The sequence below is a fragment of the Drosophila eugracilis genome, unplaced genomic scaffold (genome assembly GCF_018153835.1).
Source record: "Drosophila eugracilis isolate 14026-0451.02 unplaced genomic scaffold, ASM1815383v1 contig_1765, whole genome shotgun sequence".
In the NCBI taxonomy this organism is placed as follows: domain Eukaryota; kingdom Metazoa; phylum Arthropoda; class Insecta; order Diptera; family Drosophilidae; genus Drosophila; species Drosophila eugracilis.
In genome coordinates this window covers 5,030,697-5,164,134 of record NW_024572605.1, presented here as the reverse complement: position 1 = coordinate 5,164,134, position 133,438 = coordinate 5,030,697, and the positions used below count along the sequence as shown (strand labels likewise).

The 133,438-nt window shown below is 45.2% G+C and overlaps 21 protein-coding genes across 45 annotated transcripts in view; 9 read left to right on the top strand and 12 right to left on the bottom strand.

Annotated features, from left to right (window-relative positions):
- Nucleotides 1-2,227, bottom strand: part of LOC108104561 (PAN2-PAN3 deadenylation complex catalytic subunit PAN2) — a 4,986-nt gene extending 2,759 nt beyond the window's left edge. The window contains exons 1-6 of the mRNA XM_017210704.1: nucleotides 2,066-2,227; nucleotides 1,771-1,961; nucleotides 1,549-1,718; nucleotides 347-1,493; nucleotides 173-287; nucleotides 1-111 (exon numbers count right to left, since the gene is read on the bottom strand). The exon at nucleotides 1-111 is cut by the window's left edge and continues 11 nt beyond it. Coding sequence (XP_017066193.1) covers nucleotides 1-111; nucleotides 173-287; nucleotides 347-1,493; nucleotides 1,549-1,718; nucleotides 1,771-1,961; nucleotides 2,066-2,120 — 1,789 coding nt within the window. The 5' untranslated portion in view covers nucleotides 2,121-2,227. The remainder of the gene's footprint in view (nucleotides 112-172; nucleotides 288-346; nucleotides 1,494-1,548; nucleotides 1,719-1,770; nucleotides 1,962-2,065) is intronic.
- A 76-nt stretch (nucleotides 2,228-2,303) lies between these two features.
- Nucleotides 2,304-3,395, top strand: LOC108104563 (aminoacyl tRNA synthase complex-interacting multifunctional protein 1). The gene is made up of 2 exons (XM_017210706.1): nucleotides 2,304-2,481; nucleotides 2,540-3,395. Exons 1-2 carry the CDS (start codon nucleotides 2,323-2,325, stop codon nucleotides 3,341-3,343), a joined length of 963 nt encoding a protein of 320 aa, XP_017066195.1. The 5' UTR covers nucleotides 2,304-2,322; the 3' UTR covers nucleotides 3,344-3,395.
- An 81-nt stretch (nucleotides 3,396-3,476) lies between these two features.
- Nucleotides 3,477-4,713, bottom strand: LOC108104562 (protein FAM8A1). Its single transcript, XM_017210705.1, has one exon. It carries the CDS (start codon nucleotides 4,612-4,614, stop codon nucleotides 3,619-3,621), a length of 996 nt encoding a protein of 331 aa, XP_017066194.1. The 5' UTR covers nucleotides 4,615-4,713; the 3' UTR covers nucleotides 3,477-3,618.
- A 220-nt stretch (nucleotides 4,714-4,933) lies between these two features.
- LOC108104537 (stromal membrane-associated protein 2) lies at nucleotides 4,934-7,466 on the bottom strand. Its single transcript, XM_017210671.1, has 2 exons — nucleotides 7,146-7,466; nucleotides 4,934-6,997 (listed from the first exon to the last, which is right to left on the bottom strand). The coding sequence occupies exons 1-2, from the start codon at nucleotides 7,261-7,263 to the stop codon at nucleotides 5,565-5,567; spliced, it is 1,551 nt and encodes a 516-aa protein (XP_017066160.1). The 5' UTR covers nucleotides 7,264-7,466; the 3' UTR covers nucleotides 4,934-5,564.
- Nucleotides 7,467-7,521: 55 nt separating this feature from the next.
- LOC108104536 (serendipity locus protein alpha) lies at nucleotides 7,522-9,957 on the top strand. Its single transcript, XM_017210670.2, has 7 exons — nucleotides 7,522-7,659; nucleotides 7,722-7,889; nucleotides 7,953-8,279; nucleotides 8,331-8,652; nucleotides 8,716-9,447; nucleotides 9,509-9,613; nucleotides 9,675-9,957. Exons 1-7 carry the CDS (start codon nucleotides 7,579-7,581, stop codon nucleotides 9,722-9,724), a joined length of 1,785 nt encoding a protein of 594 aa, XP_017066159.1. The 5' UTR covers nucleotides 7,522-7,578; the 3' UTR covers nucleotides 9,725-9,957.
- Nucleotides 9,958-10,063: 106 nt separating this feature from the next.
- LOC108104538 lies at nucleotides 10,064-11,932 on the top strand. Of its 2 annotated transcripts, none has more exons than XM_017210673.1 (4): nucleotides 10,064-10,716; nucleotides 10,782-10,863; nucleotides 11,442-11,654; nucleotides 11,710-11,932. In XM_017210673.1, the coding sequence occupies exons 1-4, from the start codon at nucleotides 10,141-10,143 to the stop codon at nucleotides 11,907-11,909; spliced, it is 1,071 nt and encodes a 356-aa protein (XP_017066162.1). In that variant the 5' UTR covers nucleotides 10,064-10,140; the 3' UTR covers nucleotides 11,910-11,932. The 2 variants fall into 2 exon arrangements, with proteins under 2 accessions (XP_017066162.1, XP_017066161.1); XM_017210672.1 differs by having other exon boundaries at nucleotides 10,779-10,863.
- A 66-nt stretch (nucleotides 11,933-11,998) lies between these two features.
- Nucleotides 11,999-15,662, bottom strand: LOC108104535 (protein lines). The gene is made up of 2 exons (XM_017210669.1): nucleotides 15,221-15,662; nucleotides 11,999-15,162 (listed from the first exon to the last, which is right to left on the bottom strand). The coding sequence occupies exon 2, from the start codon at nucleotides 15,103-15,105 to the stop codon at nucleotides 12,529-12,531; it is 2,577 nt and encodes an 858-aa protein (XP_017066158.1). The 5' UTR covers nucleotides 15,106-15,162; nucleotides 15,221-15,662; the 3' UTR covers nucleotides 11,999-12,528.
- Nucleotides 15,663-16,338: 676 nt separating this feature from the next.
- On the top strand, nucleotides 16,339-19,205 carry LOC108104496 (glucose-6-phosphate isomerase). Its single transcript, XM_017210610.2, has 5 exons — nucleotides 16,339-16,796; nucleotides 17,039-17,621; nucleotides 17,842-18,081; nucleotides 18,145-18,673; nucleotides 18,729-19,205. The coding sequence occupies exons 1-5, from the start codon at nucleotides 16,663-16,665 to the stop codon at nucleotides 18,917-18,919; spliced, it is 1,677 nt and encodes a 558-aa protein (XP_017066099.1). The 5' UTR covers nucleotides 16,339-16,662; the 3' UTR covers nucleotides 18,920-19,205.
- A 6-nt stretch (nucleotides 19,206-19,211) lies between these two features.
- On the bottom strand, nucleotides 19,212-22,579 carry LOC108104495 (WD repeat-containing protein 43). Its single transcript, XM_017210609.1, has 7 exons — nucleotides 22,247-22,579; nucleotides 21,658-22,187; nucleotides 21,117-21,602; nucleotides 20,931-21,059; nucleotides 20,720-20,869; nucleotides 19,526-19,623; nucleotides 19,212-19,464 (listed from the first exon to the last, which is right to left on the bottom strand). Exons 1-7 carry the CDS (start codon nucleotides 22,550-22,552, stop codon nucleotides 19,292-19,294), a joined length of 1,872 nt encoding a protein of 623 aa, XP_017066098.1. The 5' UTR covers nucleotides 22,553-22,579; the 3' UTR covers nucleotides 19,212-19,291.
- LOC108104497 lies at nucleotides 19,666-20,713 on the top strand. Its single transcript, XM_017210611.2, has one exon. It carries the CDS (start codon nucleotides 19,748-19,750, stop codon nucleotides 20,654-20,656), a length of 909 nt encoding a protein of 302 aa, XP_017066100.2. The 5' UTR covers nucleotides 19,666-19,747; the 3' UTR covers nucleotides 20,657-20,713.
- A 476-nt stretch (nucleotides 22,580-23,055) lies between the features above and the next one.
- LOC108104548 (T-complex protein 1 subunit theta) lies at nucleotides 23,056-25,210 on the top strand. Its single transcript, XM_017210689.1, has 3 exons — nucleotides 23,056-23,193; nucleotides 23,372-24,402; nucleotides 24,467-25,210. Exons 1-3 carry the CDS (start codon nucleotides 23,134-23,136, stop codon nucleotides 25,014-25,016), a joined length of 1,641 nt encoding a protein of 546 aa, XP_017066178.1. The 5' UTR covers nucleotides 23,056-23,133; the 3' UTR covers nucleotides 25,017-25,210.
- Nucleotides 25,211-26,934: 1,724 nt separating this feature from the next.
- Nucleotides 26,935-28,593, bottom strand: LOC108104551 (guanine nucleotide-binding protein subunit gamma-1). 2 transcript variants are annotated; one of them, XM_017210693.2, is made up of 2 exons: nucleotides 28,475-28,593; nucleotides 26,935-27,739 (listed from the first exon to the last, which is right to left on the bottom strand). In XM_017210693.2, the coding sequence occupies exon 2, from the start codon at nucleotides 27,717-27,719 to the stop codon at nucleotides 27,507-27,509; it is 213 nt and encodes a 70-aa protein (XP_017066182.1). In that variant the 5' UTR covers nucleotides 27,720-27,739; nucleotides 28,475-28,593; the 3' UTR covers nucleotides 26,935-27,506. The 2 variants fall into 2 exon arrangements, with proteins under 2 accessions (XP_017066182.1, XP_017066181.1); XM_017210692.2 differs by having other exon boundaries at nucleotides 26,935-27,892; nucleotides 28,475-28,589.
- A 5-nt stretch (nucleotides 28,594-28,598) lies between these two features.
- On the top strand, nucleotides 28,599-29,436 carry LOC108104549 (MRG/MORF4L-binding protein). Its single transcript, XM_017210690.2, has 2 exons — nucleotides 28,599-29,109; nucleotides 29,162-29,436. The coding sequence occupies exons 1-2, from the start codon at nucleotides 28,689-28,691 to the stop codon at nucleotides 29,347-29,349; spliced, it is 609 nt and encodes a 202-aa protein (XP_017066179.1). The 5' UTR covers nucleotides 28,599-28,688; the 3' UTR covers nucleotides 29,350-29,436.
- LOC108104550 lies at nucleotides 29,401-29,735 on the bottom strand. Its single transcript, XM_017210691.1, has one exon. It carries the CDS (start codon nucleotides 29,665-29,667, stop codon nucleotides 29,425-29,427), a length of 243 nt encoding a protein of 80 aa, XP_017066180.1. The 5' UTR covers nucleotides 29,668-29,735; the 3' UTR covers nucleotides 29,401-29,424.
- An 85-nt stretch (nucleotides 29,736-29,820) lies between these two features.
- On the top strand, nucleotides 29,821-31,288 carry LOC108104573. The gene is made up of 2 exons (XM_017210726.1): nucleotides 29,821-30,648; nucleotides 30,702-31,288. The coding sequence occupies exons 1-2, from the start codon at nucleotides 29,898-29,900 to the stop codon at nucleotides 31,205-31,207; spliced, it is 1,257 nt and encodes a 418-aa protein (XP_017066215.1). The 5' UTR covers nucleotides 29,821-29,897; the 3' UTR covers nucleotides 31,208-31,288.
- A 49-nt stretch (nucleotides 31,289-31,337) lies between these two features.
- Nucleotides 31,338-36,413, bottom strand: LOC108104572 (protein transport protein Sec31A). 2 transcript variants are annotated; one of them, XM_017210724.1, is made up of 12 exons: nucleotides 36,302-36,413; nucleotides 35,888-36,103; nucleotides 34,862-35,825; nucleotides 34,557-34,800; nucleotides 34,387-34,499; nucleotides 34,195-34,251; nucleotides 33,987-34,089; nucleotides 32,372-33,795; nucleotides 32,210-32,317; nucleotides 31,822-32,154; nucleotides 31,685-31,756; nucleotides 31,338-31,622 (listed from the first exon to the last, which is right to left on the bottom strand). In XM_017210724.1, the coding sequence occupies exons 2-12, from the start codon at nucleotides 36,082-36,084 to the stop codon at nucleotides 31,434-31,436; spliced, it is 3,804 nt and encodes a 1,267-aa protein (XP_017066213.1). In that variant the 5' UTR covers nucleotides 36,085-36,103; nucleotides 36,302-36,413; the 3' UTR covers nucleotides 31,338-31,433. The 2 variants fall into 2 exon arrangements, with proteins under 2 accessions (XP_017066213.1, XP_017066214.1); XM_017210725.1 differs by lacking the exon at nucleotides 34,195-34,251.
- Nucleotides 36,414-36,663: 250 nt separating this feature from the next.
- Nucleotides 36,664-38,141, bottom strand: LOC108104445 (dynactin subunit 2). The gene is made up of 3 exons (XM_017210506.2): nucleotides 37,979-38,141; nucleotides 36,978-37,899; nucleotides 36,664-36,919 (listed from the first exon to the last, which is right to left on the bottom strand). Exons 1-3 carry the CDS (start codon nucleotides 38,012-38,014, stop codon nucleotides 36,735-36,737), a joined length of 1,143 nt encoding a protein of 380 aa, XP_017065995.1. The 5' UTR covers nucleotides 38,015-38,141; the 3' UTR covers nucleotides 36,664-36,734.
- A 291-nt stretch (nucleotides 38,142-38,432) lies between these two features.
- Nucleotides 38,433-41,598, top strand: LOC108104474 (F-box/LRR-repeat protein 2). Its single transcript, XM_017210554.2, has 3 exons — nucleotides 38,433-38,572; nucleotides 38,701-39,960; nucleotides 40,024-41,598. The coding sequence occupies exons 1-3, from the start codon at nucleotides 38,522-38,524 to the stop codon at nucleotides 40,780-40,782; spliced, it is 2,070 nt and encodes a 689-aa protein (XP_017066043.1). The 5' UTR covers nucleotides 38,433-38,521; the 3' UTR covers nucleotides 40,783-41,598.
- A 57-nt stretch (nucleotides 41,599-41,655) lies between these two features.
- Nucleotides 41,656-65,278, bottom strand: LOC108104472 (ryanodine receptor). 20 transcript variants are annotated; one of them, XM_017210537.2, is made up of 27 exons: nucleotides 65,110-65,278; nucleotides 62,919-63,122; nucleotides 62,618-62,629; nucleotides 61,962-62,039; nucleotides 61,512-61,900; nucleotides 60,929-61,453; nucleotides 60,748-60,872; nucleotides 59,266-60,688; nucleotides 58,609-59,212; nucleotides 58,377-58,476; nucleotides 56,759-56,963; nucleotides 55,937-56,693; nucleotides 54,716-55,875; nucleotides 54,304-54,498; nucleotides 54,114-54,229; nucleotides 51,777-54,049; nucleotides 50,827-51,306; nucleotides 50,340-50,477; nucleotides 49,904-50,190; nucleotides 47,749-49,846; nucleotides 47,307-47,419; nucleotides 46,355-46,700; nucleotides 45,814-46,114; nucleotides 45,414-45,548; nucleotides 44,937-45,356; nucleotides 44,674-44,875; nucleotides 41,656-44,616 (listed from the first exon to the last, which is right to left on the bottom strand). In XM_017210537.2, exons 1-27 carry the CDS (start codon nucleotides 65,161-65,163, stop codon nucleotides 41,937-41,939), a joined length of 15,420 nt encoding a protein of 5,139 aa, XP_017066026.1. In that variant the 5' UTR covers nucleotides 65,164-65,278; the 3' UTR covers nucleotides 41,656-41,936. The 20 variants fall into 20 exon arrangements, with proteins under 20 accessions (XP_017066026.1, XP_041675788.1, XP_017066034.1 ...); XM_041819854.1 differs by lacking the exon at nucleotides 47,307-47,419 and adding an exon at nucleotides 46,912-47,021 and having other exon boundaries at nucleotides 45,414-45,524; XM_017210545.2 differs by having other exon boundaries at nucleotides 49,904-50,178; nucleotides 54,304-54,456.
- Nucleotides 65,279-74,932: 9,654 nt separating this feature from the next.
- LOC108104488 (nephrin) lies at nucleotides 74,933-130,251 on the bottom strand. 3 transcript variants are annotated; one of them, XM_017210601.2, is made up of 22 exons: nucleotides 129,528-130,251; nucleotides 115,429-115,776; nucleotides 108,937-109,089; nucleotides 106,748-106,921; nucleotides 104,788-104,941; nucleotides 104,508-104,644; nucleotides 102,277-102,444; nucleotides 102,070-102,201; nucleotides 99,247-99,383; nucleotides 98,387-98,540; nucleotides 97,971-98,108; nucleotides 97,481-97,645; nucleotides 96,932-97,210; nucleotides 96,591-96,872; nucleotides 96,069-96,492; nucleotides 95,630-95,796; nucleotides 94,475-94,663; nucleotides 93,395-93,544; nucleotides 86,581-86,735; nucleotides 85,048-85,159; nucleotides 80,804-80,985; nucleotides 74,933-75,998 (listed from the first exon to the last, which is right to left on the bottom strand). In XM_017210601.2, exons 1-22 carry the CDS (start codon nucleotides 129,664-129,666, stop codon nucleotides 75,372-75,374), a joined length of 4,566 nt encoding a protein of 1,521 aa, XP_017066090.1. In that variant the 5' UTR covers nucleotides 129,667-130,251; the 3' UTR covers nucleotides 74,933-75,371. The 3 variants fall into 3 exon arrangements, with proteins under 3 accessions (XP_017066090.1, XP_017066091.1, XP_017066089.1); XM_017210602.2 differs by lacking the exon at nucleotides 93,395-93,544; XM_017210600.2 differs by lacking the exon at nucleotides 94,475-94,663.
- Nucleotides 100,551-102,043, bottom strand: LOC108104490. Its single transcript, XM_017210603.2, has one exon. The coding sequence runs from the start codon at nucleotides 101,801-101,803 to the stop codon at nucleotides 100,694-100,696; it is 1,110 nt and encodes a 369-aa protein (XP_017066092.1). The 5' UTR covers nucleotides 101,804-102,043; the 3' UTR covers nucleotides 100,551-100,693.
- Nucleotides 130,252-133,438: the final 3,187 nt, after the last annotated feature.

Sequence of the window (133,438 nt, the reverse complement as noted above, 5' to 3'; positions counted from 1 at the left end):
TTATTAGATTAACATTTGATGAGCGGTCCGTAAGTATCAAGCCCAATGCTGAGGCCTCTGGAACAGTACGAAAAGAGCGCAGAAAATTGCTCGCTTGGCATGGTGATGAAGCTGACAAGTACAATAAAAACTTTTTTACTTAAGAACAGTTAGATTGTAAATCTCAACTAACCTGTACTCTTGTCAAGCATGTTGAAAAGGAAACCCAGTTCGCAGGATAAGCAAAACTCCTTAGTGCAAGAATGCTCAATCAGCTTAATACGCAGCGCGTCTGTGAAATACAGTATCTAGAAGGAAAATGCTGAGTAATGAATTAATATTACACTGATTAGCAAAGCGCTCTAACCTGAAGCATAGCGTTGCAGTAGGAATTGGGTAATGTTGCCTCCAACCCAGCGAAACACGTCTGATTATGCTGTTCAAAGTCAAAGTCCTGCGTGCCCAGCTTTGTGTACTTTAGCTCGACTTTGCGATATCGTCTTGGAATGATTTTAACACCGTTCTCCGCCTTGATGACCGCAACAGTTCCATTTCCATTAGTACTGCATACTCCTCCCTGATCAATCACGTAAGGAATTTGATTCCGGCGAGCGGTACGAGGGTTTGGCGAGTATCCAATGGGCCCTTGCATTTTCATGTTGTTAAGCACCTCGGGATCGATTGTTTTTGGCCTGTGGTAGCGATACCGCAGAAGTTCCTCTGGCCAGTCGGAGAACCATTGCGAACCCGTTGTTAAGTGGGGGAGCATAACTGACGATAGCGGGAAGTTAGTGTCCGTAATTGGAACCATCGGCAGTTGTGGCACCACGTCTGCGAATTCTGTGTTTCGTGAGAATGGATTGAATTGCGGCTGCGGCGTCTGCATAGCGGCAATCATGTTGATGTGGCCCGACTGGTCGCCAAATGCCATGGCCTGTGAGGAGGAGCTGATGTCGAAGCTGAGGCATTGACTACCGTTGGTATTGATTTGGTACATAGAAACTCGCGGTTCGCTGAGTTCAACGGTGTCAACCAGCTGAACCTGTCCGTAACTGGACACGACGGTCAGTCGCGATGTAAGCGATGGCAGGAATTTCAGCATTTGTGGATCAATCATCACTTGAATCGGCGAAATTAAACGCAGCATACGCAGATCGTAGACCATAAGGAAGCGGTCGATGGCCAGGCTATTCTGACGTCCGCCGTATCCGCAGGAGATGAGAAGATTACCCTGAACACTGAAGTCTGACAGGACATTGGTGTGAGTCTTGATTGTGTGCTGGACACTCAGACTGTTCAGGTCGCGCAACGTCACTGATCCCAACTGGTCGCCGGCAAACAGAAACCGCGAGTTTTTACGCAGAACCATACAGCCGGCAGCACCAACATGCTCCAGACGGGTTTCCTTAAGCGTGTGCATGTCAAAGTCGATGAGCTCCTCCTGAAGTCCGGCCATGACCAAGCGGTGAGGGGACAGTTGCAACATGCTGACCATTTCCGTCATATTGTTGGATCTACAATGGATGCAAATATAAATTGCAGGTCATTTAAAGTCAGAATATTGCATACTTGTAAGTAAACTTGGGTAGACCCCTGCGTATCTGATGACGCAGAGAAGTCTGTGTGAGCACCAGCACTCCAGAGTCAAGAGTGGTGATCTGGCGCACAATGTCGCTGGGGTGCACCTGGAAGGAGGTGTACTTCTGCATAGAGCTGGTGTAGTAAGAGGTGACATGGCCCTGCGGAAAAGTGATTGATAAGCAAGCCTGGAAAATAAAGGCAAATACTCACTCCCTGGTTGCCCATCCAGAGCAGCTCTTCGTAGTCATCAAACGCCACGGTGGAGACTCCAAAGTGCTCCCCTCCGTCGGCAAGGACAGGCACAAACTCCACATACTCCGGATCCGTAGTGCCGATATTGAAGCCATTGAAGCTGGGCGAGAAATGCCCATTTCCTTGCCCAGATCCCGCGTCATAAACACCTTTGCAAAAAGTAAACAGAAAACAAAGGAGAAAGCTTAGCTGACTTGCATGACTGTGTGAGTGTGCGAGTGAGCGTTGACCCGAAAGCGACCCCCTGACCCACTTAATATGTCCTCGGAGGCACCGATCGGGTCGGTGCCGCAATAAACGTAATCCATCTGCGGCACGGTGATTGCCTCCCGAGTGTTTATTGTTTATTATTAGACAATTTTTGCTTAAAACTGACAGCAGTTTTTGCGTTGCACCGATTAGTGTGGCCCTGGCATGGCTGCGGTGAAATACCATCGCTCTCATGGCAAATAAAGAACATGTTCAATCCGTGGCGACGCGACTGTTCGAAGTAGAAGAAGAAGAAGCGCAATGCTACGTAGAACTGCCACGACTGTGAGATCCGCATGTAAGAAGTACGGCCTCAATTGCACAAAATTCGCGGAAAACCGGAGAAACATGGCCGACTTGCAGCAGATTGCTAATAATAACGAGCGCGCCGAGGCGCTGATTAAATCCATTGAAGCCGAGGCAAGTACTTTACCCTAACGACACTGTGATATTTTCTATAATCTTCTCTGCTCGCCAGATTTCCGGCATCCAGCAACAACTTGTGGAGCGCCAGAAGAAAGAGCTGATCAATGAGAATGCCGCATTGGCCAAGGAAGTGGAGGCCGCCCTTGCCCAATTGGTGCAGCTGGAACTGCGAAATGGCAAGAAACAGATCCCGGTGCCAGGATCACGAGGATTCTGCACTAGTGCGGGGCCAGTAGCTCCATCGGCAGAGGTTGCACCTGCCCCCGTTGCTGAGGCTCCGAAGCAGACCAAAGAGCCCAAAGAAAAAAAGGTCAAGGAAAAGAAACCAGTCGCAGAGAAACCCGCCGCCGCTCCAGAGGCACCCGTAGACGTGGGCCGACTGGATATGCGCGTTGGCAAGATTGTGGAGGTAGGTCGCCATCCCGATGCCGATAGTTTGTATCTAGAGAAGATCGACTGTGGCGAAGCCATCCCACGCACTGTGGTTTCCGGCCTGGTGAAATTCGTGCCGCTGGAAGAGATGCAGAACCGTTTGGTTGTAGTCATGTGCAACTTAAAGCCAGCCAAGATGCGTGGCGTCACCTCGGAGGCTATGGTCATGTGCGCATCTACCCCAGACAAGGTGGAGGTGCTCAGTCCGCCAGCCGGAGCCGTTCCTGGCGATCTTGTCCACTGCGAGGGCTATACGCGAACTCCGGATGCGCAGCTTAACCCTAAAAAGAAGATCTTCGAGGTGTGTGCTCCGGATCTGATGACCAACGGTGACCTGGTGGCCTGCTATAAGGGCGCTGCCCTTCATGTTCCCGGCAAAGGCAACGTTGTGGCCCAAACTCTGAAGAACGTCAATGTGAAGTAAGCCAATAAATAAAACCTCTAAAGTGAGCCAATAAACTAAACATCAGACCCTACACCCTGCTGATCCTATCTTTTCGATCCTATAAATTGTTTTCCAAGAGGTCAGACAAAAGTTCATTTTGTTTTTTACCTAGTGATTTTTCAAACTTTATAACGTTTTATTTCACAGGACATCGTACACGACATTAAATTTAGTTTTAACAATAAGATCTATTTATATATGCATAGGGAAGAGAGCGCAATTCCTAAACACTTTGGCTGGTTAAAGACACGTGCTCAGCGGTTGCGCTGTGGTGGCACTTGGGTGCGGAATACTGCGTTGGAATTGGTCTCTACCACTATAGTCTTTGTCATGATGTCATAGGCGGTGCGATTGTTCTTGAAGAAGATCATCACGACACAAATGGGAAAAAGCAGTGTCATTAAAATATTCTTAGCCAAAGCGCGGCTGAATGAACGAATCAGTGAGGGAGTCTGGGCCGGATAGAGAAGGGCCCTCATCGGTTCCCTCTGCGGCTGGAGAACGAACTGCGGAAGGGCAGGTGCCTGAAGCGGCATTACCGCTTCCACATAGTGTATTCGTATCTTCATCAGGGATTTGCCCGGTGTAGCCCCATTATAAAAATACGTCCACAACGCCTCATAGAAGCAGACTGTGAGCTTTGTTAGCATTTCGATGACCAGCAATTCAGTGGACATAGAAATGAAGTCCAGCGAGATATCGAAGAAGTTCACAAACAGGTCGTCTTCGTCGAGGGTGCGTCGTATAACATCTTTATCAAAGTCCATGTCAAATAGATTGACTACACCAAATGTTACGATGATCTTTAGGACAAAAAGGATGAGCATGTCGATGGTCTCTGCTACAGCTCTCTTCCAGAAGGGTGCCACTACATACTCGTAACCGCCTAATCGCTGTATGGTTTCCAACTGTGCTGCCTCGTCCAAGACTCGCAGGTTACTGAAGTCTCGCACTGCCGCTGGAGCAGGTGCGGCAGTGCCTACTGGGGCAGCCGCTCCTGCTCCCTGAACCGATGGGGGAGACGAAGTTGCAGGATGGGGCTGTCTAAAGGTGGCTGATTGGAAGCCTGCGGAAGCTACTTGTCCTTGGAACATAGTCGGATAGTTGGCCATAAGGTAGTACGGAAACATCATCATCGCATTCTGAGCAATCGCTGCCTGTTTAGCCCACTCTGCAAGGCTGGCGAAATATTCCTCCTTGGTGGACTTCTCCTGGAGCCTACGTCCCATCTCCTCGACTTTGTCACTCATTTTTTCCAATTGAATATTTTTATTAGTTTTTCTTTTATTTATTTTCCAAGTTGACGTGTATTGCTGAAGCCGGTTGCGTTTCGTGGTGAGTAGCCAAACTATACCCCTGCATGTGAACGGCAAATATGGCGGGAACAATTAGACAATTTAAATTGGATTTAAAACTTCCAAACAATTGATAAGCATAAATATTTCAATTATCCAATGTCTGAGAAATCCATTCTATAAAATTAACATTTACTTAAGCTTTTCTCATAAATAATTTACTTTGAAAATATATATTTTCCATTTCAACCCTTTTAATGAAATATCCAAAAAATTACAATGGTCTGAATATTTTATTATTACACAGTTCGAAGTGGTTTGATTTATTCCTTAGACATAGCAACTTAAAAATCGAATACAATAAATCCGTCTACAACCCAGCCATGATATTTAAGATTCACATTGACAAACAGGCGTGAATATGTTCTTAGGGATATCAAGCATTTAAAAAGTACATTGCCAGATCTTTATTCTTTACATACACACCCTGGCGTGGACGATTTCTTTATGTATGCGTATCAAATACCTAGCTAATGTTTCAAAATAACATGTACATTTGATTGGGAAGTGCATTAAGTTTCATAGTTCAATTTTAATTAGTTGGGTGTTACACGTGTATGTATGCATTACGGTATAATTGGAATAGATTTGAACGAACAGACGCGATTCTTGGTGGACATGAACATCGTTTAATACAGTGGCTTGCTTGACAGTGAATTCTTCTATATTTACGTATAGTTTTTATCCGAATCCTCTCAGAACAACTAACTAAATTGGCAAGTTGTACAAATCGAATGCATATAAACAAGCGTTATCGTCTCACACACACATGTTTCAACACTGAGACGAACACTCGTGTCTTAAAATTAATTAAAGGAATACAACTACATAAATACACTTCGTATTTATTGCCAGACATTACCGATATTAAGGTTTCCGAATTGCTGATTCAGATTTGATGGTACTGAGGAGGTGGTAGGGCCAGCCGCGGCAAATCCGCCTGGTCCCTGCGGCTGCCCCATGCTCAGACCACTGGGCAGAGGCTGCATCAAGTTCATGGATAGGCCGCTTAGTTGTGGGTGATGCTGTTGCTGATGCTGCTGTTGCTGCTGCTGCTGCTGTTGTTGCACCGCTCCAAAAAGGGGCATCCCACTGAGAATGCTCTGATTCGTCTGCATAAGATTAGTCGTAGCTCCCTGCCCACCAGCAGCATATGGACTACCGCCAGTGTTAGGAAACTGGGCGCCAGCGAAGCCATGGGAGCCACCCATGCTCATGGCAGTGGCACTGCTAATAGGTGCGTTGCTGAACGCATTCGGCGCAGCCATTACTGGTGAATTGTACATGCTCACAGAGTTCGGAGGCGTCATGAACTGGTGGGGGATCTGCTGTTGTTGCTGTTGATGCATGTACCCGCCGGGGGCCATACCCGTGAAGCCGCCAAAGTTCATTTGGGGGTTGTGGGCAGCCGGCGCGTTTCCGTACAGAGCCAAAATGCTGTCCTTTGACATCTTTCCGGATTGGTCCTTGTCGTTGCCAGCGGCACCCAGGGAACCCTGATTGAAGAAGTCCTGCTCCTCCTGGGCCAAAGAGCTGGGTTTCGAGCCCAACAAATTGGAGGCATCACCGTTGCTACCGTTCGGCTTATCTGGCTGTCCAGCAATCGATTCGGCGCTGAGAAAGCTGGTGAAACTTTCGTTTTGCAGGTCTTGGCTGGCACTTGTCGCGGCAATGGGCTTGGTGGGCGAGGACAGGCCCAAGAGGTCGCTTTCGCCGGCACTGCTGGCGCCGCTGCTGTTCAGCTGAACACGCTGCGTCGTCTTGGGACTGCAGCCGCCGACCTGATTGGGCTTTGGCTTCGGCAACGGTGCTGGCAGGGGGGCGTTTTTCAAGGCCGACGCAGAAGAACCAGATAGACGCTTGTCATTGCTGCTACTGGACACTCCACCGAGACCCAAGGTGGCCTGAGCCTGGGTAGTTTTCTTCTTGCGCTTCTGCCGCTCCAACTCCTCGTCGATCTCCTTGGCCCAATCCACTTTGGGTGGCGAGGGCGGCACCCACTCGCGGGCCAGGTACTTCTTATGCTCATACTTAGCCCGAATGAAGTTCTCCAGCGCCGTGTCCGTCTGGGGGCGGCGGAATCCGTCCGGAAGCTGCGCCTCGTACACGGCACGTGCCCTCGAATTACCCATCTGCTGCAGTGAAATCACTTGCTCCGGTGTCCAGGTGTCCAAGTTGACAGACTTCACGCGCGATATGTGCACGCCCAAGTTACGATGGATGCCAGCGCAACGGATGCAGAGGAACATGCCTAGGTTCCAGGAGGCCCAGCGGGGACCTAGGAAGATAAATATATAATAGCCATAAGACAAGTGATTTTTTAGCAGTGCATCTGCATGTGTGGTGTGTATATGCAGATTTATGCGTCACCAAGAGGCGTATCTCTCGCAAAGAGAAGTGCAGATCTGCTGACTTGATCTACATACCCTTGGCATCGCAGTCCACACAGTATTTGTTATCCTCATCGCGAAGCATCTGCGTCAAGAGAGTCTGACATTTCTCCTGTATTAGCTTGGTGCGCTGTCCCGCATTGGAGGAGCTCATTTTCCCTAATTCTCTCGGTCTCTTTGGCCTGTTATTGATATATCTGGCGGTACGCGACTGTGCGACGTGGCGTGGGCGACGGGTAGAGTTTGGAGCTTATCTCTGCTTCACATGGATATACAACTACCAGCGAATTGACAATTTTCTATAAGTTTTTGCTACCGAAAAAGTAATGCTCCCAATGGGACCGTACTGCAACTATGCAAAATTACCAAGGACTAACTGATGCTCGCCCAAGCCGCCTTTTTTGCCATTCACACAAAACTCAAGCCACCTATTTAAAAAAGTTGTTTACTTTTTACCTCGTTTTAAATAATGAAAGTTTTAAGGAAGAAAATAGAGTCTTGCCTGCTTATATTGAACAGGAATAATGGAAGAGATCCAAATTGGTTGAATGTGCGTGCAAAAAGAATAAGTGTTCATTGAAAAGGATACTCACTTGTTGTTTTGTTTTGCAGGATCTTTGTGCCGTGCTATTGGAATACTCCACTTTGGTCCACAGTTCCTTGTGCTCTCAAAAGCAGAATGAGTCCTCTGAGCTGGTTTGCCTCTGCCTCAGTCAGATTATGATCTGCATCCGCCAGGTGGAAAACACCATGAAACTAGCATGCGGCTCTTCAGTTTTAGTGAGTAATTTCCTAATAATTTATATAAGTTGATCAAAATAATATTTCACCTACTTAAATCAGGCCAGTTATCAGTACTTCCTGGATCGCATTCGGTGGTGCCTTAAACGCCTGTTGCACTTGTACACCGAAGGCTCCAATGGGGATTTAGGTGCTCAAGAACGTTCTTTTCTAAAGTTAATGGATGCAACTCTAGACACTTTGGCTCTGTTTACTTCCCATAATGAGGAAAACACTGATCCTACTAACTTTTCTCAATCGCCAAATGAAGTCCTTCTCCTCAGCCAGAAATTGCGCGCCAATATAGATATGATCTTGGGTCAAGCCCTGGGATTTGCCAATGTTGCATTGTCGCAAGACAAAAGGGCACTAAGTGCCTTGTGTCAAAAGGTGTGTATATCAAACAATCAATAGCCCTTTATTATCTAGCTGATTTCTAAGGTAATTGGCGAATGCAATACTTTCCAAGAGGAGTCTAAGGTGCCCAGTGCCTCCTACAAGTCAATTCTTAAGCTGAGGGCCATGACTTTGGAACAGGCGTTGTACCAATTAGAGGACTTCATTAACGACGCCCTACTGCGTTTGGTATTCACTTGCTTCCTGGACTTTGACAAGTTTTCGGTGGATAAAATAAGAACCCTCTTGAGAAACAGCTCGGAAGAAGATGCAATGGCTGATGAATTTATAGCTGACTTTGATGTGAACATCGATCGGGCCACCCAGATAGGCCTATTCGCCACATCCTTTGCACCAACCTTGAAAAGTATAAATACCCTAATAACTTAAAAAGTCGCTTGTTAGTCAAGTAGTAATGTTCATTTTATAGTGAAAACCATGATGCGCAGCTGCCTTGCCTCCTTTGAGTCGCTCGACACTAGTTTGATACCTTCTCTGCAGGCAAATGGTTCCGACTTGCACTCGGACATCCTGGAGCAGCACTTCAACGAGGAGGTGGCCAAGTTTAAGGCGGCGCTTCAGGAGATCATCGATAGTCGCGCCCTTCTTGGGTGTTGCTTGGAGATACTGACCTCAGGAATTAGTGCCACCGAGAAGGTGTATGAAAAGCAGAGATTGGAGGACTTAATCCAAATTTCATTGCTGCTAATTGAACACTTTCAATTAGAGGTCAACCGAAAGGTTCTGGCCGAAACGAATAACCAAGTGGGAGAGGAGTACTACCAGCAATTCATCCGGATATTGCGCGAGTGCAAAGCCATTCTGATGTGCGCATCTCAGGTGGAACAGCAGCGAATCCTCAAGCGGTTTAAGATCCTACGCACGATCTTGCGCAAGCTGCACGGTTGCCTAGGATTAGGCGAGCAAGAAGATAACGCTCCTAATCCACTGGTAAACCTTTTAGTTGATGACATATCCAATCAAAGAGGAGATAGTGAAGACTTAGCCCAGTTCACTGGTATTACAACTGCTCGAGGTAGCAGTATTCTCTACGACACAGAGCGTAGAGGCAGAGTAACTAGATTAAAGGACAATAATTTAGCCACAAATACCTTAGACATTAAATCGGAAAAAGCCAAACAAAATGGAAATGGGCTGAGAAGTAAGTTGATTTTAATACTCATTTTTTATTTTACTCATATTTTATTTTCAATTATCATCAGAAGAAGAAAGTTTACGAACTACCATGTTTAAGCGCCAAAATATAGCTGAAAGTAGAAAGCTATATACCACGATCAGCAATCAGTCTACAGATCTACAAATCACAGGTACTTTAATAAGTTAACTACATCTTTAGATCTCCCATGAAATATATTTTATTTTTTATAGATATACTTAACCAACTCACTGGAATGTCAAATGGATACTTTGAATGCTGATGCATTCTAATTATTTGTACATAATTTTATAATTTGTTAAATTTTAAGTCATAATTATAATGACACGCAATTTAAGAATTCAAACTTAACGTAAATCGACGTAAATGTCATAGGTCAGGATAGGCATACACACTAACATGAATGGTTTCGTGGTGGCGGAGAATGTTGTATCCGAAACAGTTTCGACTGTTGTAAAAGTAGAGCAATAAGTTCAATAAAATACATAGAAGCAAGCATTGTTCTCAGCACGTCTCCTGTGGTCCTTTGACCTTTAAAGGATACGGAAAAACTAAAGCATACTCAATATGTGAAGCTGTGAGAGTAATCCCTATCGATTTTTCGCTACAAACGCAAACAGGACTCGTAAATCAACAGATACACATAGTCATCGCTTGGTAAATAATAAACATTGGGCAATGAAATCGCTAATCGAGGATAAATTTACCCCGCATGATGAGATCAAGGCACCACCAACTTCAAAAAATCGAAATCCTAGTTGTGTCAGCAGACCCAAGGATACAAACAATCACCATGTGGTGCCCCTAGGCATCCTCGTGGTTCTGTGCACTGCGTATCTCATGGTGGCCGGTCTACAGCGCAACTATAGATACTATTTTAAGCCAAGCGTGGCTGCCCTTGACCTGAATCATCCCGAAACCAATGAAACTCAGCCCGAAGCCATGGATGAGAAGTCGGACGTACAGATTCCAGATACATCCTGTCAAAAAATTGATATTTTCGCCAAGGAATCTGATAGGAATCCATCTGTACACCCAATTTCAAAAAGGTCCCAGGGCAAACCTACCAAGCGAACCAAAAATGGAAATGGGGTCAGTAAGCAACCTCGAGTGATCAAATCCCCGGAAGGCAACAAAAAGAGGGACTCGACCAAGAAGAGCAATACTGCTGAACCCATCATCTATCTATTTGCGCTGGTTTTTATCTATCTGCTGCTTAAGGCGGCCTCCGACATCAATCAGCACTACAAATCAGTAAGATTATTATATGTATATAGCAGTCTATATGACTCCCGTAAATAATCCTTCTTTGGCAGCAGAACAAAGGGGACAAACGACTGCGCCGCTGCTCTCTGCAATCCTATGCCCAAATCCACAAGCAAGATCGGCGGTCATCAAAAGGTATTTCACCAAAATCTTTGCCAAAATTTTAACTCGCTGGGCCAGGTGCTTTTTACACCGTGTTAATACGAGGGATCAAATGAATTGTTATCCTATAAATCTAAATGTATCTACTACTATGTACTGAGTTAGCCAATTTTCTGTATTGTAAAGCACTGTCCACTCATGAATGGGAGCTAATTTTCTGAATTTTTCGGAAAATGTATTGTATATTGTGGTGTACCTATAGTCTGTCTTTTTATCTCTATACATCTATATCCTACTACCGCACTTTTTTCGGGTTCGATACGTTTTATATCTTTGTTTTGAAAGACCTCCACTGTTTACCTCCTCTTCACTTCTCCGTGAAACTGTACTGAATGTAAGGTTGTACATACTCACATATATATATATATATTACTGTCCTATATGTGTGTAAACGTAAAATAAATCAATTACTATGTGCTTTCCTGTGATCAATTTACGTAGCCATGTTAGATTGCGTTTCATTTCCTATGTGTTAATGGGCTTTTCTGCAACCCTCTGCGATCTCTCACCTGAAACTGACCGCTCTCCATTTCCCCATATGCATGCCTAAGTTGAGGAGTCCCCAATCTTCCGGCGCAGGCATATACTCGGCGAGGAACGTTCCGTGTCGGTGGATCGCTACAAGTACACACAGAACGAGGAGGGTGGCTTTACAAAGTCTGCTCCAAAGGCTCAGGATTACCATCACAGGGCCATGTCATCTTTGGTCAACCGGTCAAGTCAACAGCACCCATTTAGGCCTAGTTCCGGAGACATTCGTTTTGGTAAAATTCAACTAAATGTGCCACGGCTCATAAGACCAACTATTTTCTTCTTTAGAGCCCCGCCTAAATCGTCGCTGCTCAGTTCCGATCAGTATTAACTATCAAACGGTTCAAGTATCAAGCCCATATCCACCCGAATTGGCAAGGCGCGGCTCGGTGATAAGCCTCACTGGCCAGAGTCCAGATGTCCAGAGCACCATGCCAAGTGGAACGATTGATCCAAAACGTCGCGTACGCATGATCAATCGCCATTAAACGCCAATATTATCAGGTCCAAAACCCATCGAAACTGCAAAGAGACTACAGTATTTTAACACAATAACATTAACTAGCACACTTTGTAGTTCTTCTTAATGCGTTTCTTTTAATCAGTTAATTAAGTTATATTATTCAAATGTTTTAAAAAACGTACAAAGAATATTCTTCTCGAAGACACCGAATTTATGGTCACTTTCCGCGGAGAATGAGCCAACGTTTGCCATCCTATTGTACATTATTCTACTTACGGCAAGATTAAAAAAATCTTAGGCTAGCGTAGTGTTTAGTTTGGAATTCAGTACCTATAATATTACCATTATCTACGAACTAACTACGAACTTGTGATGCTCATTACAATGACAATTACATACAGTTATGTATCTAGGTTGAAAGACCTGCGAAGCGAATGAAAGGGTGCAAGAACTTAACTACGATTAACGCGCTACTGGATCGGGGTGCGGAGATATGGTCGGAGCGGTACCTACGGCTAATACACGTATTCTACAAGGCCATCTTCTTCATCGAATTTTGCGCTAGTTTCTCCTATTCCATTAAATATTAAAATAAATTACGTATTTTAATTGCATGTGGTTGGAAGTTCGGGCTTGCCCCGCATTCAGCTCAGTTCATTTCCCTCGTAGAGGCTTTCGCAGCTCTCCAGCAGGCGAAGCACCGGTGAAATGTCGTAGGGATAGAGCTGGCGTGACACCAGGCGGGAAATTTGAAGGCGCAGGCGTATGAGCACGCCCATTGCCTCGTCCAGCATGGCGCTTCCCATGCCGAAAGTGTGACAGCTATGTACGAACATCGTCCAGTTCATGCGGATGTACTTGAGCAGGCGCAGCAGATAGAGCAGGAAGCAGGTCTCGTTGCTCACCAACAGGTCCAACAGGAGGTCCGAGCTATTCGAAGTCATCTTGAGGAATTCCAGGAATGTGTAGACAGGATTCAGCATAGCCACCAGTTCGGGGAAGGCATTGTTGCGGAACGAAATGCCTGACGTAACGTCCAGCGTGCAAACCATGGCCTCGATCAGATGGTCGTCCTGGTCGTCGAAAAGGTGTATCAGGATTTTGCTGAAGTGACACTCCGGATGGAACTCCAGAGTCTGCTTAATAAACGTCTCCAATTTGCTTAGCACATCGCGGATCGAACGCTCTATAAGCATCATGTCTTGGAAGGCATCATAGTCGCTGGAATCGATGGAGGAGTCGGAGGAATCGCTGCGAATTTCCTTCACAGTTACCGCAATCGACTTGAGCACCAACAAAACCATCTTCTGCAGTAGCGTTTTATCCATTTCAATTAAGTCAAGTGGAGTCCCGCCTACTCCACCATCCTGGCCGGCATCCCCTGCCTGCGTCCCATGTGCCAGGGTTATTGTTCCGTTGGCATACACCAGCGGCCTACCATTATAACCGATCAGACTGACCATGTTGTCCGGCTGACGCCGCGGCAGAGACTCCAGGATTCGGAAGCCCCGCACGTGGCAGACTATTTGGTGCGCCAGTTTGCACGTCTCCTCGGGCAGCATGTCCTGCAGCGCCAGCGTGGATCCATAGCACAGCGCCTCGTTAAAGAGGCACAACATTTGCTTGTACACGGTGCAGGAGAGTCGGTGGCTAAGTAGCAGTTCGAACTTGTCCAGTTGGGCGTAGTAGGGACGTGTTTCATCAATGGACAGATTTGCTTTGACCGAGATGATGTTCTCCCACAGTTGAAGAAAATTTAGTACACAGTGCTCGGCGGCATCCTGGTGGGTTGGTGCCATAAGTTCCGACATGTTCTTTACCAGCGTCGGCCATTTATGCTCCAACTTTTGTATAGTAATGCACTTTAGGTGAGTAGTGTCAAAACTCTCCGAGTCGGTGAGAGTGACCACATGGCAACCACTGGGCATGGTTGTGGATTGCGGAGCAGAATGTGGTTCATAGGATACGTTCATTTCCTCACTGAAGTGCCGCCGATGCGGCACGGTTGTCGGCGATTCTCGCTCCGTATCTCGATCGCCCTCCGCATCCTCTCGAAATTGCAGCGCGAAGTAATTGGTAGCCAGCGGCTGTTCTTGCACGGGGAAGTGCATGTAACTCACGGACGCCTCCGTCGATAGAGGCACAACTGATGCGGAGGCGCTTGCACTATTTGTCGCTGCCATCCAGTCGTCGTCGAGCGGATGAATCTCCATATCTTTCCACTCAACGATACGCTTTATAATGTCCAGGCTAAAGTGGATCTTTTGCACGGCCGTCTGGTCGAGCTGCTCGAAATTGAACAACTGATCAACGATCTTCTGCAGCCACTCGTCATTCAGCTCCTGCTTGGCAATCACCAGGAATGCAGCTAGCACGCGTCCCGCCAAGAATTGCACGTAAGAGTTGTCGTAGCCAGCCAGCACAATTATCTCGTCAATAAGCTTGTGGTCATTACGTATTAGAGCGTCGCAGACGTCCATTATTCGCGTGCAGATAAAGCCCTTGGCGTTCTGCTTCAGGTAGATGTCGAAAAGCAACTGCAGATTGGATAGAAACTGCAGCAGCTTGTTGGTGGGCCACTCCCGCAGGTAGGCTATTCGCTTCTGGCCATTGGTGTCCTGTGAGTAATGGGACTGGAAGGGCTTGCGCAGCGTTCGTTCCGAGACCCCACATAGGCACTGTCGTGTTAGAGACTGCTCGAACTCCAGCATGTCGTCGATGGTTGCCGTTGCTGTCGTTGGGATGCAGTTACTTCTGCTGCTGAGGTGGCTGCTATTACTGTTGGCCGTGCTTAGAGTCAACAGGTCGGGCAATTTAGCCGCCCGGTCTACCTCGTCCTGGGCGGATCCTGGTTGGCGGTGTGGGTCAGTGTCCCCATTTTGTGGCAAGATATTGTGCAGCAACTGGGCGTAGGACGCCGCCCGCGAGCTACAGGGCGTGGTGGTGGGCGAATTGTTGGCGCTGCTTGGCGTGGATAACGAGTGTGAGGAGGACGAGGACAGCGAGGAGCACAGGTGACTGTTGCTGTTGGCATCAAGGTCTAGTATGTCCGGTGGCTGAGGCGGCAGTGCTTTAGACCCCACCTTGATTTGCTGCTCAATTTTCTGGCGCTTGGTCTGAGGCTGTTCGTTGGATGCGGAGGCGGTGGAAGCGGCTACCGTTGAGCACGGACAAACGTCGCCCGTTTCGGCTCCAGATCCTGCTGCGGTTGAGGTATCCATCCTCTTCGTTGACGTACCCGACGTCCTGGAAATGGCACACGACCGGTACCAACTCAACTGCAAGCGAAATGTCCGGGTAAGCAGCGAGTCTAAGCGGCGGCTCGCAGCCACATACCTACAAACCCGATTCCGACAAACAGCTTCCGTGCTACGCGCACACAAGGTTACGTGTGCAGACGCTACTGCTTGGCTTCTTGGGGCGATTTCCTAAGGCTCCTTTATAATATCTGAGTTTTTGGAACCGATTATGGGGCTCTATCTGCCGCCAGAAGCTATGTCTGCTCCTCCAAACATTTTAAACAGCCACAATTCGATTTTCACACACTTGTTGCTCTCTTCGGGCCAGCGACATGTCAATGTTTGTATTAGTTTCACTCCACTCGCGATAAGTTCAGGGCCCTGGCAAAGCGTTTCAGTTGACGCTTAACTCTTAACTTTTTAAACGGTCTACGATTGTTTCTCTGGAGTTTCTTTTATTTTGATTTTTCTGCACTTTATTATGTGGGAAAAAACAAAAAATTAAGTGCGCGTCGCCATCTTTTAGCGAATTTCAGCGACCTGGTAACCCTGTGCGGCGTTGCCAAAAAGTTGTAAGCCTTGGCGCTAGAGATATATGTATATCAAAGTTTCCCACCAAATTGGAGTCCATGGTAAGCCAATAATTAAAGTTATTTATTGTAATTTGAGAATAGTATATTATATATATATATTAATTTCTTATTATTATCGATGAATAGTGATTATATTGAGCACCTCTATAGCCCTATTGCGTTTCCAGAAATAAGTATAGTAAGTATTAGGTTAAGTAAAATAAGTATTTTGAACATAAGGAAGTATTTTATGTTGTATGCTATATTTTAACGTAAACACAATTGGAATTTACAATGCAAATTTGCTATCGTGTTGTACTTGGAATAAAAGCATTGATATCTATAAAATTATTTATTATAAACTTAATATTATCGGTAAAAATAAAACGAAAATGTATACGATAATGTTATCATTTGACAGCCCTTTTTAAAAATAGTGGCCACATCAGCGAAAAAATATGGTATTGGCGGCGGTTAATTTGTTTTGAAAATTCCAAGATCAAGTCCTTTTTTCGATCATTAGAGCTCATCTAGGAGCAGGGAGCCCTTAGTTCAAGTCAACCAAGTCCACAAAATAAATTAGTACCCACTCCGGTCCAATTGGCCCAACAAAACAATAACGCGGCCGACGTGGCAACACTCGCTTGTTTTTCATTTGACATTGAAAGGTGCTCGCGAATTCCAGAAAGGACGTTGGAAAATCGGCAGCCGCTCATTACCTATCAATAGCAAACACGGCGAAGTTGTGGCGCGGTGCTCTGGAGATTTGCCGGAGCCAGATAAAACCAACGACCAGACGATTAAGTAGCCGGATCCGCGTTTATAAGTGAAGTTTCGCGATTACTTAAAACAGTTCACCAGTGCTCTCTTTTCCGTACGCTACAAATTCCTCTCGAGCTCTAACGAGACCACCTTCCCGCCTCCTTCTACTCCACATCTACCTCCTGCTTGGGAAAACTAAAGTACGATGGCCGGCCCACTTCCTCCACTCAACCAAGAGGCAGCTTTCCAGAAGCTGCAGGAGTACTACGATTCCCAGGGCAAGGACCTCAACATCAAGGATCTGTTCGTAAAGGACCCGAAAAGATTCTCCAAATACAGGTGGGTTTATCCAGAGATTTCGTCTACAAGGGTTAGAGTTACGTATGTAGCAACCACATACATACAAACATCCCCACTCGTTTGTGTATCTCCCATCGTTTATTCATCGAGTTTTGCCACTCTCACTTTCACCATCGGCTCTCGAGTGTCGTCGCCACTCGATTTGTCCTTGCATAAGGTCACAGTAACGACCTCCGTTTCGTACTCGCTTTGAGGTCAAATGTATTTTGTTTGCTTATCAGCCTTCGCCTGCACACCCAGAACGATGGGGAGATACTGTTGGACTACTCGAAGAACCGCATCAATGACGACGTCTGGGAGCTCCTCCTCTCTTTGGCCAAGGTTCGGCGCGTGGAAGCCGCCCGGGACGCCATGTTTTCCGGCCAGCACATCAACATCACCGAAAATCGCGCCGTCTTGCACACGGCTCTGCGCAATCGCGGCACGGACCCCGTCCTGGTTGACGACAAGGATGTTATGCCCGACGTACGTGCCGAACTTGCCCATATGAAGGAGTTCACCAACAAGGTCATCTCCGGTGTGTGGCGCGGCTGCACCGGTAAACAGATCACGGATGTGGTTAACATTGGCATCGGTGGCTCCGATCTGGGTCCGCTGATGGTCACCGAAGCTCTGAAGCCGTACGGTAAGGGGCTCGTATCCCACTTTGTCTCCAATATTGACGGCACCCATCTGGCTGAGGTTCTCAAGAAGGTGAACTACGAGACGACCCTGTTCATCGTCGCTTCAAAGACCTTCACCACCCAGGAGACTATCACAAACGCCACCTCCGCCAAGACCTGGCTTCTCGAGCATTCCAAGGAGGTAAGTCGATTAAAAGACCGCCCACTACTCGAACGCTTACATATTATTCCATCGATTTTAGTGACCTTCACTGATAACGCTTTACAGTGAAGATAATTCTACTAAAAAGAATGATTTTTCTAATCATTTTAATTCAACATTAAAAATTGGAATTCAATCTTATTTGCTAAATTTTTATTTCCAAAATCAAACATATTTATGCTTATATTTTTCTTTACAGCCGGAATCCGTTGCCAAGCATTTCGTTGCCCTTTCGACGAACAAGGAAAAGGTCACCGAATTCGGCATTGACAGCGCCAACATGTTCGGATTCTGGGATTGGGTGGGCGGACGCTACTCCTTGTGGTCAGCCATTGGACTGTCTATTTGCCTGTCGATTGGCTTTGAGAACTTCGAGCAGCTGCTGGATGGTGCCCATTACATGGATAACCATTTCAGGACGACACCTTTCGAGAAAAATGTAATACCCAGCTTAGTGTGTTATTAATAGCTAATATTATTGACATTCCAATTTCATTATTAGGCTCCTGTAGTCCTGGCTTTGCTGGGTGTTTGGTACTCCAACTTCTTCAAGGCGGAAACACACGCTCTTTTGCCCTATGACCAGTACTTGCACCGCTTCGCCGCTTATTTCCAGCAGGGCGATATGGAGAGCAACGGCAAGTTCGTCAGCAAAGCGGGTAAGGCCGTCAAGTACAGCACAGGTCCGATTGTTTGGGGCGAGCCAGGCACCAACGGCCAACACGCTTTCTACCAGCTCATCCACCAAGGCACCCGCCTGATCCCCTGCGATTTTATCGCCCCCGCCCAGACGCACAATCCTATTGCCGGTGGCAAGCACCACAAGATCCTTCTGTCGAATTTCCTGGCCCAAACGGAGGCTCTCATGGCCGGAAAGACCGTCGACGAGGCTCGGGCTGAGCTCACCAAGGCTGGACTCTGCGGCAACGAGCTGGATAACTTGCTGCCCCACAAGGTGTTCGTTGGCAACCGTCCGACCAATTCGATTGTGGTGAAGAAGGTCTCACCTTTTACCTTAGGCGCATTGATTGGTACGTCTGACTGGTCAAAGTCTCAAATACAAATTAATTTCAATTGATTTTTCAGCGCTCTATGAGCACAAGATCTTCGTACAGGGCATTATTTGGGACATCAACTCGTTCGACCAGTGGGGTGTTGAGCTGGGCAAGCAGCTGGCCAAGGCCATCGAGCCGGAGCTGGATCACTGCAACGAGGTCTCCACGCACGACAGTTCCACGAACGGTTTAATTAACTTCATCAAAGCCAATTGGAAGTAATCATGTCCGGCTATTTGTTGAAAATTAAAATGAAATGTTGACACAAATGCTCTAATTGTTAGTAGTTTCTGAGCCGTTATTGAGTAGCCTCTGCCTATGTATACCCGAGCTACAAACCCCCTGTTATTTGGCACATTATTCAACTGTATTTATTAATTGGAAATGTTTGTTTGCTTGCGTATCGATAAAATCTCATGTCGAAACTATACCAACAATTGGCTCACCCTATTCGTTGTTGCACGTAGTTTAAAACCACAAATAAAATTTATGAATTCGGTGTAGAAAACGTGTGTTTGGAAAACAATTGTAGTTTAATTTCTTGCGGTACGACAACCGAGGAATTTCCTTTAAAACTAATATGGGAGGGACTGGCTAGTTCATGGATTCATCAGAGTCTGTGTCTGCGTTATTATCGTCGGTCGCTAGATCGTCATCCGCCGCCAGCTCATCGTCCGAAATACTCTTCGAGCTGCCTTCCTGATCCTCCAGGTCGCTCCAGTTAGTTTCTGTCGGCAGCGTATCATCGGGAGCATCGTTTGGCTCGTCTACAAGCAATAGGATTGATTTTTCGAATCTTGCTTTTGAATGTGTTCGTGAATAACTCACCTGGGTCCTCGTCCAGAATCAAGGCGTTGGTATCGTTGAGATGATTGTCCGCATTACGCTTCATCTGGTTGATTATTAAGTTCACACGCCCCGTTATTCTGAAAAGAATAGAAAGAAGGCATTGAAAATTTTACTTAAAAGTGCAAAGGAAATACTTATAAGAAACATATACAAAATCTGACTAATAACCGGACTAGATAAATTTGTTTGTACTGTTTAAAAATGGACCTTTTAGCCACCGATGGCGCCAGCTGCAATGATCAAACCACCAGTTCCCATTACATAAAGACATCGAATCAAAACCTTATCCCGGGCATCGGACCAGGAAATGCGCTGCCTATAGCCACTATACCCAGCATCGCAAGCTTTATCAAACTATGCGACAAGCCGGTCTGCGATGACGCAGACATACAATGTATTGTGGACCTGGTCAATGGAACAATCTGTGAAGCACTGGCCATAATCAAGTCCGATCCACGCGGTCTCTTTTGTTACAAGTTCCCAAAAAAGGTGAAAATGTCCTCCGTCAGTTTGGTCTCTTCGGCATACACCGACACCATGGTGGCCAATGTAGAGTCGGATACCTCAATAACTAATCATTTTACGGGTAACCTCGGCACTGCGGTGGATTCCGTGTCCAGTGGCTTGGCGCGCAAGATCTTGACCATCGGGGATTTTGATTACTCCAATGCCATCGCCGACATAAGAGACTTTGTCAGCCGCTGGGAGCTGTCACCGGACACTAAGTGCGTGGTGATCAGCAATCCAATTCGCCACGAGGTACCTATTAAGGGAACGATTCTATTTGTGGATGCCCATTTTTCCAGGCCAACACCCCGGTGTCCAAACCCTTTAGCCGTAGCTAAGGTGCGATTCATCATTACCGTGTCCAAGCTTTTACTGAAACACTATCCGGTGATGATCACCTATCGTTTTGAGGGCTACAACACGCTCTATTACGGCTTGGGCGACCGCTGCCTCAACTCATTCACCTTTCAGCGCTTCTACATCGATACAATCCTCCATGTCAAGCTAACATTCTTCGCTGCGATCTCAGAGTGCCGTCACGGCACCATCGAAAACCCTAAGCATAATATCAAGACAAAAAAACCGAAAAAGGCGACCAATTGATTTACCATTGTCATTATAAATCCATTACTTTGTTGTCTTTAAATTTCCCCCAAATATACTCACTGTAATGCTTCCGACAGACAGTGCATTCTCTGCTCCGCCACGCCGAGGCAGACGCCCAGTTTCTCGCGAAGTGCATCCTTGTCCTCGGACATAAGGACACTCGTGTGAGTGGAGGCAAGCACGTGCAACCAGCGCAGGGCAGAACTGACACTGGAATGGAACATGGAATATGTCATAATCTAGAAAAGGTTATTCTTCCTTAAAGACTCACTTTGCATGCTTTCCTTGTAGCAGGATAGACAGTTCGTTGACCAATGGGCTGACATATTCGATCGGCAGTCGATCCAACGTCAACTGTATCGTCTCTGTATCCTGCGTGCTTAGAACGGCTTGTATCATCCTAAAAACAAAATCCATTTAGGAAACATATAATGTTAATTACTACAACTTTTCTTACGCCTGATCCTTGCTGTGTAATGCCTGCATTAGAAGCTGCGTCTTGCTTTGCGTCAGCAACTTGCCTCCGCTCAATTTGGTTCCATGGATTTTTAGATGCTGCAGTCGAGCCTCCATTGGTACATCATTCTGCACCTTCTTTTGTGATATGGGCAATGCACTGTTGTACTCTACGTCCTTCTTGCTCACTATCGGCTTTTGGACCTTGGTGGCCGCCTGGTAACCCAGCTGTTCCTTGCCCTTCTTTTTCACATACAGCTTCTTTGGATCGGCGCGTACGATAACGTTCAATTTTTCGCCATAGTTCGGGGTAAAGCGTTCAAATTGTAACTGCTGGCGACTGCCGTAGCCAAAGAGGATTTCATGTGACCTATTTGAATCGCTCACAAAATGAGCCGCCACTGCTAAAATGGGCTCCACAGTCTCAGCGCCATCGGACACAATTTGCAGGGATACCTTCGGCTTTACGAACTTTTCAGCGGATAAGCTGTAAACGGTGTGATTTGTTAATAATTCTTAATTTCTATCGTCATTAGTCTTACTTGTTAACGTTGAGCAGGTAAATGTGAATATTGCCATTTCGCGTTACACTAGCCACACGCAGCTGACCATCTTCGCGCACTTCGCTTGCCAGACAGTATGCCAAATCTTCCATGAGCAGTGTGCACGCGGATGCCTTGTTCTTTCCCTTCTTTTCAACCTTCCAGAAGCAGATAACGCGTTCCATCTTAGCGGTGGTCAGTACGAATTCAGTGCCATCTGTACTGCTAACGCTACTAATATTTCTAATTTCACCCGAGTGACCCGTAAAGGTTTCCACCAGCTCCTTCGTCTTGACATCGTACACTTTCAGTTGGCGGGAACCAACTGCCAGTGTGCGACTCTTTTGCAAATATGCTATGTTGTGTGGCTTATCAGGCCCAACCTGCCATTCGTCGATGGATCGTTCCTCCGCCAAGGACCAAACGAGCACCCTGCAATCCGCGCCCACGGTGTACAGGTGTCCAGCGTTGTCATAAGCAATCGAAGTAACCAGTCCATCATGACTGTCGCCACTAAGGGTCCGAACAATCTGCAACGATAGATGTTAAATGATATTTTATTTTTACTAAGGCAGTAGTTTTCACGTACCTTTCCCTCTGCTAGAGAGTATATAGCCACTGAACCTTTAAGCGTTCCGAGAGCAATATGAAGCTGCTCAATTGGGGTATCCTGTGACTGCAGGCTCTTTCGCGACTTCTTAGGCCGAGGGGATCCCAATGAAACCCACGTGAGGGCTGTGCAAGGCCCGGATACCTGAAGATTCGGCGTAAACTCCTGCTTAAGTGTGTTCGTCTCCGTGTCCCATATCCGTAGGATGCCCGTCTCGTCCACCGAGGCAAATAGTTGGCCACCATTGGGCGAAAACCCCAACACGTGCTTCTTGCCCAGCGACATGGTTTTTTGTTTTTAATTAGGGATGCGCGCGGGCCTGTTAATGTTTTACACTGATCACGCACTCTGCACACTAAATTGACGTGTCTCACGCACGACTATCGTGTATGAATATTTATCTACAGACGCTAACCATACCCTCTTATTAAATGTTATAAGATATTATGAATATAATAAATAACTATGTTATTATAAAAAAGATTATCCTAATGTATATATATATATTTCTTTTATTATTAAACTTTATTATTTTGGTGTAGTATTAAAACTTCCTTAATATTTTTTTTTCCGAAAACTTGATCATTTTCAATTTTATTTAATAACTGAATTTCTTTTATCCTTGTGCGTAAGGCAACATTATAAATTTTAATCTTAATCTTTAAATATCCTTGATATCGAAAATTATTTCTGTTAAACCTAAAAATATAATTTTTTAATAAAATATTTTCCCAAAAAGTAGCAGTCACAGTTTTGAATTATCGATAGCCAAGTCCCATCCAGAATGTTCGCGGCCACTTTGAGGTTATAACTCTAGCTGGAATTTACCGACTGACTCCGTGAGAAATTGAAATCTGTGTACAAAAATGGCTTTATCCGTTCCCAAGGCTCCCGGAGTGTCGCAGATGCTTAAGGATGGCGCCCGCGTAAGTGCAACAAGGGGGTGGAGCACATAAAAAATTTCGCCGGGCATCGGTTTCATTGAGATATAACTGAAAATGAAAACATGCCGTTTGGGGTGGCGCGTGATTAGTCATCCTAATGGATGGGAGGCCTACATATGAACGAAAAATGACTAATTTATATATTTCCTTGTATCCTTAGATGTACAGCGGGCTGGAGGAGGCGGTGTTCCGCAACATCAGCGCATGCAAGGAGTTCGCACAGACCATGCGCTCCGCCTACGGGCCAAATGGCATGAATAAGATGATTATCAACCACATTGAAAAACAGTTTGTGACCAGTGATGCCGGCACCATCATGCGGGAGCTGGACGTGGAACATCCGGCCGCCAAGCTGATAGTCATGGCCAGCCAGATGCAGGACGCAGAGGTAGGTGATGGCACTAACTTCGTGGTGGTCCTAGCCGGTGCTTTGCTAGAGTCCGCGGAGGAGCTGCTGCGTCTTGGCATCACCACAGCCGAGATCTCCGATGGCTATGAGAAGGCCTTGGAGAAGGCTCTGGAGATCCTGCCCACTTTGGTGAGTCACAAGATTGAAGACTACCGCAACGTGGAGAAGGTTAAGGAGGTACTGCGCACCTCGATCATGTCGAAGCAGTACGGTCAAGAGGACTTTCTTAACGATCTGGTGAGCAAGGCTTGTGTCTCCATTCTGCCCGATGAGGGCACCTTCAATGTGGACAATATTCGCATCTGCAAGATCTTGGGCAGCGGGCTGACCAAGTCAGAGGTAGTTCGTGGCATGGTCTTCAAGCGTTTCGTTGAGGGCGATGTGACCTATGCAGAGAAGGCCAAGATCGTGATTTTCTCCTGCCCCGTTGACATAATACAGACTGAGACCAAGGGCACCGTGCTGATCAAATCGGCCGACGAGCTGTTGAGCTTCTCTTCCGGTGAAGAGAGCCTCCTGGAGAGCCAGATCAAGGCTATTGCCGAGACCGGTGTCAAGGTGGTTGTGGCCGGCGGCAAGGTCGGTGACATGGCCCTGCACTTCCTGAATAAATACGGTCTTATGGCCGTGCGTCTGAACTCTAAGTTTGACCTTCGACGTCTGAGCCGCTCGGTGAATGCCACCGTTCTGCCGCGCATCACCACGCCCAGTCAAGAGGAGTTGGGTTACTGCGACAAGGTCTGCATCGAGGAGCTCGGAGACACCACAATTGTGGCCTTCAGGTGGGTTGATCAATGGAATAACTAAGTGAAAGATCGTTACAATTTATTCCTAAATACTTTTCAGGAATGAAGGTAAGGACTCTCGCATTGCCACCGTGGTTATTCGTGGAGCCACCGACAACTTTATGGACGATATTGAGCGCGCCCTGGACGACGCTGTCAACAACTTCAAGTGCCTGACCCGCGATGGCCGCTATCTTCCTGGAGCTGGAGCCACCGAAATCCAGTTGGCCACTCAGCTGTCCGCCTATGCTGATACTTTGCCGGGACTGGACCAGTATGCCGTGCGCAAGTTCGCTAACGCTCTAGAAGTCTTCCCCAAGGCTCTGGCCGAGAACTCCGGTATCAATGGAACGGACATCGTCAACCAGCTTTATTTGGCACACAACTCAGAGTCTGGAAAGACAATCGGCTTCGACATTGAGGCGGAGAAGGCCAGCACCATCGACACAACGAAGGCAAAGATCTTCGATCTGTACCAGGCCAAGTTCTGGGGACTCAAGTACGCTGTGGGCGCTGCCGCAACTATCTTAAAGGTAGACCAAATCATCATGGCTAAGCGCGCCGGAGGTCCCAAGCCGCGACAGGCTGCCGGCAGCGATGACGAGAGTTAAGCGGTTCCTCTGTGATTCGCACTCCTTTCTACTATAACTAGTTTCTCCCTGCTCCTACAAAGAGTGCATTGTATTTTCATAAATGAGTCCCATGGAAATTATAAATTTCATTAACCACTCTCACACTCACCCACATACACAGCCATGCACACAGTTTCTTGTATTAATAAACTTAACTTACGAAAACTGAAAAACAGGATTACTTTTCTTAAGGATTTTCGAAATAAAACAACGAATTTTTTTCGCACCGAACCCGGTGCCACCGCTAGATAACAAATCTAAGTTAGTTATCGCCATTTATTTTTGAAATTTTAAGCAAACGATTATTCATTTTGTTGAGTACAATACATATTTCAAATGCTTATTCGCAAGATTACATTTCAATAATATTTGTGAGGACTCGTCCTCGTTTGCGTCGCAAAAGATTTGTATTAATTTTCGAATAAAATACGATCTCGTTGTCGCTTTTCAATTGAAGTGAATAAAACGTGTTAAAGTGTATTCGATGATAATGATCTTGAGTACGTGTGCTGATGATGTTCTTTAATTTTAAACAATGGTACCTTCCGTTTTTAAGTTATATAAATATGCCACTTCAGGGGACAGGATCGAGCCATCCGTGCTCCATTGGATAGTTCGGCTGTCCCCCGGCAAATATAAGATGATCAACTTAAAAGTGTCCACGTTAAGTGTCCGTTAAATCGAAAACTGTTCTATACGGAATGTTTAAGCAGGAATGTGGGCAACCGAATCAACTGCAGTTTAGATTTATGGTGACCCCCAAAAACACCTTTCGGACAGGCGATTTTGGACCGCATTTTGCTGTTTGCTCACGACAGCAAACTGAAGCTCAAAACCTTGTATACAAGTTTGAGAATAGAAAAATGATCTCTTCAAAAATGTGTGATTCTTACTGCACTCTGTCCGAATTTTGCAACGTTATCAACTAAAATCACCGCCAATTTCAAATTACTGGTTAAATGCAACATTGGAAGAACCGATCAATTAAATTAAATTTTATTTATTTCCATTAAAACCAAACTGTCATCTCCGATTTGAATTTGACAGTTTGTCCAGATGAAAATGCTTAATTTTGAATGCAACATGTAGATATGTACGATTGTGTGTGCTTTCCGTACAGGATAATCATTTCTTATCATTCCAATACCGTACAAGTATGCCCAATACCATGTTAATTGTACAAAAATAACTTGCTTGTGGTTGTTACTGTTCTCTCATGCCAATAACAATTTTAATTAATTACGCTCAACAGATTTAAGTGAGTGTGTTATTATGGAAAATTAGTGGTTTAAGTGAGTGTTGTATAGTGTAAGAGGATCTTTCTTGAAAGATGTGAAAATCACACATTCTTATGGCCATTTTCGTTAAACTGGAGAAACTAACAATTTTCTGATTCTACGGATCGGTGTGGTTTTATTTAAATAACAAGTTATGAATAGAATAAATCGGTCTGTGGAATTCATTTCTTTTTATTGGATATTGGCTTGGAACGCCGTATGAATTAAAATTCAGAAACTACTTTAAAGAGATAAATATTGATTATATCTTTCGATTTATTATATGCTCAAGTCGCGTTACTGCAACGATTTGTAATATATATTTTTACTAAGAAAAACTGGATAATAAACGCACTAAATATTGCGATAAGTTCAACTAGCTTGTTGTAGCTTGGGTAGCATTTCTGCTCCGTATTAAAGCTATTAAAGTAATTCAATAAGATATTTGCATATATATTTGCTGTTAGTGGTTTCAATCCACCCGGAGATGGTTAATAAGCTTCAAAATACATACATTTTCAAATACAACTTGTTCTCATTCTTCTTAATCTCGTCGCGATATTTCAATCTCATTTCAATAATTATAACAGATATATCTCGAAATAAGAAGGCAAAATATATGTATTTCTGTTTCGGTTGAGTTTACGTTTATTGATAAATTTGTATGTCGGATTACGTTCTTGATAGTTGTTGTATATAGATATAGGTGTGTTTAACGATTTAGGTAGAGTAGTAGATGCTTTAGTCAGCGCATAAATTGTCGTTATAGTTGGGATATTCGCGTACATTGACTGCGTTACTAACGGGAAGGAAACAACTTGATATCTTTGGAACAAATGCTTCGATTTGGATTTCATTTTGAATTTGGGCTTCTATTTTGGGACATTAATTGTTAACGAGAGTGGTACACATTGATATATCGGTGTATATAATATTTAAATATATATTCCTTGCAATTGGAATTCAAACTTCTTGTAACTATATTGCTTATGACAATCGTAGTTATTGTGGCTTTTACACAAAGATATATATTGTTCCAAGTGGCGTTGACTGGTACTGGTAAAGTACTCCACACACATTCGCATCTTAATCCATCTTGCTAAACTAAAAATAAACTAAACGTCCGCCGGCGATCCTCCTTGACTCCTTGGCACCAACGGACCACTTCCCCACACTCATGGGGACATCCTCCTTAGAGGACGGTGCAAGACGACTTCTCGCGGAACGGATTCACCTTCTGGCTGGTGAACCCGGTCAGAAGGTAGTCCTCTTGCTCGTGCTCGGTGATGTACTTCATCATCTTGGCGCACGACTCCGAGATGGTTTGGCGATCAATGGCCGCCTCACGACGCAGCTGCTCCACGACGACGCGCTGCTGCTGCAGGGATGATGACATTACGTCCATGATGGCTGTCTCGGAAAGGCCTATGGTTGAAAAGGTTCTCAGTGTTACGGATACTGGGAAATGCAATTACAGGATGGTGGGTGTGTGCTTGTGCTTGTGTGGCTTCGCCTTATGGCTTGGGCTTGGGCTTATCTTATCTGGGTATACTGGTTTGGATGGATCTTAATGGCTGGCTGCAAATAACAAGTTTGATTATAATGTAGTTAAGATATCTGTTTTGCTTTTTAAGGCTTTTCCCACACGAGTACAACATTGAACAGGCGACACAAGACTATTTTATATGTATGAATGTATGCAAAATATTCCCGATTCTAAGATAGAGATAGCTGTTAGAAAGATTTAGTTAAATGTTTAGTCATAGGCGGAGAGTTAGGATAGCTGGTGAATCACTACACATATATATTTTTTGGCACATGTGAGCCCAGGCAGGCATTAATTTAATCGATCGAATTGCTGATTAACATTCCAGGCTTACTGGAAACCTTGACACAGACAAGTGTAAGGCAATATACTGGGAAAGAAGGCGTGTACGGTGGGCACCACTGCACATGTTATGCACATGAAACACTCTGCAACTATTTGGAAACACCCATAATTAAAGTTTTTTATATAGGAATAGTAGAATGAGAACACACACAAACACACGAAAACATATTGCGCTGTGTGGTTAACATAGGGATTAAAGTGGGAAAGTGAAGATTTCGACGGATGCACACACAACACACAACTATATTGGCACACTATTAGTTAATTACCAGCTCCGATCTATATGCTTTTTTTAAATCTCGAACGCTACGGGTCAAAATCGAATAAAAGTTGACGAATTAAAAGTGGATACACACCCAAACTAGGGATGTGCCTGGTTTCGATAGTTAACACGCGTGATTTTGCCCGACTGTTATCTCTAATATTGGCTGCAGAAAAAAAACATTCAACTTAGCCCACGTTTAACTCCATGTTCTCTGCAAAATGATGGCCAAGGACAAGGGGCTGGTTGTAGCCGGAACGGCAGCTCCTGTGCCGGCTACTGTTGACCACGAGTGGTCCGCAGAGGAGGAGCTGCAGTTGTTCCACGCGATGGAAGGTCTGCGCCCAGTCGGAATCAACAAGCACTTTTACATGTCCTGCATTGCACAGCGTCTATCAAAGTCCCTGAACCGCGAGATGCCCAGCGAATTAATTTGGAGACACCTGGGTACCATGTACAAATTAAAGGAACTGGACGATCTCGAGTCGCTGCCCTTTCCCAATGAGGAACGCGAGTTCAGTCTGCCGGAGCACGATTACGGCACGCTACAGAGTAAGAAAACAGTGGAGGTAAATGCCAGCGAGGAGACTGGAGAAACGCATCCGGCAAGTAATATCCCAGTCACAGAGAGCAATGGCAAAGGTAAATCTTTAATCTGTAATCAACTTTCATTCCTTAACTTTAATTTTTACAGCTCCACCATCAACCAAAGCGCCGGTACCGGCGAATCCCACAAAGGATTCCGAAAAGAAATCCGTCTCTAAGCCACAGGAGTTGCCCAAGCGTCCGGCAAAGCGCACCCGCGGATCCATGTCTAACGAATCTATCAGCCCCTCGACCACTCCACCGCCAGTGCAGAGCAACAAACGCCGACGCATCTAGGTGCTGCTCACTCGAAATGAACGATTGTTATGACCCGTTTAGTTTACTAGGTTTACTGTAATATATTAAAAGGATTTATTCTTCGAATTCGTTATCCTCCTCATTGGACCCGTTATCATTGTCCTGCGCAACGCCCTCTGTGGCCTGCATGTTGTCCAGCAGCGATTTCAGAAGGCGCCTGTTTAGGTGATCTGTCTGCGTCAGTTCCCGGACTGCTTGGGGAGGAGCATCAACATCCGCAGGCACCGTTGTGTCCCCAGCTGGAGTTGGAGTCTCGGCCATGGCTTTAATGTGCTCCAAAACAGGCATATTTTGCATTTATTTGCCTTTTCTCCAAGAGGTTTCTGTTTGCTGTATGACACACTCTATTTTTCCTAGTCGCAGATTTGGTCACACCCAATATGTGCACTCATGAATATATCGATATATTTTTTCGTTTTACGTCATCCCTAGTCACAGTTCCACCCCTAAATCGACCCAGATCCAATTGGACAGATTCTCCCGCTCGAATTTAATTTAATTAAAAAATATAAACAAAATCCATTCCAATGTTTGTGCCCGAAACAGAAGATATGCTGCCCAGATCGGCGCCCAGACCAAGTGCAGCAGTGCCTATGGGTCATTCAAATGATATTATAGGGCCCACAGTGCCGGAGGTGTCCATATTGTTTGGCCAACCGCCGCAGGATCAACATCTGCAGATGCAGCTCCAGAAACCTCAACAGGAACCATCTCCTCGTGTTGCACCAACTTTCGCGTCCTGGAAGAAGCAAATGCTACCCCGGGTGAACTTCTCGCCCATCCTGGCCACAGAACTCGGACCAAGGACTCCTCCTAGCAACAACAGCCCATGCTCCTCCAAGGAACACATCATAATGCCTCGGCATCGTAACTACTCAAACGATGCACCAACGAGTACCAATCACATTTCCAGTAATTCTGGAGGGTATAACTCAGAGCCCAAGCACCAGGTTTATCAGTCAAGGCGCTTGTCCAGCTCATCCAACTCTGACGTACTTACAATCTGTGCTGGTACACAGACCGATTCGTTTAACTTTTCCCCTCAGCGCAATTTGCTTCCTTCAGTGGTCTACTCAGACATTGATGTCAGCAACCTGGCCAACAAAACCGACCTAGCGGCACTAGTTTCGCTTTTGGAGTCCATGCGTCAGGAACAACAGCAGTTGAGGAATCTGTGCGAGCTGCTTTTAGAGCAACAACAAGGTGCGAAACCCGAAGCTGTCTGTAAAACCAGCAGGACAACTGCCAGCCAATGTGATATTTTGACTATCAACAATGGTGCGTAATTCTAAAATCTGCTAGTATCCCATTAAAATCATCTTTATTACCAGTCAGACGAGTATCACCAATTATACAAGATTACATAGCAGAGGAGAAGAAACCACTGCCTTCACCAAAAGCTCGTGCGATTCCGCAATTTCAATCTCCTCGGCCCAACCCACCTATGGCTCAATCTACAGGGTATCGCGCCAATACCCCGCAGGCTAAACGGATTCCTCAACTTGCCAAGCCAAACACCGAGAAGAGCATGGTGATGAACGAACTGGCACTGAAGTACTTACGACAACCCGTCGACGAGCTGATGAAAGAAATGCGCATAGGGTCTTCTCCAAAGTCAACTAATCCAGAACCGCTGCGTCAGATCGACAATGTCGCCCATTCACAAAGTCCTAACGACATTTCAAATGCTTCATATAAGTACCTAAAGAAATACCGTTTGCTGCCCGAGGAGCAACTGGAACATGGGCTCCCTCAATCTCCGATGGCGACAACTGCCTCACCGCAACAAATGCAACTAGACTTAGAGAACATAAGGAACCAGCCAAAGTTGTTGTAAGAGCAAAGCCCAGTTTTTGTTTTGTTATTTATGCGAATGTCTAGTTGCGATTCAAGTGGAAATATATTTCAATACACGGAATAACATTGATCTGGCAATCCCAGCCTACACTTGCAAACGAAACACCACATTTTGCTTAAAAAACACAATAGACATTCATATTTAAAGACACAATAAGTATATAAGTTTAGTGAGCTTGGCTTTAGAACTGTCCAAAATAGAAGCTCTAGCGCAGGACCAACTGCAGCTCGGAAGCGGATTGCAGAAGAACCTTCAGTCCCTGCATGAATCCAGCACACTGCGCAAAGTCTGTTCCGAAGGCAATGCGCGTGTGGATTTCCAGTGCATTGGCATAGTCGGATATTTGAATGTACTGTATTATTTGATTAAGATATTGCACCGTTGTTGGAGTTAACTGGAGGATACGAATTTTATATTAGCGAAAATAATACGGGTTATCCTTACCAGATTACTTACCTTTCCATCTCTTAAGCAGTCGTAGAGATTTTCCAGTCTCTTTACAACATCAACAAACTTTCGTTTTGTTCGCTAAAAACAATAATACGAAGTTAGTAAAGTAATCTTAATCTATAAAAATAGGAGTTTATACTCACCGGATCGTTCGTTGCGCCCAGGCAACGGTTCTTCAGCTCCTCCAGCACCGTCTGCAAGTAAATGTACTCCTCGGGAAGTGGGGGCTTCTCCTTTGGAGGCTCTGGCTGTCGCTGCTGCTGGATAGGAGCTGGCTGCTCGGTATATCCAATTGTCTGCTGCTGTCCTTGCCAGTTCTGCTGCTGGGGTGCTCCCTGATTTGGAATTCCCGATGGTAAGTTTAGCTGCTGTTGCTGAGGCTGAAGGTACGATTGCTGAGGCTGCTGTTGCTGGGGATTGTTGTTGAAGGCAGCTGGGTTATAGTACGCATTAGGCACTCCTCCAGGTGGTGCATTCTAAAAGAGGTTCCCAATTAGTAGACGTTTTAAAGAAAACTGTTTTATTCATTACCTGATATTGAGCGGGATCCACGTAACCGTTTTGATTTTGATTGGGATCGACCGGGAACAGTGGGTGAAAGATGGCTGCACTTGGCTCAACCACTGGCTTAGGCTTTGGCTGAAAAGAAACACAAATTAGATGTAGCTTATAATATCTATTATAAATTCTTACCGCCCGCGATGATTTTAATGCAGGGGGATCATTCCAGCCGGGCGGTGGTGTGGGATTGCGTTGCACATTTTGGATGATCGGGGGCGCAGCTTGTGGCGGCAAAGTCTCAATAGGGTTTACACCGGGCAGGAACTGATTTTGCTGAGCTCCCAAGAATGGCGAAGGGTTATATGGTTGGGCAGACGCAATTGGATTCGTATTGAATGCGTTGCTGTTGTAAGTTGGTACGCTCGCGGGCTGGGGAACAGGCCCAGGAACTACTCCGCCACCAAAGGGAACGGCAGATGGAACCGGGGCAGGTACTGGATTGTATGGCATGCCGTAGGAACTGGTTGGAGCTGCCACAGATGGATCCAGTACGTATTTGGAGCGCCCAGAAAGACCAGATCCTCCAGTTGATGGTGCTCCTGCGGCTGGTGGAGGGCCACCCGAGGAACTGGCGTTACTTAGTGGTCGTGGTGGCTGAGCCAAAGGCTCTGGCTTGATGGGTTGCGGATTAAATATTTGCGGCGGCGGTTGTTGCTGCTGAACTCCTGGATAGGCGGTCTGTAATGGAGGCACTGGTGCAGGCCAGCTTGGCTGGGCATACTGGTTTGGTGGCTGGCCGTACGGCAGGGGAACCGAGGGCTGCGGCTGCGAGAAAGATCCCCGACCTCGCTGCTGTTGGTAGCCAAGTGGAGCAGGAGCCACGGGTGCCTGTGGCTGGGAGTAATCTAGGTTAACAGCATTGTTGATCCGATCTTTCAAGCTTTGCAGCACATCGTTATCGTTGGCACTGCTGCCACCCAAAGTGGTAATGTACTGCAAAGCTGCAGTGAGAGCACCTTGGGAGGCAAGAAGACCGCCATATTCAGTCAAAAAGCCGGCAAAGCGACCTGCAAGATCCACGGAAATGCCTTGCTGCTCCAGAGACTTGCACATCAGCATCACCACCTCCGCCAGATCCTGCAGCTCTGTGGTGTTGGGCTTGTAAGCGAAATTCTGTTGTTCCAGTCGCTTCAACTGGTACCAGGCGGTAACCAGTTTGTCGATGCTGCCGGCGCATATGTAGCAAAGCATAGCATTGCGTGTGAACTCCGCGCTAGATGCGCATTCACTCAATAGACGATCGCCTAGACGCTCACAGATGTCCACAACTTTGCGCTCGCTGTGCTTTAGGGCGGCCACCAGGGCCTCCTTCCACGAGTCCACAGTGCATCGGTTGACGAAGTCCAGCCAGTCACGGGATACTAAGGCGGAGATCACGTGCGAGAGTTCGTTTTTCTGTTGCAGCAAATACCGGGTTTGAGTGCGGGTCAGGGTTTCAATGCCAGCCGTCGAGGCGATAATCAGGGCTTCCGGAATGCGCTGGGCTTCCAGGCAAAGTTCGACCGCAGCCTCTACATTGCCGGTGAGTATTGCTTCGGCAATCAAGCTATCCGAGTCTGCAAGAAAAAAAAACTGGATAAATTAATAAATGATTATCAGTCGAGGCAGAAACGATATCACGACATGAAAACATTGTTTCATTTTTATCTATGAAAGTAAAAGCTATAAGATTTCGTAGTATAGATAAAATGTAATTAACATAAGTGCAAATGTTAACTGCTGATTCTAAAAAACTAGCTTTACTTACGATCTCCGCTTGGAACCTTGAATTGCGGCCTCGGAGGAGTGGCAAAGTCGTTGTGATTTTGTGAGTCGATTGCACTTCCATCGAACTTGTTATCTTGTGTTTGCTGTATATGAAAATGACAAACCAAGTTAGATTTTTATTTAAATGGTTTCCAAAAGCTGCTATAAATGAATTCCTTCGAACGCGAGTTTTGAATCTTAGCTCTTACCGAATTATCGGTGCTATAATTTGTACTCTGATCGCACTCAACCTCCGAAGAATCGCTCTACAGCAATGGCATAGCATGTCGTATGTTATCGGATAGAAAATATACAAAGCGAGATGAACATACGTGGAGATTGATAGTGTACGCAATGCTTCTTTTTTGGAACTGATAAGACTGCCTTTTACTAGTACTTACATGGGTCAGTGTCGAGATGCGGGTCGTGAGCGTATCCACATCCGATTGCGAGTTTCCATCGGTTTCCTTGATAAACTTGTTGAACTTACTATCGATGTCGTCTTTGTTATAGCCTTAAAAAAATTAGTAAATTTAGTTTTTACCATTGAACCACCATTGAGTTAGCCTACCCAAGAGATTAAGCATTTCCTCTTTGGGATTAAGCTCAAAGTTCGCCTTGATAAAGTACCAGACATAACGCCCATGCTGGTCCGGTGTCTCGTCGGCCCTCTGCCGGCAGTATTCCGAGTAGTTGGCATCGACCAGAGAACGTTCCAAGGCATTAGCCCGCTCCACAAGAGCGGATTCGGTGGTCAGCTGCTTAACCTTAACAGTTTTCGATGTTCCATCAAAACTAACTAACTTGCCACCGAACTAAAAAGTTAAAAAACTGGTATATCTAAAGAAGCTATAAAGATGGACAATGCCAACTCACACCAAAGGCAACGCCACAGGGTCGCTTCATCCATTTTGGAGCATGTGCCAGGTCGTGGTAAACCACTTGTGTGGCCTGCTGGGGAATAGGCTCTTGGGCGAACTGATCCATACCCGGAAAAGAGTCAGCAATCTTGTTAGCGGTTTGCACAAGATGATGAGTACCTCCATGTAGAGAGTAAATAGACACAGCTCCCTCCAAACTGGCACTGGCAATCAGAGCCGGATTCCGTGGGCAGAACTGAACATCAGAGTACCAGGAAGCCGTGGTCGCAACTTCAGACAGGATTTCTCCTTCGGGAATCTTGGTATTGGGGTTCCAGCAATAAATTCGGTTGTCTTTACCACACGAAACCATTAGATCGTTGTCTTGTAGGCACCACGACATTCCCAACACTCCTCGCTCGTGAATCTGATATGTTTTCGCTGGAGCCGTTGCATATCGCAAATCCCACAGCTGCACCACAGGCGCCTGATCGTCTTCGGAGGCAAGCCAGACCTGTGTCGCCGCTTCTGGATGCCACTCGATGGCGTGCCACCGAACACGCGACTGCGAGTCTGAGAGCTTGATGATTTGTTGGCTTTTGCGCAGATCCCAGATTACGCATCGTGTGCTGAAGACGGAGGCTAGAATGTGCTGCACTTGTCGGTTCCAGGCCACGTTCTTCACGTCTTCTAACGGCTGGGTCTTGGCACCGGGGCTCATGCTCGTTTCCGGGTTGTTGAGGTCCCATATAAGGATTTCAGACTCTGAGGCGCAAGAGGCTAACAAGTTGTTTTGGAACGGATTAAAGTCTAGCCCGCTTACAGCGCCCGTATGCTTGTCTTGGCGTTTCAGCAGCGGCTCCTCCTTGCCTGCGAGGAGCTTGTCGGCTGAGTATATGTTGATCTGTCCTGCCTCGCAGCCGCCCACTATCAGGCCACTGGGATGTGGACCTACGGGGCTCCAGATCAGTTTTTGGAACCTGCCGAATGAAAAGCCGGTAAAATAAGCAACTCCCAGATTTATAGCACTTAAAAAACTTACTTGTACTGGCTGGCTACGCTGGCTTTAAGCTCCAGATCGTAAGTGGCATCGCTGAAGTTCGGGGAGTACAACTCCAAAGTGGAATTCGCATTGGAATCGAATTGTTGGGCGGCGGTACCGGCGGCGAGGAGAATTTGTTGCTGCTGTGCCGGCGACCAGGCAATGTTCACCGTCTTCTGCAGTTCCTTGATTTTCATCTTGCAAAGGCCCTTCGTACTGCCGGTGTAATTAAAGCAATTAAAATAAATAAATTTAAATATGATCGGTGGTGCAACATCAGAACGAAATTGTGTCACGTCCAATTGGAGTAAGCCCCGTCATCACTTTTTCCCTTTGGCTTCCCCACAGCAGATGTGGCCCAGTTTCGCCCACCGATCTTTAATTACATTTTATTATGCTAATTTTGCAACTTACACACAATTTTGAACAGAATTTATACTCGATTGCGCTGCAACGAGACTTTTTGTGCTTAAATTTAACTGGAAACTTTAATACTTTTAAGAACAAGCGGCCAGTGTGACCGCGATCTGAGCCACGCAATATACCATGGGACACGGATAAAAATACTATAATAAAATATGCAGAAGAAATATACCGTAATTTTTAACGGAAAAATTTGAATACTTTTTTCCAAACCTTAAAAAAATATATACACTTACGCTTAAACAGAATTACTAAAATTAGAAAATAAAAGTTCAATCCAGATTCTGAAGTATTTTCGATTATTCTCCTAGACCTATAGTTTTCTAACCAATCAATTACTTTTTAAAAAAGAATCGAATGTAAATCGCTTTATTATAGTTTTCATAAATATTAGCTATGTATAATACGCATGTTGTGCCTTCACTTATTTAGCCGAGGAAAGTGCCGAGACGCGCTGCTCAACCTTAGCCACCTTCGCGTTGATGGTCTCCAGATTCTGAGCAAATGTTTCCTGAACGGAATGGAGCAGTTCCTTATTGTTTACCAAGCTGGTGGTAATCGTCCCTTGCTTCTGTTCAATCTCAGCGATAATCTTGGCAAAATTGTTTGCTAATGGAGATTGTAAGAGAATAATTAAATGAAAACGAAATATGAAAAATATGTTTACCATATTTATGGAGGGCCTCAAGAGCTTGCATGCGTTCAATAACGTGCGGGAGTATTTCCACCACAGGCTCCGAGCGCTTAGCAATGTCGTATAATTCCGTGATTTTTTGATCCCGCTTCGCATCCTGGGCACTGCCACTGGACTTCTCGGCGATGGCATCCATCTTGCCGGCCAGCGAGGTCAGACGTTGCTCAATGGTATCCAGCTTATCTGGTTGTAGCAATGCTGCCTTAGTGCTGAGATGACGAACGGCTTCCAGCACATTGGTAGTATTAGTGGCGGCAGTAAGTCGGCTCAACTTGTCCGGTTGGGCGCCAACCACTTTCTCAAGCTGCGATAGGCGCTGCTCCAGGCTAGCTACTCGAGCAGTAGCTGCCAGATCGGTTCCAGGCGTTGGAATAGCCGTGAGAACGCCGGATTGCTTGAACTCCTCCACCTGACTTATAAGCGCCTTCACTTGTTTGCTGCCAGGTGTCTGTTCCTTGCCTAGCACTTGTTCTAGTTTCAGGGACTCTAGCACTTTTCGGGCTGTGCTGATGACCGTAGCCACCGCATCATACGATTGCTTTTCCTCATCGGCGACCTTGCGGTCCACCTGCAGAGCAGCCACCTCGTTCAGGAGTTCGTTCATCTCAATCTGCAGGCGCTGGCACTTTTGCACTGGTGTCTCCTTCTCGCCTTGGCCCACCAACTCGTATTCCCCAGATCCGCGAGCATCATATCCACGGCACACCCGGCGTCCAATACGATCAGTAAAGTCCACACTCCCCTCGAGAGTTGCTCCGCTGAACCGCTTGTGGGCGATGCTTGGCGAGATGTGCAGCCTCTCGATGGCCTCGTTTTCTGGCTCTTCCTCGTAGTAGTCGGATGTATCGGGCTCCGGGTCATCTGGAGTTTCAAAAACATCCGGCTGGTCATAAGCCTAAAGAAAACAGAAAGTAAGCAATTGACCAAAAACGAAAGCTTTCACGTCACTGCCATGGTGAGAAGATATTACTTACTATTCCGGGTAGATTCTGGAACTTGGGATCGGCCATTATTGTGGGCACGTCGACGGTGTTGTGCGGGACCCTTAAGAGACGAAATAGTTATTGTTTTTAGCCTTGCAAAAAGCCTTTTTTGCAACAATCTGATGTCATAAAAAAAGTGACCGCAAGTGATGGACAAAAGAATACCTATTTCGCTTTTTATAGGTTTTGGTATTTTAATTGTGGAATTTTAGTTTAAACCTGTATTTAAATAGTTTTAATTTTTAAGAGTTAAGAAGGTATATAAAAAACAAAAAAAGAAATAAATTAAAAGATACAGGGATACCCCAATTATTATTACTATTGTATTTATATATATCTTTTTTTTAAATCCAATTGAAAGTTTATTATATAGCTAAATATTTATAATGGTATTTTTTTAGATCATCTAGAATAGAGGCATGTACGGTCATACTGTGCTCAACACTATAGTTTAGGGGGTAGTTTTGCGGGCGGTGGGAGCTAGTTGGTTGAACTAAAAGTGCAAATTTCGCATCGGAGAACAATAGAATAATAATGTCTTGTTCGGAGTACGGATCGCACAGGTATGACGACCTGCCGCTTGAGGTGAGTATAATGTGTCAACGGACCGTCGCGGTCCCGTGACCAATCCATCATTTAGTTCGTATCTATATCTAACTATATACCTGTTAAGGCAGTCAGCTGATTTTGTTTTTTTCTCAATCCGCCCCCAGATTGTTTTGAAAATTTTCAGCTATCTTGGCTACTCTGACCTGCAGGCAGCAGGATCCACCTGTCAGAGATGGCATGCCGCTCTGGATCAGGCGGAGTTTAATATGCGCACGCGCGTCTGCTTCTCCAAAGTGGTGCTATCGGATCAACTGAGCCCCGGTGTGGATCTTATGCGGTGCGAGCGCCGCTTTCAGCACTTTATGTTCGAGGATGTGACTCTGGGACAAGTGAAGGAACTAATGCGGTTTATGGGCAGGACGGCCCACTCTCTAGCCCTGGACAATGTAGATCTTAACGACAAACAGTTCTACGGAATGCTGGGCGTCTTGCCCCATCTTCATTCGCTGTCGTTAAAGCGCTGCCTACCACTGTTCATGTCTGGATCATTCCTAGACTCTTACAACAACGCCTGCCCCGATCTGAACGACTTGGCTAGCAACCTGGCTGGAATCAAGGAGCTAACACTGTGTGAGAATCAGTACCTCACCGACGCCATTCTTATGCGTCTCACATCGTTCATGCCCAGCCTGGAAGTGATCAACATGTCTGGCTGCCACATAGCCTTTCACAACGCTATACATCGCAGATTTTACCCCGCCACTAGCTCCTCTGATCACGTTCTGCCCAGCGAATCGGTGCTGACCTTCAAGTTCATTCTTACCATCCTGAACCTGCAGCGACGCACTTTGCGCGTATTGGACTTTAGCCACACGCTGATTGGCCAGGCTTTGTTGGCCCTCTGCGACCTCAATCTTCAGCTTCAGCGTCTCTATTTGGCCGGATGCAGGCAGCTAAACTGCAACACTATCAGGAGCTTTCTGGCCACCCAGCCGCAGTTGAGCTCTCTGGATTTGTCGGCCACGATGTGTGTGAACGATGAGAATCTGGGCGCCCTGGTACAAACTAATCCACACCTGGAGCACTTAAAAGTGAACAGCTGCTTAAGCATCACAAATGCTGGCGCCATTCACCTGGCAAAACTAAAGCGTCTTAAAAGCCTAGACATCTCCAATTGTGACAACTTGACAAGTAGTGGCATTATCGAGGGCGTAGCTAGTGAGGAAAACCATGTTATGCAGGAGCTGAATGTGTCTTATTTGCAAATATGCGAGGAGTGTATCAAGGCCATTGCCAGTAATTTGCGCTGCCTGCGATCGCTGCACCTGAATAACTGCGTCAATGGAGCCACCGATGAGGCTATTCAATCGGTTATTGGTCAGTTACGTTGGCTTCGTGAACTATCCCTTGAGCATTGCAGTGGGGTAAGACAGGAAAATATAGTATATTAATCACTTTATTAACAATATCATGTTATATCCATTTAGCTAACAGATGCAGCTCTCACAGGCATTAACATATCCAAATTGGAGCTGAGTCGAAAGCAGTCGGGTTCGCAGGTGTCTTCAATGGAAAACTTCTATCCGCCGTACGCTAACACGTTGGCGGAACGAGACAGCCTGGCGGGATCACTGCAGTCCATCAAGATATCGCTCAGAAGCAAGGCCGAGGATGAAATTGTACGGGATGCCAGACGAAAACAGGCCATGCTAGCAGCCTACGAAATGAACCTAATACGCGAGGATGATTTTGAGGGTCACAACATACAGCAGTTGCGGGGATTACGGTCGTTAAACCTGCGTGGCTGTAATAAGATCAGCGATGTATCGTTAAAGTACGGCCTGAAGCATATTGAGTTAAGGCGGCTTATGCTTTCGAACTGCCAACAAATATCGCTGCTAGGAATGGAGGCAATGGCCAGTAGTTGTCCCTCTATTGAAGAGCTCGACCTGTCCGACTGCTACAACATTACGGACAAGACCATCCAGGTGGTTACTGCTAAATTGCCCCGGCTACGTGCCTTGCATATCAGTGGCTGCAGCCAGTTGACCGAACACACGCTGGACGCCATCATTACCAACTGCAGCTGCCTGCAGACGCTTTCCATCTATAGATGCCGAAGCATGTACACCGATTTAGAGGAGCGTCTGTCCGGCGTGAAGACATTGCGCAACCTGAACATGGACAATCTGACAAGTATCGATAACGCCGAGTTTTTCCGCCTGAAGAAGCGACTAGATTACTGATATTTCGCCGCCATTTTTATTGTCCTGATTTTGTACTACTTTCAGTTGTACAACTTCCGCTAGTCAATCGTCCCAGCCGCCGGATATTTTTATTTTTATCTAACGGCCCCCAGCAGCTGGGCTATAGTTGTGAAAGCTTTAGTCAAATATACAAACATATATACCGCAGATATAGACGAATTTGCATATATACACTCAATTTTACACTTACCGCACACATTTAGATTAGGAAAATTACAAGTCTCGATTGTAATGCAATTAAATTTTCATACGTAACGTTTGTCCACATTCAACTGTGATTTTTGTATGTTACGAAACGTAAAATAGGTGTAAACGATGGTAAATTATGTGATCAGTTGCCTCAATTGAAATTGTTTCCTTTACTGTTGAATGTTAGTATTGAGTTAATTCGTTGAAAGTTAAACATTTGTTAATTCGGTTTAAGTGAAAAACGCAAAAATATAGTTTTTATGATAAATCAGATATTGTTACTGTTATTTAATATTTTTAAACTGTCAATCGTTGATAACATAACATAGATTTAATAGGTCATTTTGTATTTGTAAATAAGAACACAAATGAATAATGGTTTTTACAAGAATAAACTAAAAGTAACTAAATAATTGAATGAATGTCTAGAACAATTTGAAGTTACATGCTTTATTGCATACGATCTAGAAACGAAATAGATACTAAGTAATTGACTGTTTTTACACCATTAAAAAGAATTAACATTTATTGAAAAACTTTTGCTCTCCTTTTGTAAATAATTCTACTAACCAGCATTACTTAATAAAGATTGATGTTAAATCGATAGAGCTTTACTTGATTTTGTCTATCAACGCGGGTATTAAATGGCAATGCTATGCAATGTTCGTTCAAAATGAATAGATTTATTTTAAAATGAGTTAAGAACATTTGTTGTTATACGTGCTAGAATCGTCATCAATATATCATTTTGGAAACAGATCGTCCTCCTACGTACATAAAAACGATTTTGTAGGATATTGCTTAAAATACATTGCTAAACTTGACTAGGTAAAAATTCCAGATGTTGTCAAAGTACCGATACAAAAGTGGATCCCGAGAGAGTCCTTGGACCGTCCAGTGCCAGTGTGATTGTGCCCAGAAAGCAGATGCAAGCTTTTCGGCATTTAACCGCCGCCGCCTCCGCCGGATAGCTCATCTTCGTACTGTTTGCGGAAGCAGTCTCCTACGGGGAAGAAGTCCCAGCTTCGTTGCTGGTACATGTTCCACACGTACGTTTCCTGGCCGGTGTATTCCGTGTCCGGCTTGTTAATCAAATGCATCAGGAAGAACATGTAGTTGGCTAGGTTGTGCTCCTTCTGAACGTGCGTGTCAAAGCCGTGCGGTACTATATCAAAGAAGTCTTTGCCCATCCCGCAGATAAAGCAGTTGGACTCCATGTTGTCCTTCACTGACTCCAACTGATCGCGCAGCTCTCCGAAGGCGTCGATAATCAAACCCTGGATGATGGCAAGCAGGATAATGATCACGAAGAAGAAGAACGTGATGTCGAAGATAATACGGTAGACCTCGTAATCGTCTCCGTCTGGATCTCCGATCTCGTCACCAATGCCACCGCCCGCTCTAACACCCTTGTACAGATGGAACACGAAGCAAGTAAGCATGTCGTGACACTTTTTGTCCACCTCCTCGTCCTCCTCCTGGATGTAGAACTTTCTAAAGAAGTTAAACGCAATTACCGTGTAGATGTATACTATAATGGTCAATAGCATCACAGTGAGGACCAGTTGCTTGCCGTTGTGGGTTACGGACTGAAGGATGGTTCGCAGGGTCTTGAATCCTACAGCCACATCGAGCAGATGGGCAGCGAAGAAGAAGTTGTTGAAGTTGCCCATCACCGAGAAGCTAAAGTACCACAAGGAGTAGAGGAAAGCGTTGTCCGTAAAGGTAACGCCGGCCTTCCAAACCTGATAACGCCAGTCGATGTTCATGATATACTTAAAGATGCCAGTTTCCTCACTCTCCTGAGCCGCGAAAGTGCTCTTTTCCATGCCCAGTAGATTAGAGATGGAGTCAAAGTCGTATGTCTCGCTGTACTTTTGGCGAACCTTCTTTTTAACAAACTTGTCCCAGTAGTTGACCGGGAAGCTCTTCGCCGAGATCACCAGCTTATCCCAGTGCGACTTGAAGTCATCATCCTCCGGCTGCTCCGCAATGAACAAACCCTCGAACTCCAGCCGACGGGCAATCTCCTTCTCCCGCTTGAAGATGGCAAGTGGAACCTTGAGATGGTAGTAGGCAATCAGCATAGCCAAGGAAACCAGAGAGTGAAGACATGCCGCAATTCGCAGCACGTGTTCCATATAGAAGAAGTCCTCGTCAACGTGCACAAGTTCCGGTATTTCGTCTTCCATTTCGCCATCGCCTGATCCCCCGTCTCCTGATCCGCCAAAACCAGAGCCCGTGATGTCCGCACCACCTCCCGAGCCGGAGCCCAGGATGAGCTCTTCCTCTGCAGAGCTGTCCGATTCCTCGGTGAATGAAGTGACCTTGTAGAAGAGCAGCATAAAGTTGATGCTGAAGGCCAGCACCAAAGCCACATACTTAAGGTTGTAGAAGTTTCTGGCCAGGAAGCTGACGGCCCTATGGGTGTACTGGGAGAAGTCGATCTGGTGAACGGCAGGAGTCTCCTGTGGCGCAGAAGATGATTTCTTGGCCTCAGCCTCGATGGAGGCCATGGCCGCCTCCTGTGCCTTTTGTGCTTCCTGTCGCTCTTGAGCTGCCTTCTTTGCGGCCTCTCCACCCAGCAGATCAACAATAGATATAGGCTCCTGGTGCGGTTCACCTTCAACCAATTCTCCTGTAGCGGCAGCTCCATCCTCTGGACTGGACTCTCCGCCCTCCTCCATTGATGAATTGGCTGGGGACTCGTGCACTACCACCTTGTACATGCCGTTCTCCTCCTTGTTGATGTCCAGTCCAAAAGCTTGTACTGTGCCCGGCGGTTCCTCCAATGGCAGCGGCGGCAGTGCTCTTCCAAACGTCTCCTCCTCCACCACAGGTTCCTCCTCCTGCTCCGGAGCAGGTCCTCTCATTAGGTTCAGCAGGATGCCAAATATGTATCGCACCACACAGAAGTGCGCATATCCGGTGTAGTAGAAAATGTAAAAGATAATCTTGAAAAAGCCAACAATAAGTTCAGGGATAGATTTCGTCTGCATCACGCCGATCTGGTGTTTGATGTTCGCCGGACTGAGCATGTGCACTCCGAACTTGAGTCCTTCCTTGACAGCGGTGATGGTGCGACGGATGGGATCTCGAGCGGCTCGTTCTTCCTCCTCCTCGCTCATGTAGGAACTATAGGCTGTATCTCGTTTAACGTTGCCACCACCGTCATCAGTGGCCATCAGTCCTGAGGCATGGGTCATTTCAAAGATGGCGTCCTCGCAGAAGTTGACAAAGGCCTCCAGTTTCTCTTTATCACCACCCTCGGTAACGATGGAATAGAAGAAGGCACGTTTAGACTCGCGAATCTGAGGCTTCTCCCACTGCTCTATGTTTGAGTCCTTGATTTCAAAGTAAACTCGCTCGATGCGCTTGGAGCTGCCCAGGATCTCAATGCGTCCCAGGAAGGGCTCGAAATAGTTCAGCACCGATCCGGCGGTCTCCAGGAAGCGCGCCAGGCGGGGTTCGTTTGGCATGTGTTCGCTAAGGTTGGTCAGCAGCACAGCCAGGTTGAAACCGATCTCCTTTGATGGTTCGTGGAAGTGCTCCACGAAGGCCCGGTAGTCGATCTTGCCCTCGTGGTTGCGCTCGCAGCAGGCCAAAAGGAAATCCATTTCTTCCCTATAAAAGCCAGCATTATAATCTCCCTAAAATTTGTAATCCGAGTTCTCCACTTACGGTGTGTAGTTCTTGGACTGCTCCATCTTCTCCCTAAAGTCTTTGGGTGTGACCCAACCCTCGTTCTTCATGTCCACCTCGTGGAAGCTGGGCGATTCAATAAGGTCGGCCAGTTTCAGGAACATGTCGAAATACTTAAGGATCAGCTCCACATTGCTGGCGGACTCCACCAACGTGTCCACCATCTGTTTACCAATGGTGCCTGGTGAAGGACATATCAATTTAAATTAGCAGTCGAAAAGTTGGTAATGAAATCTTCTTACCGTTGACAACATTTCCTTCCAGCATGGAAAGCATCATGGTGATCATGTCCTTTTGCAGATTCAGCAGTTCCTTGAGCAGATCCACCTGACTGGAGTGTTTCGACAGCTTATCCTGCATATGAGAGAACAGGAAGAGGAATCCACCGACGGCATCCCACAATCTTGAGTGGGCCAAAGCCTGCTGATTGAGGGTACAAGGACCCTGGATGACCTCAGTAAGGGTGTTGAACACTTGGCTAGCCACTTCAATGGCCTTGAAGAAGTTGGCCTTTCCGGCTGGATCGATGATCTCCTTACTCGAATAGTGCCAGTAAAAGTCCATGATGGACTCCTGCAGACGCAGCAAGTAATCCACAGTGCAGATGACCACGTTTACGGTGGTGGTGTTACCGGCTTGGGTCCTCAAATAGTTTTGCCATTCTGTAAAGGATTAGGTTAAGGATACCTAACATTCATAATATCTAGCATTAGACTTACCCAAGTTGTGGCCCTCACAGGTGAGTTGGATGAACCGGAACAGAGCACAGGTAAACTCCGCGTCGTGCATGTTCTTCTCTCCAGCGGCGCCCTCGGAACCTACACCAAGACCTGCACCCGCACTCGGAATATACTCTTTGTTCGTGTGGCAAATTTGGGTGGGTTTGTACAACGATAGCGGGAATCACGTACACGGGATTGGTGGGTTGGTGTTTGGTTGGTTGGTGGTAATAGCATGCGAGGCATGATGGTGTTGGGAGGTTGGGAAATAAGTCGGAAGGAAGTAGATTCAAATCAATACAGTAATCGAACTTAGAAGTGTGCGAACCAAAGTTAACGGGTACGGCAACTGAAAGCTGGAGGAGATCGGCGAGCGGGATTTTGGGGCGGATGAACTTACCCTCTGCTTTGGTGTTTCGCTCGAAGGCGTCCAGGTCTAGTACACTACAGGAGTTCATTAGTCCGGCAATCGAGGTGAAGAATCCGACGTCCTTCTTTTCCTTCAGATGATTTAGCATGCCCATTTGGATGTCGATGTTGCCTCCGCGTAAAATGGCGATGCCGAGATTGAGTGTCGTCATTACCATCTCCGAAGGTATACCTTTGGAGGCGGAAATGTGCAACAGCACCATTTCGGCAACGCCACGATTGGAGAGACGTGCCTGATGGAAGAGCAGTTTCTGCTTCTCCATCTCTTGTTCCTGTGGGAGAGTTAGCGATTTAGTTTCAGAAAGGATAATATTAGATGAGAGTTAAGCTGTGTTTTTTGGGTTTAAAATATAAAAATCCCTGCAAGGTCTTAAGAACAAAGCGATTTATTAGTAATATCAGCTGAAGGAATAGTTACCATTAGTTGCCTCATCCGACACTGGGTCAGACATGTCGGGTTTTTGGGATATTAGCTGTTGTTAGTGGGTGTAAGTTAGTTGGGATTAACTTACATGGATGCTGGTGCCTTCGCCCTCTTCGCCTCCCTCACCGCCCTCCTCGTCGCCACCCTCTTCCTCTTCCTTGCCCGTGGATTTGGCTGCGATCTGGGCGTAGGACATGTAGAGCAGATCCTCTTGGAGGGCACCGCTACGTTCCGTCATGGCGCCGCGACAGAAGGTGGTAACCAGTTGGGTAAGGGGATCCGGTTTGCTATCTGTCTCTTCACCCTCCTTCTTAGATTTCTCAGAGTCCTCGAACGTCTGCGTCAGATCCTCGACCATCACCTCCTGGCCCACGTTCTCCTCCTGCAGCCATTGCTCGTAGTAAGAACGGGCAAAGATGTTGCAGGCTCGATGTCTGAAGGGAATTGGATTGGATCAATTAGTTATATAAAACATAATAGTTTGTATTTAGTATTAACAAACAAACAGATAGGCATGCCTTTTGTTACGTAAATTAGAGAAGAACACAAGAGAGAAATAAGAAGTGATGCTGATCCTCGGGTGGGAAATTAAAGAAACTTAGGAGACGATGAACCAATCGATGCGACTACGAGTACGAGTACCACCTGCTCATGCGATAAAGATGCTTGGCGCGTAAGCTTGAAATGACTGCCTGGCGACGCGCCACCGAGATCTTTGAGCTCCAGCGTTTGGATCTATTCTTAGAGCTGGCTGCCTAAGGGATTCGGAATCGGATTTGCAAGTGGCAAGCAAGCGTGCGGCAAGTCCATAAAAATATACAATAATACAAATGGCGTTTAGAACACGGCGTTCACATTAGTGCATTAGCTATTAGTGGGGATATAGTATCAAAAAAAAGGGATCGGATTAGATTGATGCCATTGAAGATGAGAAGATGGGTATTAGGAAAGATAAACTCATAGAACGCTAGTAAGGTTAGTTTTTCATCTTTCCACAGAGCTAATCAATCGGCAATCTGCAATCTGCAATCGGTAATAACCTGGGTAGAGAATGTAGCGATGTCTGACGGAAGCATGCGATTACGGCACGCTTCCTTTGGATCGACACAACGCTCCTGTAGACATTCTTGCTCTGCTGTTGTGGATGGTCGATCTGTAAATGTTTCGTTCACGGGACGGTCAGCATTTCAGTCAACAATTGTCGGGGTGGATGGAGAGTTGGCGATGTGGATGCATGTCGATGTTTGGTGTTGATCATGTTGTTGATGGTTCGAGAGGAAAAGAAAGATCGAGTGATTAAAAGATTAAAGTTGAAAGATTAGAGTTGATTTGTTGCACAGATAGACTCGAATAGTTTCAATAGAGATGAGTTACTCGAACTGATGGCATCACAGTTGTGCATTTTGAATAATTTTTTAATTTTGACAGATCTAGATGGAGATCGGGATAGGTCCGCCTGGACGGAGTTGAATCGGTACTTACCATATGCAGGCCAAATAGAACCTTGGCCATGGCCACAATGCGATCCACCGTCTCTTGCGTTTTGTCTTTGCCCTTCTCATTGGAGTTTACATTGGCCTTCTCCAGCGCCAGTTCGTCTACCGGCTCTTCAGTCTTTCCTAGCTTGGAGTAGAGGTAGTGCTGCCAGGACATCTCATCCGAGGGATCTAGTTTGTCAGGCAGGGTTAACTGGTTGCGAGCAAACTCAATCACATCATATTCGGGCATCTTTTTCAGATACCGATCCTTGCAGTGCTGCACCAGCTCCTGCTCTCGTCCGGCGAAAAGATTCAAGCCCACTGGCAAAAGACGTTTTAGGCAGGCCACCATTAAACTGGCCTGCACCTCCTTGTCCTTGTCGCGCTTCTTGTCTCGGTTCTTCTTCTTCTTCTTGACCTTGCCACCCACGGCAGGAGCACCTTCCGAGATGGCCGATCTCCTAGTAGCCGTAGGCATGATCAACGCCATATTGTCGATCTCATTCGCCGAGATAAAGTTCTGCTCCTCCTTGAGGAAGTACTGGCTCTTTGACCAAATGTTAAAGATCTCTGCCACATGGTTGTAGAGCTCTTCGGCCTCTGGAATGTTATCCTTCAGCCAGTGATTACGCTGGAGATCCACATATTTGATAAGCAGCGGATAGAACGAGTAAATGTCTCGCACCAAAAGATTCCAGTCCTCTTGAAGCTGCGTCTCCACCTGCGAAGTGTCGTCCGTGGCCGACTTGATGAATCCCCTCATGCTGTCCTCCTTGTGCAGCATGTTCTCCGTACGCTTCTTGACACGCTCTGCCAGCGGCAGGAACGGATCCTTGAGCAACTCCTCCGATGTATTAATGATGATCTGTTGCGTGTAGGCAGCAATGCGAGTCATCCAAGGGGCATTGTCATTGCCAATATTCTTCTTGATCATCTTGAGCACGTTACGCAGAAGGGGATTCATGTGATCGGCAGTGACCATTGTTACGTGATTGCCACTGGTGGGACTCACATTATCCGGACCCTGGGACCACCAAAATGGTAGATATGCACATAGCAGTGGCAGGATCACATCAATGATGTGCGGAGCATCGCTATACGTTTTATCCGACTCGACGAATTGATCTACTTCGGCGAGGATGGTCTCCAGATTTGGCATACAGCTCTCCATCTTAACCATGATATCCTGCGCTTCCAGCGAATGATCCGCAATGCGGTTAAGCAGTGAGTACTGGTTGTGTTTGTTCAGATGGGGCTCCAAATAGGCCACCGGGAAACAGGAACTGTAGGCTCCCAGACAGGATCCCAAAGCAGGCCTATGCCTCTCAATCTCGGTCTTTAGATACTTCCTATCGTGAGTAAGTGTGCCATCGGTACCCAAGTGATACAGAGCAGCCAGGATTTTATAGGAGGCCACTTGAATCTCGTCGAGCAATAAGTCACTGCCATAATCACAGGCTGCCAAGTGATCAAACATGGCCGTTAGCACCGGCAGAACCACCTGGTTTACATAACCCAATGATGTGGAGGTCTTCAAGTGAGTGCCTCTGAGATGACTATACTTGCCATCCTGCAGGTTAAGAATCGTATTACCCAAGTCATCAGATGTTTGGTTAAAGAACGTCAGCATGGAGGTTCGAATAAACTCGGGACAATTCTTGGTTAGAGTACGGGCATCAATGCCCTTGACCAAGACCTGCAGACACCGCACCGTGATACGGACATCCGGTCCGAAGGCACTCAGTCGGTTGCGCAACAGTGCGGCGAGCTTACAGAAGATCGATGCCACCATTTCCTTCTCCTTAAGCGAAGCCGCCCCAATATTGTTTGTTGCCGTGGCAATGGCAATGAAGTAATTGCGATGCGTAGAGAAGTACTTTTCCATAAGCGGCAGCACCACCTTCGAGAAGAACTTGATATCCCGGGTGGCTGTCTTGAAGGATGAGCGACGACTGAACGTGGTCGATGGCTTCAGTAGCTTCATGTTGATGGTGGCTCGATCCAAATATTGAATGAGCTTTTCCAACAGAGAGTAGGAGAAGCGCAGCTCAACTGCCGCCTGTGTGGCGCCACCTTCCTCTACGGCTCCTCCCTTTGATGGCCTAAGATCGGGATGTAAGGATGTTATCAGAATACTTAATTCCTTTTCGATTACTCACTTGTGCAGCTTGTAGCCCTGGTACTGCATGTACTTGAGGAACTCCTGCGAGCGCTCGCGATCCTTCTTCTTCTCCTTGTCGGTCAGTAGATCGTAAGGCACCAGTTGTGGATGGATAACGCCACCACATCCGTTTAGCTCCTCGTTCTTCTTCTTGGCCCAGATGTCGTGTGAGTTCTCCGCCAGACGTTCGGCCATGTTCTGCATCTCCCTGCTCAGGGTCAGATTGCTCATGTCCACCGGGTGTGGATTGTAGTTGAACGGGCTGCCCTCGTTCTGGAATTCGTGCTATCGGTGTTAAGGGGGCGGCAGAGTGTAGGGCGTGGACGTGGCACAGAGATAGAGAAGCCAATTTCGAAAACAGATATGTAATTTTGAAAGTGTGTTAGAGGATGTTGGAAACAAGAATTAGTAAGAGGCTTTTCGGTGTTACATACAATCTGGGGCTTCGACTGACGCCGTGTCGATCCGCGATGATTCAAGGGAACCTCCACCTCGGAGTGCTCTACCGTCCAGCCGATGGCTAGAAGACCCTTCAGACATTCCCTCACTGGATCACGGTAACGCTCGCGTTCCTGTCAATAAAATTAAGGTGATGAGTTGGTTTTGTATCAGAAAAGTTTGAGAGTTTTCCAAAATTACTTTCAATGTTGATTTTGTGTTAGCTGATGAATAAATTTTTAAAAATTAAACGAAGAAATAATTATTGTTAAATATATAATGGAAATAATTGAATAATCATTTTCATCTCAAATCATCGTTAAAATAAGATAAAATAAAATCAATAAATATTCAGTAATTAAAAATATTAATCAAATGATTATTTCGTTTAGTCAATGCTAGAAAATCAAAATATCAAAAGATTGTTAATGATGAATGGATTTTATTAATATTTCTTTTCGTAGAACCAACTGATCTACGTACATATTCACTGAGCATGTTGTACGGTTTGAGACGTGGATGTTTCCGGTCATTATCGGATCGGATTTCTCCGTAGGTCCAGCTTCCTTCCAAACGACGACTGGCCCAGGCATCGTGGTAGTGCTCGCTGAACTTCTGGACCAGTGAGTTAAGGTCATTATCCAAATGCACGTTATTGGTGTCAATGGGATTGGGCATATACTGCGGTTGATCCGGAGCACCCATCTGGCGACCATAGTAGTCCTCGTCCGTATTCTTGGACAGACTGTAATCGGGGGGCAGGGCGCAACCGATGGCGATTAGGCAGGGCAGGGCTTTACCGAACAGTTCCGGGTCATAGTCCATATTGCTGAGCGAGTCAAAAATGTTCGAGAACAGCAGCATCGTCAGGCGCTTCTCCTCATCCGATGAGGCTCCATATGAGCCTTGGCCTTGAGTTGAGCCGTAGTATTTGGCACAGCGATCGAAGTGCAGGGTGAGAAGCTATCGAAGATTCAAACAAATGTTATTAGTATGGGGAATAACTTCAGTATATCATGATTGGTTAAGAAATTACATTTAGTGGTTTTAATTTTAATATTATTCACTTTTTTCATATTACAAAATATTTGTTTAATTTGTAAGTAGGTGAAAGTAATCAAAACTGCGTTATTAACTGAGTACATTTGTTAGAAATTATTTTAAAAATATTTTAAGTGATGGTTAAGCAAATGTTAGCAATATGAATTTTTAGTACATATTAAATGTTAGCTTCCAAAATTTCATCAGTTAAGATGCAAGTAGAAAATGAAGATAAGTTATTAAGTTGCAATGACTGCAGTTTTTAAAATTTGTTTTTAACATAAATTTCTAAATACTTTATCACTGCTTTAAAAATACTCAAGGAAATCATAAAAAAAGGAAATATCTTTTAAAATCTTTTAGAAACTTGCAAGACTAAATCCAAAACTCACCCGGAGTGCCACGGTGGTATACTCGGACAGCTTGGACACATCCACAGTCAACTTGCGCAGCAGCTTAAGCAGCATGGCAGGTTGCATTTGGGATGTGAGGGCCACCAGGAAGTCGGATACGGCCTCGCGCTGCCCCTTGGTCAGCATACGGTTCTTGGATAGCCGATAGACCGTGTGCAATGTGGCATCCAAGAGGCTCGCGTAGTTCTCGGCCTCGTTGTAGAACTTGGAGTGCTTGATGAGCAACGGCAGAATGGAGTTTCCGATGTAGCGGTTCATGGCCAGCGCCATGTCACTCTCTGATCCATCGCTCTTGTCCAGAATGGTGGCAGTGCGGAGATCCGGTAAGAAGGCGTCTTCAAGGAGTCTATAGAAGAGATCCTGAGCCTCGATGCCGTAGACGCGCTCCAGGAAGAGCACGATGCTCTGCTTGTTGTTGGGCAGCAGGCCGGATGGCATGTCCGACTTGGGCTTCTCCTCGCCAGGCGCCGTCTGTGAGAGGGTGAATTTCAGGCTGAGAACCCCCTGCAAATCCTCCAGTGGCACCAGAGATCTCAGAATAGCTCTAGCCCTCAAGGACTCGTTTTTGCCCTGTTCGATGACTGAGGCATCCGGGGCGCAACGGCCCAGAAGGTCCACTAGGGTACAATAGAAGTTAAGGATGGCGGCACCGGTATCGATGTAGTCCTCGTCCTCTTCGCCCTCCGGTAAGGGATGCGTGAAGTTCAGTCCGGCAATGGTGCCCTCGGCCTCGTCCTGCATCTTGCAGCGGTCCGAGATGCGCTCCGACATGCGATTGGCCTCGACGATGGCGCGGAACAGACCTTCTCCTTCTCCTCTTAGAGCCGGTCCCAAGCATTCCGGACGACGGATAAGAAGTCGAATGACAAGGTTCGCATTCTCCTCGACGCTCTCGCCGTTGACCCAAACGCAATAGCGCAGGAAGTCCAAGTAGCGTTCTCCCTCCACGGGATCCCATCCCAGATCCGGATAGCCCTTCTCCACGAGCTCCGAGTTGCTCTGCAGGCCGCACCTGGATAGGTAGACGGCGATCTTCTCCAGATAGTGTTCCCTCAGGGCCAGAGCCAATTCTGTGTTCTCCATCAGACTCGAATATGCCACATCGAGGGGCGTGGATCCTCGAAGGCTGGGTCGTGCCAGCAGGATGTTAGCGTTGTCCAACAAGAAGTCGAAGTGATCGAACATGGCCTTTTGGTTCTGGCGACCAGTTCGGCAGAAATAGCAAAGGAATCGACAGCAGGCCACCACCATCTCGTGGGAGGTGTCCTTCTCCTTAGACGGAGCTCCCTCCGCGCCCTCCGGTTGTGTGGGTGCATCACTTTGAGCCTGTGCTCGTCGTCCCAGTGTGTTCATCATCACAGCCATCACGTTCTCGTGGACGCGCAGGATGCGAATAAGATCAGGGTGCTGGAAGAAGGTGGCGTTGTTTACCAGCTTCCACAGTCGTTTGCGCATTAGTTCCTCCTCTTCCTGACTCATCTGGACGGGCAGCAGGGCTCGAATTTGGCTTAGGCCAACCCACATCTCAGCCACGTCATCGCGGGCACGGGTATTGATTACGTAGGTCTTCTCCAGAGCACGAACCAGTTCACCTACAGTGTCGTATTGACGGAGTAGTAGGCTGAACATCTCTCGCACCAGCTTGGGATTCTCGATCTGCGACTCCTCGGCCCAGCTAACAATAGTCTTGATTAGCACTTTCCGGAACACCTCTTCGGGTGTCTTCTTCTCCGGTTCTTCTACTTCCTTGGGTCCCTCCTCCAGCTCTTTGACGGTGTTGATAAAGTTGTAGATTTTCGTGATGGGTCCTGTCTTAATCTCTTCGATCGCTGTGCCCTCGACGCCATCTGGTTCCTGGAGAGCATTGAGCGACACTTTCTGCATGAGGCAGTCGTGGAAGTCGCCCAGGCGTCCGCGCAACTCAAGGCCACAGGTGCAGTTATCCTGGTCATCGGCCTCGAGGTTCTTGAAGCAGAGAATTTGGTTCATCTGCTCTCGCGGCGGACAGCGGAACTCTTTAGTCTTTTTGGCCGCAACAGCACTGGGCAAATCGGATTGCTTGATCTCGATATAACGTCGCAACTGATCGGTCTGCAGGTCGCCAACAAAGTCGTGCGAAAACGCGATGATGCTCTCCACTCGATGGCGAAGCTGGGTGTCGTAAAGGTGATGCAACAAATAGCACATCTGTAGCTTGGCGCCCTCAGCCATCTTCATGGTCAGCAAGCCTTTGCGATGCTCATCTTTGCCCTCTGCAAGTAATTATTTAGGATTAGGTTGATTAGGAGTTCGTTATAAAGGTTTTTAATTACTCACCCCTCTCGAAGGCTGCATCCCAGGTCTCCGGGTCGATCATGACCAACAGCCGCTGCACATCTTCGTCGGTCAAGACGCCGACCAAGAGCAGGCGGTCTGTGAGCTTGATAAGAGGGCTACAAGGGAAATGGGGATCGGGCTATAACTATAGAACTGTCTACGGATTGTGTAGAGCAGAATGGCTACTCACAGGAAGAGGTTCTCGTTGGTCCAGCCGATGGGATCGCGATTGTGGACCTGATTGATCTCGACGGCATCCTTCAGTGCCTCCATGACAAACTGCCTGACTACTTCTAGGGGGAACTTCGGGGAGTACAATTGGTCGATGTCGGGGATCGGTTCGCTGGAAACACTTGGCATACTAGATGTTGCAATCACAGGGGGTCTGGACGGGTGTAGTTGTAGTTGTTGTGTCGGTGCAGGAGGTTCGATGGATCAGGTGTTGTGTTGGATCAGATGCAGGACCGGGAGATTCGAAACAAAATGAGGTGTGAACAAAATCGAACGGATAATCAGAATGCCATGTCCCCAGCCCGTGCAGTGATCAGGAAAATCTGTGCATTGTGGGTTGAGCGAAGAGCCAAAGCAAATGGTCAACTCACGTGATCTCTGTCATCCGCAGCTGCGGACGCACTGACTCCGTAACCAAGGAACGCAGCGAATGCTGCATCTCTTCATCAGAATACAGCTCCTTTAGTTCGGCTCCCAGCGGTGTGATGTACTCGTTTTTGCAGACCTCCATAGTAGTGGCATGAGACTCCAGATGCAGGGCAATCAGCAGGTCGTAGAAGCCCTGACGCAGTGGTCCACTCATGTACTCCGACCGGATGGCGTATAGCAGCTGCTTCTGGTCCACATGCTGGCACAGAGCGTGTGCCGCCCTGTAATTGGATTGATAACAAAGAGCCGCATAAAGCGTTAAACTGTGGGCATGGAAGGACAGTAGCTTGTCCATCTCGATCAGCTCCAGGATATCTATGCAGCGATCCTCCTCGGGGATGTGCAGGGCCAGCATGGACACTGGATCCTCGCACAGCATTGACCAACCCCTCACATCGGAGAGTTTCAGGGCGTGCACCTGAAGAGAGGTATTCGGAACTCTAGCCCACTGATGTGGACGCAGGCACTGGACCTTTAGACGTGGCGGGGATTGCGGATTAATGTGCTTGTCGCTGGTGGGCAACACCGCTGCGGATAGGGGCAGTGTGGTGGGTGTGCGTCCCAGTTCAATTTGCAGGATCTCCTTGCTGGTGGCCTCTACGAAAATGGCCGGGAAGAGCTTGGTGTCCGGCTCCATCATCCAGCGGTGCGAGGTGTCCTTGCCCTCGCAAGTGAAACGGATAATGCCGGTAGCTGTGTCTACAAAGCAACCAACAAACATGCCCTGAGAGGCTCCCTTGCCGGAGGCATCCTGAGTCACCTCGTTGAAGAGCTCGTCCGCCCGTACCACGTAGCAACTCTGACGGTCGATACGTTCGATGGCCATCTCGTAGTCATCTTCAATGTAGACTGACCCACGGCGCACCTTGTTCTTGTTGAACTCACGGCTGTGCAGATGGTACTGAGTGGTCACCCAGCCTACGTACACATGGGTGGGATCCTGACCCGGAAAGATTCTTACTCCGTAGAAGTACTCGTTGATCAGTTTAAGGCACTCGGCGTCAAACATCTCGTCTCCGGAAGTTTCCACCGGCTGTTGACCGAGGTTCGAGCTACTCAACTGTTTGGGTCCTTGAGCCACAGGGCTTGGAGGGATTTCGGCCTATGGAAGGGAATGAGATTAGGAGCAACGGTTTTATGTTATGGCTTGCAACCAAACTTACATTATTTACCCGCAGAGTGGGAGCTCTGGTGGTCATCTGCTGGTTTACCACGTTCCGGCCATGAGCCACTGTGTTTCGGCGCTCCAGTGAAGTGTCCTGAGTGCGGGCGCCCATTTTCTCGCGACTCTGATCCCGTGACTTCTTCGAGAAGAACTTGAAGGGACTGCGTCCGCGCTTCTTCTTGTCATCCAGCTCCTCGCCCAGACCGTTCATGTCCAACACTGAGGTGGACCTCTGCATCTCATCCAAGGCAGCGGACATGTCCGACTCAAAGGTAATATTCCGGGTAAGAGATCCCTTACGAGGAGGACGATGTGGTCCCCGCATCATGTGATCCGCCTCGGCATCGGCGTGCTCATCGAAATTCCTGGTCAGACCCTTGATGTCGTTCATGTTGAAGCCACCCTTGAGCATGTGGTCCATGTGGGCTGCCTGGGTCTGCACCTGCATTTGGGCAGCGGCCTCCGCTTCGCGCATCAGACGGTACTGACGGTTCTTGATCTCGTCCCAGCGTCGGGCTTTCTCCTGTTCACCGATAAATTCACTCATGCAGGTGACGGGCAGTGAAAGTCGCAGGAACTCCCAGTTGGCCTTCTCCATTGTCTCGAAAGTGTTGTGCGAGATCTTCAAATGTGGCGGTGTGTCAGCGCCACCAGGAATACGAGTGACATCGATGCGGCAGTCGGGCATCTCCTCGGTGTTCTCGAAAATGGGCTGATCCTTGGTGTACCAATGGGTCACCGGACGACGCATGTTCCTGAAGGACAACAAAATAATTAAGTAAACGAAAGCAATAAAATTAAATCTATTTATTATACTCACACACAGAAGGGCTCGTAGCCCTCTTGCAGGCCGCAGGTGGTGAAGAATTTGAGGGAATCCACGTCCTGTCCGTAGATGAGTCGTGCCTTCTGGCCAACTCCCAGGGTGCAGGCGGGCACGAAGCCCACCCCCTCGGCGGTGACGTCGGCAAAGGTTGTCTCGCCACCCAGGGCGTCCATGAGGAGTTCTCCGTTCAACGAGAAGCCTGCACAACGATTGATTACAGTTAATGGGATCGGGGCTTGGGGGTGGCTGGGCGATTGCTAATGATGAGTATATTGAAACCAAGAACCAAGCAGCTTCTCAATGAATTCCGAACGGGCCTGAGCCTGATAACCGTAACCATATCCGATATGCTTCGTTCGTCCGGAATCCATTAAGCAATTTAAATTCCTCTAGGAAATGCGTGCGGATAATTTGGCATTTGAGTTCGCCTTGCAGCATACTTGCATTATATTGTATTATATTGTTATTACATATGTCTGGACTATAGTAGTGTTTAACTGGTTGGGTTTCGATTTAGTTTAGTTGGCAAAGCTAGGATTATAAAGTCAAGCAAGCTATTAAGTACTTTGTGTTAGCTCTCATGCTAAATATTGTACAATTGATTTGAATTGATATTGGATAAGTACGTGTCGTTAGTAATTACAGGCAGTTACGAGAGAGTAAAAAGCTTTGGGATGAGCTGATGTGTCACCTGCTCCTCAGGCACCCAGGTCGCTAATCAGGCGCCACGCTCCATGTTAGGCGTTCAAGGTATTCAAAGTAACAATAGTTGGACATTAGAGCATGGGAATTGGATAATATGAATCGAAAGTGAGAGTCTACAAGAAGCGGGCATTGATGGACTTATGTATTTGTCTGAAGATTCTAGGAATGGACACAGTTCGTTGTCCGTCTGGTCTGAAATGGCTGATCTACTTGATTCGATTGCTGAGGTTTTAGGTGGGGCTCAATAATTCAAATTTGAACAAGGCTAATAAATTTGGATAAGATAATATAATAATATCTCCAAAGTTATTAAACTGATCTAAAGTGAACTAGAAACGGGACTGTCCTTATTACTGGGTGTTCGCTTTTGCAGGGAATCTATTTATCGATAGGTAAATGCATGGATACCACATGGCCATTGCATCGCTGGACCTGCGGCATTCGGTACTCCGGTGGCTCTGGTTCACATTTAGTAGATATCAAAAGCACGGAGGTTGACATTCCTTGAGGGGGGTGCTTAGAGGATTTCACATTACAACAAAGAGGCGAGCAATTCTTACTAATTGTATGGTCGGCCAAATCTAGAAAGACGCCGACAATGTCCCCGGGTCCGCACTGTTTACCGAAGGATTCACTGACGCCACCATAGACTTTCTCTTCCTAAAAAGTTGAATTGCAAGTGACAAGATTCAGATCAGTATCGCCCTATTCGAATGGAGTTTTGTGACTCTTTACTCTGTTGGTTGCTTGTTAATGAAATCGGATATGAGAGAGTGTCGCTAAATTAACAAATTAAAAGAGAACGTAATCTTTGATTAAGTTGAAAAGTTGAGTTAAACAAAATGCGTTCGATCAAAATAAATAAAATCAACGTTGATGCACGCTGCTAGTGCGTCTAGGTCCTTACTGATCGTTAGCTCCTTGACATCGATGAAACAACCAATGACATCGCCAGCCTCATACCGCACTCCGAAGTGCTCGATGGATCCGGCGTGCATTTTGGTCACCTATAATCACGGGGTTGTTGGTTTGGTTTGAGTCGATCTTGCATTAAGGCGGATACCACAGTTCTCTCCCAACTTTCCCTACCCTACAAATGGATGACCCACGGCCTGGACCCCTCCCCTCCATATACTCACATTGTGCCCATCGAATGCCCAGCTGGTGTCCTCGCTGCCCAACATCGCTCCAGGATAGCAATCGGCTCGTGCCCAACCCACTCGCATGGGTCCGGCGGTGAGAACCTCGAATTCGAAGTACCACTTGCCAGAAGTCACGGCGTAGTTGCGTTCCACTCTGTACGTCCGGAATCCCGCGAACTTAAGACGTTGGGCCTCGGCTAAGAGTGCCTCGGTTCCCTCACCCGTTGGTGGATCCAACACGTAACCGTAAACCAGAAGCGTTCGCACTGTCTCCGACGCCGTGTCCCTGTTGGCCTTCTTAATGGCCTCGTCCACCTTGGCATAAGGTACCAAATGTGGGCTCCTGTGGTTTTCGCTGTCCTCATTCAGGCCATAGGTCCAACCCTGCTGGATGCGCTCCCTGGCCCACAAATTATGGGTGTTCTCGGCCAACTGGTCCACCAGTTCCTCCAACTTCGGAGTGAGTGTCACAGCACTAAGATCAAGAGGAGCCGGTTTGTAGCCATTGCCCTGCATGAAGATCTCGTTGGGCAGGCGCACGGGGCGGATGCGTGCTGGTGGTTTATCCATGGTTATATAGTAGCCCAGGGATATGATTGTCCTATAAATCAAGATTATTAGTAACGGAATTTATGATTAAGTTTGCCTACTTACTTGAGCGTTTGCACAGCCAGTTGATTGTCGTATCGCTTCTCCGCCGCTGGAAGCTTCTCGAAGTGGGTAAGACAGGGATGGATGCGGTGGTAATCATCTCGGTGTTCACCCCACGACCAGCCAGCTTCAATTTTGTTCAGAGCCCACATCTCGTGGATATTCTCTGCCAGCTTTTCCTTGATTTGGTCCACAGAACTGGGCAGTGTTACACCCGTCGTATCAACGGGTTTAGGAACAAAAGCATTGTCATCCTCGATAAGCCATGGTCCGGCCAAAACATTCTTGCTGAGATTACCGAAGTAGAAGCAGGGATCCAGACTGAGGATCTGCTGCGGCATGAGGCACTGCACCAGGGCAGAGAAGCCCATGGGCGGGGCAAACTTCAGACGACCATGATCTCCGCCGAAAAGGAAGCGACAGCTTAGTTTCGAGGAGCAACTCATCACAGGGAAAAACATTCCATCCAAGTTAAAGTCCCGGAAGCTACCCCTAACTTTAACTCCGTTAAAGGTAAATGTGATGATGGGAACAGAAAGATCGATGGCCACACCAATCACATCTCCCTTGCGAATGAAGGGCTCCTCGGGCAGCGCATCAACCACTAGCGTCTTACGACCTCCGGTCCAGAGATAGGCGCCATCAAATCCAAAGGAGTACAGGTCGTCACCCACTCCGTTGCCACCCCACTTCTTTCCGCCACCTGGATAGGGAACATACCCAGAGGTATTGGCCCATCCGATACGCAGATGAGGCATCATGTGCGTCGTCTGCTCAATGTGATCCATGGTCACCTCGAAGTACCACTTCTGGTACATGGAAGAGCCATCCACGCGACCCACGAAAATGTTCGGTCGGATACTAGCCACGTGGTCTACTAAGAGCGTCTGCAACAACAGATTCTTGCCAGGCAGTAGGAAATCGCAGATGTTGTTCTGGGAGGATCGCACCGCCACTCCATTACCCACGCAAAGGGAACAGAGGACGTCCAGGACTTTTGGGTCTCGGCCGTGCTTCTCCAGCAGTGAGATAATAACCTTGATGTGTTCATCTCTCATCATGTTAAGGGCTTCGGGAGAATCGATCAGCACGCAGTGGAGTACATCCAACATGCCGGAACCCTCACTGGAGGCCTGAGATCCCAGACGCGAGAACAACCAGTTAAGTCGATTGCTGTTAGCGAACTGGGCGCAATTCGTGTGGTTGCCTTTTATGATGGCGGCCAAGAGCTGGTATAAATAAGTGGAGATAAGATCCCAGCTTTGGCCAGTCTCGTCGCCGGCCAAGAAGCTGGCTAAGAAGCCCTGAGAAGTAATTATGTTAATCTTGTCGATGGCCTCCAGGATCAAGTTGAGCACGCCCTCCTCTTGGAAAAGATCCTGTCGGTTGCGCAAAGCTCGGAAGCGGTTCTGTTTCTCCTCGTGTTCTGTGGATTTAAAATGGTTTTTAATGGATTTTATTGGAATAAGTTTAGAATTTCCCTACCCATATCATCTTCGGGTTGCGAAAAGTAGTTGATCAAGTCCTCTAGGCACATGACCATCTCGTTGAGGTTGACCTTTTGGAAGAAAATGGAGTGTCGGCGATTGGACTGCAGTGTTTCCAAGGCCCTGAAATAAATATCAGATGAGGAAAGACTTCCTTAAAGTTTCTCTAGAAAACCTACGTGATAAACTGTGTGAAAAGGCTGCTGCACTTGCGGATGACACGTGCTGTCTTGGACTCCTCTTCTTGGGAGCGCGAAAAGTCGAGACAATCGTCCATCTTTCCCTCCTCGTGTAGAATGGCCTGCTTCTCCTCAACCTTGCCCACGCCCTTCTTCTTCGTCTCGTAGCTCTTGTAACTGAGCCACAAACTCGTCTCGCAGTGCTGAACGATGACGGTGGTGTCACCATACTTGATAATCGGCGAGCCGATCACTTCCAGATCCTTGTCCTCCAGCACCTTCTTCTCGTCGTCCTTTTCCTGCCGCAGGCAGAAAGTCGTCGTGGCAATCGAAGCCTCCTCCTTCTTCACCAGAATGAGTTCGTTGCTGTCGTTGACGCCCAAGTAGCGTCCAGTAGTTATGTGGCGGATACGCATCGGATGGTACCAGTTGATGAAGCCACCAGTCCACTTGGTGCGCGCCAGTTCCAGGCGCCACAGGGATCTCGCCTGTGCCATGACCACGCCGCCCTCGTAAATAACAATACTGCAAGGAGATTGGACATTAGCTTAGGTAGAACAAGATTTTTTGGTGATTCACTCACTTTTGACCCGCTTCACGACCCCACGTACTGGGTATAGTCAGACACTCATCGCCGCCATGGAAGAAGCGCAACACATCGCCGCCAAATACATAGCCGACGTACTTCATCCTAGAAATGCCCGTGCCATAGGGCTGCACCGACCAGTGGGTCACATGGAAGCTGGCGTTCACAATCGACTGCTCGTTCTCCTTAGTGGTATGCAAATATCTCTCGGTGGCCACCGAGACCAGGATCAAGTCATCTCCTACGCGCACCTTCTCACCCTCGGAACGCTGCTTGCTCGCCGGATGAACGGTCCACCAACAAGCCTCTCCCTGGCTGTGCTCCTGCAGACCCACATCGAAAGACAGCTTGTCGTTCGACGAGGAGGTGGACAGACAGGCCAAGTACTGCAAAATTTAAGGTTATTTAGATTTATTCCATGTTAAGTCGAAGCCATTAAATACTCACCATATCACTGTTGTGATGTCGGAGCAAAATGGCATTGCCATAGAGCAATGTCCTATGTCCCGATCCGGTGCCTTTGCCCTAGGAAGTGTCAGGAAGCCATTAAAATTTGTTAGCTCTGCCGGCAGACAGATGGTTCTAGGGGTTTGGTAAGACTACAATCTACTAACTACTGCATAACAGTGGGAAAAGTTACGTATTTACGGAGTTAGGATGCAAAATGTTTGTGGTTGCTGATGGTTAGAACTAGAGAGTACAGCCAAGCAGAGAAGAAACTAAACATAAGATAAATATTTGATTTTAAGTTTAAGATAGCCAATGAAGTTTTGGTTTCTTCTCTGTATAGGAAAGGGATACGGAAACCTTTGAATCCCTAGTACTCAATTTTAATCACAGCTAAGTTAAGAGCTTCAAGATCCAGGCTTTTGGCCTGGTTTTTACGCCATTCGAAATCTCTGTTTCGGGAATGTTACTGAGCTACAAGCCCTTTTTTTAGGGATTACTCCCACAGAGATGTGATAAAGAAAGCAATAGCAGAGCGAGAAAGAAACAGCGCTACTTTACACAGATAGAGTGAGACAGATAGAGATACAGAGAGTAAAAGAGATAGAAGAGAAGCGCGATACGAGTAAAGAAGAAGAATTGAACGTTATACTTACAAGTCGACTATCCTGTTTTGTGGGTATTTAGAAAAATTTTGAAAAAATAACGAAAAATTGATAGGTTACAAATGTGTAGAAGAGAAGAGATAAAAACGGGAAGAGCATAGAGTAGGGCATGCATAAACCTATGAAAATTGGGGATCTTGTAATGCTCAAGGAACATCGAAGCGACAACATGGATCACAACATAAAAGGGGCGGGGCAGATTGCCAAAACTGTATAAATGCTCGGGATTCCCTTGGTTCTAAATTAGAGAGACATATATCCGTGCTGGCCGGATTCAAGTGGCTATACTTACAGTCTCGGATCCAGCTGCCGTCACCAACTCCTGTAAAGCACGCACGGACAGCGCCTGCTCAATAACGAAGACACACTGCGAAAGATCCGGCGGTACGTTCTTGTCGGCAATGTTCTCGAGAAAACAGTGCCGGTTACCAAATCCCTCGGCGGCCAAGCAGACACGCTCCCCCGTCGCCGTGCAGGAGAGCGTGACCATGTCCTCCTACAAATGTCACCCGGAGAATTATGATATTAGAAGTTGGCAATATAGTCTTGTTTTTTACAAAGAACCAATTTTGTTGAAGCTATAAATGAGTTATGAGTTTCAAAAGACATTAATGTATCAATTTTATTGGCTTTCCTTTAAGTTTAAGGTTTTCTTTAAAGTTTAAAATCCTTTTAGAACCTTATTAGCTACTAATAACTCGCTTAGTTAATTTCTTTATGTGCATCAAATGTTAGCTGTGAATTAAGGAATGGAAGAAGAGTTTAGGCAACAATTAAGTCGTTAAGAGGCCCAAAGTTGTGCTGCAATTTTAATGAGACTTTGGCAACAATTCCAACCGGCAAGCCACCGCAATACCAATTGGCATTTGCCGACACATTCGAGTCCCCCAGTTCCATCTGCATCCTTTTGGGCCTGAAGCATCAAGCAGGGCGATGCACACGCAAATTGAGGGAATTGTTACAAGGCACTAAATGTGCAAATGAATGGACGATAGGGCAGAGGATGGTGGGTGGTTATCCATACCCACTTTCTCTTTCCCTTACCCTTACCCTTACCCTTTCACTGGGCAGTGCGATGTGATTTTGGGCCGGTGATGTTGTGTGTAGTCGAAGTTAAATGAACGGTAATGGATTTCGAATCGAGCAATTTGCATAATTTAAATGCGAATGAAGTGCCGAATCCTGACGCAGCAGCATTATTGTCTCTTTGCCCATCTATTTAAAATTTAAACCCGACCACATCCCGGTTTTTGGGCATCCAAAAACTGCACTGCTCAATGACTCAATTTGCATTTGACTTCATTTCGATAAATGTTTTTGCAAACTTGCACTTTTCGGGTCACTCGCTTGTGAACCGTAAAGTTTTCAGTCAGAAAAAGAGAGACAGTAAGCGAGAGAGAGAGGCCAGTGGTAGCAAATAAGCGTAATTTGACATCACTTCAAGGACGGCGAAGGCAAAGGGACTTCCCTGGGGAACTGGCGAAGAAACCTGTGTCTCTGCTGGGTCTTCGATATTTATTGAACTTCTGTTGCGGTGCGTGGGAAACGGGCCTGCGGGCTCACAAAGTGATACAGGGATGCCCGTGTGGGTGCGATGGGTAAACTCAACTTTTGCCCTCAAACGTATTTATTTATTGCGGCAAGGTGTCGCTGCTGCTGACCTCGCTGACCCCCAAAGAGGCCTGGGTCCCTTCCGTGTTGGGCTGGTAGGTGTGGCGCGTGGGCGTGTGCAAAAGGAAGCAACACTATTTACTTATATCCCATAATGGCTGTCATTTGGCGCACCAGCTGTGGGCATTGATATATGGCGGCATTTGTCAGCTGACGATGTGTTCATCGAGAAATCCCACCTCCATACTCCATCCAAAACAAACCAGCTGGCTATGTAAAGTGGAATCAGACGAAAAGCTAAAGCCCCTGGTGGCCGTGATTGAATTTGTGACTCGAGTTTTGTATTTATTGTGTGCCATAAACAAAAGTTAGGGGCGCCTATAAATATGCATTACATATACAGCGGCAATGCGGAGCTGAAGCTGCGGAGGATGGGGGCCAGGACATCTTTTATGGATTGCCGGATATTTTATGACACCAATTGTGAAAAATCCCCCATGGATTTTATTGAGTGGACGTAATTGATTTTAGATGATCTGGCGTTGTCAGTGGCTGCCGGGGTTCACTCATATTTAATATCGCATTGGAGTTTAAAAATAGCACAGGCTACTAAAATACTTTAGATTTTATTTGTTAACTTATTAAATTCCCATGAATATTTGTGGAATATTTTTATTCCAGAAAGGAAGTTTGGAAGTTTAAAATGTGGGAATTAAGAATTCTAATATAAGAAATATTTTTTGCCTAATTTGAAATCCTTTCTATAGTTCAATATCCATTTTAAAGGACTAACTGACAATACAATCTGTTCCTAAAAAGCCTTCTTAAGTTTTTTATCAAAGGTTGTTGGCTGTGATATATCTTGTACTTACCGTTCTCAGGAATGAAACATCATCCTGCTCGGAGCCTCCCTCCGCCTCAGCCATTTCGTTTGGTTAACGCAACGACCGCAGCGCCTCCAAATTGGAATTTATATCGTAGCAGCGTTTGGATTTCAATTGTTCTGGGATTTCCCTCGGTCACCCGAATCGGTTTATTTTCCTTCGAAAGAATGTGGAATATGTTTACGGTTAGAATTGCCAGGTTGTTTACACTCGTCACTCGTTCAATGGGAATGATTCTCAGCGAGGATTTCCTAATGGGCGGACAGAATTTGAGTGACACGAACTTTTGTTTATATTTTGGGAATTCCCCTTCCACTCGTTCTTAACCAACACAACAGAGACACTCTCTCACACACACATACGCGGACCAACGGAGAGAGCACTTGCTCTCCCTCTCTCTCTTCGGCTTTTTGTTTTGATTTCGCTGAGCGAACAGCTGATTCACTCGGTTCTGCGGTTATTTTCGCCTTTACTTTTTGCTCTCCGATTTTTTCATGTCACTTGCCAATTTCGCCGCGAATTTTCTCTTTGTTTTTTTTTTACACTTGTAATTATTCAGGAATTTGTGTAGATATTTGCAGCTTGTGTATATTTTGTATATATGTTACTGTCGGGCAAAAGGCCAAATAAATGAAACGAATTGTCGAACTGAATAAGAGTCCTCATTTCAAGGGTTCAAAGTAATATAACATTTAAGGGCATACCCTATCTATTGGGTATTAGCTAATCTTTAATTATTTTTACAGAAATATGAAAAAATAATTAAATATGTGCAAAATAAATTTGGTAGCGGAAAATCGTATTAAAAATATAACATTTTTGAAAATAAATAAGGAGTTTACAGACTTCCAATAATCTAGCCTTTCAATAAACCCTTTTAAGGGTTTTATTAACTTTATCCATTAGAAGAACTATCAAAAGCAAATATATAAAAAAATATATTTTACAAGAAATCCTTAGGTTTCAATTTATATTATTGGCATAATTTTTTTTATTTTCTAAAATTTCTATAAGAACATTTTAAATTTTTGTACATCGAAAGTAAAAATATTTCATGAATCTATTATGAAATTAAGCAACAATTTTAAAGTACTTTCTATTCTTAGATTTCAATAGCAAACCAATTACTAAATGCTTACATTAAATCAAAAACTAAATCCCTAATGATCATTAGGTGAGATCGCCAATAAAATACAAGAAAAACACAATCGTGTTAAATATATATTTGTTCCCCGTTTTCACGGGCAATCGAGTTAATTAAGTGTTTTGGATTTGGCTAATCAAATGTATCCCTAATTTCCGCTTTTTAGCGTGTTGTTTTCTTTGGGTGTCTATTATGTTTCTGGGCAAGTGCCAACGTTACTTTGTCCACATGGCGTGCTCGACAAACTGGCAAACACACGCTATATGAGCTTATAGATATATATATATATTTAGTGGTCGCACTTATATTTAGTCGGTGTATTTGTGGATTTATGTGCAACATGTTGCGATTCTTCGTCGTATATTGCGATTTCCCGAGAGTCCCAGCGACGAGTTCTAATTAATTGCCCAACGATGCGTGGGATGCGTTTCTCCTTGGGCAAGGATTTTTCCATTTCCCGTTTCCCATTTTTCACTGATTTCACTGGCGGCAGTTTGTCTGCAAGGCGAGAGATTTGAGGATAAGGCGGCCATCGGTAATCCAAGGCTCCAATGGCACGCAATCCGGTCCTCCATCTCCGCCTCCGCCATTTTGTTAAACCGGCAGCAGCCGCACACACAAAAAACGCACATACATAGCTATGGGATTTGGTTGTATGTAGTAAAACCGGCACACACCACAGGGGATTGTTCATTAGAAAGGTGTTTTTTTTTCTTTTGATTTTTTATTTCGTTTTTGAACCGAACGGAAGATCTTAGTTTTTGAAAACCTCTAACAATTCGTTGGCTTTCAGCGGTGTCGTGTGTTTATTTTTGGTCTCCACCGTGGCCCGAAGCAAACCCGAAGATGCGGAGCCGTTGCCGAAGGCGCACACATGTCCAAAAATATCACACGCAAAGGCCTGGGCAGCGCACAAAACTAGAGCACTTTCCGAATTTTTCATCAAATTTTCATATTTTACTTATTCGAAAATGTCGGAATTATAATTGCAAATCTTATGCAACGCGCACACCACTGCGATTTTCGCCCTGGAGCCTAACTCCGCCACGTGCTCGTCGATGGCGCGTGGAAATTGCGAGGTCTGCCATGGATTTTCCACGTTTTTCACCCATTTCACTGGTGCCCCGCACATATAGATTCTATACTCGATGCTGGTGGGCCAGCAGCAGAAGCACGGCGAACTTACTTTTCGTGTCGATATTACTCTCTAGACTGACGACGAGCCCCGACGGCGGCGACTACGAGTGCAGAATGATGAGCGATGTGCGATGGGAGGCGAGCAGCGAGAATTGCCGCTCGGCGAGCACAAAAAGCACTGCGGCACGCAATACGCAGCAGCCGGCATAGTGGGTTGAAAGAGTCGGGAAATTGAATTTATTTTGAATTTTTTTTTTGATTTAACCCGTCGGTTAAGTCGATGTCGATTAAAAAGGTTTTTAAAACAAATATTCTCTAACTTTATTTTATTCATTTCTCTATTTTATTTTAATTCATTTAATAATATTATTAAAGATTTATTTACTTATTTTTAATTTTTCCATAATATTCCAAAAAACCGTAAACTTTCAGAAAACATTTAATTATTTCTGTAGCATTCTTTTATGCGTAATTTAAAATGTTAAAAAAATGTCTTAACAAAAGTGATAAGTTATTAATTCTTACAGAACTACCAATTTTTTCAATGCAGAATTTAATATATTTATTGAAAGCTTCAAGGACAGTGTGCGGCGATTCTAACCCGAGGCGATTTCTCGCCGGCTTGCCGAGTTCGCCTACATTTTTCGCCTCTTGTTGCCGCTTGTTGCTTGTTTTGGCCGACATCCTTTCCTTTCTCGCTCTGATTGCTTCTCTTTGGACCGGGCTATTTAAATCAGCTGTTTGGCAAATGTGGTACGGGGAAATGCCGTGAACATGAGTCTGGGGCACACACACGGCCATAAAAACAAATGAAAACATTCCGTGCGCGAATCTTAAAAGGTTTCTCGATATTTCTTGTATAATTGCCAACGCCTGTCTGCGTAGTATTTATATTTGTTGATTTTTTGAGTGGCTGCCAAGACGCCGGGACGTTAGCTCATTATGATGATGCTGTAATAGATGTGGTAAAAATAAATCATATATATGTGGCCATGCCCGAGACAGACGGACAAATATATTCGTATATTTATTCATTCAACTTGAACTTGTCAGGTTTTTAATGAATGAAATCATATTTTGCAGTCGCCTTCGTTGGCGCTTTTCTTTGGCTTTTCATAGCCAACTGAGTCAGCGTCATTGGCTTGGATGCGATGCGTTCAGGCGGAACAACTTGAGATATTTTCTATTTAGACGGGCTGTGAATGGGCCACAGGGTGAATTGCAGTAGCAGTAGCAACAGCTACAGCGAGAGGATGTGGATGTTGAGGGTTTTCCCATTCGTACCATGTGGCGTATGCGTAATTTGAATTATTGCGCATTTCATTGCAATGCCTTACGAGCGGTTTGACTGCAAAACAAGCATTTACTACACAGGAAAATAAAATCACAAACTATTAACAGCCACCAGTGAGACATTATCACTAACATTTACAAAATCATAAACTATTTCATTGTGAAAGTAAATTTGTTAGCAAACTAGATAATTTATCCCCTTCATGAATACCCATTTACTCATTTTTCACATGAATAGAGGCTGATTAATTTTGAATTAAATTCGGAACACACACTCTATATCGACATTATTATATCAAATGGAATTTTTTGGCCTCAGGTCATACTTTATTTGCGCAAATTGAATGGGGAAAACAATTTATGAAAGTTATGAAAAATAGCCTATTTAATAAATAACTATTTCTCATTACACTTAAAAGGACAGGATTTAAATTATATGTATTATAGTTTTAATAATTATTAAAAATAGTGTTTAGATGTTATATTTTTTAGAAACAAAACAGCTTGTTGTTGTTCGTAAAACTAGAAAACTCAAAATATATTAAAATATTTTTTGAAAAAACTGAAAATAAAAGTTGATAATATTTTCCTGTGCATGCTGCAGCCTGTTTATATGGGCATTATTTTCCCACACAAATTAGCCAAGTGTGAGGCTGCATTGTGGGGCTGCAGGGCAGCGATAAACTTCATTGCTTCGAAATGAATTTTGCGCAAAACAATGAGTGCCGGCAAAGAAATCTGGTCTTTCTGGTCCTCTGAACTCACTGTCGCTGCAGCAAAGGCACAAGGGAGGATGTTGCTGATTCCGGGATGCATACATATGGATGGCAGGACCTTTCTGCTAGCTTTAAGGCCAAAAGATCCATGCCACATTATTGTGCAGGCAGACGGAAAAGAAGGAGTGCGCAAACTTATAATCGGCTCTTTCTCCATATCTGTTTGTGTTTTGGGTCGGTTTGCCACAATTCATTACCGAGGTGGAGGGTCTGCGGTTCCCGGAGAAGAAGGCATTGCGGTGGCTCTTGAGCCCGGTTTGTTTATGCGTGCGGCCTCTTTGATTGTCAGCCAGCAATTTTGCCAAAGGCATAATTGCTATCTATGCCCATTATTGCGGTCCCGACAGCTGTCCCCCGTTGGTTCTCATCTTATCCTCAGCCCATTGCCCTCTGGAAAATTCTAAAATTTAATGACGGAATTTCACAGTGCTCGGGAATCGAGAGGCTCATGTTGCACACGGCGCCCGGTCAAGTTTCGTCCCTGATAATTTGCAAATCCTTGCGTCAATGACCATGACAATGATTATGCCAACGAGAAACTTTTTGGTCGTCATTGTTTCCTTAGTGACTTTGTACCTCGGACCCAGCTTTTAGCTACCAGCGACCAGCTTCCAGCATTCCCACCTCCGCACTTGCAGCACTCAGCGTGCCTTAGCGCTTTCTTTCTTTTCTGGCCAAAAAGTTTACCAAACAAAACTTTTCCATTTACTCGGCCAGATGAACTGTGCGAGTACTTGTGACGTGCATTTCCACGCTGTCGCCACTGAGGTTTGTTCCTTTTGACGGCTCCGGTCGTTGGCCAAAAGCCGTTGTCAAAAAAAAAAAAAAAACGGCCGGGATATGGGTTTGGGATGCGCGGGGGCTTTGTCACCTGCATTACAATGAAAACTGCCAACGGAAAAGTTCAGATTGCAAAAGTGAAACTTGGATACCCTTATCTCAGGTGTTTCTGTACTTGAGATTTGAAATCCTTAGATTGTATTTTCTTTTGAAGTTTTTAGTTAGCTTTTCTTCAGCTTTTCTTCTTTACAATTTTAGAATTTTCCCATGAAGGAATAACAAAACTTACTGCATTTTCTTTATTTTAAACATTATTAAATATGCTGATTTCTTTTTATTTAAATATTAAAAAAACATGATTTTAGCAAGAAACAAAAACGAAAATGTCCTTTTTTTTACAAAATATTGTCTCACATTAAGAACCAAAAAATATACACTTTTCTGTCTAAAATGCTTTCACTTTTCAATTGAAAATTAAATTAAAGTTTAACCTTCAGCTATCTGTTACAGAAATAGGTATTTTGTCCAGCTTTATACTGGAAATTCTTTTATCATTTTAGATCCATCCTTTACCTCTAGCTCGTTAGGGAAAATCGAGTATTCCGCCGGCTGACAGTTGCCGAGTTACGGTGCGAGAAAGTTTTGTGTCCCGGGCAGCTCCGCCCGTACTTACTTGCCCCATCCGGCCATTAATTGAAGGCCCATCATGGCCAGGCTTCACTTGTTTGCCGTTTGTTGAATCAATTTGCGGCAACAACTGATGAAGCCGAAGTGGATGTCGAAGCCAAAGCAAGAAGTAGATCGAGGGCGGTTCGAAAGGTGGGATGTGGAATGGAAACGGGAATAAATCAATCAATTGCAGCAAGGAATGCTTTTGGCCACGCCCAGTTCTGGGGAATGCGAAATTTTATTTGCCCTTTATTTGCGCCGCTGCCATTGTTGTTCTCGTAATATGTACGAAGGATATTCTTTCGCTTTTGTTTTCTTTTTTTTTGGCGGAACTAATTAACTTCCATTTAAATGAAAAACGAGCTGCGATTTGTGCCCATCGAATGAGCGTCATAAAGTCAGTCAGGAGAGAATAATGGTCCCGACCCGGGGAGTGTACGCACACATGTCCGTGTGCCCGGCAGAGCGTTCAATGGGCCGTATACGTAATTTGAGAAGGCATCAAGGATCCGCCCACCTACCATCGACCTACCAAACACCCATAGCTTTCCGCCCACCGAGATGCTGTTAAAATTAATGCCAGCTCGTAAGTTTTACAAGGAATTCAATTTTTTGCACCACACCCGGCAAGACGGATGATAGTCGTCCCCGTGCCCTTCGGAAAACTTTGGCTCGCCGGGAAGAGAGAGAGTGTCTCCCGTCTGTGGTGGGAGGTCCTGGAAAGCCATCGTCCTTTTGTTTGAGTCCTGCCGCTGCTGAAAATTGATTCGAAAGTTTTGCCATTAAATTGTCCTTTGTGCCGTAATCGGCTGGCCCTTTGTCCCGCAATGGAAATGCATTTCGTTTTTGGTATTCATCCTTTTTATGGTTTTTATTATTCATTTGTTAACAGATCTTTTTTTTAAAAATGCAGTAGGTTTCATATGCATTAATTTTCATAGTTTTTCAATAAATTTGTTTTTTTTTTTTTTTTTTTGTTTTCAAAGAATCGTTTCTTTTCGTTTTATACAGTTTTCTGAGTGGCGGCTTATGCTTTGAGTTTATGAACTATGCGTTTAATTTATTTTCTTGTTTTTAAATTTTTTTTTTATTTTGTGTTTTTGTATCTTTGAATGAACTTACGCCATGTTAATTATTGTTTTCCTCTCGACTACTGTACAATGCTTTCAGTTAATTATAGTTATAGATATACGCATACAGACTACATAAAATACATAACTCAATTAGTGTCATAAAAACATTCACATCCATTGGTAAATAATTCGCTTTATACACACGCATACTTAGTTGCTTTAAGTTTAGATTTCGATTTCGATTTCCATTAACATTTAACATTAACCTAGGTTCGGTATTCAAGTCTTGTGTGTCATCGCCTTCAGCTGCTGCTTCAATTATGCTACGTTAACGTCGAATGAGGGCATATTCAAAATCATATATGCATATAGATATAGGGACTCTAATTTAATCGTACAACAATCAAATACAGCGAGATTGAAACAAGCACACAGACAAACATAATCTAGCTGCAAGTTATCCTTTCTTTGTTTAACAAATATCTCTTTGGCAAAAATACAAATTGAACAACTTGAATTCGTGTTTGTTAATTGTTTTAAACATAATTATCTACAATAAGTCTTATTTATTTCCCCCGACAAGAGTGTGTGTTAAGTTAAAACTAATCTGGTGTATGTGTAATTATAAATACGTATTTGTGGATCAAACTAAGGACAATCAACAATCGTCAGGACAAGCTGGGGAAGACATACAAGATTTGTAAGATGCAAATGCAGTGGCAAGTGCGGTTGCAGTTGCAGTTTAAGGAGACCTTTCCTATTCCGTGGAGTATTAAGTTCGAGTGCAATCAAATAGTTATCCCTAAGAAAACAGCGAGTTTGGTTATTCCTATGTATATGTCGGGAATTCCCTGCCAAGCTCCAAACTTTTTAGAGGGTATTTTGGGGGGGGACAGGACCTAAGAGTTACGAGATGCGAAATAGTATGCTACGTTTTACATCTATGAATTGCAATGACTCTCCTCCGAGTGTGTGTTTGTGTTTGTTTGTGTATCGATATACCTGCATTTGTCCTTTTAATCGTTAATTATTTATCGCTAATCGGTAATCCTTTTAGATTCTTTCGTTCTTTCTTTTTCGGCTCCTTCCCTGTGGTATTTTACAATTTGAAGGGTCTTGGCTTGCTGATTGAGTAGTGGTTCGAAATTGTTTTGGCTTAGCTACTTAGGGCTACGGATCCAGTTAAATGCTAATTATTAATGCAATTTGGTAGCACTACTCGTTGAGTTGAGTACAAGCTATACATTCGCATATCTGGTATAGAGAGGGTCATCCTCCTCCCAGCAGCCCCTGTCCTTTGGCCATCGTCCATCCACCAAAAAAGAAAAACAACAGGTCTCCCCAACTATAATTCTCCTTATTTTCCCGCTCATTTAACTTTTATCTGGCCACCGCCATCGCCATTATTCAATAGCGGAAAATCCCACAGTGGAAAAGCACACTCGTCTATGCGAGTGTGTGTGTGTGTGTGTTTCTGCACACAAAGTTGCCTCATCTTCATTCTTAATTTCATCCTCAGTTTTCCGCGCATTTTTCTTCATTTCCCTCGCAATTCTCCTTGCCATCGTCTTTTGTCTTTGTCTACGCGTGCGTTAATTTCAAAGATAATTTCACTTTTAATTACACACTCTGTGTTTGCACAGAGCCCCACCTACTGCCTTGAATCCGCCATCGCCGCCGTCATCTATGCCCCAAAATCAGGGCATTTATTCATTTGCGATAATCCACTAAGGACTAGCAGCTGCAATAGTGCACTCCCCCGATCCAGATCCGGATCCAGCAATTACAGCCAAATGAATATTAAAATCCACACAATGCTGCTGGCAATTATGCACGACGCTCGAGGATCTCAAGAACTTGGCTACAAAGTCAAAGATATAGATGTTGTGGATATGGGGTGGCAGGGTAGGGCGTGTGTCGAGCTGAGTGGTCCTTGGGATTCCGGGATTCTTCTAGTCCCGAACTGGAAGAGCTAATGGCAACGCAGGCGAGGATTGGCATGTCACGCTCGCTGAGCTGCGACGAGTGGCAAATGAAAACTGTTTATGGGCGGCAGCGCCACTCGAATGCCAGCTGGATAGATGGAGATACAGGCAGCGGCTTCTGCATATAATGGCTGAGAGGGCGTGGTCGCCTTTACACCATATCTGCGATATGCGCATTTTCATGGAAAAGATTGAGTTGGGCAACTCAAGAAGCTGGCGAACTTAAATTCCAAGGCGTAATCTTGGGTTAGCCTTGATTTTCCGCAGTTTACATTCCCTGGGAACAGTAAGAAAGTTTTTTTATTTTGAGAAAAAATCACTGCTTCTATAGATTATCTTTTGAAGTCTTTAACTTAGATTTCCTAACTACCAGCGACGTGCTCTTTTAATCCTGTTTAAAAGGAGCCTTTCTTAAGTCAGAAGAAGGAAGGGTCTAGGCACTTTAAGCTGAAAGTTATATATAAACTGATGAGTAAGTTATATATATAGATAACTGAATTCTAAATGTTGTGAAAATATTCATTCTATGACGAATTTTGTAAAATTTAAGTTAAGTTTATGAAGAAAGTCTAACCCATTTTCCCTTGTCATTAAATAATTTAAAGCCCACATTTCTCTCATTAAAACTTCCTGTTTCTAAAATGTTTCTAGTGGTCTGAGTTAAGTAGGTTCCACTGTGGTTTTTTTCGGTAGAATGTAAACCCATTCCCAGATTTTCCATCTGCCCCATTAAAGGGGAGGTGGTAAATCTAGCACTTGAATCAGGAGTTGGGAAGATTGTGGAGCAGCTAGCGGCTGTCAACCTTCAACTTTCGACGACCATGGCCGCTGGCGCCGTCCAGGGCAATCACGTGCCCAGTCGACTTGAGCCGAAGCACGCCCCTGGGAGCTGTCAAACGGCTCTGGACCGTTTCGCGTTTTCCACCCAAGGAAATTTCAAATTATTTTCTTATTCCTCCCGCCACTCCGGCTGCCGGCTAATTAGTAAAACTCTCTACGAAATTATGCTCACTCCCCCCAGTGACTTTGCCTCCCTTTCAGAATCCTTATCTAAATAAACACCCACATTGACTGTGGAAGCCGTAAGAATTGGGTAGAAATTTACATAAACTAATTCGCTGGCTGATTTGAATAAGGTAATGGCCAGTGGATGTGGCTGCTGGACAGGGGACACCAAAAGGGACCCAGTTTGCCGAAGAGAAAGCTCCTAAACTAGCTACATCCTTGCGAGTAGGTTGGTTACAGTTACGAGTATGCTGGATAGGTTGTGGATAGGATGATGTGCTGACGACATGGTTGCTTAGAACCGGGGCTCACTGCCGGATAGGATCCGAACGGTGGTGCTGCAGCTGGTGCTACTGCTGCTGCTGATGGCCCCAGTTCCCGCCTACAGCTATACGAGGTGTCCATCCGCATCGGTATAGGCCACCGGAATGCCGCCGGCCTGGCTCACTCCGCCGAAGCTGCTCATGCCCACCGCCGTCGGGTCGAAGGCTCCGCTGGTGGTCATCAGTAGATTGTTACCCAGTCCACCGCCCGCCGGTGGCAGGTTAAGGATCTGCAGGCTACCCATGGGCGCTGATACTGGAACACCCACACCCACTAAACTGGCGTTGAGCAGCTGCTGCTGCTGATGTTGTTGCTGTTTGTTCCGATTGGGATCTTTCAGGATGCCATGTGGCTGGCGGGGCAGCGTGGCCGTGGCCGTCGGCAGACTGCCGTTCAGAGTGGTGCTGGTGGTAAGCGTCGAGGCACTCAGGTTCACCGGGTGCAGGTCGTGCAGCATCTGCATTGGACTACCGCCCACTGTAGTGTGGTGAGTCACATCAGGCTGTGGTACCCCCACCACCCCGCGCAGTATCCCTCGCCGCAAGGTGCCCGAACCACCGGCAACCGCTGCCACTGATCCGTTGCCGATGAGCGTGGCACCGCCGTTGGTGGCTAGCGAGGTTACCGTCATGGGCTGCAGGTGCGCCATGGGCATAGGCTGGGCGGTGAAGTCCAGGGCTGCTGGATATTCCTGAAAAGAGAAAAATAACATAAGATGGATATTAGTATTGGTAAAGGAATATTCAAATTGATGGTTATCCTTTAATAGAAAGAATCTTGTCTGTCTTTTATATAATTTTTAGGTTACTCAGTCTCTTAAGAGTGCCAATACTTTAGTCCTTAAATATTTTCAAGAACTCTTAAAGAACGCTCTTTTATTTTAAAAAGGACCCTAGTTTTCTCCCAGTGTGGATTAAGTGGGCGTAGGCTTAGCTAAGCGGCTTCATCGCAGCTCTTCGGCGGGATAGAAGTGCTCTGTTGGCTCAGCGGCAAAAGTTTTCCCATTAAACTGTCGCCCGAGATATGAAACAATGAGGAGCGCAAACAAAAGTCCGCTCTAAGCCGCGGCTCAAATACACTGGACTCTAACCAAGGGACGTGAATCCTTTTGGCTACTTTTCTTGCCTTGAAAAGACGGCATTAAAGCGAAGATTGGCACTAACGATGCCGTAATTATGACAGCGCATTCTGCCAACGCTCGTATACAATACAACTTCCTGACAACTTCTCAACTGGGCAACAGAGCAAAAGAAAAAAAAATACAAAAAACACGAAAGGAAAACTGTCGGCGAGTGGATTCCTAGTTCAATTGACATGACACTTTGTGCCAGTTTGAGGAAGCTGTTCCGCATGCCAGAAGTCCAGCAGTGCGGGCCAAGTTTGCAGCACGTACAACTTTCAAGTTGCAAACTTGGCCCGTGCACCTAATTGGAATATTAAGGGGAATCGAGTACCTACGATTGCAGAATTGAAAACTCTCGTGGATTAACATGGCGCAAGGACATCCAGCAACACATTAGGGACACAACACTCAACACTGATTAACAAGGCTGTGGTGGGGATTTGGATCGGAAACGGGAACGGGAATGGGAACGGGGATCCTAAGTAGACCGGGGCGGACATTTTGTATCAGTTTACAAAGTTAAATTGTCTTTAACGAAAACTTCGAGCCCGGAGAGCTCCAGAGCTAAGCCAGGATGATTCTAGGGGTGGCTCAGGATGGGCCTGGAGGTTGTCCTGGTCGCGTAAAGGGTTTCCCATGGCCTGCCTGAAAACTTTTGGCCACTTAAAGGCTTTTGTGTGCCGCGTTCGCTAATTCTTGGCCGCAGCTCATTATTGTTGTTACTGCCGGAGTTGGAACTTCATTCCGGGTAAATAGAATAACCAATTGGCATCTCCACACTGGCCATAAAAAAGACAAAACTTTACACATTAAGACCAAACGGAGCGGCGCCGCCGAGGCCAAGTCTATGAACGAGTCCGAAAAGAGTCTCGCGGATAGCGGGAGCTCAAATTAAATTATGGCCCACTAGGAGTGGATCCCCTTATTTATTTAATCGGCTTCAGCTGCGCACCCACACTCCCACTTTTAGCTGCCCCATGAATTTTAAAACAAAACACCCTGGTCTTGCCCGCTTTGATGACAGCCACAGTGGCATAGCGCCACAGTGCGTAAAGTATCTGATGGATACAGCTCCCGGTTCCAGATCCTTTGCAGCTGACAGCTCAGTGGCAGTCAGACAATGGCCAGAGATCCAGAGTTCGCCCGCACGAAAACTAATTGAATTTAAAACTGTGCAGAACTCAAGTTAACAAAGTGAACCGTAGTTAAGTTGTCCGGCTGAAGTCAAGTCCCTGCCCTCGGGCTCCACTCCATAGCCACATATGCACGTAGTCCACATAGGGATTCCAACTGCGTCCGGCAGTCAGCATTTAACTTATCAACGCCAGCCAAATGAAACTCGAGCATTTTCGGGCTGACGTGGTTGGGTGGATGATGTGCTGTGTATGGGAATACTGAACTGGAACTGGAAAAGGGGTGTTTGGACTTTCTGTTCTGGCCTTGGAAGCCAACCAAAGTTGGCAATAAAATACAAATTGCCGCTTAAATAGTTACAAGCTGGTTGGACAAAAACACCGCAACGGATGGATGAGTGGGTGGGCTGCCATTCTCGTTCTGACTTCTCTTGGGTGTGGCCACAACTTGTTTTAAATTGCATTTACTTCGGGCCACTTTGCGTGCCAATGAACGGATGTGGATATGGCTTGGGATTGGGATTGCAAGTACTTGAGGCGCTTATCCTGGGGATATCCTGTTGCTTCAAAATGGGAGAATCAATCAGCTAGCAACTACCTTTTAAAGCCAAAAAAGTGATATTAAAATTAATAACAAAGATTATAAAGTAATCTCTAAGGGAAACTTTGACTTCATGAACTATTCATTCAGCTAAAAATCATAATCAAATAAAATGTAAATTATATTCCGATGATAAGCTTTGTGATAAGAAGGCTACTCACTTCATTTGCAAAACAATTTAAAACTATAGAAAACTAATGACTTGGAATGAATGAATTTTGATAGAAATGTTTTTTAATGAATGACCTGCAAAGTGACATTTAGTCACATTTAATTTCTACACAAAAATATGTACTTAATGAAGAACAATTAAGATTTAAGAATTAGACTCTTTGTTACTATCCTTTGCCAACCAGACTGACTTGTTAAAAATACAAAAACCTAAATAGAGTTAATAAAATGTGGTTGATGGTATAAATCAAAGGCAGAAGGCTCTCATAAATGGCAGAAGGACAAACAATATGATATAAATTGATTAAGAAGCTGCTCAATCACTTTTCAGCGCTTTGTGATAAACTGGTCAGGCTGAATCGAATCCACATCCATGGCCAGATTCAGTTGTGATGGGCAATTACAGTGTCCCGAACGGAGGAATTCCGTTGGGCAGCTGAGCTTTATGGTCGTCTGCCCCTCATAGTCCTCCTCCTCCACCTCCTTCTCGGGGGACTAATGTGCAAAACGATGCTCTAACTTTGTTAGATGGCCATTTTGTTTTGTTTTATTTCGCTTTCTGTTTGTATATTTTTTGTTGTTGTTTTTTTTCAAGTTTTCCAATTGAAATTTAATTTGATTTACTGTTATAAATTGTCCTTATTCATTTACTGTCCATTCGGATACGTGGCGCTGACTGAAGCTGAAACGGAGACAGATGCTCTTCGAAAAGTAATTTAGAGCTGGCCAAATGTTTTGGGGAAGCCACAGCGAAAAGGGACGGCTCAGCCCGAGTCGGACTCTCTGCTCTGTATATTTTGTAATTTTTCTAATGATGTTTATCAAATAATTCAATTTGGCTTCCACACAAAACATTTCTTATGTGAAATGGCAAAAGGCCCCGGCACACAAAGCGGAAGGAGTGGCCGCTCCATGGGCCACAAGTGAAGTGGATATATATATAGTATATATCCCATACATACATACATATGGGATGTCATTGTTGACCAACTAAACCGAAATTGAATTTTTCTCCCTCGTTGACTAAAAACCGCAAACAAAAGGTTTAGTCCCATGTCGGGCGATGGTAAAGAACGATGACGGAGCACTGGCTGGCACCGGGCAGTGGATACTTGATATGACCACTCCAAACATACTCCCCCAGCCCCCCCACACACACACACTTTTCGAAACCACATCATTTAACTGTGTACTGTGGACTGTGTGTGTAAACCCACTCTCTTTCACTCTCTCTGGGAAGGGGACACAATTGAATAACTTAACAAATCGTATAAAGCCCATAAACATGGTCAACTGCTAAGCATAAATATTATTATATTAGCCTGTGCTGTGCCAGATGGTGGTGGGCAATATCCTTGGGATATTACAATCCCTGAAGCTACTGCTGTTGCTGCTGCTACTGCTGCTGTTGCACTTTCGTTTACCCCTCATCTAATTTATACAATTATTGAGCGTCAGCCAAGTTGAGACGACACATAAACGGGCTGACTGTCATCCCACGTCGGATGTCGTCTTATGCTGTCGCATTGGCACCCCTTTAGTGCCAGGAGTCATCAAGTCCGAGGGGACGTTTATTCCCCTAAAAGGAGCGTCGGAAACATAAATTCCGAAAATTGATTTCCCCATGTTTATTGTGAAATTTGTGGAATTTATATTGGCAGGCAATGCGACAAGCGCCGAATGTGTGGCATCCACCGTGGAATGGAATGGACATCGCATGTCCTTGACTGGCTGCGGTGGTTTTGTCTTGGAGAGGTGGAGTACACCCGATCACCCGCTTTTCCTTCCAAACACCATGGAATTTTTGTGGGACACAAGTTGGCCCCGGAATTCGCAGCGCTTTATGAGTGACGCGGGCCAAAAACTTTGTAGCATCTGTGGGTGTTCCTTCGTCGTAAAAGCCATGCTACCATCTACCATCTGCCGTACGCGGCGTATGCGTGATATTAAATTGTTGTCTGGGGAAAATAATGTTTACACTCGCTGGCAGTGCAACAGCAAGCAACAGCAGCAAGCGCAGTGCAAGCGCAGTCTGCGAGTCGAGGGGCTTACTTATAATGCTTTTAAGTTTGTCATTTGTCTCTACAGTGTTGCGGATTATAAAAGTCGAAGCGCGTTAAATGCCAGCAGGGAGAAGATGCTCTGGCACTCTCTATGCACTGCCACTCCTTCTCGGGTAGATCGATACATGGATTTATGGACGCCTCTCGCATGGCGGGATGCAAAGTGCCAAGTGTCCTTCGTAAAACTTTGGTTAATTGAGCGCAATAATCCAGGCGCCAATGGAGGAGAGTGGGTGGAGTTGCCCGCCCGCTGGCAGATGGCAGCGGATCAAAGAAGGTAACTGCAGATGCGGGCAATTAAGCTTGCATCTGCCGTTCGTTAAGCTTGGGTCTCAGCCAAATCCCCGCCAGCAATACGCCTCTAGGGTGGGTTGGGGCTGTGACTGGTTCATTGATCTCACTTACCATTGGCGGATAGGACAAGTATCTGTCGCTGTTCATGTTGTAGTAGGAGCCATCTGGTGGCGGCGCCGGCGACGGGGACGGAATATAGACACCCTTGCTGATTAGCATCTGATCATCCCGGGTCATATGAATGGCGGCGCTGCCATTATTGTGCCTCGGGTGCGGCAGTGTACAGGCATTCACTGCAAAAAATATTATGGAAATGGAGAAAAAGAGTATCCAGTTAATATGTGCTTAAGTCAAAGTGAGCTCGTGATTTCATATGCATTGATGGTATTTTTTTTTTTTTTGTGGCCAATAAGCCCACTTTAGCCTGCTCTTGGTTGATTTTAATGGCTTACCAATACCCCGATTTCTTTACTTTTTTTCTTCTTTGCTTTCTGCGGGGTACGTGCTGCGCTCTTCTGATTATTTTCCTATATATTTTTTCCCATATATACGAGTTTATATAGTATATGGCCGTTGCCATGGCTTAAGCTTTGATTGCGACCATAAGCGGAGCACGCCGTTTGGCTGGCTGGCCAGTTGCAAATGGAGGAATGCAAAACGCATTCAATTTTCATTTTTAAACTGCAAACGACGGGTTTTATATTCAAAAAATGTATGAACATTTCCGTACACATGCATACTGTCAGTTTCTGTTCTGGAATTTGATTTTTTTTTTTTTTTACTTTTTCAAACAAAAACCTGTTGTTTCTCAACTGTGAAATGCAGTTCTGAAAAATATGGAAATTTAATGTTTTTACTTTACAAAAACAACTCTTAAATTTGGAAACAGATCTAAAGTAAAAGCTTAAGAAAACATTCTTAGTACACGTAAGAGCTGAATAAGCTAAGACTTCCTTAGCATTGTTACAATGTAAAGTCCTTTCCCTATGATTTATCTTCAGAAAATCAATTTGAGTTATTTTTAGCTCATGGAATTAGGGAAATGTGATTTATTAAAAGAAATTAATAATAAAAAATTGAACATACTTCCATTTCTCAAGAACTCCCACTGATTTTCACTTATGAAAAGTTCTTAAAAACGAGAACAAACTTGTATCTGTTGGCCCACGCACGTAGCATGCAACAATTTGGTGCTCGGTTCTGGCCGATTTCATGTGCAAACGTTTGGAAAGGAAAAGAAAACGATGGCCATTAATTGCAATGCTTGCGACATTGCTGATAAGACCATCCAATAAATATGCAAATGTCAATGGAGTCTTCAGTTGGCCATAAGGCCACCTGCTTGCGGCGTGACAAATTGGCCCGATATACTGCCACGTTTCGGTGAAAAGCGACCGAATGTCACCGGCAGAGGCGTGAAAGCCGCAAACGTAACAAATTTGTAATTTTGTAAAATAGACTGTGACATCGCTGAGTTTCCGTGGGATGGAGATGGTGATGAGGATGTGGATGGGGGATGGGGGATGGGGGATGGTATGGAAAAGTTGAAAACCTGCGGCTGCCTGACAACGACAAATCGAAGGAAACCTTGCGGTAGACCTGAGTTTCGAGACTTGTTCATCTTGCGGCTTGTTTACTTCCGCATATGTGGGCGTATTTTTCCTTTTTCCTAAAGACAGTCACTCATGAATTATTGATTTTTCGATCAGCATGACATTGTTGTGCCGAAAAAGAAAACTCGAACAAAGAACTCTGTATTTTTGTACCAATTTTTGGGACTGTGGCAGCTGCATAATTGTTGGCCGGGTCAGGAGCGCACTAGTTCCCCAATTTTTCCCCAGCTCATTTGATATTAATAACATTTGGGGCAAGCTGAAGTCAAGATAAGAAATATTGTACATATAAGCTGGAAAAATAAGGCAAACAGCCATGGGCTATAGTCAGGGAATATGCTTTAACCCAAAAGGACGGCTTTAAGAGGTTTCAGAAGGGTTTCTGTGGGGCTCCTAAGGGCCTTTGCACTCGTTCAAGGTCAGAAACTGGGTCAGAGCCCGGGACTTGTTGCTTTTGGCCTGCTCATTAACATGGCAACGTGTGGAAAAGCGTCTCATTAAAAGTGCGGCTTTCCCACTTTCCTCGTGTAAATGCATAAAAGGTAAATGAAATTGCAACTCTTGGTTTGGGGTGGCAGAGGTAACATGGAAAAACCCCTTGGGTTTTCATCTATTTTTATCTTTTTTTGGAACTTCTCTGACTTCCCACCCATCACTCACTACCATTTTAAATTCAACAAAAAACTCTGATAAAAAATGTGACGCCAACTAACAAAAACAATTTCCGCTTGCCCCGCCCCGTTAAGCTCATGTGCATACCGCCCCGCCCTAGCTTTTCCTGATGGTTGCTGGGTGGTGCTGGGTGCACCATCGCTTTCCACCCGCTTGGAACAACAGCCTTGGGCTCGCTTGTTTGAGATTCAGCTTCCGGCAAGCATTTTAATTTTTTGTGCCACGTGGGGGATTCTTTTGCATTTTCCTCTCCGCTCTTCTTCGTTCTCTTGTCTTTCTTCCCTTTTTGCTTTCTTTTCTGGCTTTCTTCGGTGCTTTTGTCTTTGTTGTTCTTCTCCCTCGGCGTGTTTTCTTTTCAGCTCGTTCTGCTGTGCTCTTGTTGTTGTTTCGGGCATAAAGAAAATGGCGGTACTCACGAACACCCGAGATGTACGAGTACATACATACGTAATTATGCGTGTCGCCGCAGAAACCTCGAGGTGGAAAAATTGTGTGGGGTGGCAAGAGGTGTTTTGGGTGGAAAAGGTGGAAGGCAAGACCTTGCCTTGGGTTCATCTTAGAGATGGGCACGAAATGGTTATAAGAATATGAAGTTTACTTCAGTCTGAGTTAAAGGGATAGGTTGGGTGGTTTAAGTATAAAGATTATTACTTTGATTAATTAAGACCTCCATTAGATGGACGTTTATATAAGATCTCCTAAATCAATCAGCGATAAGAAAAAAGAAAATCAGCTGGTGAAATGTACTCCAGTAAATCGTGACTAATGACGTCATAAAATTAAATGAAATCACGCGCTCATCTCAAATTTATCTATTTCGACTTGAAAATTCCGAACCAAATTTATTTGTTGCTCAGAAGAGAGAGATAGAGATAGAGAGAGAGAGAGCCTAAGAGATGGAAAACAATAAGAAGAGGGAGAGAGCTTTCCAAATTTTCATGCCGTTGACACAAGGTAATTGTATTTTTTATGCCAGAGTCTCAGGCACTTTCCCTTCCGGGGGATAGGTTCTGCAGCTAATGTATTTTTATTATTTCTACGCTTTTGCATTTAAAATGCATTTTCTGCTTTTGTTCCAACCAGGCGGATTGTTATCATAGAACTCCTGTTGTTCTAACAGCTTCGATGCCTTGACAGACTGCCATGGTGTCCCTTGTCTGTGGCCTCAAAACTCAAACTCAGACCGAGTCCTTTTGCCTTGGTTATTATTCTTCCATTTCCATTTCCATTTTTGTGCTTTCCTTAAATTCAACAATTCCAAGGCTTGAGGTTTTTTTTTTCTAAATTAGCGCAAGCCGCACGTGATTTGGGTTCTTCTGCCTCGAGCTATATATTCTATATATATCTATCCTTAGATATATCCTTACGTACATACATACACACATACGTCAATTGAAAATCAAGACTGACAAAAACTTTGCTCCTCAATTACAATTAAGATGGAGATGTTGTGCTGGAATTGAATTTTCAGTTCACACACACACACACTTTTCCCTCCTTATGCCCTCCCAAAAAAAAAAAAAGCTTCGATTTCGCTCTCTGTATATTTATTCCCTCCTCCTGACCATCGAATCTATCCTTTTGCGATTTTCGTTTCCCTTTTTTCAACATTTGCTTTGATTGCACTGCAATCATGGCATAAAAATCAAACCAAAACGAGTGCAACCGAGGGCAGTTGGGGCTTTGGTGGGTTAAGGCGGGCGTTCGCCACTCGGTTTGCTGACGTCCTGACAGCGCGTGCAAAGTCCCAACTTTGTTTTGCCCAAAAGTTAATTATCTAAAACGTATTTCTGGCTTTTTTGTTTGGTACTGCGAGAAATAAATCGCATTTTAAAGGTTTCGCAAAAATTGAGTGTCAAAAGTGAAATGATTTGATATATAACTCTTGATTTTAGTTCAATTTTTGTTAAGATTATTTACTTTAGTTTCCCAAAGTATGAAATAAAACCCCAAGTTACCGAACCAAACCAAACAGAGTTTAAAATGTTTTTCACGCCTCTAGGGTTTTCCCCATTATTCAAGAGGTGTCAAGGAGGCCTTCGGTTTTTTTTTTGGGCGATATCAACTTACCAATATTATTCGGATATATGACTGGCAGGGTGCCATCCTTTTGATATCTGGGCGGTGGCATATCCGAGCCCTCGACGAGATACGTGGACGCCGCCTTTTTGCGTGCCTCGTCCTGTGAATAAAAAGGGGATTGGGAGTTGAGTTAAGAGCGGCAGATGCGACATGGTCGGGTATATATCAATTTATATTCTCATTCCCATTTGAGTAATGCCCCGTAATTACTCCACACTTTGCTTTTTGGTATACTTTGGCAAAGGCGTTGAAAGTCGTTGGCGCGTAATTGACAGCCACAATGACAGCGGCGACACACGGACACCGAGAACAACCAGGACAGTGAGGACATCCAGGATATCAAGGACAGAACCAAGATACCCAGAGCAACAAGGACAAAAAACCAAGGACACCCAAATGAACGGATCGGCGACTGATTTATAACACGCGCGGTCGCAGTTTACGCACTTTACATACTTTTACTTCAGCTTCTGCGGGTTAGGCAGTTGCTGCGGTTTTCCTGCCGCTGCAAGATTACGGCGATAATAAATGATTTTAATAATTTGAAACGATTTGTTTGAAGCAGCTTCCTGGGAAGATACTCAGACTCTAGAATCTCAGGACCAAGATTCCATAGCCCGGACTCGGTTTTATTCTCCGCATTTAGCCCACTCGCTGGCTCATCATTATCATCATCATCAGCGTCGCGTAATTAATCACGACGTCTTAGCGACGACGTCGGAATGCCGCTTCCGTTTCCGCTCCGCTGGTCTGGACCTGTTCTTGGGCTTCATCTTGGTCTGGGCCTGGTCTGGCACTTCCTGCCTTTCTCAACCCGCCCAGCTCTCATTTTGAGGATTGGCTATAATTGAAAAACCAGGGCCGCAGGCCAAGGGGATTGCCATGTTGACCATCCTCAACATTTGTTTGTTAGTTAGTAAGAACTTCTTGAACTTAAGGCGAAGCCCTATCTTTGGCTTGAATTTGTTTTGCGGCTTATTAACTGCTTTGTAGTTATATTTATGCCTGCCTTCTTGGTAACATTTTCATCTCTAAATACTCCCTCGAAGCCATTTTCTGCCTTCTCAAGCTAATGGGTATTACAGTTTACACTATTAAAGGTAATTGGTTTCTCATATCTTTAGAAGTTTCTGATAGCAGCTCTAATAATTTTATCCCATTGAAAAACTACGAAGTGTGATTGATAAAACCCCCCCACTGCGAAGAAAGCAATATTTAAATTGAATGACTTCGGGGAAATCGCACTATTCTCCATCGGTGAGAATGCCAAGTGACGGCCCTGCGCCTGCAGGACATCTATTTAGCAATGGAAAATGCCTAAAATGCCAGACGATTTTCCACCGCTGGCTCTTTTCCTTTCTTGTTTTCCCTTTCCCCCTTGTCCGTTTTTCTGTGCCCATTCACAAATTGCATATTCATGCTCATCCAAAAAAAAAAAATGGACAAAAATGGCATGAAAAAAGTTTCAGGGCAAAAAAAATGGAAAACATTCGGTTGGTAGGTAGATCCGTGTGTACTCACAATATATTCCGGCTGGCTGCTGCCCTCATTGGAGTAGGATTCGCTCTTCTCCGAAACGCTGGACAGCGTCTCGCCGGTAACGGTGTCATTATACGAACTGGGCGCGTACATCTCGATGGTTGCCGTTTTTGCCGGTTGATTTGTAGTTTCCGCCACTGTATTTCCCAAAAAAAAAAAAGAAGAAAAATCCAAAGAAAAAAGAAGGAAAATTCCGACGCCACGAGGTACGGGAATGGAACAGAACGGCAAGGTATGCGCACAAATATTGAAAAGGTGTAATTGGCAGTGACATCCCGAAAATTGATGATTCGCAGCGGTGCCAGGTGGTGGGTGGGATCGGTTTTTTTTTTTTATGTTGGTCAGGCGTTGATGCAGTGCGGCAGAAGGTGGATATGAGGTGGCCAATTGTGTTGTAGTTGCAGGTTCAGGCAATGCAAATCAAATGCAAATAGCCAAGATTGTCAAAGTGCCAGAAACAGAGGAATAGTTTGATGCAGGTGCGGGGAAAAAGGATGGATGGTGGGTGGGTTGTTTTTGTATGGGATAATGGGTGGTTTTGGGCGTTTACACAGGTCGCAGGCATTGCGTTAATTATTCACATTTGTCGCAGCATTCGTTGATGTGCATTTCGATGCCGTGTCGCAAACAAAGTAAGGCACATCGGGAAATATAAATGAGTTGACAGTCGGCCAAAGGTCGAAATGCAATTAAATGATTTATGACACATTTTCCGCAGAAGTTAACACGTGTTTGCCGCAAAGTGGAGTCCATTATTTGTAGCACATTCCCAGTTCCGGATCGATGGTATATGGAAAGTATATAAAAATATGAAATATTATAGGATATGTTATAGAGATTTTGAAAATTCCTGGCGGTTGCTGCTGCTGCTGCTGCTGTGATACATCATTTTATACCTTGATATTTGATTGAAAAAAATTCATTAATTCTTCTGTTAAATGAAAAGATTTCTGATACATGTTACCAAATTAACATTCAACTTAAAAAAAAACAAATAAAAATTGCATAAATAACTGACATGTTTTGCCATTTTTGTAGCAACTTTTGTGGTGTGTACTCGAAGCTTTTGTTATTCTGAAACGTTTTTTTTTTCCAGAATGCCACAGAATTTATAACGATTACGAGCTGAGCAAAGTCAGCAGAAAAGCAAAAAGCCATAGACACGTGTGGTACCACCATGTGACCCCCATTTCCATTCCCATTCCCATTCCCCATGTCATCCCATCTCTGGGATCTTCCTGATGGCGATAGGTAAATGGGTAATGGTAAATGGACATTGCCCTGCCACTCAGCTGCTATCGCCATCATTGCCATCATCATCGTCCTGTTCCTCCGAGCTATGCAAAGATATAATGGCCCTACGGTTTCTTAATAATACATATCTAAGGATATATAGATATAGATATATAGGGGACCTGTTCGGCACGTCCTTCAGTCCTTACGTGACATGCGGGGACTATTAGTCGATAAAATTGCCGTTTTCTGTTAATTTGCACAAAGAACATTGAATGTTTGGGAGTTATCAAAATTACTTTATACACGTCTGTTTGTCGTTTCGGCCATGTTTGCCGTTGTATAATGAATATTTAACAAATTGCAGCCGAATATTCGAACGTAAATTGCTTTGTTCTGTCTCCATTTCGTGTATATTCATGCTGTTTGTTATTGGGTTTGGGGGGATGCTTCAATTTGCATTTTTTATGATTGACCAACATTCGCCAGCGTTGTGTTTTAATTCATTAAACATATGCACACACCATTCCGAATCTATACACTTTTGTGTGGGCACTCGCAGGGAAAAAATTAAAAATTGAAAATGCATTTAAATGTTGGGCCGCAGCTCTGAACGGCTCAGATATCTGTATTTGGCCTGCCGATGACAGCAGACCCTATATATATCTATCTATACTATACTTGGATCCAGCGAGAGCTCACTGATTTTATAGCTTAGTGAGTTAAAAACATTTTCGGCATTTGTCAGTTGTTTTATTTATGACGACAAACGAGTTGCACAGTTGCAGGCAGAAAGGGCGTTTGGTTGCACGATGGTGCGGGGTTGTGGGGCATTTAAAATAATAGTTCTGGCTTTAATCAATTAAGGCAATTAAAAACACGACCGCTTACCTACACGAGCTGTGTTTGTGCGGATAGAGAGAGGGTCATGGAGCCCTCATAAATGCATTTATCAAAACAAAGTTTAGAAAGGGTAATAGAAAGGGGCGGATGGTACTAATATTTTAATATATTTTTTTAATTTATAAAGCAAACTCTTCCATTATTTATTTCTTGAAAACAAAAAGTATTCTTAAACCTCAGTGTATGCATATGAACATGCTTCTTGGAAATGCCTAGATTAGTTTGTGTTCGGCATGAATATTTCATGATATCATAAAAGCCTGAGTTAGTTTTGATGTTTTGTTTTTTGGTTTCCACCTACAAGCCCTAAACTGTATAATGCCTAAGCTAAATTTACCGGGAAAAAATAAAAGTCCTGAATGGATGACCCTTTGGCTGGGTATTAATGGCCAGCGGGCGGGCTTATCACTCTCCGGCGTTCACATGACAGTGAACGCAATGCGGTGGCCACCGCCCAAAACAGATGTCAAATAATCCGCACTTCGCTGTCCGCCCGTTGGTTTTCTTGTTTTTTTTGTTGCCACTGCACTTTGCGGCTCCGCTACGCCGCACGGAGATTACAAATTTTGCACTTATGCTAGGAAAACCCCCAGCCGGATCTCTTGCTATATACATACATACAGTCATATACATATATATATATATGTGGGTCGCGGCTTAGACAGATTTTGCGGTCATCTCGGCACGTTAATGACGGCGACGTCTGCTTTGAAGGTCTTTTCTGGTAAGCCCTCTGTCCTGGCAACAGCTCTCAATTATTCGCTGGGTGGACTTGTGGTATGCCATCATGGACTTCTACGCTTTGTGCCATTTGCTCTCCGGTCATTTGAATGTACCGGTTGCTTTATCTGTATGTATGTGTGAGTGTCCCTCTTTGTTTCTGCGTCCAGCGAATTTATGAACTGCCCCATTGCCCCATTCTCTGCCACAAATGGATCCGCGCTCTTTTTGGCCTGTCATGGCCAGTTGCCTAAGCAGCAAACTTTTCGACATTTGCTGAGCCAGCCCTCTTTGTCCCGACTGCCGGCGATTTGGCCAGATTTTCCCGATTTCCCTGACCACGACAGCCTGTGCGCTTATCTCTTCAGATTCGATGTCGCAGCTCTCTCACGCACGCCAGAAACCCCCAATCCCCTGGCCAGTTCAGTTCAGTTTGGTACAGTTTGGTTCCCCGGCACCCCGTCAATTGTTTAAAGAGTGTCAAAGTCAAGTGCTCGCCAGTGGGTCGAACATCGGGATTGAGTGGCGGTGGGGCCTATGGTGGAGGAGTGCCCAGCCTGGCTGGGTGGTCTTATCGCTGGTGGCAACGTTGGCATAAAAGTTTCGACCCGCCAAGTCGTAAAAGTGTCGCACTCAACTATATCCCCGAGATCGGGTTGTGGGCCATTTCACTTTTGCGCCTGCACTCGCTCTAAAGTTTTACTCCTGGCCCAAAGATAATACACCCTTTTCGGTGTTGATGGGTGCTCTAGCTCTTTCTATTTCCTATTTGTGGCTCTCTCTGGCAAAAGTTGGCACTTTTTTTGTGTGCAACGAAAATCTATTGCCATATGGCCCTATGACCCCTCCCTCCTATGCCCATGCCACTAACTTTGTTAACCACTCACGAATGCCTCGGACCAATTGTTTTGATGCAACTGCTCTTTGGACTTTTAAGTGGGCCAGAAAGTGCACTTGGAAAGAGCTTTCAGATCTTTAAAGGGATTTTGTAAGTGGATTATAAATGAAAGATGGCCATGGCTTATCTTATCTTATCTTATCAACTAACATATCTTGAAATCCTAATTAGTAAGCAATTAGTCGGGGATTTTCAATCTCAAGCCACTCATTCACATTTTTCTAAGAAAACAGAAAATCAAAATTAGTTTCAAATCCAATTTTGCAACTAAAACTTTTCCAAAGATATGTTTAACCTCAGTGTAAGGGTGAACTCATCTCCTTCATTTTTCGGGGGTCAGGCGAAAGGCAATAAACATTAGAGATGGCGCTATTCTGGATGTTCCGGCTCAGGCCCAGCTCATACGAGAATGAAATATGTGGCACTGGGCATTGACTGTGGCTGCGACGAAGCGATGGTCACTGCCGCTCTCTTGTTCATGGCGGCTGTGGTCGATGACCGGCAACGGAACGAACGGATGTTGGAAGGATGGTGGACGGGAGGACGGGACCTGCGGACGACCAACAGTCGGCGACGGAGCTGAACCACTGAACCAGCTGCCAACCGCAGACTTTTGGCATAGTTTATCGGACAGCGACAACTACAGCGAAAGGCTTCTTAGGCGGCCTCCAGTGCGGTTGGGCTTTTGGTTTGCCGAAGAGTCGGATTCGGATATTTTCGAGGGTACAGGATGAGATAGGATGGGTCTGAGATGAGATTTGGAGCTTGGGCAGCGGCAGAAGGATGGATTTCCTTTCTGTGCGCCATGCGGCATTTTGACACAAAGGCACAAATGCGCATTAAAAATGCATATCCGAGGGCTGCAAGTCAAGTTTCGCTAGCGAAAACATTGAAATATGCAGAGAGATATCCCCCGACGGGGTCCACCCACTTCCACTCCAACCTCCACTCCAACTCCAACTCATTCCCTAGCTTCCATCTCCGCCGGCTGGCCAACGCACCAGTTTCTCTGACAACTTCAAAAATACACAAAAAAATAACAAAAAGAAGAAAAAAATAAGCGAAATGGATGGAAAAATTGTGAACACTGAAAACGGGAAAAGTAAAAATCCTTTTGGGCATTGTCAGTTATCGGCTTTTGACAGGGATAAGGGGATGGAGGTAGTACGGGCATGGCAATGGTATATACACTACCCCTCAGTTCCCGCCACTATCTGAACATTGTCATAAAAATGTTGTTCCTTCCAGGAGGGTTTTTTCTCCGCTCTTTTCGTTTTCGTTGCTGTGAGTGTGTGTGTGTCTGTGTGTATGTTTGTTTGCAACAAGACTGAAATATGAATTTTCTTTTGTGTGGAACGGGATTGCATTCATATCCCGGCACTCGCCATTTGTTCAACTGCGCCGCACTGGAAACGAAAGACAGAAATAATGGAGTCTGGGCCCGGCCTGGGATTCTTAAGGAAATTTCTTATTTATGTCCTGCGGCTGTAGTTCATGCTAGTCGTGCTTCCCGTTTGAAAATGTCAAAAAATAACTGGCCCACATTTTGTTCCCCCGATTAAGTCAGTTTAGTTTAGTTTCGGGGCGTGACGTCCCTGCTCGTTTTTTTTAAATATTTTTTTTTTTTTGCACTCGCCTAATGAATCAAAAGTTTTTCACTGAAAGAGCCTGAGAGATGTTTATCAAGTCATAAGTCAAATGTTTACACAAACTGTATGACGGAGCATATAAATTACAGTGGCAAATAGAAGAAGGGGAAGTCTCCATATGCAGCCAACACCCTGCTTAAACCTAATTCTTCTAGCTTGGTCTAGGAGTAGATAAAAATGTTAATGTTAGTTACCTAACAGCAGATCTTCTCTTGGTTGCTCTAAAAATGCATATATACCTTTTTCTAGTTTCTGAAATTTGCCCAAAATTTGCATAAATTTGAGACTTCTATTCCTGGTTTTGTTTTTGGCTCCTTCAAGCGTCGTATTGAGTTCGTGATGCAGCTTCATTTGCTGCCCGGCTCATTCACTCCGGCTCAATGGAAATAATTTGGTTAGCCGGCAACGATGCTGCGTATTGCATGTCGACATGGCGGCACGTAATAGCGATTCGTTGCTGGCACATTGCTTATACGCCGTGTGTGCGCGCCACGTCTCAAATTTTGCCAGTCAGTCGTCGGCAATGGAATTGTTAAGGCAAGTTGCCCGAGAAAAATGGTAACAATTGGACTGATGGCGCCATCAGGGTTTTCCATTTTAAAGTTCACTCTCTCCGTCTCTCTCTCTCTCTTTCTAGTGGTGAAAAATAATTCCGTTTTAATAAACAACCCTCAGCAAACATGTCCAACACTTGTCGACACGTGCTCCCCGAACCCCATCGACCTCTGAGCCCCGCTGCACTCGTGAACCGTGAAAGCAATCTGATTTCCGGAAGATTGTGCATTCAGCTAAGAAAACGATGCACATTTGTCTTGCTGGCTGTCCGGGTCTCTCTTGTTCAATAAACAGCATCTCTTGGCTGCCGGGGCTGCCCAGGATGCATCATTATTTTCTGTCATCATTATACTCTAGCCGGAGACTTCTTGCCTTGACTGCTGCTCTGCTGGATCCTTGGCCACGCTTGGCATTGGTTGCTGGCGGAAATTACAAGAAGCCAAGGCGGGAAAGTGATCCGGGTGGAGTGCATTCCCCCATTTCTAAGAGCCTGCGTATGCAGGAAATTGTTTAGTGAGCTTCATAAAGAAGAAGACAGAGAGAGAGAGAGATATAGATCCTGGATGCCGACATCCTTAGTGGGCACCGGAAGCTTCACAACGCGCTCGCTTCCGTATCCGGTGGTGTCACGGAAGTGGTGCCGGCTGCCGGCAGCCGCTGCAGCATGCGGCTATGCAATTGTCTAGCGGTATTCGGAATTCAGAGTGCCAGCCCCGCGCACAGAACTAACCTCAATCAAAGGAGAACAGCCACAGCAAATGAGCCAGGAACTTCAAGAAGGTATACATATACCGCCTTCCAAATAATAGTCACAATAATAATAAATAATAATAATAACCTTTCTTGCGGCGCTGATGCACAAAGAACCAGGCAACCAGCGACGCGTTGACCAGGAGAAAGCCAAATGCCGCCAGGGAGATGCCAATTATGACCAGATTCGGTGTGTTGCTGGAGTCCTCGGTTAACTCGGCTGGCATCAGTTCAAGTCCTTGACAAAACGAGCCATGGAAAAAAGAACAAAAGCAAAAAATATGGTTGCAAAAATAAAACAATAAATAAATGCGAAATGAAATGAGAAATTGTAATAAAAAAGAATAATATCATGAAAGGAATAAAAATATAAAATGGCGCAGAGCATAGCAATGAACGCGCTGTCCCAGTTCCAGTTGCGTCCGAATCGTGGATTCTCTTGGATTCGGCTATGGCTATAGCTCTGGCTATGGCAATGGTCTGTGTCTATGGGATTCTGGCCATGAGACGGGGTCGAGGGTCGAATTCGGTTGGCATGGCGAGCACACGCAGCGAAATCAAATAAAGAGACCGACTAGCGACCAGCGAGTGACGCAAATCACGTAGAGGCTGCGAAGCGGAGCCGGAACATGTGATGGCAAATGAAATTAGCGACGCCATCGCCATTCCACAGCGATTCCCATCGCGATGCCCATTCCCATTCCCATTCCCATTCCCGTTCCCGTTCCTATCCGCAATTGCTGACCACCGGGCACGTGCGCTGACAACGCCCACAAATTAAAAGAAAATAACGGAGGCGACTGCAGACCGTGCCGAGGGAATTAGAAATTCAAATGCCCATGGACTCCAGTGCTCCTACTCTTCAGGTTCAACTATGGCATCCCATTGAACCCCATCTTGGTCCACGGCAACAATGCCAGAATACACTGAGATCTTAACTTTGAAGAAGTTGTAAATTTTAATGTTAAAAATCGGAGATCTTTATAGTTTGAGTAACAAAAATCAATTTTAAATTTGTGGTATTAACCCTTGATCAAATCAAAATAGATTCCATGACCCTTCACTGCTAGAAAAATTAAGTAAAAACTCAACGAATTTCTTTAGATTTTTTTTCTCTGTGTTTCAGCAGCAACAGCAACCGCAGGATTCACGATTGAACCCCTCTCACCTCGCTTGAGGCGCTTCTCGTTCCGTTTGTGCAGACAGCAACCGATGACAAACACGTTGAGCAGGACAACGACGATGCCGGCGCCCACGCCCACCAGGAGCATGCCCGATGTGCCGCCCAACGGCGTCTGGCTAGTGGTCGGCGGTCCGCCTCCCAGCGATGAGGCCGGATGCGAGGGGGGCGGAGCTTCTGCCGGACGGAATGGTCACAACGATTGCGGCCATTTGCGGTAGTCGCATCGTCGGTGTCGTTGACGTTGTTGATGGTCGTAATGCAATTCCAATTAAGAGCGGCAAAGGTCGGGACGAGATCATTGAGTGAGACAACAAATCGGATCTTTGTGTGTCCTCATATGTATTCCCCTTCCCCCTATGGACCATACTGGGTTGTAGGCCATTTCTTACGCTTCATAATCTACACTGGCATCTATTTGAATTGCTAAGTTGAGGTGGTGGTGCAGGTCGCAGTTTAAATTGATTCTTCATCATGGCTATAGAAAGGTGCTCTAAGGGCTCTTTTTACTGATTTTTAGAAGATAACTTAATGTTTTTCTAACGGAATGTGACATTATACTAGTTTGAAGGCAATATTTGATTAACATTTCTATCTAATTTGTTCGATTTATTTGCTATTTAGTCGAAGGTATTGTTTTTTGAAAACCGACCTACTGGATTTCTGTCACATTTATAGTAACTTATATGGTTTAATTTTGAAACCCAAATCCTCCTCATTATGTTAAAATTAATTTCCGTTGTTCTACCAAAAACTGATTTAAATTCTGTGATATATTCCATTCATATACCATACCAGCGGCAATAAGCAAATCTAGTGTCTGGGATAATTTCACTTCATCAATTATTTCGGTTGACTCATTCCATGCGTGCCTCTAATTAGCCTGATAGCTGCTTATCATACTGGCTAGCTAATTAATTCCACAAATCTGCCGAATCGTTGCCTGACAACTGGCCTGGCACCACCACAACCTGGCTACCTGCCTGGTAGTTACCGATGCTACGATTCTTCCGCTGAATCGAACCCATGCTCCAATGGCCATAAAAGCCAAATGGCGGACTCGCATAAATCAATGTCAGCATCGCTGGTCGAGTGAGGCACTCGCGGCCAATTTGAATGGCCGTAGTGAATGGGCGGACTTACCTTTGGTCTCGGCCCGTGCCAAATCCGGCAGGTAGGCGCTCTGGCCCAGTTCGTTCCACGACATCACCGAGAACAGATAGAGCGTATTCATGCGGAGCCCGCCAATGGTCAGCTTGTGGCTATTGGGCAGCCCGTCAATGTATTTGTACTGCTCGCGGTCGACCATCCTGCAAATGAGAAGGCAGAGTGCAATTTCATTAGTGCCAGGACTCATAGCATCTGCACTTCGCAAAAAACTTCTAGGTATCAAATTTTTGACATCAAGAGAAGTTCACTAGAGGCGTACTTAAAGAATGTGAAGATTAACCTTCATTTTCCCTAATTTTGTAAGAATTCTTTTCCTTAAATTTAATTTTACTTATTAAAATTTCTTTAAGAGAGGACAAAGATTCTTCTCTGTGCATGTTTTGCATTTTTCAGATGTTCCAATATCACTCACCTATAGCGTACGCGATATGAGGCCTTGAGGCCACCATCGAAACCCGGAGTCCAGGCCACGGTGACCGTGTCGTGGGTGACGTTCAGGATATTAAGACTGAGGGGTGGGTCGGGTTGCGAGGTGATTTCCAAGCGAACTGTCTCCACCGCCTCACCCAAATCATTTCGAGCCACGCATTCGTAGGCACCATAGTCCGCCGGCGCCACTTTGTCCACGATGAGGGAGGACTCGTAGGTCAGCGAGTCAATCTTGCGCTCCTCCACCTCGTACTTGTAGGTGCGATTGATGGGCAGGTCCTTCTTGTCCTGCCGCCAGATGAACTGCGGCTTGGGCGAACCCTGTGCCCGGCAAGGCAGTCGTCCACGTTCTCCTGTTCCGCTGGCAGCTCGCAGGAGCGTGGGAGCCTTCGCAATTTCAGGAGCAACTGGGGGAGGCAAATTAAAAGGTGTAGGTGATGGGTTATTGGGGTAAAGAAACAATAAAGGCACATGACAGCTTTCTTCTACTCTATGGAGCACTTACACTTGACAATCAGCAGGATGTCGCGGTTAGTCGGATTGGCCACACGATTGTCGGCCACGCACCGGAAGTTGCCCACATCCTCACGCTGCGCATCCTTGATGTGCAGGTAGGAGGTGCCATTAGCAAAAGTTGTCGATGTCTTGACGGTCATGTCATAGCCCACGCGCTCCCACTTGACATGCTCATCGGTCAGTGGTTTGCCCTCCACGCTGCAGGACAGCATTGCATCCTCGCCGGGATTGACAATAATGTTCTCGGACACCGATTTGATGGTGGTTCCATCTGCATGGAGAAATCAAAATTAGTCCGATTAGTAGACACGCACAGCGTAGACTACTCACATTCCACCACGACGGTGATGTTGAGGGTGGCCTTGCCCTGAGAATTGGAGGCAGTGCAGGAGTAGACTCCCGCATCATCCCTATGCAACCGGGTGAAGTTCAGGCTACCGCCGTCCGCAAAGATACGATGCTCGCCGTCCTGCGGAATGATGGCTCCATCCTTGGTCCACTTGTAGGCCACTGAGGTGGGATTGGCTCGAGTTTGAAGCGACACCTGCAGCGATTCTCCCTCCACGCCCACCGCCGTTGAGGAGGGTGGCGGCACGAACTTGGGTCGATCTGGGGGTTCAAGTTTAGGATTGTCACACAAATTGATTGAAGGAAATGAATTTATTTTCAATGTCACAGGAATCTTTAAGCTGCTGAGGACCCTACATTAAGCTCCTGATATCCTTGAGAATTTTTAATTCATTTCTAGGACTCCTTACCAAACTGAGGAAGGATTAAGCACGAGATAGTCAACCCAATTTCTCTTGGACTTCTGTGACATAACTTATAGATTCGACTGCCGATCCCATATAATTGAGCAATTAGGCAGTAGGTACTTACACAGGACATCCAGGCTGACCGCCTCGTGGACGCTCCGCTGGAGAGCTTCATTGGCGCTCTGGCAGGTGTAGACCTGGCCGTTCATTTCCTGTGTGATGTTTACCCTGAACTCTAACGTAGAGACTGTGCCGCCCCAGAGACCCGGCTTGGACGTGTTATTAATGCCTGTGGGTTGGGGCAATGCGAATGGGAATGGGATTGCCGGTGGTTCCGGTGGGCGGACAGGGACACAGGATCCGGATTGGGCAAGGCAATGGGAATGAGAGCGGAGAAGAAATGGGCGTAATTTTAGTGACTGGCAAGCGAACCGGATGTTGTCGTGGAAACGCCTCGCACCAACAAAGTGCACTGGCGGCGCCGGCAAGTCCATAGCGAATGGCATGGCGAATTGCGATGGGCAAACTTCCAATTGCCAAATCGCTTGGCCAGGACCAAAAGAGCTAAGAGCAGGCCAGGCGCAGGCCACGCCATCATGCCATACCGTACGTACCTTCGATGGGGATGCCGTCCTTCCACCAGGACAGCTTGGCCGGTGGATTGCTGGAGCTGGAGTCGCAGATGATGGCTGCCTCCATGCCAGGTCGCAGTTCTTCCGGTTCAATGCGTATTTTGACCGTCTCCGGGGCAACTGAAAGAGCGAGCACACACACCCCAATGGATAATAAGAAAGGATGCAGCAGCCGGTAAATCCCCCTTCCAAAAGGTCTTAAGCAGAGTAACTACACTCCAAGAAATTGTATTAAGAAACTATAAACTATTTAAGTTTGCGATTAAATTTGAAATCTGAATAATTTATGAGCTTTTTTAAATTATTATTATAAAATAATCATAAAACTTAATCATAATAGTTAAAATATAGCTAAAATCAATCCCCAATTTATAGTATCTTGACCGAAGTATACTCACAGTGAACACTAAGCATGGTGGACTGGAAGAGCGGGATTTCGGTGGCGCTGTTGGAGGCCTCGCAACGGTACTGGGCCTGGTTGTCGGACACGTTCGCCAGAATGGTGATTTCGGCCGACACCGATTTGTCCGCCGCCCGTATAACCGAGTTTATCTGCAGCGGGAAAGAGTGCTTATAGTTTTTTTTGTTTGCTGTTGGGTAACATCTCCTAAGAGCACAGGTGGCGGATGCATTTTAATTTCGCTGATAAAACGTCGTCTAATCTGAGCAAACGAGAGAGCGAGCAAACACGGCGCACAGATGAGTCCCCCGAGGGGCAGAGATGAAAACTCTGACACCGCAACAAATGGGAAACGGTAAAACAGGAAGCCGCACCTGAAAACTGGGGATGTGCAGGTGCACCAGATGCCACCCATCAGGCCAACACCCATCAGCACCCAACTTTCCCGCCGTATAAGTGTGTGGGCTGATGAGCTGCGGTTGTTCGCCGGGTGACTTGTTTTATTTTTCCAACGTATTCACCACCTTTTGTTCAAAGTTCTAACGATAGTTTTGCACTCGATTATTGGCGGCTAGGTGGAAGGTGTGAAAACCGAAATCGTTCTGGCATCAGCAGCGAACGGTTGCAGTGGCTCATTAGCACTTTAAGCCCATAAAGCGGAAGCGGAAATGGTCAACAAAAGCGCCATTATTGTTTTGCGGATGTTTGCTGCCTGCTGTTGATAGTGCTTCTCTCTTACTCTCTTGCTCTTTGTTCAGTTTGTTATGTGAATGTGTGTGTGTGTGTGTGTGAGCTTTCTGCGGAAAATGCAAACAAAGGGCGGACAAAAAAGAAGGTAAGGGAAATTTCTGCACTCACCCTTTTGTCGTTTTTGTACCATGTTAGCGTCGCCAACGGATTGCCGCCTGATGAAACGCAAAGCAGTTTTTGCACCGACCCAGCTGGTATAATTTGTCCCTCCATATAGCCAGAAATTAATGGCGGCGCGGGCGGATCTGTGGATTCAGTTGGAGAGCACACAACGTGGGATAAGAAAAACGTACCATTTCGCACAAAAAAAAAAAGAAGAAAAAAAGACAAACAAAAGAGAACGCCGCCAAGCAGGGGAAATGGGCCAGCGAATTGTGGCCCCCAAAAAACTTAGCCACGAGCCAGCAAATTATGGCCTACAACAATAACAGCTAAAAGGACTTGGAGGCACGAGGAGCAGTACCAGTCCCAGTGCCAGTATCACGACCAGGACTAGGACCCACCGCTGTGTCCTCCGAAAGAGGGAGAGCTGCCAAGAGTGGCCGAACAATAAAAATTAAAATTATTTAATTTGCCGCGCATAAAGTAAAAATATCCGCAGGGCGTCCGCATCCTCAAGGCATGACCATGCACACACATACCAACATCGTTGCGTCCTTCGTCCTTGATTGGTCGGTGGGGGTGGGTGTGGGTGTGGGTGTGGTCGGTCCGCTCATTACCTTGGGGGTCTGTTAGTCATTTTCAGTGCTCACGGTATGGGTAATAAATGTAAATCTCTCGCCGACCACCCACTTCTCCTCCCGCTGCTTTTTCTCTGTGATGTTGGTCAGAAAAATTAATTAGCGCTGCAGGAGAGCTCTATCACAAAGGACATCCACCGGAGGGACTAAGGTGGAAGGAGGCCCTTGATGAGTGTTTTCACTGGATAAACCGAAACTAGAATTATTAATAAGCCCCGGCATCGGCTCACGAAACTACCCTAAATCGAAAACCAAAACCCATTCATCCTTTTATCGAGTGACTTTGTCTGTCAGTTCCTTCATCTTCCCCAGAAATCTGCAATCCTAGTATCCTGGTGTACTCATCCCCACGCAATCCATTTTTTTCCCTGCGTGTTTTTTGTCGCTGCCTTCGCTTATAATTGAGTCAAATGAAGAGTGACACCGAACATCGGATAATGGAGTTTAAGACACTTGCAGTTGTCGCTCGTCGGAGAAGTGTCACTCTGCGGCAACAAAAGTGGGTGGTGTCAAAGTCCAGGACGCGTACATCCAGTCGGACTTCTAGTGGGGTCACTAAAAAGAGTGTGTGAGGGGTATAGGAAAGACGTCGTAAACATGGCTAGCTTTTCAAAGTATGTTTTCTAACATCAAATCAACTCCTTAACAAATTGAAGTAAGATTGAAGGATTATTTAAAATGTATTTAAAATTTATATTTCTTTCCTCAATTTGTTTATCATTCCCAAATATTTTCGATATACTGACTACGATGTACACTACTCCTACGAAAGGATTACTTGTACATAAAAACAATTTATAAGAACCAACTGCAATCTATAGTAATCCACAACTGGTGAAGACGAGACCCCGGCTGAGCTTTCCATTCTTAGTGCCGTAACTCTGGATGCACTCGCATATCTTGCTGCCTTTCACAATCCGTCCGAATCCCACCCGAGATCCATTGACCACGGTAAGCGGCTTGAACGATATGGAAAATGAGAGGTGGTGGGTGAATCCTTTGACATAATCCTTGCTGAAGGATAACACATAGCTGGAGGCACCGTGGTCAATAACCTTGGCGTCGTATTCCAATGGCTGGTGCAGCAGTGAGTCCGCCGCCAGCAACAAATCCGTTTCCAGCCAGAGGTGGGGAAAAAGTCGTTTGACCAAGAACTTGGTGTGCTGATTGCACATGCAGGACTTGATCATTTGCAGCACCACTAAGGGCGCTGCCTCTGTATAAAGCTGGATCACAATCCTACCCAGCGGTCGGGCATCCTTCAAATATAAGTCAAAGTAAATCCTTGGTCGAAAGAGCCGACGCAACTCATCATCCGACTCGGGCAATGGGATATTGAAGGCCTCGTACTTGGCCATTGCCTGAGGAGGCAGTTCCAGGGGAGTCGCCGTTGCCGTGTTCCTGCCCTCCGGCATCCTTTTTTCCAACAGACCAGAGTCCACTTCGCTCTTCACCTCCAGAATACGACGTCCAAAATCACGATTATCTTTCTCCAACTGCTCTAGTCCAAGCAGTGCGACGGGAATACCGGAGACGGCGTGAACGATCTCGTACCGAAACGGATTGATGGCCCCGTGGGTGCGCATGGTCCTGGAGATCTCCACCAGCAGCTGGATGTTAGCCTTTGTCCGCTTCAAGAAAACCTGCGCCTCATCACGCAGACTATTCACACCAGTGATGCGGGCCGCTTGAAAGTGTGGCGCCTCTGCGTCCACTGTGCTGATGGCCTGCTTGACTCGCTCCCTGTGCTGTCGCCACATCTTCATGCGATTCACCATCAAGAGACCGCCCAGCATTGGCTTTGGCTTGGCCTTGGCAGCCTTCTTGGGAGCCTTCGCTTTCTTCTCAGCAGACAAATGCTCCTCCTTCGTTAGGCGGGCTAGTTCGCGCTGCGACTCAGATATACAGATCGGAAACTCTGCCATTGCAAAAGTCGTAAAAAGTCGAAAATCAAGAAATAAAACTAGCAGCTAAATTGAGAATTTATAACTTGAATATATCAATCGAAATGTAAGAGCACTAAAAATGAAGTGAAGTTATTTTCCGAGTTTTCTGAATTATGATTAGGGGATTAGGAATATAACAAAGACACCTCATGAATTCATAAAGATTTCCCTCTGCTTGGCAAATTAATTATATTGTTCTTGCTTAAAAGGGAGGTATTATATTCATTAACTACGGGACTACTTACACAGCACATTGATCGTGTGGGTGGACACGACGTTCTCGGTCAGCTGCATGTTGAGTCCGTGACAGATGACGACCAGTGAGCGCTTGTTCGGCTCCACGGTGGCGGTGAAGTTTGAGGTGGTCGTCCAACCGCCTGCGATGACAGACAGAGATGGAAATGGATTAGGCGGGAGATTATGTCACATCACACCGGCACCCTGGCACTTACCCTCGGGACTGACAATCGTCTTTGAGGTGGCGTTGCGCACCTGCCTACCGCCTACCATCCATTTGATCTCGGCAGGCGGATTCGATGGCGCGGTGGTGCATGTCAGCGGCACAATATCGCCGACGCGCGCCTCGGTGGGTCCCATTACGGTGACGTGGGTGGGTGCAACTAGGGGGGAAAATGGAGAACGATGAAGGTTTTCGGTTGATTCCAGTTACAGGGGAGTCGCATAATGAAGGAGGCATTAATATGTAATAGGTTTGCGGCGAGCTCACTTGCGGCATGCTCGTAGCAGGCACACACGAATATATCTCCTATCCTCCGGCTCGAATCCGAGAGCCGCCCTGGTTTCCCGTGTGCCCGAAAGCCCGTTTCCCGTTTGCCTAATAGCCTTGGGGAGGTACTATGTTCTACGTATGTCGGCTCCTGATGCCGCCTCCATGCAAATGATGACTGAGTGACTGACAGTCCGTCCGTCTGCGGAGCTATTACCTAATGCCATCGAAGCGGAGTAGCAGTAGCAGCTGCAGCTGCCGCTGCCTTGATGGATAAGTGCATACATTACGCATACGCAGCGTTGTCTTGGGCTTTGGATAGGGAATGAGGTATGAGGCATGAGCCGAGGTGTAGGGTGGGCTAAGGACATAGACATACGCGGGGAATACGAAACTTTCGACTCGATATGTTTCGCATATAAATAAACATTATGAATTCTTAACTTCTCGAATCTTTCGTCGGTCCGTCTTAGCCATACATCTTCATTCCGGGCACACACCCTGGCACACTCGTGAGGGGCAAAAGAATGCTGATGCTGAATGTATTCCTGCTACGTCTTCAGTTTTGTTGTTCCACATTCGTTATACATAAATAATGCGTGTGCTAAGAGCCCGGGCCGCCAGCTGAGGCCACATCTGCTATCTATCTGATACACAGAACGAAACTATCTATCAAAAAGGATATTGAATCTAAGCTGGAACTTTTCTAAGTAAACATATCTGTGCCAATTCAAAAATCTTATATTTTTCTTAACAAATAAATCCCATATGATGTTATTAAAAGTATTAACTACTTTGGAATGTCTTTAAAAACCAAAAAAGAGTTACTAAAATTTCAGGATCACGAAAAGAACAAGCTTAACCATCCAATAACGCCATTTTTTCTCTCAGTGTCGTGTTAGTGTGCGACTGTTCGTGTATTCGTTTGTGCTGGCCACTCAATGTGGCATACTTATTGGGGCAAGATGGGGCCGAGTGGGCAGGCCTGACCTGTATGGCACTTTGATTGGTATGCGCATAAACTGGAAGCTGCCAGCTAAACGAGTTTTTTTTTCGTTTTAGCCTAACCAGAGGACGGAATAGTAACCCTCCACGCACTTAAAGCCCGCTTCAGGTAAAAGATGCCAATTTCAGCGGACTGCCGAGCACTTGAAATTTAAATATCGCGCATACGCCGCGTTGAACGGCCGCCTCATCCATTTGCATGTGAGACGAGACATATGAGCGTAAGTAGCGAAGGGGTTTTGTGCTGTGGCAGGTTGGGATGTGGCATGCAAATGTTTGCTGGTCTCCTCCGTCAGTCCGTCCAACCGTCTGTCCAAGTGTCGCTAACGACTTTGGCACCGCGTCGTTCCGCCCGTCGGCTTTGTGTGCCTGATTGCAATTGTTGTAACTCTAACAAGCTGCAACGGCTTGGTTCAGAGATTCAGAGGTTCAGGGGTTCAGAGGTCCTAGGACCGAGAACAGAGGGACTAAGAAGGCGGGGCTCTGCGCTATTTGGCACTTGAAAAGAATTTGCATTGCTTGATTTGACAAAGCCAAGTGGGACGGAGACTGGAGAGGCTTTCAAAGTGCAAACTTAAGCTTAATTGCAAAAGAAAGCAACAGCCAGGCGAGCTAGTTGCCAGGCTTATTTCCTAGGGATTCCAACCTCGTGCTGCTCCTCCTCCAAATCCTCGAACATCTGTGTGTGAGTCGCCTGCCAAGTGCTGGCTGGCTCTGTGGAATTTGGTAGATGTCGCAGCCAAGCCAGGCTGTTGACACAATCCATTCCCCACATCGCAGAGTGTGGCTGTGCTCTCCGATTCCCATTTCCCGCATCCTGGCCTGTAATCTAGACACCCATTAAACCTGATATGCTACTCAGCCCGGTCGTATATGAATATGAACAACGCGCAATTAGGCGGCGTAAATTGGAGACAGAGCTGGAGATGATTGCCTTCGAACTCGACTTACACAGCACAGACAGCTCTACTTCCGCCTTCAAAGGATTCTGCGACATCACATTGCTGGCCTCGCAGCGGAATCGAGCCTTGTTGTCTCCGGCCTCGGCGGTGAAGGTGTAGATGTTCTCGGACAAGCGGCCAGAGGTCCTGCAATGAAAGGAGAAACAAAAGTTGTGAATATGAAAAGCTTTATGAATCCCATGCATTGAGTTAAGTTAATTTAATTTATTTAATTTTCGGACTGTAAACAATATTTAATTTACTTAAATAATATTTATAATATGGCTTACCTGTAGGCCATTCGTATCTGAGATCCGTTCTTGTACCAGATGAGCTGGGCAGGCGGATTGCCGCCGCGACTCCGGCACATGAGCTCCACAGTCTGGCCGCGTCGCAGAGTTTCACCGTGCGAATAACCCTCAATATATGGCGGTCCTGGGGGATCTGTGGGATTAGAACAGAGTGCACGGTTTGAAAAACTCCATTGAAGAATAGTGGGAAGGAGGTAAAATGTTGCTGTGTGTTTACAGTTCGCATATTTAATTGCAACTGCTGTCCGCAAATAAATTCAATTTACACTAAAGTAAAGTGCGGGGAATGCATCTGTGTACATATGCAGCTGGAATTCGTACAGTTTTTAATTGAAGTGTTTGCATGCAAATCGTTTATGCGGTCATATGCATTATTTTCCGATTTTCCGATTTTGACTCATTTTTTTTTGTTTTGGGCGTTTGGTAATTTCACATGTTGTGGGCGTCGCAGTGGGCGATTAATAATAGTGTAAAATACCACAAAGCAGTGGAAAAAGGCAGCGACAGTACGTGTTAAATACATTTGGAAATTATCAGCGGATGGAATATAATTGGTAGCAACTAGAAAAGGCTGGAGCCGAAAGCAGAAAATCCATTGGGGAAAACTTTGGAAAAACATTAACTCTTATCCGGCTGCTATGGACCTGTAATATATTTTCTTTATCACAATTTGACAAGCGGTCAACCGTATTGAATCAACAGCAGCAATCAGGTGAGGCATAAAAGCTGCCAAGCACACACACACACACGTTCTTTACATATACGAACACACACACACACACACACATGAACGTGTGCAACCCCCGCAGGCATGCAACGAAAAATTAAATTAAAATCACTTGAAATATTGTACGAGCGGCTACGAGATGAGGCAGTGAGGAAGCAATAATAGCGCCATAATTAAGCCCCCACAGGAAGGGGAAAATGAAAGGGTATATATCCCGTTCTGGTACCCTTTTCGGACCGTCCTGCCTGAACTTCCAGATAGCATGGCTGGATTTTTCGCCAGTTTTTCCCGCTCTTCTTTTTTTTTTTTTGCTTTTGCCAATTACATTCGCGACGAGCTGACTGGGAAATGGCCAACGAACTGTGGCAGTTGGGGCCACCATTTGCCAGCTGCCTATGCATAAATAACAAACATAATTAATTTGAATGTGCGTGTGCAGGTGGAGCCAACGCCATAGCCATCGCTATATCCAGTTGCCCATGGCTATTGCAGGTGCCTGGAGTCAACCACTGGCACCACCAGTCCCACCACTGCCAATGGCAACAATCAATAAGAGGACTTTTGGCATTCGTAATGGCTCGCGTTCTCATGCAGCAGCAAGAGCAGCAGCAGCACAGCAGTGGCAGCAACGCAATTCGCATCCACATTGCCAGTGGCAGCTGCGCGGCACATTAGAATTTAAAAACTAATTAATACGCGCCCGAATCGCGCAATTAGCGGCCGTGATGGCAAATGGCATCCGCATTGGGCCAGGCAAAAAATTCATTGCCTGCACTGAAAGAAATTATGGCCAATTTGAGTTTAATCCAATTAAAAGTTGATTTATGGAATCCATTTGAGCGGCATTTAAATCAAAATTTTGAAAAGCAGAAATTGGAATTGAAAGAAAATTATGTTTTAAGTTAATTTTTATGCCAAAAGACATAAGTAATGGTTTGATTTCCTTCAAAATATCCGACAATCGGCCTATATATAAGATTTTTTCAGTGCCTCAAATATGGCAGCCTGTTCTTCTTTGGGGACTTCCCCTTGGCACACACACACACGCACACCCCAGCACGCACGTTCAATTGTATAGCAAATTGAGCCGGCTAATGAGGTCACCCACACGACCCCTCAAAATCTGCGATTCTGTGATTCTTGGATACTCGGAGGTCGTTTTTGGACCAACCCAAAACAGATGGCCAGTGGAAAGGCTGAGAAGCTACTCACACAACACGGACAGTTGAACGGTGGCCCGCATGGGCATGTCCGGCGACAGGGCCTTGTGCTTCGCCTGGCACGTGTATTCCGTGTAATCATCATCAGGTCCCGGCTTCAGTTTAAGGCTCGAGGTTGTGGTAAATCTCTTGGCCGTCGACTCCTCCACATTATCCTCGCGTTTTTCTGTAAACGAAATCAGGGAAATTCGTTAATTAACAGGTATTTGCATGGACTTTTAAATGTATTTATATTAAAGGGACTTAAATTCTGTCAAATAAATTTGATTTAAGGATTTATATATCTACTTAAAAATGTTTTTTTAAGTTTTTTTACTTCCTTTCGAAGTACTTACTGCCTCAATCGATTTATATTTACTGCATTTGGCAAGAAAGTGCTAAAGTTTACTGCCTTGAGATATAAGTATTTCTGAACTGTCATCAATCCCACACCAGCAAGACCATTTTGTGACATCATTTTCAGTTATAAATTTTGAACGAGCCTCATCTGCTTGGAAAAGTGTGGCCTAAAAAATGTGCCCCACCCACTGGCCAAGAACTATCATGGTGGAGCAACAGCATCACCCAAACCAGTATTTTGCTTCGGGGTAATCACCAAGATGGCCGTCTGCCCACATTAACCGCCATTTACGCGTCCCCACCAAAAACACACACACATACACACGCCTCTGACAGCTTGCAAATGATACAAAACCCAGACCAAAACTGGCCATTCTCGTAAACCCTGGACCCAGGGATATATGTATATGGGGTATGGGGTCCAGTTGGAGTCCCTGCCGCAACATATTGCGTCATAAACATAATTCATCATGCAGCTTCCTTCCGCTGTCCACATTTCCATGCGGATTTTCCTACATTTTAACGCCGCTTTGCGAATTTTCTTTCCTCTTCCTGGCTGGTCTTGTTGTTTTTCTGTTTTACGTTTTTCGTTTTTCGTTTTTCGTTTTTTGTTTTTCATTTTTTATATGTTTACCCGAAAAATTTCCATCATCATCGTCGCTGTCGCCGTGCGTTTCACATTTTAAGCATTTTTAACGCGCCAGTTGTGCTAAAATGATTTCGTTACTGGCCAAATGGCAGGAAAGGAACAGAAAATCCGCCACCCTAAAAGGGTGGCCCACCCACATGTTGTTGGATGTTTGGTTGTTAGTTGTTTTTGTTGCTGTTGTTGTTGCTGGGGGTGGATGGGGGCCATAATCATTATGAAAATTAAAAGTCGTGAAGGCGGCTAAGCGCCGTGTGATGATGGGATCGTCCGCTGCTCACCCGCTTAGCCCATTTACCCATTGACATTTGCATTTTTCCATATTTTCCAGCAGCACTGTTTTCCAATTTGCTGACTGCCCAGCAGCGGCTAAATGACAAGGCACAAACACAGGACCCAGGACTCAGGACCCTGGACGTTGGTCATTGGACTTTGGACAGGACTCTGGACAGGACAGCGAACCGCACAGCAGATAAGGGCCGAACATCGACAGTCGGCGCTTTGTTGGAGTATAAAATTATTATTTAAGCACCGTCATCAGGCCGAAAGTCGACGTCCATTTCCCTGTCGCCCCCGCATCCTGTCAGACCCTCGCATCCTGCTGCCACCCCCGCTCTCATTCCCTTTCATTCCATCATATCACATGTGCGATGGCCAAAACGGTTGACAGGCGTCACTTTGCCCATCTCCAGCTTCATCTCCATCTGCACTGGCATCGTCCTCATTCCGGTTTTGCCACCTTCACGGTCCCGTCTCATCCGTATCCGCACTTATCCCCGGCTAAAAAGGGCCTGGCCAAAACCCATTTACACTTTTTGTATTCTGCATAATGCCTTCGAAGAGAAAATGTATATGGTTATGTTCGTACAACCTATGTTGTTTTAGGCAGTTTCATATAGCTGGGCTATCTTAGGACGGACTGTCTTCTATCTTGGAATGTGAAAAAGGTTTTGTTATTAAATATTATTACCTTTTTTTATTGCCTTAACCTATTGTTTATTTCTAGTTTGGTTTCTTTGGTTTTTCCCTTAAAGTTTAACTTTAACTTTTGAGATGAAGTCTCTCTTTAACCACCGACATCTTGCAGATCAGCTCTTGATATGCCCTAAGCGACAGCCGCGTTATAAAAGCCATCTTGTCCGCATGATGATGGTGCATGGCTGGTGATTAAATTTAATGACTTAGTTGCTACTAACCTGGTTTGTATTCCACATTGCCGCGATACCAGACGATTTGAGCCGCCGGCTTAGCATTGGCCACGATGCACTTGAGCTGCAGGTCCTGGTTCTCGCGCACCTCCACCTTGGAATTGTGACTGTAACCTTTGATCTCGATCGAGGCTGGCGGAGCTGGAAGAGAGAGTGAGAGAAGCAGTTGGAACGATTAGGGGTTTGGGCCACAAAGGAAGTTCGCGGTGGTGCTGAGGTTGAAACAAAAGCTAATGGCTGCCAGGGAAGCTTTGCTCATTATGGGCCACAATGGCATTACAGGACGTTTTGTGGGCGTCGTGGGCGTGGCACTGCCTAATGCATTGTATGTATGCAACGACAGACGACATTGTTGTTGAAGGCCCAGGTTGAATGGCCGCCGATGCAGAAACAGAAACAGCAGTTGGAATTGGAAAGGGTGGATGAGGGTAGGGGGGAAGGGGGGAAGTGGGTGGGAAAGGCTTGTGAAGACTGCGCCAAGAACGCAGCATTCCGTCCTTGTTAACCACCCACTTGACAAGGCCCATCTACTGATGCACTTAGCAAAATATGATCAACCTGGTAATCATTTTATATAAATCTTGGCAGTAAAGGGTAATTTTATATATAATTAAAAGCGTTTTTGAATGTGATAAGATTAATATCAGATGATTTTTTATTATATTAAACTCTTAAAACTTCCAATGATTTTCTCTCCGTGTAGGCAGTTCCCTCGTTAATGTGCTCAAATATGAGTTTCAATATTTGCGCTCAAGAGAACGACGACGTTGAGATGGGAATTTGGCGGGGGCGGGCAGAGGGGATGGTGCATGAACATGCCTGAGCCGGCATGCCTTGGCAAACTGTTGAAATATACACGAGCCACCGGCGAAACAATGGCTGAGTGACGCCGGGTGGTGCCTAGTGGGTGGTGCATGAATGCAGCAGATGCAGAAACAAACAAACAAACGAACCAACGAAAGTACGAGCGTGCAGCGAAACAAACAACGAGGAACGTGGATAAAGTTAAGTGCACGTGTGCATTATTTTAATGCCACCTGAAGGAGTTTGGCTGCCATTGCCATCGCACGCTAAGCGGGAAAAGTAGGAGTTGTAGCTGGAGTAGGAGCAGGACTAGGAGCCTACACCACTCCGACCAACCATGCTAAGGATTCTTGCATTTGACATGCAACATATGTTGCCGTCTGCTCCGCGAACTGCTCCAGAAGTTGTTGCATGCAAAATGAATGCTTAATGTCGCACAAGGAGTCCCATGGTTACCTTCCCCACCCAGCTCAAGGTGGTGGTTCAAGATGGGTGGGGGCCAAAAGGAACCCCTGTCTGCGACATCCTTACGCGTAGAGGTAATTGCTTTTGTTGCGGCACAAATGAAATCAACACCACAAGGGCGGTGTCCCTTTCCCTTTGATTAAGTTTAGTTTAGCATCGCCGCCAGCTGCTCAAATTATTATGCAACAAATCAAATACATGAATGTAATTTGGAAATCAGGAGGCCCAGGTATTTCCTTTTCTTCATCTTTTCAATGGCGGCATCCTACCATAAAAGTCGATGATTTTCCGGTTTATTAACAAAGATACCCAGAGGTGCCATGACTTTAATATAAGCATGTACTTCTTGCTTGTCCTTTAAGTGAATAAACTTGTGGTTTAGTTCAGTGAAGTAAAAAATTAAGATTTTGATGCAAGTAAATATTTGGTAATTGATTGATTCACTTCATTTGCCTTCAGGATGTACATTTCTTATTGATTTTAGTCACGAGAAGAGGGGCTTAAGCTTAAAATGAATGACGTATTATATACGTTATATACTTTCCAAGAAGGGTAGATAAATATTGAAACCAATGGAGTTGCTTTCTTTCTATTCTTTTTCAATTAACTTGCTCGGCCTTTGAGTGCAAAAGAATCTACTGAAAACTGGCTAAAAATTTGGATATTTTTCGATTTATTTTTCCAAGGCCAGAGATACGGATGCGTTGCTTGTTATGCCTGGCGAAACGAAACCCTTTTGCCTGAGGAAATGCCAAAGGCAACCCTAGATCATCCTCCAGCCAGCATCCATCCAGCATCCAACATCCAACATCCAGCATCAACCTTGACTAAAGGCTTTGTGTGCCGAAATTGGTGTCGCCGTGGCACCGCTGGCTATACAGATTGTCCGGGGACTTTCGAGGGAATTGCGGGGGTGTTACGTGCATTGAAAATTCATAATATTTGGCACACCGTGGCAGGGCTTTTAAGGGAGGGTCGGCATCGAGGGAACAGGGCGTGGCACTGCGCGTGCTGCATAGTTAAAATGCGAAATATATGCACATTTTATGATTTTTTCTTGCGCCAAGTCCTGGGCAAATGCAACTCGATTTATGCCAAAGCGTGGCCTGCCATTCCTCTACAGATATATATCTATATCTATATCTATATCTCCATCTATATAGTAGGAGGTACCCACATATACACATGCAAGTGCGTGTGGATCGTGGAACGTGGGGTATGTGCATTGTTGATTGGTATGCATATTGTATTTGATTATTGACAAACGAGCAGGTGAAGCCATTTCAAGAGGAACAATAAGAGGGCTCAGTGGTCGAGTGGGAGTGTAGAAGAAGCTGCCAGGCAACGAAATTGTTAGTGTAAATCGTAGAAGACTTGATTTGCTAGAACTTAACTCTATCATATTTAAAATACTTTTGTTTCCAATAGAAAGAAAGATGGAAAAGGTTATCGTTTTGGTAAATTGACAACAATTTAGGCTAAAGATTAAGGCCAAGAAAACTGCACAAAACAGTATTAAGTTCAATGCAAAAATGATATACTTTTTTGGTTGTTATAAAAGAAAATTTGTAAAAGAAAAACATAAAACCATCATCATAAAAACTGATAATACACAGAAAGTAAAAACATATTAAAAAATCTCATAGATGAAAAAATGTTGATAGCAATCTGCCGTTAACAAGTTAGTTGGAGTGCCCTGGTTTAGATTCGAGCCGCATCAGGTGAAAATTCGGCCAAACTGAGCTGGCTTGGTTAAGGTTAAATGTTGATTAAATTTTATGCATAAGCCGCGCCCCCACATGACAGTGGTGGGTGGATTTCGAGGGTGTTGGTAGTGCATGGAGCTTCTTTGAGTGCACTGTTGGCTGGCATCAAATAATTTATGCAACAATGGCTGCAATAACGGCACTGGCAGCAGCAGCAGCAGCAGCAGCAACAGCATCAGAAGCGGGAAAGGCAGAGCTTGAGCTCTATCCAGCTCCAGTTGCCGGATTCCTGGCTAGCGAGAGTACACAAAGTGCAATTTGCCATGAACACTGGACCACTCGGTTTCTCTAGCCCCTCGGGCAACGACACCCCGGCTAACCCACTAATAGTACGCCTCATAAAAGTTTTATGCGCCGGAATACTTTCGCCAGCCCTTTTTCACTAGAAAACCCAAACCAAGCTGCCGCCCACCCACTGCAGCCCAATCTCAATCCAAAGCAAAAGGCGAGGGCAAGAATTGGCCATTTTTTTTCGTTTGGGCCAAGGGAGCTGCGCTGCGCTGACTTGATGACTGGCTGGCTGTGATGTAAGTTGAGCCATCAGGCCCAGTCACACCCGGAGTGCGACCCAAGGAGCTCGGGGCTGACTTTAAGGTCAGCCTCACATAACAAATGTCGGGCGATATTTCCCGGAGAATGCCGGCAGATGAAAACTTTCCTCATTTGCACTTCAATTACAAAGGTGGTGGGGGGAGGGGTTTCTTCTTCTACCTTATTTTGGTAGTCGAAAGTGGGTGTGTTTTTGAAAAATGTGCGGACATTTGAAAATCAATGAAGTGCGTCTATTGGCTGGAGGAAGGAAATCCAACTTAAATTCGTGCTGCATTGTAGTCAAAAATTTATAAACGCTCAAAAGGTGGGCTGCTGCATTTGCCCTCCACATTTTCCTGGCCATTCCATTTGCCGTTTTGCCATTGTCCGCTGCCCGGGCACAAAAAGTTTTCAGCTCTTGGATTCGGACCACGACATGGACATGGACCTTGCAGTTGCCTTGCGGCATATGTGTTTTTGGCTCCATTATTTTTTCTTCTTTTTTTTTTTGTATTTTAAATTAATGGCATGCGAAAATTTTCTGGGAATTTCCATAAATTTGCACGTGGACTTTTGTGTGCAAAAGTTCTTTGCTTTTGCCAAACTTATAATCTAATTGCGCCCTCACGTTTATTTTTACCCATACATATATATATAAATGTATAAGTATAGGTATGTACTATATACTCTACTATATATATAGATGTGTTTTTGTGGGAGTGCGGAATAAATTTTTGGAACTTTAACATAAGCACTGGCAGTGTTACACCCAAATTGCTGCAGAAACTTTGTAACGGAGTCAGAAAATTAAATTTGAGCAGGACAAAAGGTGAGTGCTATTAATTTTTAATAGACTATCTGCAGAAAGTTTTAATTAAATCATATCTTTTAAGTTGAGATTACAAGGAGAGAGCCTCTGAAGGTGAAAGGCACAAATTTGTAGTTGAAACTTCACAAAAAAAAGTTTAAATAAGGTAGAGTTTTAGTCAGACATAAAATTAATTTTTAAAAACTTTTACTCATTCTTATAACCTACGAAGAGCAGATGAATAAATCGAACAAATGTAATTCGAACTTAATTGAATTATTAGGCATTTGTCCACATTTCCCCTCAGCTAATTGCTGCAATAATGTCGCACGTGCCTTCAACCCACACACATCTACTGCTGGTATGCCCAAATACCTTGGACTGGGGGGCACAGACACATGTCATTTGTGATAGCCAAGAAGAAGATTCCATTACGAAACAAAGGGTGTGGGAAAGGGAGGGGAGTGGGTTGGCACTCACACAAGTATCCACAATTATGGCAAACATGTCATGTGACGAGCGACCTTTCGCCGCTCCAACAACAACTTGCAGGCACTAACAAGCTCAGCCGAGAATCTAACTCCTCCTCTTCACGGCCATCCTCATCTATGCTGTGCTTGGTTTTTTCCTTATTTTATTTTATTTTATTTTTTTACACGGTATGAGAAGAAGTCAAGGGTATATAGGTGAGGTGATTGGTTTGTACTTATACTTGTTAAAGATAATTAATAAATTTGGAAATTGTTTTAAGGGGTTTTATAGACTTCCTTGATTTTAAGAAGGTTTATTATGGTTGTAAGAGGATCCCTAAGATAAGTATCCCCAAGTCGGATTATTTTTTCTTGATTTCTTTTCTGCCCCTCAAGGCCTCGAACACACATACACTTACACGTCGCCATTGTCACAGCTCATGGCGCGTAATTAACTAAACAAACGTCATTAGGAGTGTGCGCGTGTGTGTGAGCTTAAGTGAGTGTGAGTGCGTGGGCCTTGGGCCCCGGAATGTATGCTATACATATACACCGCATGGTAGCCATGGAGTCTCTTGATGTCTAGGAAAAATTCCTTGGAAGGACCAAACGAAGCGGGCCAAATGAAAATCGCTGTCATCAAATGTAGCGCAATTCCTTGAGTGATTACAATTACAGCAACAGCAAAGGCAACAGAACATTCAAAGTGATTGCTAGACGACAATGCAACAGCCCAAAAACGAGGCAAAACGAGAGGCTAAAACAAAAAGGAATTCATTTCACATCGCTTTGCCTGCAGTGAAAATTCAGCCCCATTTTCCCAGCTAACAGATCCCAGTTTCCAGCTAGCAGCTCATCCAGCACACCGACAGCGCCCCCTTGGTTTTCCACCCACTTTGGCTCCTTGGAGCAATAAACTGCGCTAAATTCAGCTCAGCTCAGTGATGCTCCTCCTTCTGTAGCTCCTGCTGTTGTTGTTGCTGCTGTTGTTTTGCAAATTGCTGACAATAAATGTTGGCAGCGACAGGGATGGAAGATGTGGGAGTGGAACGACAGGTACTAGGTTTGGGTAGGGTATACTACATAGTAGATGGGGGACCCGCATTTAAATTTCACTAGTAGAATTCCATAGGTGCAATGAGCAGGAAACAGCCGGAATGTGTGCCACTGTATAGATGTACATCCATATGTATGTGTGTGTGGCAGTGTGAGGCGCCCCTGGTGACAAATTCATTTGTATTTATTACTTAAATTAATTGCAGCCCCCCAGAAAAAGGCGAACCCGACAAAAGGGGTAAATTCAATTGAGTGGGTGGTGTGTTTAAAGATGAAGCATGTAGGGGGTTCACGGCTAGAGGACTTGGTAATGGCACTTTGTGTGCCGATTTCCTTTCATATACTAGCGAGCTCTTGGGACTCTGAATAGAAAAACAGTCGGATATTGCTTTCGAGCTGAATTGTTAATGGAAGTCAAAGTCACCTTAACTCAAATTAAAATTCGTGGAATGTAATGAAAAAATGGAATGTTGATAAAATACCATCGAAATTGGATTGAATATGCATGAATGCTTTATGATGTAAGGTAATGGTAAATATATTGGTTCTTAAACTTGGTTTTAAGGATAATAATACTCACATATGACGGTAAGCTTGGCATTGGCTCGGATTGCACTGTTGAGCCTCGCCGGTCCCACCTGGCACTGGTAGTCGGCATCGTCGTTGATCGAGGCGTTTGAGATGCGCAGATTGTAGATGCCTTGCTTTCGATCTCCCAGCACGGAGTAACGTGGATAGCCGGGAATTACCGCCGAGAAGCCCAGGGCGAAACCATCTTTTGTCCACTGAACGGCTCCGGCCACATTGGCCACTTCGCATCGCATCATGGCCTCGGCTCCTTCAAGGACCTGCAGGTCGTGCGGCGTGGTTCGGAACTTCTGCTGCTGGGCGTGGCTGGGAGTGGGGATGCTGGCCAGGATGATGACAGCTAAAAACGGGACAAAGAGAGAGAAAAAAGGAGGGTGAGTGATTCATTAGCGATGCACTTAATTAATTGTCCTCGCGGCCATTTGTTGTCTCCGGTCTGTGCGTCCGTTGGGTCCTCTATTAAAAACGTGACTTTCTATCGCAGCGCCGTATGATGAATTATGAAATATGTGTTTACTCAAAGTCCGCGATCCCAGTGCCCATTGCCCATTGCCCATGGCCTGGAGCCCAGTCAAAGCGAATCCCGACCGCAATAAAACAGGACATTCCACAAAGCTCTTCCCCGTCGGAGCCCCCGGGCTTTGCGGCCGAACTTTGACCGTTTCCATCTGCCTTAAAAAAGAACTGGGCAAAAACTTGGCCAGAAACGCTTCGTTCCGTTCCGTTCCGTTCTCTTTTAATGAAAAACAAACACATTTCCCGGACCCAAAACGAAAAAGCGCGTTTGCCGTGCCACAAAAGCCAATTGTGGGTGTGGTCCGTATCCGTGTCCGCAGTCCGTTGTCCGTAGTCCATGGTCCACTGTCCGTGTCTGTTTGCCAAGACACATTGCAGACTGCTGCAGTTGTGGAGTTCATTTCTTGCCGCCGAAACTATTAAATTGTGCGAGTTGGCTGGATGGTTGGAAAAAAGGGTTTGGGGAATGGCGGGGTGGTGTCAGCTTTTCCCCGAGGCAGTGGCGCATCTAAAATCAACAAAAGCATTTAACGCGACGGTCGTCAGACGAGGCAGCTGCACTTGTTTTTAGTGTCCTAAAATCCCCACCGAAAAAAGCATTTTCCCGTTCCGTGAAACGAGCATTTTATTCGCGCTTTCATAAATTTTCCAGCAGAGACTATTTCTTGTGCCCGCCCGGGCTCTGTTTATTTATAAGCAACGAAATGCAGTTTTAAATCTGGCCAAACCACTCCTCTCCCGCCGCCGTTCTCCCTCTGGCACTTTCTCGTAGAAAACACAACAACAACAACAGCAAAAAAAAAAAGATGGAAATAAAATAAAACTTAGCACTGGAGCTACCAACTGGCAATGATTAATATGGCCAGCAATTTGCATACGCATCATGTCTGTAAGAGGGGGAGATGGGTTGGAGATGGTTCCAAATAGGACAGACTGGGCTTGGGGTGGCCAAGTGAGTGGGGTTAGAGAGTGGGTGGAGGTTGTTGGGGGGGCCAGGACGGGACAGAAATGAATTTTAAATAAGAAAAATATCAGAGAGCAGCCGGGTTAGGAACTCATTCGTTGCCAAACTCTTTACGATTTCATTATTTTGCCTTTTTCGTACATAATTTGTTTGGCAAAAGAATGTGGATGGAACAAGCTGGGAATCAACAACAATTTACCCAACCCTCCGTCCTTCGGATTGATGTTCCCGTTGCTGTTGTTGTTGTTGCTGCTTTTGTCGAACAGCCAGCAGCATTACGGGCAATTTATATAAATTTCGTTGTTACACGATAAGAGGGGGGCTATATGGGGGTGTTCGGGGTTGGCATCTGTCAGACCCAGACGAGTGAGCTAGCTCCGAGAGCCGAAAACCCTTGCCAGGATTCCAGTTTAGCCAGTTTACCAGTGTGCCAGGAACAGCCCCAGCAGACAAGGATCAACATAACCTTCGGCCTGTCGCAAATTTTTGCCTATTTCCCCGCACGCACAAAAACACATTCACACACACATGTTTGGTTTTTGGGGGAGTTCATAGTTGAGTAAATTTTTACCTCGTTCTGCAGGCGAAGAAGGAACCCCTACGAAATATCCTTGACTCCCCCATTCCTCCCCCTCTCAGCAAATTTTCGCTGTGTGTGTTTTCATCGCTCTCATCTGCGTTGTCTCATATTTTTCAAGCGAAAAATTTTAATAAAGCAAATTCCTATTTTACGGCCTTATACCCCACTAAAACCAACGACGAGGCCAAAAATTAAGCGTGACGCCCGACCAAAAAACTCCACTGCCATTTCCACCGAAATCCTCTTCATTCCATACGTCATACGCAGTGTGGTCCCCGGAAATAGTCCAAAATGGAAATTCACACGCAACAAGCAGGCAGGCAGGCAGGCAAGCAGCGACTGACAGTTGAAAGTGCGAAAAGGATTTAAATGCTTTAGGCGTCGCCTTTTGACCTGCCCTCCTCCACCGCAATAGCAACTCCTCCTCCTACTCTACCATTGAAACCCTGACCCGGACTCCCCAGGAACGTCAAGTGCCATTGTCGAATTTCTGTGTCTCCGGCAAAGGATGAGGGCCAAAACGTGCGTGGTTTTTAGTGTCGCGTTCTCTTGATTGTTTTCCAAGCTGGGGCTGAAACAACAACAGAGGCGGTAGCAGCAGCTAGCGAGACACATGAGGACGGCAACAAATCCCGGCCAGTTCCCCAAAAAAGGGTTGGCCGGGTCTTATTTTACGAGCGGGGGACTATCAGTGTTATTGTTATGACTGAAATTTGATGGCCCCGACCGCTTTTCGGGCCAAAGTGATGTATGTATGTCCGGGTGCCCAAGTTTTCCCCATTCTACCCTTCTCTACTGCTTCTGCTCCAGATTTCAAGATTCGTTTCACCCGGTTATCTTGGCCAAGCAGCCGGAGCTGATTAAGCAGCCGGGGATCGGATTAACCATAAGGCTGGCGGGACACCTGAGTGGGTCGGATCCGATTCCCAGGACCCCATCTCCAGAAACACCTCAATCCAAAGAACATTTTCACACACATGCAGCACTTAAGTTTTATTTGTTTTTGCTTTAAATGCTCGCACGTATTCGGGATTTGGCGGGTCAGACGAAGGCCTCCAGGGTTGCCAAGCACCGTTTTGGAGCCTTGCGAAATTCCCGACGCGTATTAATTTGACGATTATTATTTCCGCTCACACACACTCTCAGCTTTAACTTTGCTTTATGGTTATGGTGCACAGAGGAAAATCTAAACTTCTCATATTTTCCATTTTCGCATTTAAGTCTCCGTTTTACTATTCATAAAGTTCTTATAGGAGCAGTTATTAAACTATATTTTCTCACCTAAACTGGTTTAATGTTAAGATTTTCGTATAATTTCACTTTTAGACACCCAGCTAGGGAAAAGGTCATACCTTTTTGGTAAAATTCCTGATTTACCAAAGTAAAAATGCTTACATTAATAACAGAAATTATATACAAACTATGTAGAAATCCAAATCCTAAGTAAGAAAACCAGTTTAAAATAAAATTGTTCTTTTCTTTCTTTGCCAGAACTCGACTTAAACATTGACTGTCATCCTTTTTTTCTTTGTGTACTACTTATGGTTCCTCCTATTTTCTGAGTGGGCGTGGCCACACGTAAGCTGCCAGAAAAATAAGAAAAAAATTAGCGCTGCTTCAGCATATTGTCGCAGCACATCCGCTCCAGAGACTCCACCTCGGGAGCTGGTAGACTAGAAGCTGCCACCATCAATCGAACATCCGTGGCACCTTTCGCCGGCGCATCCTTTTTGGCATTTTGGCTACGGTCCTGGCCTGCTGCCACGCCCCCTTGTCGTCGGCAACGTGCCTGGCATTTGCATGGAGCACAAGGAGCGCAAGCTGTCAAAGTCGAAGCCGAATGTTTTATAACGATTTTCGGGGTCCTGCAGTTGGCAGCGTTTGCTCAAATACGATATAACAATAGTCGAAGGAGCAAATGGTGCATGGTGCACAGTGCATGACGCATGCCACATGCCAAGTTATCCTGCAGTGGCTACGTGCTCCTCCTTATCCTTACTTATCAGCGTATGTCCCCACGGTAGAATTTCAACCATTTCGGAGGATTAACTAATTGAATTTGCAAGTCGCCAGCGATTCGCTTTATTGCGGCTTTGTGTGTTCCTGTCTTCGATTGACAGGACTTCGATTGCGGACCCGCTGAAACTCAATGCTGAGCTGACAGTTTGGGCAGAGGAGCAATGGAGATTTGTCCGGTCGCTCTAATGAGAATCCAACTTAGATTGCTGCAGCAAGGGGCGCACAAACAAATTGCAATTACTGGCAACACTTTGCGGCACCACAGGCAGCCTCAACTCTATCTACATCTCTATTAACAATGCGGCTTGGTCCTGAAGTTGCAGCCATGGTAACATCAGCAGGACCAAGAGCAGGAGGTGCACAAGGAGCAGCAGGAGCAACAACAAGAAGCACCATAAATGGTAATCACCCAGCAACATTATTAACATCATCAAGGCTAGCGTTATTAAAACCGAGTAAAAGTCCTAGGCGCCACCTGCTGGCCGGCATGGCAACTCGACTCGCGCCACCTGCCGACCCAAGGACACCCATTCCTGCCGCAGGACCAAGTTCCAGGACACAAAAAAGAACACCAAGCAGGCACTAGATAATTTGCAGCTTGCGTAGGGAGTAAATTCTTGTTAATAGTGCAACAAATTCGCATTTATGGAAGCGCGTGAAGTTTGAGAGGCCACGGTGACTGTAAAACTGTAATTAAGTCGGAAAATCATTAAGCTCATTTTTCCGCCAGAGAGTATTTGTGGGTAGTTAAAATTGATTAAGTTCATGAAATATCTCTGGAATGGATTTTAATCGGAATTCGGCAATCAGCAGAGGTTAATGATAAGATTTAAATCAAGTGAAGGGGAATCTTTAAAGCTTATTTTAATTTTAAAAAATAAACTACATGGGAAAATATTCAGTCACTTTCAGTTTTAAGTGATTGCATTTCAGCTAAACATGATGCAACCTATAAAACGCCATATTTTCTGATAAATAATATACTTTATTAAAATGGACAACCATCAAGCTAATATCGTGTACATTAAGCATTTGCAATAAATATGTTTCCCGAAACTGTAAAACCAACAATGTCAAAAGCTGGGAAAAAAAAGGAAAACCTAACAAATAGTAAATTCAAACAGGACAAATGATGAAATATATTGCAACTAACCCATATTTGTAGCCCATTTATTCTATTTCCCAGTCACTCCTGACATTCGACCGACAAGCCAGCAAGTATTCAGCATTGGGGCTTTCCCCACGAATTGGTTGATTACTTTTTTTTTTTTTTCGGTGGTGGGTGGTGCATGGTTGCTGGAGTGGTGTAGTGGTTATGGGTGGCTGGTGGTGCAGCGTTGTGTGTTGTTCGGGTGTTGGTGGGGAATTTACGCCATGACAAGTGCGAACTTTTGCTTGGATTTTTGGCCACGGCTGCAATTGAAATGCTGTGAGAACTGCGAAGCTGCAAAAGTTGTTGACGAGTGAAGTGTGGTGAATGTTGGTGGTGGTTCTGTTGCAGCGTCAAGTGGTTGGTCAGCATTAGAAACACGGCTGGGTTACCTGTTGGATGTCGACTGTTGGTTGTTGGTTGTTGTTAGTTGGTCGTTGCTCTGGGCCCTAATTGTTGGCCGATTCCCAGGCCCAAACACACGCAATTGCCATTGCGTAGGTGAGTAGCCTCAATTAAGGCATGAAACCTAAGGGGGATTTCAGATTCGGATTCAACTCTTTCGCTCTCTTGACTTGCGGTTTGCCGCCGGTGGGAACTTTTGGTCCATTGTTTTCGATTTGACCTCCCACCATCGATTTCGACACAGTATAGTTGCATTTCTACTGGTACATCCTTACCCCTCTAAAGTGCTTGGTATCCAGGGAACATGGAGTTTCCCAATCAATTCCAAGCACCATTTGAATTAAATGACAACTCAAAAGCAAGCAAAAAAAAATGAAAATGGCAAACTCTAAGAGATTGCCACCCAGTATGCTTGATTTATTTATAACACATGCTACGCATCGCATCAACTTATGGAATTCGCAAAATCACAAGAAGCCAATAGCAACAACGTTCTGTTTTTTTTCAGGATGGATTTTAGGGGAGAGCGGGGAGGGTACAAACGACATAAAAAGCGACATCATCCAATCAATTTATGCGCCAATGTCTCCTGGGCGGCGAAACCCAAGTGGGTTAGATATTGGAAAACGGATAATTGGAAGTGGTGGCTGGCTGGCTGGCTGGCTGAGCAGGGGAGTGAAGGAGGCTTTCAGGATTTTCCTTTACTTTGATGGGTTTTTCGTAATATTATCTTTAAAAAATCATTTCAGTAAGAATCGAAATTGAAGTGAAAATAGCAGAGAGAACCGAAGAGAAAAAAGGATTCCTTTTTCGATAATGTGCGAGTGTGCGTGTGGTGGTAATTGGGAAAGATTTTGGCAGTGAAATGACCATCATCATCATGGCCCAGGATCGTTATGAAACTGAGGCGAATTAGGGACCTGGCCGAGACAATTCCCCAGTTGCCATTGTAAACGCTTGCAAAGTTATTTGCTGTCCATTTCCAAACATTAAACCAGAGTGACTTGAATAAATTTCATATTTGAAACCCTCGCCCAGCAGCCACACACATTTCGGCCAGACCGAAATATCCGTTGCCCAAATAAACTCACATGGCTAATACAGGATTGTGTGTGTGTGTGTGTGTGAGTGTCTAAGTGTGTGTTTGGGCCTTTTCAGCCTTGAGGTGGGTCCAAACCTACGGAATATCCTGGCTCCAAGAGTATGTGTCTGTGTGTGCCTGTGCCTTGGACATAAACCAAAAATTCCTATACGCTGATGCAGCAAATTTCCGGACCGAGTGAAAGTGGTGCGTGGTGCGACAGTGGTGCCACCGTGCCACCTTGCCACACCACTCAAATGTTATCTCTGGGAGCCATTGGCCACTCAAGAAGAATGTTTCTACCTACCCCTCCCCCCCAGTTACCCCCTCAGCATTCTCGGAAGTAAATTTCATTCTCGAATATTCATACATTTTCTTCAACTATAGAAGGTATGGATGCCCTCACCCTCAGCCATTCCTTCCTTCAACTTTACACATTTTTTCCCCTTTTGATATTTTTGAAGTCGAAGCCGGAGCCAGAGCTGGAGAATCGAGTATGCGACAGTTGCTTCATTACAGAAGGCAAAACTATTCCTCGAGAGCCAACGCAGCAGTCCCTTTTCTTTTCCCAGTCGAGATCCAGAAGTTATGGGCAGAAATAAATGCAAAGTTGGCGTATTTCAACTTTAAAATGCAGTTCGACTTTACTTTGAGCACGGCTTGGTTTTGATTTCCTAGCTAGAATTTCCTCTCTATTGTGAGGAGGAAAATTCATTAAAAGGATTTTCCAGCATTTTAACAAGTTTACCAACTGTGCCTCTCGGCATTGTTCTCCCAACCTGGTAGCAATTCATATACATAAACAATGTTATGGGAAAGTAAAGCAAAAAACTAGCAACATATAAGCTGTTGGAAAAATATGGTGAAAAATACCAATTATTTTCAAGTTTACTAATTAATTTGAAAGCGTCAACATCATAAGTGCGCAAAATTAAACCAAAATATACATCATAATTTCGCAAATGTTTTCACTTTTTCACTTTTTGTCAAACGATGTTTTTGCAAATCTTTGTGGTTTACATTTTATTAAGTAAACAACCTTGGCTTTCACTTTTTATTTGTTTTTCTGTGAAAGTATTTTAACCTTTTTAATGTCAATAGAAAAACTATCTGAATAAATACGAAAAATACTCAAAATTAATCCTGTATGATTAATATTAATTATTAATATAACACTTAAACCCCCATTAACCTTAACCTTTAATACATATTAGTGTATGTTTTTGTGGGATTTTTGATATAATCTTTTTTATACAGCTTATACCTAATGATGAAACCTATAGGAATATCTGACTCTTATCACTCTTTCCTCCTGTCCCCATATCACCACTAATCCAGTGAGGCATTTAAAGGGTATTCGCACTTCCCGATTTCGGGTTGCACATTCTTTTCATTGTTGTAAGCTGCCAGGCAAGGGATGGGATGCGATGAGTGGCTAAGTGGTGCAGAAGTTGGAGGACTCCGGCTGAGCAGACATGAGCGGGCAAATTAGAAGCTGAGACTCGGAGAGATTGCGACTGCGACTGCCTGGATCTTCATCCACTTTGGCAGCCGAGTGTTTGCCGGCTTATTGTTTGGCTTAATTGCCGTTTGAACTGCGGACGCGTGTGTCGCACTCGCAATTCGCAATCGCATTGGCACATCCAGATGCAGATGCACCTACATACATACATACTGGTACATATACACCTCCATTTGCATTCGCACTGGCGTTGGGCATTGTTTGGCCAAGACAGCTACACAACCGCCCTGTTGGCACAACAATGCCGGGCTGCTGGTATGCTGGGGTTAAGCAAAACACTCGAATTACCAGTTAAAGGGATGAGGAATGCAAATGCTTTCTTGCTCGTGGAATAATGTTTGCGCAATCGAATGACAAAGCACTGGTAATCCGAGGGGTTAACGGGGTGGTCCAATGAAGCATGTCTGCGCATGAAACCCGATATTTTTCCAAGGAGGTGGAGTTGGAGTTGGAGGAGCAAGAGGAGCAAGAGGAGCAAGAGGAGCAGGAGGAGCCCTTCAGTTCCCAGAGAAATTGTTGCAAAGGAAAACGAATTTTTCTCTGTCGCAATTAAACCAAGTGAAGTCGTTAAAGTTAAAGTTTTCCCAGCACCGGCCAAATGCCGCGTCACAGATTTCCCGGCTGTGCCAAAGGAGAATCGCCGGAGCGGAACCACACGTCAACCGGCCAACTGGACGCCCATTCCTCGCTCTTCACTCTCCACTCTACATCTCGCATCCAATTCATAGGTATGTGTGTGTTTCTGTGTGCAAAGGTGAATCTCTGCTGGGAGGATTACTGAAGCGTGCAGTGGACATGGACCGACCGCCAGCAGTTCACACGCTGCTCCAGATAAAACGGGGGAGCCACTCGAGGAAAATCAGATCCAGCCCACATGGTTTTAATCATTTTATTACTGGGATATCATTTAATTTATGAAAGGGGAAATAAATGGAGTTTCAAATTTAAAACTGAAGCTTAACTTTGCTTTAAAAGTTTATCTACAAACTCAATGAGTTACTAAATAATTGTGTTTTTTAAATGGTAAAACTAAAAGAAGAAAAAAACAGAAAAAGAATATAAAACCCTTTTTGCCTGGAACCTGCGGCGATGGGATTGTTGTCTCAAAGCCAGAAGTTCTGCTGCCACTGCAACTAGTGGCACTTGCAGCTGTCGATCCAAGCTGCTGGATGTCGACTTAAAGCTGCCACGAGCTAATGGGCAACCGGTTAGACACGCGTCTCGAAAATGAGCGAAATTAGGCAGATGCTGAAGTTGCAAGCCGTGAATGTGGATGTTGCACTTCCAGTTGCGCGCAGCAGCTGCCACTTCAATTAACTGAAAGATGGAAGGCCGCAGAAGTATATGGCAATAAATATTTACCCGAGCTAATAAAATATTCATTTTTCAATATCGCAATTTCAACAGAAGGTTCAAATATGCAAGTTGCCACCACAATAAAGTGAAAACTCTGTCGGCTCACTTTGAATTTGATTTCACTGGAGTTTAAAGGAAAGTGCTGCCGAGGGAGTGTGGGTGTGCGTGTGGTTTCTTGGCCCACATATCGATAACAGGTCCTTGCAATATACAAACACACAGACACACTCACACCCACAGAGATATTGACTGGGGGCTCGTATCTGGCGACGCACAAACACAAAGGATATCGACTCCCTTTGAGCAGAATGATGCAATTATTCACACTTGATTAAATACTCAAGAAAAGTGAAAGTGCGTGGAAGGAAGCCTCCTTAGATGCCACCACCGCTGCTGCCTCCTGAAAAGCCCGCATTGAGATGTTTTCCAAAAATTCATAAATTTAAATTAGCAGTGAGCTGCTGGGATGATGATGAAGCCATCGTCATAGTGTCTGGCCCTCTGGGCTCACCTTGAAATGGTTTTTCAATTACTTCACTGAGCCGAACTGAGCGAACTGAGCGAGCTGAGGGCCATTAAATGTATTCCATTTCGAGGACTCTGCCTCCTGCAACCTCATTTTCCTGTCTATGACGAGCCTCATTTGGCATCTTGCTTGATTTGCCGTTTTTATTTATTCATTCAACTGTCTGTTTGCGGGCGGACGGAGGAGCTGGTGATGGTGGGCATCCGGCTGTCCGACAGCTGACTAACCAAATCAATTCGCATCAATATCGGAGCAAACCCATCAAAGTCAGTCATCGACTGGAGTGCAAAGCGAAGAGGAGGAGCGGAGAGTAGCAGTGCGGAGGGAGTGGAGCAATCATCTATGCCATCCATTCGCCGCATCCTTCAGTGGGAATATTCTGCGTAGGAAGCACGCCAGGCTGCACATTGCTAATATCCTGCCACAGAACAGGCCCCTACTCTGCCGCCCCTCCTGCCTGCCATCACTTTGTGCGAACAACATATATGGGTATCCTCCTATGCTATCCTACTAATTGAAATTCATTCTCAACCTGCCAAAGCCAGAATAGCGCGATGGCTCTCAAACCTCTGGTTCTTTAAACTTATGTACAAATACAAAATCCAATTTTCGCTTAGCCGAAACTCCATCAAAATTCGTTGAACCATCAAGGCAAGGGGTCGGTCGCATCATCAACACATGTGTTGAAGGCCCATAAATCCCGGCTAGGTAGAACTATTATGGTTATGGATATTTCCGAAAGACTCGGGGCAATTACCACATGCCACGATCGAGCGCCGCAGCAGGAGACCGCTCTCGGTGGCGACTTCAAGAGCCCGACATTTTTACGATTTTGTTTTCATTTGACATATCCAACATGGGCAATATATTCAAGAAATCCAACTCCCGCACTCCAACTTTCCACCTTGCCACATGCTGTCGATTTATTTATGCACTCCCTCACATACACATGAGTGTCTGTTTTAATTTAGTTTCATCTTTCTGTCAACAAGCAGTCGGAATATGGCCAATGCAATGTCTATTTCGGTCTGAGATAAATTTAGCTGGCCAAGGCACAACACAAACAAACACACACTGAGCGGTGGCACAACCATCTCGGATTGGTATTGCTCACTTTTTCATAACAATTATTTTAGCATTTTAATAAGCCTGGGATAAGCCAGGGTAAAGAAAATCCCACAACAATTGAAAAACTACAAGATTTTTGGTTAAATTCGAAATCTTCTCACTAAGCAGATAATCTGAATGGTAATAAAACATAAGCTTAGTGATGGTACTATTATATAATAATATTAATAATAATATTTAGGGATTACCCAGTATGGTTATTATTTACAATTTTAGCATTTATCATCTTCTTATCAGGGCTTTATAGTATTTGCAGTTTTCAACTTTAATTGGACTAACTACTATTCCATGTAAACAGTTTTACACATTTGTTTATACATTAATAATCCTTAAACATTCTAATAAATTCAATTGGATTTCGGCTTAATTACTGTATCAGTAAAATGGTCTAAACAAATATTGGCTATATTTATGACTGTTTTAATTATCAAAAAATATTGCCCACTATATTGATTAACCAAAAAATAATAAATTTATAATTAAAATCAAATTAAAGTTTATAAAACCTTAAACCATGTTGACAGGTCTCCAAGCCCCAAGTTATCTTCTATCACTTAAGTTAATAAACAAATAAATTTATCTTTCAATGCTTTCAATTTCGTTTAAGATTGCAGACCAATTTCGATGATATTTCTTGGCCACGTTAAGATTATCTGTGCTCTTGCAAGAGGGGAGACCGCTTTTGATTTACAATTACGTAAGTTCGTTTAGCCCACGCTGGCGCGCATTTTGAGCTTGGACCCTGGCTACGGTCGGTGGTTTTTAAGGGGCGTGTGGGCGACCTGAGTCAATATTGAACTGGTTAGCGGGCTCAAGGTGCTGCTGGGGCGAAAAAAATATCAACTATCCGGACTGTGGACAGTGGATTTGTGGTAGCCCGTGGCTCGTTAAGCCAAGTAGCCAAGTAGCCAAGTCTGGGCCAAACATGGGCGTTTTCCAGTTTCCAGCTTCAGCTGCCCACACTTCCATCCGCAATCTGGGCAAAGATTCGCCTTACTTTTCTTCTTCTTTTGCAACTCATTTTTTTTTTTTTTGTGAGAGGGCAGCGCAATTAACTTTGAACCAGCTCGAAAATGACAGGCACACACAAGTCAGTTGCAGTGGTTGCGATGCTTCCTGGAGATAGCAGTCCAAGATAATCTATGTGCTCGAACCCTGTACCCTGTGTGCTTAACACTCTGCCCCTTTGAGCTGACTGGGTGTGCAAAAGTGGTAGCAGAAAGAAGCGCAGCCCCTCAAGTGGTAGCCATCTGCTCCTCTGGCTCTTCTTGGCTCCACCTATCGCCATTGATGGCGCTCTGGTCAAGCTGTACTTGGTTCGTGGTATTGTCAATGCACTTCACTACATTTGCCAACTGTCAGAGACAAAAACGACAAGTCGCGACGACTTTTCCACACTCTCAGGGCCTGGCTCTCCCCCTTTCTCCTTCTCGTTTTTCCCGCTTTTCTAACTGCACCAACACATGCTCGTCTGTATATCTATTACGGTGTGTTTGTCCTACACTTTGCTGCTGCTGCTGCTGCTTCTGCTTCAGTTGCTCCGCTCTGGTGGCATACATTTCTGTCCTGTTCTGTTCTTTTCTGTTTCTGTACTCACACACGGATAGGGATTCACACACACACACACTAACCACGCATACACACACACACTCTCTAGTTGACAGACAGACGCAACTTTTCTGCGTTCGTGTGTCCTTGTGCTTGTTTTTTTGGTCGCCTTAGCCTGGCCTGTCTGTTTGTTGACATATTATGATCCTTGATTATTTTGTGCTGACAAATACATGCTTTTCCTTTTTCCACCCAGCGATATATGTTTATACATATATATGTATGTATGTACATACATGTATGTACTTTCGTGCAAGCCTACATCTAGATAGACTTCCGACTCGGATTTTGATTTTGATTCTGATTCGTGTTTGATTTTTGTTGTTTGCCGTTTTTTTTCTCTGTTGCCCTTCAATTCCCTAAGGGGGCGTGGCTCGGCTTTTGCCCAGGTGCTTCGAAACTAATTGGTCTGGGTCTTCTATTTGCTATCCCTAGTTTATTAGGCTTTTAATGATGGGCGTACTCTGTAAATCCGCTTCCATTCCGACTCTCTCCCTCAATGCCCCACACACACACACGCCCACAAATGTCATGCAAAGCCAGAGGCATGAGAAAAATACAGAAAAAAGCTGAAAAAAACAACAAACCTGCTCCCCAAGCGAACCAAAAAACCAAAAACCAAACTGTGGGCGTCGACACAATATTTTGTAAATTATATTCGATTGTTTGGTTGTCATTTTTTTTACTTTGTTTTTAAGAGGGGGGCCGGGGGACCAAAGCTGCTCTGGGATTGAGGGGCGGAAGCTCGATAAGACCGCAAGTGCATGACACACAAGTACCGGTTGTCAGCTCCCTGTTCTCAGCCCCAGCTCCAATCTCCAATCTACGACTCTAACTCCACCAGCTCCACACCCATTTCGTTCCAAACTGCTCAACCTGTTCGACGATAATGCGTTTGATTGCAGCGGAAGTGGAGCGCTGTTGTGGTACGTGTGTCCGGTGCTTCTTGCCTTGCATAATGTGTAATTATTAATTAGTTTACCATTCTGGAAGCTATCTACCTCCCCTTCACAGTCATCAGGGGGGGGGCCTTGCCACGCCCCTCAAATGATTGCTGTCCCTAGTTGAGAAGGCCTGGAAATAGAATGAATCCCTTTTGGTTTCCATCTTGGCCAGACCGCAAGATCCATTAAAAGGATACAACATACAACTTGCAACATGCAAGACCTGCTAATGAACCACAGCTGTTGCTTTGCCAATAGCCATTTACCCATCATGGTCAGGTTGTCAACTCACCTAGAAGTCCCAGAAGCTGAAGATGTTTAATCCAATGTTGACGGCAGCGTCGACGCTTTGTTGCATGTTGCTGCCACTTGATGTGCTGCTGGTGTTGCTGCTGTTTCTGATGTTTCTGATGTTGCTGCTGCAAAGCCATTTTTCTGGCCGTTATGCTCGCTTTGTTGGCTATTAGCGGACTATGTTCTGGGAGCTAAATAATAGATAACCCGATGTTGCACTATAAAGTGCAGCAGTTGCCCCTGCAGCTGTTGGTGCGACACATTTGTTTTGGGTCACCACTTTAGAGCACTTTTTTGTCTGATTTTTGAAACACCCGCGAACTCGCGATTTGAACCGGGTTTGGATTAGCGCCGCATTGTGGCGGCTGTTCACATGGGGGCAGCCGGAGCAGGGGCAATCAAAGAGACCAACGGCATCGGGGGGTTCTTGGCCTGGTCTAGGAGCACTGCCACTTGGCCACTTTAAGATTCGCACTTTGCCATCCGCTGGATGTTGGCGCAGACTCGATAATTTGGCGTTGTTATCGCGGCACGAGTGCTGCCCCGTCTTTATATATATGTATGTGTGTGTGTGTGCGTTTCTGCAGGAGTGTGGGTGAGCGGTAGGCTCCGTGCGAGGCAGTCGAATAACGGAACGGAACGCGGAGCGGTGCGCCTGGCGAGCGTCCTCACGGAATCAGAGCTAAAACCGAACTAAAACCTCGAAGCTCGAGACGCGACGACCGCCAAAGAACGAGTATCTGTGAAATACATCTCCACATCGGCAACGTGCAGCAGGAGGCAACTGTGAGAGAGAGTCGTGCACTGATAGAGAGAGCATGATATATTCAGATATCCAGATATAGACGCACATATAAGAGAGCCTCTACAAGAGCGGTCTGTAAACACTCCGAACTCGAGTACTTTGTTTGTTGTTGCCACCGATGATGGTGCGTGAGAGTGTGTGTGTGTGTGTGTGTGTTGTTGCTGCCGTGCGAAACCAAGCCGGTTATGCCCATAAACTTATACTGGGGCACTCTGTCTCTTCCGGGGGTGGATGTAGTATAAGTTAAAGTATTTTCCTTAGACAAGAGAAGGCAGATGTAGAAGTCTGCTTGGTGGTATAAGATTCAGCTGATTCGCATATTTATCATATAAGTTCGGTCTTATAAATTGGGCTTGCAGAGTGCTGTGAGACCATTTCAGCTACTAACAAAGAGTAGAAGTAAGGTTATAAGTATAAGTAGGAGTATATGTTTAATAATACTAATACAACATTTTATGAATTAAATAAAACATATTTTTATAAATACAAAACTGCTCTTGGACTGGAAACTATATGTTATCGATATATCAATATAATATTAATATTACTAATAATGCTGTTAGTAGAGTCCAAGTATACTACAAACTAAAAGCGAGTATAAGGCTCGTATACGTATGCGAAGGTATTATAAGTGTGAGCTTATATAGGAGCAATAAGTAAAACATAGGAAATAAAGGAATATTTTTTAAATAAATACAAAATTTTAGATAAAAATGGACAAGCCTATATTTTAAATTTATGTAATTCTTAAGTATTTAAACAATATATTTTATTTTACCAGCAACATTATGCGACAATTTATAAGCACATTGTATAAGGCGTATAAGTATGCTAATTCAGTACTGCTTTAGTATAATTATAAGCGCAAAACTCACAAAGCAAACGCAGCTTATACCGAAATTCATTGCTGCTTTGTCGTATAAGTTAGTATCAGCAATGAAAGACACACAGAAACATGTATAAGGAACGTGTATAAGGTAGCAGCATATCATTTACTGTATAAGTATAAGTCGTATTAGCTCTTCGGCTGAAGTGAAATGACTACTACAACAGCATTTTGTATAAGTTATAAGTTAAGCAGCAAAACTGTTATACAGAGGACGTATAAGCGAGTTCAGCGTAGAAGTTTGATGCAACTTCTCCCGTTCCACTTCGATTTGTTAGAAGTTCGAGTATTTTCAGGGTGTTTTGTTTTTGTTTTCTTTGCCATTTGAGTTGTTTTTGTGAGTTTGGGAATTGGGGGTTATTCCCTAATTGCTAAATATGTCTAGGCAAATGTGTTTCATCATACCCACTCGCAGTTTTAATCTGCGTTTCCTTCGCGTGCACACCAGCCCCCTTGCCACGCCTCCTCTGCCTTTTACGACAGCAATTTTCATATCATTTGCACGGGAATCACCTTATATAGAAGTATACACTCGCATTTAACCATATGAGTGGAATGCGAGCCTCCAAACACTTGTTACACGCAACGCTGTAAGTCCCCTGGTATCGCTTTTCCCTTGCAATTTTCCCGCTTAATGCTATTTGGCAAACAGAAGATGCGAATTTCAGGGAATTTCTTGTTCAAAATTATAGAATTATATATGTTTTTTGAGGTGGTCTAGGGTCTGCATCTAGAAAGTAAGAGGGAACCGAGAAATATGCATGAATAAGGGAGGGCAGAGGGGCCACAATAAAACCCAAATTAAATCTATTCTGTCGGAATATTCGTGTGAATTCGTGGGAGCCCATTGAGCAATTCAATAATCCTACCCAATTTCCCTGCCACTTCAATTCCTTGAGTGCGCGCTAATCCCTTAAGCAGTCGAGGGAAATGTCTAAACGAAAACAATCTTGATTACAATATTTTTACTGTTAGAAAAAATGGCATCAAGTTTCTTGGAAAACAACATAAGGCGGAACTGAAAAGCAAAATCGTGTTGGAAATTTCTTGGAAATTTAAAAAGTACGAGACGAGGGAAACTCCTGTTTGAAGCTCAAAATGAAATTGATTTTTTTTATTGATAAATATTTCAAATCTGAGCTGGACACATTTTTGGGGTTTCATGTACGTAGATACTTCGATAGAAGAGGTCGGTTAGGATAAAGCCCCTTTACAGAAATACGCTTTAAGTACGAAGATTCTCGAAAATATCCTTTAAAGATAATATTCCTTAGGTTTAAGCATTTTTATTTGTATATCAAAAAAGGTATACGGGGAACTTAAATCCCATTTCTTGCTCATAGTGAGTTCCCTAGTAGAATTTACACAGCTCAATCCATGAAAAAAACAGAAAGCAAAGAAAGTGTTTAGCAGTGAATGTCCTTGAACCAAGAAAAACAGAAACGAGGAGCAACAGACATAGGGAAAGAGAAACAGGAATGACCCAACCAAACCGGCGATGAATTCGTTCTCCTCATCTTTCTGCACGTCATTCGTTGTCCTCGAATCTTCTTGTTCTTCCGCATCTGCCAGATGCAGCGGATGAGGATGAGGATGAGGATAAAAAGGAAGGTCCTTACTAGTCGGCACCTTTCGGCGGTTCTCCTTTTGGGCTATGTATCACCCGCTTTGGGCTGCTGGCTGGGGGCAAAACAAATCAATAAACGACAACGAGAGTTATGTACCCAAGGCATTGAATCCTCCCCAGCTTCTGTCCCTTCGTTTTCCTCCTACCCCCGCCCTTTCAAAGCTCCAATTGGGAGCGTCGAGCTTAAGCTACATCGCTTCTAAGCTAAGCCTCCATCCATCCATCAAGGCTCGAATACCCTTGGCTCCTCGCTTTCCCATTTGCTGGCAGGATCCGCCACATCAATCGTGAATCGAGGTCTGCATATATACACCTCACTTTCCCCTGTTCCCGGAAGCATTTCCTTTTTACACAATGAGAAAAATTAAATGAAATTTGAATAAAAATATTATATCTCTGTATATGACATTCGTTTAAGTAACTAAGTTTAATGGTTATACATATTCCTGTAATTTTGTAGCTCATACAAGTTATAAGACTAAGGTCTTTCTCTCAGTGTACCCCTTCTCTGCACTTCACTTGTTTTTCCTACTTGTGTATTGCGTTATTCTTATTTTCTGGAGATGGGGCACCGAAAACAGCAGACATTCG

Excerpts from the sequence above, each read along its gene's own strand:
- LOC108104563 (XM_017210706.1), top strand. The coding sequence starts at position 2,323 with ATGCTACGTAGAACTGCCACGACTGTGAGATCCGCATGTAAGAAGTAC. Across the intron at positions 2,482-2,539 it reads TTAAATCCATTGAAGCCGAG|ATTTCCGGCATCCAGCAACA; the intron begins GCAAGTACTTTA and ends TCTGCTCGCCAG.
- LOC108104562 (XM_017210705.1), bottom strand. The coding sequence starts at position 4,614 with ATGAGTGACAAAGTCGAGGAGATGGGACGTAGGCTCCAGGAGAAGTCC.
- LOC108104537 (XM_017210671.1), bottom strand. The coding sequence starts at position 7,263 with ATGAGCTCCTCCAATGCGGGACAGCGCACCAAGCTAATACAGGAGAAA. Across the intron at positions 6,998-7,145 it reads TGTGGACTGCGATGCCAAGG|GTCCCCGCTGGGCCTCCTGG; the intron begins GTATGTAGATCA and ends TTATCTTCCTAG.
- LOC108104536 (XM_017210670.2), top strand. The coding sequence starts at position 7,579 with ATGAAAGTTTTAAGGAAGAAAATAGAGTCTTGCCTGCTTATATTGAAC. Across the intron at positions 7,660-7,721 it reads GAGATCCAAATTGGTTGAAT|GATCTTTGTGCCGTGCTATT; the intron begins GTGCGTGCAAAA and ends TTTGTTTTGCAG. Across the intron at positions 8,280-8,330 it reads TAAGTGCCTTGTGTCAAAAG|GTAATTGGCGAATGCAATAC; the intron begins GTGTGTATATCA and ends CTGATTTCTAAG.
- LOC108104538 (XM_017210672.1), top strand. The coding sequence starts at position 10,141 with ATGAAATCGCTAATCGAGGATAAATTTACCCCGCATGATGAGATCAAG. Across the intron at positions 10,717-10,778 it reads TCAATCAGCACTACAAATCA|CAGAACAAAGGGGACAAACG; the intron begins GTAAGATTATTA and ends CTTCTTTGGCAG. Across the intron at positions 11,655-11,709 it reads TTCCGGAGACATTCGTTTTG|AGCCCCGCCTAAATCGTCGC; the intron begins GTAAAATTCAAC and ends TTTCTTCTTTAG.
- LOC108104535 (XM_017210669.1), bottom strand. The coding sequence starts at position 15,105 with ATGGATACCTCAACCGCAGCAGGATCTGGAGCCGAAACGGGCGACGTT.
- LOC108104496 (XM_017210610.2), top strand. The coding sequence starts at position 16,663 with ATGGCCGGCCCACTTCCTCCACTCAACCAAGAGGCAGCTTTCCAGAAG. Across the intron at positions 18,082-18,144 it reads CGACACCTTTCGAGAAAAAT|GCTCCTGTAGTCCTGGCTTT; the intron begins GTAATACCCAGC and ends TTTCATTATTAG. Across the intron at positions 18,674-18,728 it reads TACCTTAGGCGCATTGATTG|CGCTCTATGAGCACAAGATC; the intron begins GTACGTCTGACT and ends TTGATTTTTCAG.
- LOC108104497 (XM_017210611.2), top strand. The coding sequence starts at position 19,748 with ATGGACCTTTTAGCCACCGATGGCGCCAGCTGCAATGATCAAACCACC.
- LOC108104495 (XM_017210609.1), bottom strand. The coding sequence starts at position 22,552 with ATGTCGCTGGGCAAGAAGCACGTGTTGGGGTTTTCGCCCAATGGTGGC. Across the intron at positions 21,603-21,657 it reads TACCTGCTCAACGTTAACAA|CTTATCCGCTGAAAAGTTCG; the intron begins GTAAGACTAATG and ends CACCGTTTACAG. Across the intron at positions 19,465-19,525 it reads GATTCTGGACGAGGACCCAG|ACGAGCCAAACGATGCTCCC; the intron begins GTGAGTTATTCA and ends TATTGCTTGTAG.
- LOC108104548 (XM_017210689.1), top strand. The coding sequence starts at position 23,134 with ATGGCTTTATCCGTTCCCAAGGCTCCCGGAGTGTCGCAGATGCTTAAG. Across the intron at positions 23,194-23,371 it reads TGCTTAAGGATGGCGCCCGC|ATGTACAGCGGGCTGGAGGA; the intron begins GTAAGTGCAACA and ends TTGTATCCTTAG. Across the intron at positions 24,403-24,466 it reads ACCACAATTGTGGCCTTCAG|GAATGAAGGTAAGGACTCTC; the intron begins GTGGGTTGATCA and ends AATACTTTTCAG.
- LOC108104551 (XM_017210693.2), bottom strand. The coding sequence starts at position 27,719 with ATGGACGTAATGTCATCATCCCTGCAGCAGCAGCGCGTCGTCGTGGAG.
- LOC108104549 (XM_017210690.2), top strand. The coding sequence starts at position 28,689 with ATGATGGCCAAGGACAAGGGGCTGGTTGTAGCCGGAACGGCAGCTCCT. Across the intron at positions 29,110-29,161 it reads CACAGAGAGCAATGGCAAAG|CTCCACCATCAACCAAAGCG; the intron begins GTAAATCTTTAA and ends TAATTTTTACAG.
- LOC108104550 (XM_017210691.1), bottom strand. The coding sequence starts at position 29,667 with ATGCAAAATATGCCTGTTTTGGAGCACATTAAAGCCATGGCCGAGACT.
- LOC108104573 (XM_017210726.1), top strand. The coding sequence starts at position 29,898 with ATGTTTGTGCCCGAAACAGAAGATATGCTGCCCAGATCGGCGCCCAGA. Across the intron at positions 30,649-30,701 it reads TATTTTGACTATCAACAATG|TCAGACGAGTATCACCAATT; the intron begins GTGCGTAATTCT and ends CTTTATTACCAG.
- LOC108104572 (XM_017210724.1), bottom strand. The coding sequence starts at position 36,084 with ATGAAAATCAAGGAACTGCAGAAGACGGTGAACATTGCCTGGTCGCCG. Across the intron at positions 33,796-33,986 it reads CAAGGTTCCAAGCGGAGATC|ACTCGGATAGCTTGATTGCC; the intron begins GTAAGTAAAGCT and ends TTTTTCTTGCAG. Across the intron at positions 31,623-31,684 it reads ACTGCTTAAGAGATGGAAAG|TTAACTCCAACAACGGTGCA; the intron begins GTAAGTAATCTG and ends CGTATCCTCCAG.
- LOC108104445 (XM_017210506.2), bottom strand. The coding sequence starts at position 38,014 with ATGGCCGATCCCAAGTTCCAGAATCTACCCGGAATA. Across the intron at positions 37,900-37,978 it reads TCCAGAATCTACCCGGAATA|GCTTATGACCAGCCGGATGT; the intron begins GTAAGTAATATC and ends TGTTTTCTTTAG. Across the intron at positions 36,920-36,977 it reads TGAGGCCCTCCATAAATATG|CAAACAATTTTGCCAAGATT; the intron begins GTAAACATATTT and ends AATCTCCATTAG.
- LOC108104474 (XM_017210554.2), top strand. The coding sequence starts at position 38,522 with ATGTCTTGTTCGGAGTACGGATCGCACAGGTATGACGACCTGCCGCTT. Across the intron at positions 38,573-38,700 it reads ATGACGACCTGCCGCTTGAG|ATTGTTTTGAAAATTTTCAG; the intron begins GTGAGTATAATG and ends ATCCGCCCCCAG. Across the intron at positions 39,961-40,023 it reads CCCTTGAGCATTGCAGTGGG|CTAACAGATGCAGCTCTCAC; the intron begins GTAAGACAGGAA and ends ATATCCATTTAG.
- LOC108104472 (XM_017210537.2), bottom strand. The coding sequence starts at position 65,163 with ATGGCTGAGGCGGAGGGAGGCTCCGAGCAGGATGATGTTTCATTCCTG. Across the intron at positions 60,873-60,928 it reads CTTTTCACACAGTTTATCAC|GGCCTTGGAAACACTGCAGT; the intron begins GTAGGTTTTCTA and ends TATTTATTTCAG. Across the intron at positions 54,230-54,303 it reads ACCAACGAGAACCTCTTCCT|CCCTCTTATCAAGCTCACAG; the intron begins GTGAGTAGCCAT and ends TTTCCCTTGTAG.
- LOC108104490 (XM_017210603.2), bottom strand. The coding sequence starts at position 101,803 with ATGGCAGAGTTTCCGATCTGTATATCTGAGTCGCAGCGCGAACTAGCC.
- LOC108104488 (XM_017210601.2), bottom strand. The coding sequence starts at position 129,666 with ATGGCTTTGCAGCAGCAACATCAGAAACATCAGAAACAGCAGCAACAC. Across the intron at positions 115,777-129,527 it reads TCAGCTTCTGGGACTTCTAG|CTGTCATCATCCTGGCCAGC; the intron begins GTGAGTTGACAA and ends TCCCGTTTTTAG. Across the intron at positions 86,736-93,394 it reads GCATCAGCGCCGCAAGAAAG|TGGCGGAAACTACAAATCAA; the intron begins GTTATTATTATT and ends TGGGAAATACAG.